This window comes from Triplophysa dalaica, chromosome 19, assembly GCF_015846415.1.
Source record: "Triplophysa dalaica isolate WHDGS20190420 chromosome 19, ASM1584641v1, whole genome shotgun sequence".
Classification (NCBI taxonomy): domain Eukaryota; kingdom Metazoa; phylum Chordata; class Actinopteri; order Cypriniformes; family Nemacheilidae; genus Triplophysa; species Triplophysa dalaica.
The window spans coordinates 16,489,342-16,611,237 of NC_079560.1; the positions used below are offsets into that span (position 1 = coordinate 16,489,342).

At 37.6% G+C, this 121,896-nt stretch overlaps 5 protein-coding genes across 7 annotated transcripts; 1 reads left to right on the top strand and 4 right to left on the bottom strand.

Moving 5' to 3' along the window:
- Positions 1 to 6,948: 6,948 nt before the first annotated feature.
- Positions 6,949 to 22,709, bottom strand: ndfip1l (Nedd4 family interacting protein 1, like). Of its 3 annotated transcripts, none has more exons than XM_056730221.1 (9): positions 22,277 to 22,709; positions 20,640 to 20,727; positions 19,726 to 19,856; positions 19,548 to 19,598; positions 18,858 to 18,945; positions 18,263 to 18,387; positions 17,370 to 17,436; positions 15,377 to 15,482; positions 6,949 to 8,155 (listed from the first exon to the last, which is right to left on the bottom strand). In XM_056730221.1, the coding sequence occupies exons 1-8, from the start codon at positions 22,307 to 22,309 to the stop codon at positions 15,379 to 15,381; spliced, it is 687 nt and encodes a 228-aa protein (XP_056586199.1). In that variant the 5' UTR covers positions 22,310 to 22,709; the 3' UTR covers positions 6,949 to 8,155; positions 15,377 to 15,378. The 3 variants fall into 3 exon arrangements, with proteins under 3 accessions (XP_056586199.1, XP_056586198.1, XP_056586200.1); XM_056730220.1 differs by lacking the exon at positions 6,949 to 8,155 and adding an exon at positions 13,271 to 14,386 and having other exon boundaries at positions 22,277 to 22,702; XM_056730222.1 differs by lacking the exons at positions 6,949 to 8,155; positions 19,548 to 19,598 and adding an exon at positions 13,271 to 14,386 and having other exon boundaries at positions 22,277 to 22,677.
- Positions 22,710 to 23,223: 514 nt separating this feature from the next.
- Positions 23,224 to 39,548, bottom strand: mpp1 (MAGUK p55 scaffold protein 1). Its single transcript, XM_056730216.1, has 12 exons — positions 39,143 to 39,548; positions 28,861 to 28,989; positions 28,458 to 28,536; positions 28,277 to 28,362; positions 27,366 to 27,434; positions 25,573 to 25,769; positions 25,380 to 25,486; positions 25,197 to 25,277; positions 24,710 to 24,790; positions 24,171 to 24,373; positions 23,932 to 24,006; positions 23,224 to 23,851 (listed from the first exon to the last, which is right to left on the bottom strand). The coding sequence occupies exons 1-12, from the start codon at positions 39,263 to 39,265 to the stop codon at positions 23,675 to 23,677; spliced, it is 1,407 nt and encodes a 468-aa protein (XP_056586194.1). The 5' UTR covers positions 39,266 to 39,548; the 3' UTR covers positions 23,224 to 23,674.
- A 4,244-nt stretch (positions 39,549 to 43,792) lies between these two features.
- Positions 43,793 to 46,592, top strand: gpr34l (G protein-coupled receptor 34 like). The gene is made up of 2 exons (XM_056730218.1): positions 43,793 to 44,275; positions 44,380 to 46,592. Exon 2 carries the CDS (start codon positions 44,443 to 44,445, stop codon positions 45,424 to 45,426), a length of 984 nt encoding a protein of 327 aa, XP_056586196.1. The 5' UTR covers positions 43,793 to 44,275; positions 44,380 to 44,442; the 3' UTR covers positions 45,427 to 46,592.
- A 6,616-nt stretch (positions 46,593 to 53,208) lies between these two features.
- Positions 53,209 to 60,674, bottom strand: LOC130407422 (V-set and immunoglobulin domain-containing protein 1-like). The gene is made up of 7 exons (XM_056730219.1): positions 60,576 to 60,674; positions 59,934 to 60,094; positions 58,631 to 58,838; positions 54,813 to 54,968; positions 54,588 to 54,704; positions 54,348 to 54,471; positions 53,209 to 54,217 (listed from the first exon to the last, which is right to left on the bottom strand). Exons 1-7 carry the CDS (start codon positions 60,610 to 60,612, stop codon positions 54,133 to 54,135), a joined length of 888 nt encoding a protein of 295 aa, XP_056586197.1. The 5' UTR covers positions 60,613 to 60,674; the 3' UTR covers positions 53,209 to 54,132.
- Positions 60,675 to 73,794: 13,120 nt separating this feature from the next.
- Positions 73,795 to 120,263, bottom strand: gabrb4 (gamma-aminobutyric acid type A receptor subunit beta4). Its single transcript, XM_056731655.1, has 10 exons — positions 119,909 to 120,263; positions 118,219 to 118,313; positions 98,010 to 98,077; positions 93,287 to 93,507; positions 88,150 to 88,232; positions 85,779 to 85,916; positions 84,008 to 84,160; positions 82,135 to 82,391; positions 81,464 to 81,553; positions 73,795 to 81,249 (listed from the first exon to the last, which is right to left on the bottom strand). Exons 1-10 carry the CDS (start codon positions 119,986 to 119,988, stop codon positions 80,896 to 80,898), a joined length of 1,539 nt encoding a protein of 512 aa, XP_056587633.1. The 5' UTR covers positions 119,989 to 120,263; the 3' UTR covers positions 73,795 to 80,895.
- Positions 120,264 to 121,896: the final 1,633 nt, after the last annotated feature.

Consider the following 121,896-nt stretch of genomic DNA (forward strand, 5'->3'; position numbering starts at 1 on the left):
CTTCCAGGAAAAGGGGGATGGAGGTCAGGGTTTGAGTTCTCACCCACAGCCACCAGCACCTCCATCATCAAGGTTCTCCCCTTCTCTTCATTCCATCCAGCCTCAGTGAAGTGTGACAGTCAAAGCGTGAAGACGAAGTTCAAAACAACGGCATGTCACAAAATGCCTTCAAATGCAAAAAACGAGAGAGAGGGCTTTTGTGTCCGACAGCCCTGGTGAAGCAAAGCGCCGCTTCTTCTGGGAGTTCTCAAAGACATGTTTACCTTTGCAGAGCAGATCCCATGCATTTGAGAATAATGAGAAGTCCTGATGCCAATCCCGGCGCATTTAGCTGAATTCATTCTTACACTTAAAAGCGTTTATTGTGGTAACATCAAAATCACAAAATTAATTCCTTTTCAAGGTTAAAAAAACATCTATAAGGATTTACTTATTGTTTTGTTACACATATTTTTAAAGTAAATTTTACTTACATTAAGTGTGCAAAACTTGCGCATAAGAACATAAAAAAATCTACTAGTTGTTTTTTTACATTTTTATTTGTTTTGCAAGTGACTTGTTCGTAATGTTATAATCTACTTTTTTCTTCTTTATTGTGCAAGTTACGATTTATCGAGTTTGTCCATGTACGGTCACAAGTAAATTCATTCCTATTTACGTTCGAACAGCAGTGAGTTTGCAACTGAGCCTTGAGGTCCAGAGGGAAGTGCAGCTGAGCAGAATGGAAGGGTGGCGGATCAGTGTGGGAAATTGGGAATGTGCGGTATGCCAGATTAGAGAAAATCTGCTGGTCATTCAGATGAGGGCTGTCACACCACTCGCAAACAAATGTGCAAATGCTCGAAAAGGAGGCATAAACACATAAATCCCCCACACCATAGCAGCATGTCATTAACCGCCATCAAAAATAAGATTGCAGCTCTTTGTGTGGTTTGAATACCCTCAACAAACTTCTGGAAAAGCCCCTCTCTTTTCTTTTGCGTTGCTGTCGAAATCTCCCTCAGACAGTTAATCATCGCTATTCTACCTTCGTGCCGTACACACACTCGACTCCAGCATGGCACGTTGCACATGTAAGGGCGCTCCACGCAAACCACACAAAGTCAGCAGGAAGTGGCAACAATACAAGGCTGAAGGGGTTAAATGCCTCATTCATTTCTGCTCAAGGGAAAAGGAGAGAGAAGAAAAGGAGGGGTGGAGGGGAGGAAAAAAGAAAAGACAAAGAAGCGGCCCAGCCACCTGCCACATTCCCCGACAAGAATCGAGCCAACGGAAGGAGCCGTTTCTGCAGGAAGCCACGGCGGCTCAGGAGAGCCTCTTAAACCCATTACGGTGGCGAGAGCCAGCACGCCTGACTAGAGGGTTTCAAAGCGGGATGAAGCCTCGGCCATGCCCACTCAGCCCGAAGAAAGAGAACAAGGCTGAACTGATTAAATAACAAGTATTATAAACAGCAGAAGCAAACTTCCTTACACCTGACTCTACAGAGAGATAGCAGACTCCAGCAGAAGATGTTCCCAGAGACACGTAGAACTCAAATGGAAGGGAAAAGAACAGGCAGAATGCAAGAATGAGCACAGCAACTGGAAATGCCGCTGGATGCGCTCCAACTCATGCATTTTTCAGTTACTGGTCTACAGCTGTTGGACTCTGTACACACTGTCAGATTGAGGAGGCAGCGTGTGCATCTGGTGGATTCGGGCACTTGTGCTAAAAACGGAATTGTCCACTATGTTTGTCCACTAGGGCCAACGCACTCCGACAAGTCAAGGATGCCTACGTCGGAACTTCGGCAGCTCATTTGTTCCGTAACATAACTCTGCCATTTATTTGAAACACCTGCAGTCCATTTGATATACTTGAGAGCATTACCTCTCCCATTTACAAAGCCTCTTCCTTCACCAAGCATAGGAAGGTGTTAAACGGTGCAATCTTCCTTCATTTACACTGAGGTCACTTTGAAATTGGCTTATCTATAAGCCCCAGGGGCAAACTCCTTGACTCCGAGACCCTTAAAGAGGGTCAGAAGAACAAAGTACCATCCGCGTTCCACAGTCGTTCAATCCTAAAACTCCAAGAGCTAATGCCGTTTAGCAAGAAAGCTAACTAAAATTACAAGCAACTCTTTTTGTGACTTCCCTTAGCTTCTCCTCCTCCATTCCCCTGTTCCCCTACTCCGCCTCTAGCACCTGCGTCCCTCCGGAGGGGGAGGTTTTGGAGAGGAAGCCCTGCAGGCGTTTTACAGATGGTTCCCAAATTACACCTTCATTACCCCCCCACCCCCCAACCCCACCTTCACAGTTCTCTCCACCCCCCTTTCCGTTCCTCACTACACCACCCCCTCCGCCACACCTCGCAGTGAGGAAAAGAACTGTGTCTGCCTGGCTTTAGCTGTTTGTCAGCAAAGAGGAGATTGCCTGCGGGCCACCAGGTCAAGCGGGAAGTATTAGCAACACCTTTCAATCACTTTTGGTTCTATGAATGCATGTCAAATTTGCCAGACAAAAAACTGTTTCAGAATTGTCACTTCCATAACGGTACATATTCCTCATAAATGGGCACATGAAAATTAAAATACAATAATGTTCTATGAAGAGCGATCCCTTCTCCTTTGTTGGTTATTTTTTCTTCTGGTTTGTGGGTTTTTAATTCTTTTTAAGTATCTCGTCTCTCAGAAACTGTATCTTTTTTGTCCCATCTATAACAATTGTTTATTTTATTTAATTTATACTTTTTAATGAAGAAAACCTGTGCATAGTCAATCTTCCTGTTGCTTGCCGGACACGGATGGTATTCGGGTGAAATGACTTGGTCACAAAATTCATTTTTTTGAGGTACAATACATCATGCTGCTCGAAAGAGTTGGTCATGGAAATGTACGTTTTTACGTTTCGTTTACATCCCACTACAGTATTTATGGCCAGTGATACAATACTGAGGCATCACTGGGACAAGCCATAACATCTTTATCTGCCATCACCTTAGTCAAATGTGCTGCTGTCATAACAGCAAGCATGAATAACTACTTCCCACGATGCATTTGGACAGTTTAAGCTAACAGTCACCACATCCATCCAGGCGCTCATCGGGATCCTTGTGAAATGGTTCATATAACAGGGTTATGTCCCCTACTGAGAATATCGTGCCCTTTGCAGCACGCTGTCTTGTCAGATTAAGGTAACTACCGAGTCCTACAACTTCTTTATAAAAGATGTACAAACGTTGCCAATGTTTAAGGGGAGTGCCATACTCCAACAGATTCTCAAGGTCGGTCACTAGGGCCGTCGAGAGGATGATACAGTCTCTGGTCAGGATGTCATTACAAAGGAATGCATGCAACAAGACCCAAAACAAGATCTATAGGTTCCATATGCGATCGCAGCTGGAGGCCAGTTGCCGGAGAGGAGAGAGAATGCTAATGCTAAGTAAACAACCCTCTGATTCTCCATGCTCATTGGTCATTTCTGTGCTGGAGCCTGATATACTGCTGATAGATCATAGGATCTGAATTTCTTAAAAGCATCCTGTTTGTGTGTGTATTTTTCCTAAAGATGATGAAATTCTGATTTGAGACTACAGACGTACACAATACAATTCGTGTTGAATTTAATCTCTTATTTCCGACTCCTTTTATTCCGAGTATTTACATTATTAGTTATAGATTATATTCAATTCTGCTGTATCTAGTTATTATATTCTACATTACTTTTCTAAATGCAATGTTCTATATTCTCTTGGATAGGTATGTATGGTCTTCACAAGTAGATATGAGTTTGCAGTGGTCTCAAGGTTCTTAAAGGGGTCATATGGCACGAATACGTGTTTTCTGTGCATTTGGTGTGTTAGAAGTTGCCCATGCATGTATTAGACACGTTAAATTGCAAAAATGAAAAGTGTCGGAACGAAAGATGCATTCTATCTAAAGGTGAATGCTCACCCAGACCTGCCTGAAACGCCTTGTGTAACCACACCCCCACAAATCTATGTCAGTTCCTGGTATGATTTGACTAAGACCGTCCAAATGTGCAGTTCCGCTCAAAAGTTTACATACCCCTTGCAGAATCTGGAACAAGCTGAAACATTTGGAAGAATAAGAGGATTTTTGAAAATTAAAGTTTATTTTTAATTTAGTCCTGCCCTGAGCAAGATATTTCACAAAAAAAATAAAAGTTCACACTAAAGAATATTAACATCATCTCTCAAAATATCCAAGGGCATAAGTTTATATACCCCTGCTTCTTAATACTGTATGATGCTACCTAAACAATCAATAAGACAATCAAACAGCCATAGTTGTTCAAGGGTTTCTTGTTTGTCATGAGTCATTAGACTGTCCATTGATCTTCTAAACAATCATCCAGGTCTTCCACAATCTTTGCTTTTACAGCATTTCTGGATATTTTACTCTTGTCCAGCAGTAACTGTATGATGTTGAGATTCATCTGTTTACATTGAGGACATTCAAGAGACTCATACACAACTATTACAATAGATAGAAACATTCAGTGCTGCCCACAAAGTCAACACCATTCATTTAAAGTCAGGTGGGTGTAAACCTCTGAAAATGGTTTTGGTATAAAAAAATATATAATTTCCTGAAAAACATTTATGTATTTTTAAATCTTCTGAAGGACATTAGTCAATGAAAAAATAAGATGTATAAATGAAACAATAACCATTTACACCAAAACCAGACTTTAAATGAATCATGTTGACTTTGTAGGCAGCACTGAATGTTTCTATCTATTGTAATAGTTGTGTATAAGTCTCTTGAATGTCCTCAATGTAAAAAGAGCAATCTCAACATCATAAAGTTACTGCTGGACATGACTCAAAAGATTGTGAAGGACCTGGGTGACAAACAAGAAACCCTGTAACAACTATGACTAAATATAAAAAGTGTCATTGATTGTTTAGGTAACATCATACAGTATTAAGAATCAGGGGTATGTAAACGTTTGCCCTGGGCTATTTTTAGAAGTTCTGTTATTATTCTTTAGTGTGAATCCATGTTAACATTTCTTTAGTGAAATAACTTGCTCAGGGCAGGACTAAACTAAAAATAAACCTTCATTTTAAAAAATCCTCTTCCTCAAACTTTTGAGCACAACTGTATACGCAAGTAAGGTGGGCGTACCTGTCAGTACAATTGCTTTGGAACCTGATGTTCCAAATATGGTAAGAGGCGTTACATTTCCATCACACGCTAGCAGTATTCGAGCAATCACTACGCACTGGTTAACTGGCCAATCATAGCACACCTCGCTTTTCAGAGCGATGAGCTTAGAAAAAAATCTGCGTGTTTCAGAGTGGGGGGGGGGGGGGGGGGGCGCGCGCAAAGAGGAGATACAAACATGCACGGTATGTGGAAAATACAGCGCTTTTGAACATTAAATCGTGTATACACATTGCATTACAATTAAAACAAGCCATAATATCCGTTTTAGATGTGTCAAATGACACCTTTAAAAATGTCATGGGACAATGTGCCGCAGTAATTTTCCACGTTCAATGTTGGTATAAAAAACACCGGTTAAGTGTGTTTTTTAGGGAGACGAAGTCGGACAAAGTTAAACGGAGATAGAGCAAACTCTACACATAGTTCTAGGCAAAACTTTGTTCATTTTATTATAACATCATTTCGTCTCCTGCATGCTGTTCTTCCCCTCTGACATCCAAGTCTGCAGGATAGTTAGATTCCTCAACAAATCCTACAACCAATACCCTCAACATATCTCAACAATACAACAAACGTGAGCGTTCACTAAATTAGCGCCCTCTCGGCTGCACGCAAAACTATAGCCTACCTTCATTATAAAATGTACAATTTGGGTATACTTTTGCAATAATAGCATGTGTTGTTGTTTGATTTTCATTTTAAAATGTCGTGACAACTGTATTTATATTGCACATACACACATATTCGGGCATTTTGAGCAAGTAACGTGACACATTAATTTATTAATAACAAAAATACATAATACAAAAACAAAACAGTTCAAACGTTTACAAAAGTGCACATTTTGCAAGCGTACATACGCGAAAGCGACCACCATGTGCTGTCTTCCGGTCTCTGCTACGTTTTCCGATATTCAAATCTGCCGCCAAGTTTCAATTTTCAAGGTACTTTATTGGCATGATTGTGCGTTCTTTTAAAATGCCAAAGCATTGAACATATAACAAAAGACTTACAATAATTACAAATACTAGAGTAAAATTAAAAGAAGGTGCTGAGTAAGGGATAAATATAAAAAGAAAGAAAAAAATCTATCAACGTCAGCGTTAATAGTGAAATATCATTGGCGTTCGTCTGTCTCGTGTAAAACAGCGTCTTCGCATCAGCGTTGGGTGTGAAATGCTATTGGTCCTCGTTGAATGCTGAAAAACATTTATTAAACCATTAATTCTTTCACAAATGCAAAAATAAATGCATCTTTATCTGATTGCAGAAAACGACATGGGGTCGTTTTCATAACAACCGCTAGGGGCGCTTAAATATAAAAGGTGAACTGTTGTCATAATAAGCTACGTGCACCTATTGTTGTGTTGTTTTTACTTGGCGGACAGGCTGATTAGTTTTGGCGTGTGAACAAGATGGAACAACACGGAGGTATCATTTTGGACAATAACAGGATAGTATCAATGCATAGGTATGAATGATCCAATCAGAAAAGTAGTTCTCTATGTATAATGTTTAGTCATAGCCTATAGGGCCGGCATGAGATTTTGGGGTATAATAAGCCGAACAAAAATAGCTCGGTTTCACGGGGTCGCTATTAAAACACTACGTGTTTCTTCCAAATATCTGCGAACAACTGTTCAACTGGACAGAATACATTTACTTTTTAACCAACATATAGAACATGTGTGTCAGGTAAAATAAAGCCTAACAATTACAATATTCTTCCCCCCAAAATTGTTTGTCATATTAGAAATAAACATAAAACATTGAATTACATGATTTATTTATTTCTTTTTCCCTAAACACAGCTCATACCTTACAAACGGTATCACAGAAAATTGTAGTGGATTTGAAACATTAACTCTTTTAATCCTCGGTATACCCTGAAACCGGTATTCCCGTGCCATTATATATTATACAGTATTTATATTACATATCGCTGTGCCTCTGAAACCTTGTATCTCCACATTTTGTGATTTTGTTTATTCGTCCCCATTTGTCCCTGGGTTTCGCAAATATTTAATCAATAATAAGTATTCAAAAGTGCCTGTTAACTTTGACAACACAGTATGCAATCATTTAAAAAGTAGTTTTTTTTCATTTTCTGAAAAACAGTGAATTTGGAAATATCTGGTTTCAGAAGGACAACGACGATGAAAAATGCTGTCGTGTTTTAATGTGTTGTGTAACATTTATCACGTCTAATTTATTTATCTTTGAGTCGTTTTGCTCCACCAATTTTTGCCATAACAGCTCAACTTCGTTATGAATCATTAGATATTTTTGTTTAAAACATATCATAAGACTGCTACATTTTTGCGTATGCACAGATGATGTCACTGAATCGTTGTGATATGCTTTCCTGTAGCTCATTGGCTAGAGCATGGAGCTAGCAACGCCAAGGCCATGGGTTCGGACACAGGGATTGCTCATACTTAAAGACAAATGTATAGTGTGATTAATCACAATTATCAAAAACGTGAAATGAAAAGTCTTAGTTAAATTGATTTGGTCTATTCTAGTTGAATGTGTAAAGATTCTAGGGTAGATTTTCTGAACAGTGTTAATACTTATGACTGTGCTGTGCTTTAAAACATTGCAAGAAATCTAAAGGAATTAATTCAAAATATACTTTACGGCCATCCTCAACAACAATTACCTAATCCAGTTACCGTTCAGAATTATTCCATTGAACTACATACACCATGCATCTTTCTCATAAGACATTTTTCCTTGCTTGGTCCAGGCATAATATATTCTGGATGATGCACTGATGTCTCCTGCCTGGCCAGTGTGGAGGCAGGAAGAGCCTGACCAGAGATGGGTTAGTCAGGCAAGAATAAGTGATTCCATGGAGATCCCACTCCTGGCAGAGAGGACCAGCAACGGGGGAGTGTATGACTCACCGTCCATCCCAGAGAAGAGATTCCACAGGACAACAAACAGTGATGACGGCTGGAAGAGTTAAGAGATCTGAAAAGCACACGCACACATAAACAGGATGCCAGTGCACGAGAGCCAAAACCGCCAAATATTTTAATGCTAAACAACTGCACACTAACAATTTATATTGCAATTTAATTGAGAACCACATTAACAGTGGTAAATGTATCATTTATAAAGATTACAAACAAATTCAGCTGCCAATTTGTTACTAATTCAATGATAGGCTATGGCAACTGAAGTATTGCTAGTCAGAAATAGTGTTGACAACAAATAGCTTGGTCGCTTTATTTAGTATTCTATATACGTAGCAATGTATACGTTTGGCAATATTTAGTGCCTAGGGACAAATCTAGAACGTTTTTGGATAACCTTATCTCTTCTCAGTACGTAGATGCGCTAGCATGCCGTTGACCTGCAACATAAAACCATTTCTTCAAGCTCCGAGTAAGGTACAAGCAGCTCATTTAATAACCTCTTTGTTTTAATTGTGCCATTTTCCTTATACAATTAATTCCGTTAAAGTGACAGCCCTACAAATAAGACGTGATAGCCCACCAAGTATTATGAAACGTCCGTGCCAGAAGAATGCGCGGAAGTTCGGATTTGATCACGGTCACCGGAGGTTCCCCGCGACTGCTTTGTTTGGTGGCCTGCTCTGCTGTTTTTGTGTTTGTGAACATCTAATGGCTTTGGAAGGCAGCGAGGGGCCTCTTCTCCCCCCATGAACTCATCCTAATGACAAAAACACATTTTGTTATGGAGTGCGTCGGAAGGACGGGTTAGAAAACACAAGCCAGCGTTTTCTAGACACAAAAGGCAGAAATGACATTCCGCGAGACGTTCTCTCACAGCTTACTCATTAAAGATAGCAGCTCAGCATCCATTCATCCTCCAATCTCTTTATTTCAACCATTTTTCTCTCTCTTGTTCTGAGTGGAACTGTATTTCATTTGGTTAGATCATTCAGAGGCCATAAGTTGTGCAGGCGGCTAATTATAGGACACGCTGTAGACCTGAGGGCCGGATGTGACAGCATGCAGCGTGTTTGTGTGAGTGAGAGTGAGAGAGAGAGAGAGAGAGAGAGAGAGAGAGAGGCAGAAATCATGCATGCGAGTATGTTTAACTGAGATTGCAGCAGGGGATTCAACCTTAGCCCCTCCCACAGAGTACTGCAGCAGTGACTCATTCAGGATCAAGGCAGAGACGACCAGGGTCTGCACACGCAAACACATTCCTCCAGCCCAACACACACTCACACGGCTTCAGCGCTATACATTCTCCGATTCACACTCCATGTAGTCATTCACAAAAATAAGATGACGTTCAGTACAGATGTATGTTTACATTCATGCATTCTGGTAAACGATTTTATGCTAAATGACTTGAAATGTATTTCAAGTATACGTTTTATTGCTGTTTGTTGCATGGGTTTGTAAAACTGGATATCTTGAATTTTTTAACAAATGCAAATATAAAAAGTGAATAAAACAGAAAACAATATACTGTCATTTGTACAATGTACAAAATGCAAAAGAGAAACAGACTTGACAAGAGAAGACGAAAAAGTAAATTATAAGTAGAAATTAATAAAATATAAGGTAAAAGAGCAGAATAGCTTTTTATTGCATCTCAATTGTGCCCGAGTCTGATTTACTTGAGACACAATCCATTCATGGTTCCATAAAAATTAACCCCAAAATAAATAATCAGTCATCATTTATTGATGATTGCCCATACAGTGGAATTATTGCCCATACAGTGGAAGTCAATGTTGTTTGGTTACTAACATTCTTCAAACTATCTTTTGTGTTCTGCAGAAGACAGCCATCCAGGTTTGAAATGACACGAGAGCGAGTCAATAACGAATAATTTAATACTTGGGGGAATGCATGTGTCTTCCAATACAATAAGGTTGTAAAACAAATGATTCATTTATATCCACCGAATCGAGTAAGCAAACTCTCTCTCTCGCCTACATGTGTGACGAACAGTGAGCTCAGCCATCAATCTCATCCGAGCTCAGATCCGCGGAAGAGGAATCAGCCAAGCTTTTTTTCTCAATGGAGTGACGTGCATCTGCCTCACTCCACACAAACCCCCTCCCAACCAGAAACACAGCGGCCCATTCATACCAGCGCTCGGCCAATCGGCAGCCGGCGGGAAGCGGGGGCGGTCTGTGATGAATAGGTCACCTGTATTACATCACTGGGCTCCAGGAGCAGCGAGTGAGAAAGAGGAGAGAATGGGAACGAGGTGCCAGCCCCCCCAGCTCTGTATTTCTCTCGATTTCTCCGGCATGAGTCAGAGGCAGTCTGATTCCCTTGATGCACTGCGGAAGCGTAGCATGACGTCTCCTCCATCTCGCCGTGTGTGTGCGATTCTTCGGAGGGCGGATGCTTGAATCAGTCTCTCTGCAGCCAATCCCAGATTCCCAGGGTTCGAGTGTGCCTCTCATTCATAAAAATATGGAAAGTGGATGAGTCTATAGATGCTATATGGCGACACTTCTGCATCTATAAGGCATCGAAGGGCACTCGAGGTCCTGCGACTGCACTGGAAAAGTTTCGTTACACAAACCATTAAAGAAAAGCTCAGGTCTCTTTCAAACAAAAAATGTTTAAGTATAAAGGAGAATAACCGAAATATACCTTGGTTAATATAAACCAAGATCCGAAATAATGTGTGTCTTTATCTCAACTTGTAAAGCACTGCATTAGCAACACAAAGGTGATGGGTTTGATTCCCAGGAACAACAATACATAATGTATAAAATGTATACCTTGAATGCACGCTTTGGATAAAAGCATCTGCCAAATTTGTAAACTGAAAGGTAATAGTACATTTAGATCAAATAAAAAGGTGCACTTTATATGATGATGCAGTTTATATATTGTATATCATATATCAAAACGAGCAAAGAAACAGCCATTGTGAACGATCGTCGTTCAGAAACCAAAGGGTGAGATAAACAGCAAGATATGAGCGAGGTGCGGAGAGCGAGTGTGAACAGAATACATTGGACTCATCGCCCTTAGCAGCAGCAACAGACCGTCGATGAGTCACCAAACGCTCGGCCGTCACTCCCGGTAACCAGCCCACCCTCGCCACGGTAACCAGTCTGCGAGAGCCCTCGCGCCGTTCAATTGACTTTAACAGCACAGAGTCAGATACACACAGAGACAAAACAGCTACGCCAAATGTGTGTTGTTGGGGAGGGGGGCAGAGCTGGATGAGTCATAAGTGACTAACATCCCCCCCACACATACCCACCCTCACTAAGTGCTGCATGGTACGACGATGGAATAGAACGATAATGCCATGGTATTATCTATGGTTTTATCCGTATCACGATACTGGCCAGTATTCGGATATCGTGGTATCCTGTGTAATAGTGCAAAACTGTGTTCTGTAGCATGGTCAAAAACATGGTTGTACTATAGTACATTTATATGTGACACGTTACCAAACATAGCTTTTCTATTGTATTAAATTCAAAATCACACTAGAACAATAGTTCATGTTGAAAAAATGATTTTACCAACCTGTGTCTTATCTGAAAACCGTGATATCACAATATACGGACAATAATTGTGATATTCACCTTAGACTGATCGTACTATTATTATCTTTTCAATTCAACAGTTATCGCAATATCACCGTTATTGTACATTCTTTCAGACACCATAATAATGAAGAGACTATATGATCTTTTGACAGCCCTATTATCACTATGGAATATTACGTCCATTTATAATTTATATAGAATTTATATTAAACGTCCATAAGACCTGGTACTGCAATGTGCAACCCAAAACCGTCACAGCCACCCCCCTAAAATTCTAACGGGACCCCCGAGTCACCTTCTCAGAAACCTATGGTGGATATTTTTAGAGGGCCGGAGTGCGAGCGTGTCTGTGTTAGCTGAAATGATTGTCAGTGGTAGGAGAGTGTTAGGTTATTAAATGCTGTGTGCTTCCCCCAGGAAGTCACACCAGAAGAGGAATGAGAGCTGCTGGCTTCACACCTCAAATGGACGGCACAAACAGGCAATAACAGGAGGCAGCCTGTGCCCGCTCGCAACCCCAACACATCGACAAGCCATTAACCAGACATCACAGAATAAAAAATATCTTAGTATTCAAAACCAGCCATTTATTTCTCTTAATGGCACATTCATGACTTTCATTTCACTGACATGATATATTGTGTCAGGATCTCCGGCCACAACCACAACAGACATTTACCCTTGTTGACATGAATATTTATCCTCTACATCCGACCGTAGAGAAAATCAGGTCAGACGAGTTGTATCGGTTCAGCAACTTCAAGAGAATGACAGTTGAAAACAAGCCGTCGGTAACAAAAATTTGCGCATAGTTTGTAGAGGCCCCAAAACTGGGTACTCACCTTCGAGTTGTTCCAAATCTGTATATATTTCTTTGTTCTGATGAACACAATGAAATATATTTTGACGAATGCTTGGAACCAAACAGTTCTTGGAACTCATAGACTACGATAGTAGAAAAATATCACATTAAATTTGTTTTGTTCTCTGGAACACAAAAGAAGATATTTTGAATAATGTAGGACAGCAAACAGTCCTGGGGCACTTTTGACTTCCATTGTCTTTTTGTACTAGACAATGGGGTCCAAGAACTATTTGGTTACAAGCATTCGTCCAAATATCTTTCTCTGTGTTCAACCAAATAAAGACATTTAAATAGGTTTGGAACAAGTAGAGAGTAATTCATAACATTTTTGTGTGAAATATCACTTTATGGTACTTGTTAAAGATAAATTGTAATTCCAAACACAGAAAACTGTCACATCGCTGGATATAAATTACATAATGTGTCCCTTTACTTTGTCCAAAACCAGTACATAGATTAATTCATCCAATTTTATTTGAATTTTAAGGCAAAGTCCATTAAAATAACACATATTTGAGATTTCATTCATGTTTGTAGCACAAAATTTAATACTTGAGAAAATCTGGAGAAATACATAACATCACAAATGAGTAATAATAAAGCAACACTCATTAAATACATTGATACAAGCATTTTTATCATGGCTTTGTAACAATTCTTCTACTTTATTTCTTAAACACCACGACAAAGACCACAACATCTGCACCCAATGTTCAACATCAGAGACATTTAATAGCAGTATCTTATTTACAAGCAAATACATGTGCACATGGATTGGAATTTGATGGGTGACCGCAAAAGCTGCATGGAAAACAGAGCACAAAAGAGTAACTTCCTGCGACGTGGACGAGACCCAAGGTGACAAGAGCAGACACGCCGCGGCAAAAATCGTGCATGATTAGACAAAAAGATCAAACGGCCCCTATCCTGGCCATTGCGCGAGGTGGGGGAGAGGCATTCACGCTAAATGTGTATTCAAAAGACGGCTGAAATGTACAGTGCCACCAGCAGTGCGGTATAAAAGGAGAGAGATTACAAGAAAACATTATTCCTTCATTCGTTGTAAAATGTTTGTGTGCTCCATTTTGTACCGTACCCACACGCGCGATTCGAATATTTAACCTTAACATGATTATCTCACACAAAAAGAAAACATTTAGTGATGAGAAATGTCATGCCTTCTGGATACATATACAAAGCATTCTATGACCTTAATTTGAATGGCGCTCTTAAATAAGCAGTTTGAATTAAAACAGTAACTTTATTTTCATGTCATGTAGAGGAAAAGAGAAAACAGTTGAAGAAAGAAGCATTGACTGCTTTAGATTCAATTCATCTCGCACCACCATTCACAAAGAGAAAAGCTCTTCATGAATGGAGACCAGCAGTGACTGGTTGCCTTCTTGTCAAACGTCATCACAGAAAAAAGATGGGGGCGGGGGGAGGGGGTTAAAGAGGGAAAGAAATGAAAAGCAAGACTTCCCCCTACTGGTTAACAGGGAGTGTAGCCATTGCATGCCAGTACTACACAGGATGTCATATGTAAGGCTTTTGTATACATTGCAAATAGCACTCAACATTAAATCACTACAGATTTCTGATCAGGTATAGAGCTGTTAGCATCCACTATTTGTTTTACATCTAGAAAAATAAAAAGAACCATCCGACACGCAGAAGAAAACTCTCCCTCCGTCTTTCTGGAATTGTGTAGTCTTCCTGTCAGATGAGTAGATTACAGATGGAAGTTTTTTTTTCTTAAATACATTTTCCCCGCTGGGTCCACGGCGCGGTGCAGGCCCGTAATTGTGTTTTCATTTCCAGCGAGTGACTGGAGTAGACGAAAATGATCATTATTCATGCGCTCGCTGCCCAGTCATTATTTTCTGCTTTGCCTGAGCTGTTCGCAATGCCAGATCTATTCTTAGTCCTGCTCCTAAACATAATTATACTGCCATCGCTGCATTATTTGACCTTAAAACACTGCGGTAAGCAATTTAAAGCCAACATGAGATGGAGAACTTTAAAGGGATTCCAAGTGAAACTGAAGAACATGTGTCATTTGTGACAAAACCTAGCTTTATAATCGGTAAAAAAAAAAAAAAAAAAGTCTTGTGGCAAAAAGCCAGATCATGTCAATCTATTGAGAAGAATAACTAATTTGTGCCAAGAATCCAGTCATGATTATTGCTGTAATACTTATTACATTAACTGGCTTTCATTTTAAATTATTGTTTGTTAATTATTGTAAATAAACAGCTTCATTGCCTATTGAGTCTTGGTCAACATTAACTGATACTAAAAATTTCATATTTGAAGCTTAAAGATTCTGTGACATCATTGACTATCATAGTATCATATTGTATCAATTTTCTGTTATGTTTAACACCAAATTTTATATTTTGTAGAATCTAGGAGAACAAGTAGTTCTGGGGAACTTATCGTTTTAATTTTTCCAACTTTGGTTGTAAATGATGTCCCAGAATTGTCAGTTGCTAACATTTTTCCAAATATCCTTCTTTTTGTTCAGCAGAACAAAGAAATGTATGCAGGTTTGCAACAACTTGAGAGTGAGTAAAAGATTACAGATTTTTCATTTTTGGGTGGATTATTCCTTTAAGAATTGCATGCGCTTCTGAATTGTGCACAAGTAACATGAATTATGTGAATGGGAATCATTTTCATTTCATGTGGACTTTAAAATGTGTTGGAACTTTAAAAAAAATACTCAATATGTTTAATAGGAAACTTTCCCTAGGGTTCACTTATAGGCAATACAAATAAAGCAGCATTCAAAATGAAGATGCTATTGAATATGAACCTTTAATAGATGAAGAGGACTCTGGTCCGTGGAAGAGTTGAAAAGGAGTCTGCCATTTTGCGTATCTTGGCATAGTTGATGAAGCCTCGGAGGAAAAGCAGAAAGCCTGAAAGACATTAAAACTCAAATTAGTGATGACATTGTTTACAATGGCCTTTCAATTAGGGTAATAAAGTAAATTTTCATTTAATACTGCAATCATATAACTTTTGCATCTAATCAGAATAATATGCATATTTGTCCTATGGTGTGACGGCAAAAATTTAGATTTTTTTTTAAATGTATTCATTTGCCAGATGCTTTTACCCTAAACAAGTAGGAGCGCATATGAACATTTTCTCAACCGGCTAAACCGAACCGTTAGTTTAAAAGGCCATGCTACTAGAAGGATTAACGCTAGGGTAAGCAAAGGAGAGAATCTACAACACTATTTTTTTTAGAAAAAATTGGTTAGTCAAATAAATGCGGAACAGGTATGTTTTGAGCAGTTTTCTGAAAGTTGTCAAGGATGCTGCAGTTTGTGTGTCTTTACAATGAAGATAAATCTCTCCTATGCAATTTTATATGATAAATTTTAATAATATAAAACAATGTAACAGTTTGTTTTCTACATTTTACTGTCACACCATAGGACAAATGTACGATTTATTCATCAACTATCCTATAACAGATATTGATCAGTAGATGACCAACGCCAATATCTAGAAAGCAGTGTGGCTGTGTGAATCTGCAATATAGATAAAAATGTAACAAAAGTTGAACTAAACATTTGCTATATGGGTGTTTATTAGTGGTGGGCCGTTAACGGCGTTAACGGCGTTAACGCAGTGAGACTTTTATCGCGCGATAAAAAAAAATGTTGCCGTTAATCTATTCTCAAAGTTGGGTTGGGAGCTGGGTCTATACTACGCAAGCTATGATGACTTTCACCTTGATATTTTAGCGCGGATGTATACCAGCTTAACTGCACTGTACGGGGCGAGAACGAGATTTTTCAACTCGCGTGATTTGCGTCATTTGCGGAAGCAGAAGCCGCCTCATCATCTCATAACCAGGGCTTCATTCGCGCGATTCGCGCAGCAAGTAGGTCTATTGGCTCTTTGCATTAACATATAAATCACTAGCGCTTGACACGCCATTCGCGTTTGGTCTGAACATAACATAACGTTACTGTGAAATTACCGCATCAAACGTGACGTGCTAACATGGATGCAGCTATGAAGCCGCCGGGTTTGCTTCAGGGAATATTAATTTTTAAGAAGCTTCCCAATAGAAACATCGACAAGACTAAGGTTGTTTGCACCTTGTGCAATGTGGAATTGGAACTTTCTCTCAACAGGTTCTGGTCTAACTTTAGTTGAAACCAGTAACTTTGTATTGAGATCTAATGTATTATTGCTCATGTATGACATATCGCTTGTTGCTCCCTCACTCTTTGTAAGTTGCTTTGGATAAAAGCGTCTGCTAAATGACTAAATGTAAATGTACAGTAGGAGCTCTTCCAGTCTCAAGTACCACCTAAACACAAATCATCCCTTAGCTAATGCGGAAGTAAACACAAGTTCATCTTATTGAACATAATTTAATTTTCATCACCAATTATCATAGTAGAACAGCTTTCTCAAGCAATTTGAGATGCATTTTGGAAACAGGAGATGAGCCCCTGGTCTAATGCGCCACCTGGCTTGAGAAACCCGTTCTCAAAGACTTACTTTTAGTCATTATTTGGGTAGCACACATATTCTGAATGCCTTCGGCAGAATTCAAATGAGCCATTTTAATCTAGATTAAAAAAATGTATCTATGCCCACCACTAGTGTTTATATTTATATGTATGTATATATATATCAGCTTTAAAACAAATTAAGGTAGGAGTTACAATTTCTTTTTCATTTTGGGTGAACTATTTATCTTGAAATATATTTGAATTGAAGAAGAGCAAAATACAAGTAACAAGAGAACCAGATTGCTTGCTTTGTGTTTTTATACTTACCAAGCACCAGAAACACCCACCACAGCCAATACTGTCCATCAAAGTAGCCCGGGAAATATGTAGAAAACTGAAGATTCAAAGAAAAGGACATAAAACAGAAGCCCAGACAAGATACCAGTCATGTCAGGACTTGCTTTGTCTGGAAGAGATTCACAACAATACAGAACACACACAAAGTCTTTTGAATCATCTAATCATATTGCAGGTGTTGTGGTGATTACTAATGCAGTGTGATGGTCTCACGCACCTATCCACACAAGAAGGGTTAGTAAATAGTCAAATTACATTTACACAACTGCGTGTAAAAACACTAGCTAAGGCTGGTCCACCCTTGACTTCTTTTTTGAAGCTGCTAGCGTCTGTTTTAAATTATAAATCATATGATTATTTCAAAAAAGTGCTTTTTAAAACGGCAGTGTCTTTTTCTGCATCTCAGAGCATATTTTCAGGTTGAAAACAGTTCACCTTTTCTGAAAAAAAAAACACGTCAAGCTCCATTTTCACAGCTAACCAATGACAGAGACCCTTTCGTTTCCATAGCAACATGCAAAGGAACGTGATTGGTCGAGAAGGCTCAAGCCCAAATAAATGAAAGTTTAATTTTCACTTTCAATAACTTTGAATTGCATTCCTAGCGAGAAATTTTTGTAGGTATTAAATATGTGATTGGATATTGCAAAGAGGCTCTCCGTTTATAATTCAAATAGACTTCCGCTACGCTGCTTATGCAGCCTGTTTGCCTTCGTGCAAAAATGCTGTCTTTGAACTTTTCCGGCTGCTATTTGTAACCACAACGCTTGCAAGTGTTTTTATAACTACAAAAGAGCAATTGTCAACCTTTTCTTTTCAAAAAAGAAATCAAATGTGAATACGGCCTAAGGATGTTCGCATACCCGTACGATGAGGATCCATTTGATTAGCGACAGACCGAAGCCAGATATAGCACCATACCGGCCGGCTGCGGAGGTGGTCAGACAGAATGACAGAAAGAAGCCGATCCAGTTAAAGAGGAATGCCACTGAGGAAAAAAAACATGTTTTGAAACAGACCATTTTATATTTAACCAAAGTTTATATAAATACAACAAGTTACAATGTAGTTAATGACAAAAGTTTGAAAGTGACAAATAGCGGTATCGGTAGTGGTTGTTCATACCGTATCTGCCCCCCCCAAAAATCAGTGTGTCCCAAGTTCATAGTCATCATCTCTCTTATACTGATTTCCCAAAGGCTTGATTTGAGCTTTTTCTACTTGCTAAACGTGACTGTACAAAACAAGTTTTCTTTTTTTTAAGCGGATATTCATGATCAAGATAAAGGACGTTTCATCTCGAAAGCTTTCCTGTACCAGCATGATGCCACCCGAACGACAATAACTTCAACATGACCCTCATAACCAGCATTTCCATCTGTTCACTTATGTTTGAAGCATCCATTATGATGGGGAGGAGATAAAAAAACAAAGTCGCCAACATCGGCAGACACTTACTGAAGAACGTCAACATGAAAATGCCATCGTTGCCTATCCGCAACTGGTCAGCGTCCTCAAAGTCGTCCCTCGCCACAAAGTCCTCATCCTGCAGCGAAAAACATAGAGATGGGTGTTAACTCTGAATACATTGTACACAAAAAAAGGTGTGCACTGTTTAGCTCTCTGCACAAAGGATTGAAACAAGGCTTAAACACAACACTCTGAAAAAAAAACTGGATCTTTAAAAAGACCCAAGAAAGAGTACAACGCATAATGCCAGACAGGAACATCAATTGATGTGTCGGAACCTACACAGTTCACAGAAAATGAAATCACACGAATTTTGCAGACACACAGAAGACGAAAGGACATCTAATTATGGAACTAGGAGGTATCATTTCTGGTTTGTTTCAAAATATTTCTGAACACAAAAATGTTAATCTACAAATTTTACTGCTCAAGGTTTGAAGAACATTCCCACATTTTACTCTTATCGTTAGATCTTCAGGTGTTCAGGAATAGTATCACTTCCCATTTTTTCTCATCTCACCGTGACTGGGCGGCCTGAGCTGAATAGATATTTTTAAAAGCATCATCTGTCTTTCGTTTCATGGCATCAAACAGATCATAGATTCTGTCCTACTCTTCCTAGTTCAGGTCAGAGAAGCAGAACTCTGGGGCCATCACATTCACACACTGTTACTGTACCTCCAGCGCACACCGAGTTACATCATCAAACGTGTCCAGACGCTCCCTGTGCTGTGCGCACGCAGCGTGTGGCAGAGAAACACAGCAGTGAACAGGGGAAACTCACGTTAACACATCAGTGATTTAAGGACTGAACAGGACAGCCATGGCTATGTTTAGCTGGGTTTGTGGTACTTACTCGGCCTGATACCAGCGGGACGGTAGCTTCTGCTTTGGTTCTCTCCGCTTCGTCGTATGATGGAAGCGTGGTGGCTACATTGTAGGATGGGGGTTTGGGAAATGCAGCGTCGTCTTTGTAATCAAAATAAGCTGCGGGGAGGACAAATACATATTTTTGTACAGAGATTGATTCATACGAAAATATAACAGGAAACTTTTCAATAAAATGTTGCTTTAGTCTATATATTATATCTAGATAAACATAAACAAATATACTTGTACTATATAACATTTATTTTACATAAAAGTTTTTTGTTTACATAAACAATTATTATACACAGTATATATATGAAGTAAAGTCCCAGTGAAATTACAAATGACAACTCATTTTCGTTATAAAATTTCACGTTCCCTCATAATCTCCAGTTGAAATCTGAAAATGCACTTCCGCCATGAAATGACTATTCATCTTAAATGATGTAAATTAGAGGCTCCAGAGCATCTGTTAGCTCCTCCCCTTCAAGTGTCAGTGCCAGTCTGCTGCCAGCTTTATTTCAAAATCAATGCAACAGCTGTTTTTACACATCCAATCAATTCGCAGTGAAAAACGCAAGCCACTCCCACTAATTTTCTCCGTTGTATATCCGCTTCACTAGGAAATGTGTCAATTGCAACTTGCAGGGAATTGAAGAAATATTTACATGAGTATATCCATTTTTATATTTATATATAAATTATAGATGTAAATATTGAATTTACAAACACTTTATTAAAATTATATATGCAAATTTATTATGTAAACAAAAAAATATCATATGCAGCCTTATAATACCTCTATATAGTACCCATCACATCTTAGTCACTTTTTGAACTGTCTAAAAGCTGATGAACTCATAAAGTTAAGAAAACATCATATAAAAGGATGAAACGTACATTCACTGTCTGCTCCAATACTGCTGTAAGGGGGCGGGGCATCGATGCACACCTGAGGCCCCTCCTCTGGGTCTTCCTCACTGGGCAGCTGAGGACATAAAAACAATTTATTGGCGAACCGGTTTGACTGTCAACACTAGAAAACACTTATGATCCTTCTTGGTACAGTGCAGATGAAGTCAAGCAGGATTTTGACGTATTCATTTAAAAAACCTAGAAGTCAGTTCCAGCACAGTGTAAATAAATAGTCCCTGAAACCTAGCGTGACACTGTGTTAAAGACCATGACTAAAGTAACCCTACCTTTAAAATCACATGATTTTCCATACTCTCATTACATGCCCTTTCACATGTTCCAGGAAATTTTTCACCATTTTATAAATCATGCAAAACTTGTGAAAACCAAACCATCCTTAACTGAAGCAACCTGGGCTACTTTTCCCAATAGCATCACAAGCCTACGCAGCCCAGGTCGAAACAAAACCTTTTAGACAACTAAAAAAAAATGTTTTTACAAAAGTGATTTTATGTCCATAGAAAGCATTTTAAGTGCAAGTAAAATGTCTACTTTATAGTTTCAACTAAGTTTGGAGAATAAATTGTCACAATTTGGTTGAAATAATGTTACATTGTCATTCGGTGTAACACAATATTTCTGTTCAAATTCAAACAACATGCTTAATCTTACTTGTACATATTAAAATATATAAAAGAATATGGGAGTATATTACATTTTTTGTGCTTTAAATGAGTAAACAAATTCTTATTGACAAATGGGCAAAAGCTATGATAATGGCTCATTAAAAAAAAGACAACTAACTAATAGTTGGGGTGAAAGTAATTAGTCTTTTAATATTTCATAAATTGATTTTTGTTAACAAATATGACTAAATTACATTCTAGTGGGCGTCTTCTGCAAATCAGGGGAAGATGTATGACATTTATTTTTTGCTCAAAAATGCAATTAAATTAAAAAGAAAACATTTTCATTTTAGTTGAACAACAACAATGTAGAGCAGTATTACACTTTTAGTTTTTACGCGTAATCCCTTTTCGTCTTTGACCCATATAGTATAAGTAATTAAAAATAACGGAAAGTTTAACACACCAAAGCATTAGTGTTGAAGTACCAATGGAAATACACTGGCATACAATCATTCAGTATCACTGCATATATCGAAGTTAAATATCTCACGTTACTGTATTACGTTACCACACCACATGACTTATTTGTACAGATGATCAAACACAACTGTTAACATGTTTTAAAAAGCAATGTGATATCTGAGCAACCTGTCAAGACTTCAAACAGGCGTAACGTATTCCTGACAAGTAACGTTAAACGTCAGGCGCTTTTAAGTAATTTATCCATGTATTAAACTTTAATAGCCTTGTTTGCTAACGTAAGCAAAGAACATTAACGACTACATACCCTAAGCTTTCAAGTCCAACGTTTATTTATGTTACTGTATGCCACGGTGACCAGTAGTTTAAATTGCTTCGCTATTCACTTCAAAACAGTGCGGCCTGCATTTCGCCAAAGCCTCGGCGTTTCCTGAAAGAACTTCGGTCGAGGGCGCGCCTGCCTCCGCATCCGCCCGTAACATAGGTTTGTCGAGGTACTCTGGAGCTCCTTACCTGCTGATATCTGCCACTTGACTCAGCCATCATCGAAGCTTTAGAAGGATCAAAAATGTCCACGAATACAAATGATTTACGATTCAAACACTCTGAATGAAATTATATAACACGTTAATGGCAAAGCCACAGCCCTCGTCAGATCATACGTGTCTGAGCTTCCTGTGATCTGTCAGCTGTGATCTCTAGTGCCTCCGCAGCACACAACAAGGATTACAGTTGCTACAAACAACAATTCAAGGTATTGCTAAAGCAATCTTTATCGTTCTCTGTGTGATTGGGCCTTTATAAAGAAAGAAAAACAACAATAGTTTGGAAAAGACGTGAGTGAATAATTAGTCGAGTAAATAACCATTGCATTGTGATTGAAGTCACAACTATTTTTACGATTACTATCGATGTCAAGCAAACACTGTAAAACGTTCATCGAGTAATCTTAAAATGGGCGTCGAAAACATCTTAATAAAGGATAAAGTAGAAATATTAATATCACCGAAGCAATCATACAGTGCGCGTGCTCGCAGGCGTTCAATTATTTTCCTATACTGCCATCTAGTGGTCTATAGCTGTCTGTGATACACAAAACCAGCTGGACGTCGCGCAACACCTTTGCCAGCTAACATCGTTTCCTTTATCAATTCATGTTAGTTCATCATCATAAGGATTGTTATCGTTTGGTATGCAAACTAGGTTCAAGTCTACCTAAAAAGTGTGATTTCCTCAAAGAGGATTGTGATTCACGTGATAGTGTTGTGTAAGAGATTTTGTCACAAGATTCAGATTAGTGTAAAGAAACGTTAGAAGCTCAAAATTAAGACACTTGGGAAGCTCAAATCGTTGTATGTCATACGATTTCATTTTAATGAAGAAAAGATAAAATTATGATTTTGAGTCTAAATAATTTCATGTTTCATGAACATAACATTATTTAACACACAGAGTCACAGTTGGAGTTTAGAGAGTTTATTCAGTCCATTTAAAAGTGCCTTAACATTATGACTTGAGGTACATCCATATATCATTATGGAGAAACATTTCAAGATAAATCTTTCTTCCAAATACTAGTTCATGTGATTTCCCTGTGTTTTAGTATATAATGCAATTTTATTTATGAATAACACCATGATACGGATAAAACAAAATAAAACTTTCAGAGAAGACCGTTCAAAACCAACAAACTGAGTGGTATTTTAAAATCACAGTAGAGGTCCTGTTTGCATCACTTACAACGTCATCGCTTGATGCTTTACTGACATAGTTATAGCGCTCTGTCATTTCATTCGCATATTAAACAAAAAGAACAAACTTATTGCTATTTCAAACTTTCTGTGAAACACATGTGCAAACTGTCTTGTGTTGTCCACGGCGCTGCCGTGTGGGGGTCAGGGATTGGCTGTTTCAATACACCCAGGAGACTGGGACCCACTGTGGGGTCGAGGAGGCTCTCTCGATGGCTTCCTCCACACCCTTAACGCTCTCATCCACATCGTTGTTCACAAGCGTTTCATCAAAGAAGTGGCTGTATGAACACAGAATACTGTCCGACTCCTTCTGGATAGCCTGTACCGCATCGGACTGTCATGAAAACATGTCACAGAGTCAAATGAAATCATTATGAAATAAAGATGTTTGTAGAATCGTAAACCAGTTCTAACCTGATTGGCGGTGTTGGTAGGAGCAATGAACATCACTAGAGGAGCAAACTCTGCCGTCCTGAGCACTTTGAGAGTCTGGAGAAAAGTCACAAATGTTTTAGAAAACAACATATTTAAGCGTATGGCCTGCAAGAAACACAAACAAAAAAAACTCCTTGGCTTGGCTTGACTTGAAGTCAATACCAACTTTAGTGTCACTCAGACCCTATAGGGAATAACATAAGACAGTGAGACATAACCTGAGGTTCCACATCCAGCACTGCAATCTTCCCTTGTTCGTGGATCTTGTGAACAGTTTCAATTTTGGTTCCAAACATGTGGCCCTGGTGGCTGCCATATTCAAGCAGCTCATTTCCGACGATACATCTGGTCATCTCATCATTAGAAATGAAATAATATTCCTTGCCGTTCTCCTCGTCTTTCTTTGGAGGTCTGGTGGTGTCTGAACAGAGAATTTTAGATTAAGAGTTTTTAAGATCGGAAGTGTTTATCTTTGAATCTTTTTAATGATATTATTTTTGTAGTTTCTTTTTAATAGTATTAAAGGAACTGGAAGAGGAACTGAACTTCTGCTTCAACTTATTTTTGAACTCCTTTTTGATGATCTATCATTCCATAACAGACGTGATATCACAAATAAATGTCAAGAAATATTCCACTGTTTGAAATCCAAAAATCAAATCATTTTGTGGATAAGAAACATGTGGATCTGAGTAACAATTCAGTTTCGTTCTGTTATCAATGTGACATATCAAAGAGAGCAGTGAGCTTTACATACGGGGAGCTGGATAGACAAACTTCTCCGGATATTTGCTCAGCAGGGAATTTTTAATATGGCTCCTTCCAACTCCAGGTGCACCTAAAAACAAAACAACATATTTTAGGCCGTATCCTTAAGCACGATTTCTAAATCATGAGCTTGTGTTTGTTAGTGATGTACACTAGATGTTCTGCCTTATCTTCCCCAATGATCATGGATCCATAATTTATACAGTAAATGAAGCTCAAGAAATATTGTCCAGGTCCTTCGCTACACTTTAAAATAAAATGTACTTTGTTCTGATAAGAACATTCAGGCTTTTAATTTTTTTACATAATTCATCATTCAGATCATTCTCAATGATGATTCCTCTATACTTTTACCAATACTTTGTATTGTATTATTGAAGCAGATGCCTTATGGTCAACTAATTTAATAATGGAAAAATACTAATGGTCCCAAATATTAATGGTGCTAAAAATATGATAGGTATAACGGTGCTTACCAATGAGAACGAGAGTTTTTCTATTGAAAGCAGGAAGTCTCACTACCTCCTCATAGGATATTACATCAAGCTGGTCAAAGACTAGAAAGGGCACAAAGAGCTCATTAGTTGATGTGTTTTGACCTATAGATCACCACCAACCAAGTATTTCAATGTGTTTAAAACGCTGAGTGTTTTACTAACTTGAGCTGTGTTTGGCAAGGTACTTGTCTTTGCATTTCTTCTTCTTTCCAAAAGGACTGCATGACTGACCAGCTTCCCGTGTTGCTTTGCTCTTGCTTGCTACTCGCCTGAAAATAATATAATTGTATTGGCCTGCAAATGACACACCTAAACCTTCATACTTGTATGAAACGTATGAAGAGGGCAAATGTACCATTCCTGAAGTTCTGGAGAAGGTATGAGTCCAGCAAAGTCAGTGGAGGAGCTATCCACCTTTCCCTGCCACCAGTTTGGATCTTTCTTATTGATTATTTGAATGATGTCACCCGTCTGGAATTTCAGGCCAGCTTCCTTGCACGGGATGAGGTCATCTTTGGCCGGGTCATAGTCAAACTGTGCTCTCATGTACATCTGGAAAGAATACAGGAAACGTAACGAAGATTTAAAAGTAATTTATAAAGAAATATGATTTATGAACCAGTCACTGCATTCAAAGGGGTTGGGTTAAGGAGGGGATTGGACAGAACAAAAAAAAGGTTGAACCAGAAAGAAGTTCCATCTTGTAAAAAACACGTTAGACATAAAGGTGTGTGTTTAATAAAGCAAATGTGAAAAGTGAACATTTTATTTTAAATGAAAGCATTTAAAGTATAAATTACAGACCACTAAATGTATCTATGGCTAAAAGCTCTAAATGAATCTTCTAGATGAAGCAGTGTGTTAAACCTGTGAAGTTATTATCACAAACATCCAGGGCCCTATCATACACTCGGCGCAAGTGTTTCTGCTAGTTTCAGCCCGACGCAGTTCTCATTTTCCCATCATTCGCCGCGTTGTTTAAATAGTAAATGCACCCGTGGGTGTGCAGGTCTAAAAAATATTTGTTTTCAGGCGCATTGTTATTTGGAAGTACTGAAAATAGACTGCGCGATATACCAACTCAAACCTGGTCTACAGTCAATGACGCAATATGTTTTTGGTTATTTGAGTGTGTTAGTAATCTGCGCCTATAGGCGGTTGCGCAACGCTCGTACATAAAGATAAAAAATCTGGCTTGTCCTGTAGATGGTCTGCTCGTGCGCTTTAACCTCACGCACAAGCAAATGCGTTTCCTTTTTGGAGAAGCGTCCAGTCTTTGCTCTTGCAAATTCCCCTGTGTAAACAAGGAATCCGCCATGGCCCGAACGCAACTGGCTCTTAATGGGAACCATTTAGACGACCTTTTTCAAGTCGGTTAACTAACAAAAGTGGATTCGGACACACCCTGAGTGCACCTGCGCCGTGCGCTTTAGACCATGCGCTATGATCGTTAAAATAGGGCCCTCAAATGTCTTGTTGGGTTGAATTAATTTTAGTGCAGTTTGACATTGTACGACCACCAGATGGTAGCAGAGAAAAATAACTTTTCAAGTTGTTATAGGGATAGTTCACCTAAATTGAAAATTCATCATTATTATATACCCTAAGGTTGTTTCAAACCTGTATAAATTTCTTTGTTTTGCTAAACACAAAGGATGATATTTGGAAGAATGTCATTAACCAAACCGATCTCATGCCCCAATTACTCCCATGTGAGGGTAAATAAATACAATGGGAGTCAATGGGGGATGAGATCGGTTTGGTTCCTGACATTCTCCCAAATATCTAACTTGGTGTTTATCAGAACTAAGAAATGTGTACAGGTTTAAAATGATCTGAGGGTGGGTAAATTATGACAGAATTTTCATTTTTGGGTGAATTTTTAATCCAGAGAAACTCTACAGTTAGTTGTTATCGATGGTTAATATTATATTCACCTGTTTTCTTTCACTGAAGATTCCCATGATAAACCACAAACCTTTTTTTTAATCAAGAATACAGAATAGAGCGGACAAACACAATGAAGAAGTAATCAAATCACACTTTAAGCTCATGTTTAAAGATCAAAGCACAAAGTGAGTTGAGTAGATCAAACCCAAAGAAAGAAAGTGGTATGATGTGACAGATTTCCATTGTTCTTCAACTCACCTCACACGGCATAGAGCGACCTTGCTGATTAGGGATAACTTTCAGTGTGACAACACCATTTGTGTCTTTCTGTAATAATAGACAACATCCAACAAGATTAAACCAGGTGTAACATTACAAACGACATAACCATTGCAATATATAGTATAGAAAATGTGTAATTTAATAATATAAATAATACAAAATTATTATATTAATGATAGAAGTGTGTTTTAATACAACCTGATGTGAAAATTGGCATATGTAGTAGCTAGATACAGATTTTTCATCTAATTATATTTTTGGGTCACTCTCACAACGAAATGATTAGGTCATTTGCAAACACAAAAATATAAAATCAATCTTTTGCAAAGTGAAAATAAAGCGTTATTTACAACCATAACATTTATGTGTTTGTGACAGTTAAGCACATTCTCATTCCCATAAATGGTGTAAAACAAAATCATGGACGATATCTGAGCTATACAGTTAGCAGTGTACATTAAGGGTGTAACTATATACCGAAGTATCGCAAAACGCAATACAAAGACATTAAGATATGTATCGTAGAGCTATTACGTTGTATATCATAAAGCTATGGCAATATATTTTAAAATAAATGTTGTTTGTATATTTTTATGTTAAACTTCAGTTTTATTTTTCTGTGATAGATCGATTATGTTTTTATTAGTTAACATAAAGATGGTTGAAATAAACCTTGAATGTTGTCAATTCTTTTACAAAATAACAAATGTTACAAAACATTGGAACAATCTATCATTTAAGTGTCAGATTCTCATTTTGATACACGTCATGATGCATTGGTAAACCCAGTTTCATGTATCGTATCGAATCCTGAACTGACATCTAGTTAGTGACATTGCTATTTGTACTTCAAAATAACTAATAGGTTTGCGTCCAGAATGACTCACCAGAATCTTCTGCAGCTGATCTACACTTTGACTAGAGACGCTTTTGCCATTGATTTCGGCGATTTCATCTCCTTCATGCAAAGAACCTGTTGAAAATCATTTCAAGAGCAGTTATTAACTTCGCTGTATGTCAACGAAACAGAATATTCACAAAAAAGCTCTACAAAGAAATCCACTGTACCTTGTCTGTGTATCATGCCGCCGTGTAAAATTCTGGCCACCATACACCTCTGTTTTTCATTAAGTTTAAGAGTAACACCCTGCAGAGAAACACAAAACGCATGTAGTGTTTAAATGACATTATATTTTAGATGTTCAGAGACTAGTAAATCGTTAAGACTGTTAACATTGTGACATGCATATCATTTTAAAGCGAGATTATATTTTATATTCTGTAGTCACACTTTAGCTATAGGAACATGACTGTCATATAATGAATTACAGACAACTATGAATATAATAAATGTCCATATTAAATATTTCAAAACTATTCACTGACTAATGTGCACAATTCGCATTTGCATCAAAACAGATTCTGCCTTTAAAACATGTTTACTGTATTATGTAGGATTAAATGACAATACCAGTGGTTCAGAAGGGTTCTTCTCAAAAGCCACCTCTCGCATCTTGGTTGACTCTTTGCCGTTGACATGCCCTGCGCCTCCATTGGTGTAGATGTCCTGCCTTTTACTGTCATATGTCTGCATGGCGGCCTGGGAATGCAAACATTAAACACATTTAATTCAGTAATACAGCCTTTCAGATCCCAATAATTAGCATTGTCTTAATAAGGGCTAAATTCTAAGCAACCATATATTCAAGTAATACAGTTTAAAAACGTAAGTTTTAACAAATGATCTCTTTGTCTAGGCTTAAAAATAAAGAAATGATTTAGGGTGGTGGAGGAGGAGAATCAGACATCTGTTCTGGGTTAACCATTAAACGTTCACATTTGAACACTTCATTAAATTCGGCAATGCTGGCATATGGAGCCAGATACAACTTACAAGGTTGGCATGGTTATGTTGTCTGATGTGCCTTCTTGTTTTAACTTGTGCAACATGATTAAATAAACCTTTTTATTGTAAAGTAGGCTGTATAGAACTGTCTAATGCATACATTTGTAAAAGGGAAGAGTGTATCTTAAAGAGTGGTCACGCGATCGAGTGTAGTCTTATAGTCTTATCCTTGAATCAAAATGTAGACATTATGTACTCACTTTTATGTCATTCGATCCCCTTTCTTTGGGATTCGTCTAACATACGGGTGAGTAAATAAGGAGAAACCCACCATTTCAAGTTGAAGGCTAACAAACCTGTTTGTGGACACCAGCCCTAATACATCAAACATGACATGTTATCTTAGGAATCTCAACAAAATGCCTTTTTTTTCACTGATTTCTGACACAGAGCTGTGGCTGTAAGGACATCATCAATCAGAGAAATGCCAGATCTCACTTTTACAACCTCATAAGCAGGGATTTGTAAAGAGTTGTATGCATCTTCAGAGCTCAGGACAAAGATTACAGCACTCTTATGACACTGGGACTTTGCAGCGTTCAGCTTGAAAACGTGATTTATGACAAGTTGACGTCAGGTTTTGATGACTGGCACAATCTAGTGTCAGCCAGATATTGTGATGAGGCGTGCTGTTTTATGCTGTTGTGAAATCCACTGAGTCTATGAAAATGCAACAATGTTATAACCCCATAGAGACGTCAACTGGACCGGCATGTACTGTATCTATATAACACAAGATTAGTTCATTTAAAGGGATAGTTTATCTCCCCCCCAAAAAATGTCATAATTGACTCAAACTTGAGTTGTTCCAAATCTGTATGCATTTCTTTGTTCTGATGAACACAAAGAAATTAGAGAGAATGCAAGCAAGCAAAAAACAGTTCTTAGCCACCTTTGACTATCATAGTAGGAAAAATGACAATGGTAGTCAAAAGTGCACCTGAACTTTTGCTTTCCTACATTCTTCAACATATCTTCTTTCAACAGAACAAAGAAAACCATTTGGTAACGAGCATTCTTATATCTTTCTCTGATTTGTAACAACTTGAGGGTGAGTTAAGGCGGCATGAAGACAGAATATTCATTTTTGGGTGAACTGTTCCTTTAAACATTACACATTAGTGGACATATAGGTATGGAGGCATGAGCAGACAGACAGACAGACAGACATTCAGGAATTTTTTGAGAGCAATAAAAGAGATCAATTTTGTGCGCATATTGACTTTAGCCAGACTCACCTAAATTTCTGAATATTTTTTTTTTCTCAATACAATCCAACACAATATAATTAAAAAAAAGTTAGTTGTAACTTTAACAAAACTCAAAACGTTGTCCTTATCCGAAACAACAAAGACCAAAACAGTAAGCTGAAAAAACAACTTATTATACTGTAAATCCTCAAAAGTTCTATCAGATTATCACGTTTACAAATTCATACACGTTTGTAGTGCAAAAATGTGGCCTGCCTAGTCACGGTGGGGTACAAGCATACTCATCCTGAAGAGAAACAATGCTCAACTTTTCATTATATAGTTCTTACATTGGGCTATATTGTTATTTTAGAAATTAATTTACCAAAAATTCTCATTCTCAGTCTCTCTTTAGGAAATAGTCCTGTCACATTTATTAGTTAGGAAGATCCACAACATCCACTTAAAATAAGCATTTTAGATATTTTTTTACATTTCTATTTTATACATCTGCATTTATAGTTACGATTTTCGTTTAATGTATAATCAAATCAACAATAAAAGTCCTAATTTGCTTTTGAAAAAAGTGAGTCACTTTTTTGATAAGTTGTTGCCGCACTTTTTGATCACATCATTTTTAATTGAACCAATGGCATGGTGTAAGTGTCATGCTCTCCCAGTTCAGCTACAGGAACACATTACATATTTAGTATTCTGCTGTGATGGAATAAAATGTTAAAAGCAACAGATTTATCTCTTAAATTAGTGGGTGTGGCTAACACGTGTGCAGGCAGCACTCCTAAACGTGAGATCGAGGTCCAGGTCATTATTAAGCAGCAAAATTTAATTAATTGCCTACCCTACACCAAAATCCCAAAATACCTCTGTGTGGACAGGAAGAAATACAAAGACAAGTGCTTTGGATTTCAGGGTGAATAGTGTGTGCTAGTGAAAAGTGATGTGAGAGTGAAAGGGAGGGCAAAAGGGTCCATTAGTGTACGAAATGAGATAACAAGCTAAACTAAGAGTTCCTGCTCTGGGAAAAATCGCATTAAGTCAATCCAATCACACAAAGTGCTTTAATGTTTCCTCATTTTATGGATTCTCTGCAGAAAGCCACTTATACACCAATACGACTGATAATCCTATAAAACGCATGATCGCTCATGTGTGTTTGTGCTATCTGATCCATTGTAAATACAGCATCTGTCTGGTAGATCAGAATGAGACGTACATGAAGGAACAATACAATACAACCTTAACTTCCTAAATGCAGTCAAGAGTCACATACAGACGGAGGAATATAGAGTTACTGTCGGTATCAGTGTCTGCAGTGGGTGCATTTAGATTTATTAATATGAAGTGATTTTTCAAGAAGTTTTTATGAATAGAAAATGTATTCTATTTGTATACCTTTTACAGGCAGGAGAGGGGTGGGTTTGGTGAAGACGAATTCAGAATTTATGTTCTTTTATGTAGCATAAATGCTAAATTTATGGGACCTGTAAGAAAGCTGAGACTGAGCTTTCATAAGATATAAATCAAGATTTGTGCTCCAAAAATATATAGGTTTGATGATGTGGGACCTGTGGGTCCATGGGGGTGTTTAGGACAGCGAATCACAAACTTTTACATTGCAGGACCCACATAGATTGGCATTATCTATCTTGAGACCCAACAAAATATTTTTAAATGGAAATATGGAGAGGAAAAACACATTCATTCTCTATAAGTAGAAGAGTTTTAATTTTCCCTAAATAGAATAAATGAAATTTAAGATGCAAAACCAAACTGTCTAATGGTAAAATATCAAAGCTATTGTTATTGCTTACTCATTAACTCGACTTAAGTGTTGTTTGTGTGTCGTTCAAAAGCCAAATGACTTTCCACGACCCACAGACAAATTGGATACTTCCTCTCTTTGATACAGAAAAGTGAACTGTTCCATTGAGACATAAACCACACATTCATTTCAGTAGGAGAACCACTTGAAATCTTGTCTAATAAGCCAAATGATATCAAAGCCTGAAGACCATCAGCAAAATCTCACGTGAACTCACTTTCACACTGCTGACAAAGCCGCCTTCATTAGAGGGAAGTCACATGTCCATAGGAAACAGCCATGCATCCTGAGCAAAGGTTGCGTGCCACGGTTGGGCTGATAAAACCCAAGTGCACGGGTCAGTGAGGTCCATGAGTATCAGAAGAAACTCTTGTGAAATCAATGTCTATTTTTTCTTTATATGTATAAATCCTAAAATGTTTACCTGTAATGGATACGTATATACTGGAGCTAAATAAGACAGTTATATGTTTTTATTTAGGTTTAACCGACCTAGTATATAAAGAACAAAACAGAACATAACTAGCAGTAGCTCCATCTCCTATGAGTTCCTTCATACTGTATGGTCTAAAAGCAGCGATTTAATAACCAGAAACTAAATATGCTGTTTGTCAAAGGCAACACGTCACTGGATGACACAGTTACTTTGGTCAAAAATAGAAAACACCAACTGGGTTCAACTTGTGGCATCCATTGTACTTGTTTACAGCATTGAGATGGCAAAATATTGAAACCATCAACAGGAATAGGCATTTTGTCCATTCATCCTTTCCACCAGGGGGGCTCTCTCTCCCCTTATAGACTCACTCACTATTCACAAACTTCCTGTCTGAGCTGTTTTCAAGCCATGTATACTTTGTGAAGTATTGTCTGTTTTACTGAATACAGAGCGCTTCATTGTTTCTTGCATTGTTCATGTTCATGTCTATGTTTCTTGTTATGACCATTGTGCCTGTCTATTGGATTACATTACATTTACATTTATACATTTGGCAGATGCTTTTATTCAAAGCAATTTACAGTGCATTATACTTTCATTTGTAACTGAGGATCCCATGATCTTGGCGTTGCTAGCGCCATGCTCTAACCACTGAGCCACAGGAAACAAGAGGGATTACTCTCTTGTTTTTTCGTTTGGTTAGACTGTCTCATGGTTTTTGGATTTATCTGTCTGCCCTTGACTACGATTTGCCTGCTGTTTTTGGATTGTTTGCCTATTGTCTTTTAATAAACAATCGGCACTGAGAATCTCTACTCTCTGCAGTGTCTTGCATGTTACACAAGTGAGGACAAACAAGTGTGCGTGATATGACCACCGCACCTTCCCTTACTCTGTAGGCTTCCTACTTTGGAGTTTCACTGAGTCAGAACGTTCATGTGACAAAGCAAAACCACCACAGTGTAAGGACACATTGAGCGGTTTTACTTGATCTTCAGCAGAACTCAAAGGAGTAGTCATTTGAAATCATTAAACTAGTGTTACCTTCTAAAATTATCACGAAATCCATCCATTTCAACTTTGCAGTTTTGTTTCCTCCCAAAGTTTGTTCCTTATTAATATCTTTGTATGTTGCCTATTGCTTGCTTACTGGAGGATTAGTTCTGCAATAAGCTGCCTTGGAACAATGCGTTTGTTTAGAAAACACTATACAAGTACACATTTATCCTCCCTCGGGCGGTTGAGGAGATACGCACTGCAGTGGACCAAAACAAGTGAGGTAGAATAATAAAGGCTACATGGCTCCGGCTTATACTTACACTGTGACGAGTTTCCAGTCTCATGCCCTGGGAACCAAGCCTTCTTTTGATTTATATGAAGAACGCACAGAGCGAAGACACTGGAAAACAACTGCACTAAGTTTTGGGTGTCATGTCTAAATAATGTGTATGACAAGATGTCTGCCGGACCCATGCAGACAAGCCATAAGACAGTGTATTGGGTTAGAAGCGTTTTTTTAGTTATTTGCTATTATAATCTTTTAAATGGGTAGTTTCATCCCCCCAAAATCCTGTCATCATTTATTGACCTGCATGTGACTCTTTCTTTGGTGTAACAAAAAGGAAGACATTCTGAGAAATGACTCAGCGGTTTTGTGTCCATAAAATTGAAGTTAATGGGGTTCAATGCTCTTTGGGTATCAACATATCTTCTTTTGTGGTCTGCTGAAGAAAGAAAGTCATACAGGTTTGGAATGACATGAGGGTCTTGGGGTGGGCTCATTGCGCAAGTAAACAACCACCTAGCAACAGCCAAGCCACCATGCAGAACACCAGGGAGGCAGCTGGGGTCTGACAGGTGGGCGCACCCAAATAAAGTGTTGGGTAATAGTTTTAATTTCAGTTACAGAATAGTCTAACAGTTTAATATGCAATGTTTATGAAAATAAAAGTGATAAGAATACAAAACTGGTTTAATACATTTCATAGAGAGTTTGAAAGCACAGTAAATGTCTTCATCTGCCATGCTGTAAACACTGGATCATAAAGCCATACACCTACCCAAACCTTGCCCTAAACCAGGGGTATTTCAATTAAAGTTTATGTATTTTCTTTGCAGCAGAGGTCCAACAATTCTTGATTTTGAACAAATACATATTTCATCAATTGAGTCAAATATGTTGTATATGAAAAGATGTTTTATCATTTTCTTTACATTCTGATTCTCATAGGTCTAAGGCCTGATAATAACTGAGAAAATGTGCTGTAGGCTCTGGTGCTTAAAGAGATTGTTCACCCAAAAATAAACATTCTGTCATCATTTACACACCCTCGGGTTGTTTCGAACCTATATACATTTCTTTGTTCTGTTAAACACAAAGAAAGATATTTGGAAGAATGCTAGTCATTTTCAGTTCTGAGACATCATCCACTACCATAGTAGGAATTTTCTCTTCGTATATGTGGTTGTATGTGGACCATGAAATTAGATATTTTGAAGAGTTTAGGAACACAAACAGTTCTGGGGCACCTTTGACTTCCATTAATTTTTTCATCCTATGGCAGTCAATAATGTCACAGAATTGAAAATTGCTAGCATTCTTCCAAATATCTTTCTCTGTGTTCATCAGAACAAAGAAATGTATACAGACATGAAGGGTGAGCAAATGATGACAGAATTTTCATTTTTGACAAAGTAATCACTTTAAGCACCCACATCTAATGGTAAGAGACTCGGAATTGTAACACAAACATTGCCGGTTCAAGCCTCAGTAACAGCAGGGATTGTAGGTGGAGGGAGCGAACAATCAGCACTCTCCTCCACCTTCAATACCACGGCTGAGTTGAGATCCTTGAGCAAGGCACCGATCCCCCCCAACTGCTCAACGCCTCACATGACTTTCACTTTTCACTACAAAGTAGACCAAAGGACTGTACAGCCAACACAAAAATGAGAAAATATATAAGTGGTCTATTTTAATATTTACATAATGTATAAAATTACTGAAATCAATTTTATCATGAGCAAAAGTACTAACAAAGTTAATATCTAGGGATGAACGATAAATTATTGGCCATATTGGTAATACAATTTAGGCCGAAATATTATAGCCGAAAAATCATAAATCATTTTCTCTGGTTGAACTTCTTCTGCTGCACTCTGCTCCCAGTTGAATACACATAGAACTGTCTTTCTGTCATGATCATTCACTTACTTTTATTAGCAAAACATTGTTGATGTAGAAACAGTATTGTATGTAGATACAGTATTTGTGAATGTGTAAATTATAGCCTGAATGCTTTCTGCCTTGAGACTTGTTAGACATGTTGCTATTAAGAAAACAATTCTGGGTTGTTCTGGAAGAACATCTATAGACTAAATTGATTATTAAATAAGAAATATAGCAGAAAAGTTTGAAGGTTAGATAATCTTTTGTAACTAAGGCTTGGTTCATGATTTTCAGAGGAAAAAGAGAACAAATGGTTATCTTGTTTTCTGCAGTCAATGTTTTCAAATAATTGTTATTAACTAAATTAAAGTTATCAACTTTTTGCCTTTTGTTTTATTCTTAGGGAATTTTGTATTAATATTTATTTACTGTATATCAGGCAATATATCGGTTTTCGGCTTCCGAAGCTAAATAATTGTCGGATATAGGCCCAAATTCTAATGTGGAACTAAAGCACGTAAGCGCCCATTGCCAACAAAACTCACTCAACGGTTGACGCATGGGCGGGCTATTTCTTTTGCCTTGCCAAGCATTGCCCAATAAGTGACTAAGAAAAGTTGTTACGAAACGGGTTTTCATGTTCGAAAAAAACTTTCTGAAACCTATATGAACACTGGGGGAGTGTATCGAGCACAAAAATACTACATCATACGTCCGACTCGTTTTTTGTCAATTTGACCATGTCAAGCATTTTACATTCAAATTAAGGCATTTGGAATGCGCTTTTATCCAAAGCGACTTACATTGCTTTATCCTATACATTTTACATAGGTATTTGCAATTCCCTGGGATCGAACCCACAACTTTGTGTGTTAACATAATGCTCTTACCACTGAGCTACAGGAAAGCATGAAAAGCAGGTATATATTGTAACATTGTAAATAAGTCAGAAAGCATAAAACACTGTTGCATGCCCACTTTAATATCATTAAAGCTAAATGTAGAAACAAGACGTTATATATCAAATAGTGAACTGACCGATAAAAATACTTTATTACTGCTGCATTTTTGTGTACTGCAGTGTACAGTAAAAGGGTCCATTTATTTACCTTCTCTCGGCATCGGCAGGTCTTTAAGGGACGCGTCTTTGGTGGGAGAATCATTTCGTTACACATTCACAAATAGAGTGCCTGTAGATTATTTCTGATAACAATCAAAAGAAACCAAGTTACTTAGTTACTTGGCTAAACTTGTCTCTCCGATATTTAGATTCGGATACCAAGCTCAACCGCTAGATGGCAGTGTACCACACGGTTTGTTTAAATGCGACCACACTGCAGGACCCCTTCAACAAACCGCATGTTAAGTACTAAGTTTTCAGGTATAATCAGCATTATGTGAAAAGGGGAGCTTTAAGTCTCAAGCTTTTGTCTAAAGCAACCAGAATGCAGCTCCGAACTGTTCTCCAGACTTCCCTCTTTAATCTGCAGAGAAAATGATTGCTACTAAATATAGATCGCTTGTGCTCTTCTGCTTGACTAGTGAAGCGTCATAGAAACATGACTAAGAAGCCAGCATAATGCACTGGGCCTATAAACGCTCCCATCAGCAGTATTGAGAACACCCAGGGCTGGTATTCTGATGAAGGACTGTGATGCTTTATGAATGATGTGCATAAAAGGGAATGTCTGATATCCTGGAAGTGATTCTCATTCTTGTCTTCCTCAGAAAAGATCATCTCTCATTGACAAACCACATGAAATTATAAATCATTAATGTTCCTGGCGCAAACCATTTGGGAAGAATTGAATACTTTCAGTTTTGTTCAGTTATTGCCCACTACACACACTCACACAATAAGAAATCAGCTATCATCATCGGCTGGTCTTAAAAGCGAAGAATTTCTCAACGTTGTTAACTAAATTGATATAAGGGGTAATGAACTTTTCCAGCATGGGAGGCCCTGAGAGAGACATGAAAGTGAAAAATGTCAATTTGTGACTGAAGATAAAAACATAGTCCTTTTGTTTTGTACATGTTTTTCTGAATACCATAGGTTCATAGTTCACAAATAGTTTTATTGTATATCAAATCATAGTCTACATAGACCAAGAACATGACAAAAAAATATAACCTCTGTTAAAAAGTCTGTTGTGCTGGCACTAATCCTATCTTCCCTACAGAGCACTATAGTCAGTACTTTATAAAGTTTATCTTAGGGAACATAATAAAGTGGGCTGGTCTTGGCCATTAACCTTGGAACTGGCTATAGACCTTAATGTCCCAGCATCACAGATAAAACTGGAACTGGTAATTCACTTACATTCTGATCCCATCATTCAAGAGAGGTGCGAATGAGGACAATCCTATTAAATTATTATAAATATTTGTTGTCAAACTGATAATGATTATGTCTTTAATTGTAAAAAGCTTTCATCGCATTTTTACATTTGCAGAAATAGAGCAATCTTAAATGTTTCCAGAGAATAAAGGAACGTCTCCTGCGTCTAAAACGTTCCTCTTGAGAAAGTTCTAGGGGTACAAATGGGACGAATCCTATATGATACTGAAACCTTACAAATGAAACCCGACTTTTGTCAGATGAGATCATAACTTACAGTATGTTTACAAATATGTTTTACAAACATATGTTACAGGTCGATGCGCAGCTGTCGTCGTGACGTCACGATGCGTCACATCAAAATAATTATTAAACATTAATCATATATAATGATCACTTACACAGTAATTTGTTTAAACTATTTCGTTTAAATCTTCAAAACATAAAGCCGTAGTGCTGAGCATTAGCATTCACAGCTGTCATCATGACGTAGGGACGCGTCACATCAAAAACATCAAAATAACATTATTTTTATACTTTTATCATTACCCGTAGTAATAAATGCGTTCTGTTTCAACTATTTCATTTCTATGTTGAGAAGTTAAACATAAAATAGTGTAAAAGTAGAGCTGTATTGAGCAGCAGTGTGATGCTGATGTCAAACCGGGCTGCACCAGAACAGACCAGAACATCTCCATCCCTCACCATGTACACCAACGACTACTGCGATTAAATATCTCCTAACGCTAATAAAACCAGACATATACAGTAAATATGCGGCTATAAATGCGTAAATGTGAATAACAGTCACCCGCCATCCTCTGAAAGGGAAAAACGAGTCGATTTCTTCGCGAAATCCTCTTACCTTCTCTGACTTGGGTTTGGGCTGCAGCAGTTGTTCCAAATAGAGATCCGAGAGAGCCGTGCGCGCGCTGTTCACACGCTCCAGAGTGACCGCGGGTTCGTGTTTATTGCAATTTAACGTCATGTTTCACAGTCAAAGAGGGAGGGGGTCAAAATAAGAAAAAGTGTGGACCGCGTCGAATCCGATCAAGGTCCAAAATGGGTTGATCAAGAGAGCGAAACGAAGTGATAAGGAAGATAAAGCTCTCGCCTCTGCTCGAAGTCCGGAGTTTGCGCAAGAGAGGAGACACAGCTGACAGGGGCACATAAACATGAGCGCGAGGAGGGGGGGTGACACACTGCAGCTTCCCTTGACATTGGATACTTGCGTCGATACTACCGCTGAGTAAACGTAAGGTGAACCTGTAAACCATTCTACTACTATGGCGAGGATTTATCTCATGAATACTAATTACGTAAACTACGTTCGCCCAGCTGTCCTAGCTAACAAGCGAATCACGGGGTGCTACTGTAGGAGGGGGCGTGGCTTATGAATATAAACATGCGGTTTGATTGGAAGAAGCAAGAAATATTAATAAGGAAATTCCTTTGTGATTGTTTGCTTTGACAATATAAAGCCGAAATGCATCTGTTGCTTTCAACGCTTGCTGATTTGTGTCGTTTCCTATCGGAACTGAAAAAAGCGAGGTAAATAGACACCGAATAGCAGTGAATGTGCTGCTTGTGTTTTAAAGCTTAAATATTCCTGCTGGAAAAGGAAATTCTGATGGATTTAAATCCTGCGTGAATCAACTTTTCACAGAGGAAATTTGAAATGGTTTAATGGTAAACAGCTGATGGTTCATAGTGGTATCTGTGCCAATTTGTATGGTTTCTTTCAGCAAGGATGCTTAAGAAAAAGAAAGAAAGAAATATTATATAAATATAACTGAACACATATAAGATAAAATATGCACGTCTCCCTTTTAAGAGTAACCCAAATAACACTTCCTTCACATGTCTAGTCAACACACGTTTTTATTCTTAAGTTTACAAATCAGTTTCGAAGAACTTGTGCGCCCCCTTGCGCCGCAGGGGAGAACGTGCAGTATCTCTATATTTTACAGTATGTCTATACAGTATTTTGCAATGTCACCCCCTCGTGGTCAAAAGTTCCATTCTTTTGTAGTTTGTTTGCTGGGTATTAACTTTGACAGATGGATTGCATTACATGTAAACGATCATCAAGTTCTCAACACATACACATTTTATTTTTTACTTTTTAAGGCTCCACAAATGTGTCATCTTTATGTTTAAGAAATAGTTTATTGGTCATTCAATCTGACATTATTTATTCACTCTCATTTCATTGGAACCCTACATGATTGGAACACAAAAGAAGATGTTTTGAGAAATGACTTATTTGTTTTGAGCCCTTACAGTGAATAGTGGGGGCCAATGATGTTTGTTTACCAACATTTGTCTCTATTTGTCATATGCTTCAAAATATGTTGCAAACAAAAGATGAGAAGATGTAAATTGGACATCTTGAATAACACCACCTATAATCTAATGGTGCACAGAGTTCTAAAGAAGTTGTGGTGTAACCAACCGCGGTCTGAAGAGGTTTGGTAATTACTATGGTAGTGCTAAAGAGGACCAAAAGGGAAACCGATCCTCTTTTGAATCCATTTATGAACACAAAAATGACCGAGATGACTTACAGCTAGTTTCCTTTCTGGTTTAACCAAACAGAGTTTGGTTCATTTAATGTGCACTCCGTCTTCCGGTTTAGTCCCCTTGGTGTGAACAGATGTGAAATGTCTCTCTCGGGGTCACGACAATGAGTTCAAGTGTTCTCAAAACATTTTACAAAACATGTTACAAAAAAAGCAATAAACATCGCAAATGAAATACAGGCTTACTCCAACTTTCACGTTCAAATTGTCTGGTTTGTCTATGAAAGATTGAAATGCTCTTTATTTACTTGCATGACCTTCTAATATAGTTTATGTGTAGTTTCTATTTCATATTAGACACTTTTAAAAATTGTTTATTAAATAATCTCTAAATGAAGCCATTACACGAGTTAAAAAGTAAAGTGGGCATATTTATTTAAAACATTTATTTCATAATTCCTTGAATGTTTGATCATGTCTTAAAATCTCCAGCATTTCGTGGGAAAAATATGATATTTAGATTAGTTTGTGTTAGAAGTTTAACTGGGGGAGTTTTGTCGCGTGGGCTCAAGCCTGTTTGTCATTTTCATGCACTGAGCTGTAGCACCGATTAGAAACTTCATGTGACTGCAGTATGTGGTTTGGCTCATATGCAAAATGAAGTTTTGATACTGGGCTCTTTCGTCATATCCTGTGGAGGCAGTGATAGCAGACAAAATCTTCTGCATCTTCTTGAATGCGTATGAAATGAATTAGGTGAATATCCTTTCCTTTGATGGCATGCTTAGTTTATAAGCTTAAATTAAATGTATATAAATATATATGCTCGGACAAAATATCATAAATATGCTAAAAAATATCAAGACACATACAACTGTGTCTAAATGTGCTTTTTATTTTTCTCTTAATCATTTGAAAAAAAAACATTCACCAAGTGTGTAGTCATTTAAAGCAGCACTTATTGATTTCGCAAAACAATTTAGAAAAATATAAAACATTATTACACAAGCATATTACATTTTTTCTTGCTTCTATTTATTTATTCATTGATTTATGAAGACATAGGGTATTACAGTACACTAAAAATACACTACAGTTTTTTTTTATATTACTTTGAAAAACAAAAACAAAATGATCTTTCAAATGTTTTTGCTTATGCAGGCAACAGGCCTTTTAATATTACAAACCAGACCGAGCCAGACCACAACACAGTTTATATCAGCTTGGGATCTATCTATTAAGTGTTATGTGGTATTGTTACTGTTGCTGTCATTTGACCTTAAATGCCATACTAATAATAATCACATGAGCCAAAACCTCAGTACGGTAAATTTATTTTGTTTGGCTTTATGACATCTCTTGTACATTGTACACTTGAGTTGTTTGAAAACTGTAAGGATAGAAAATGAGAAACTAAAGAATGTCGCAGATGACACATCTTGGAATCCTCATGAATGATAGGTTTCTTTTTGTTCTGCAAAAAATAAAAACTAGCTCCAATGTCAAAAATAAAACAACTACATACACACAAATGGTCATATAGTGACTTATATTTCACTGGCACTAGATTTTGTAACTTCCAAGGGTTCAAATGTAAGTGAGATTTTGTTTATGTTATGACAATATTGCATATATTCTTTTGAACAGAGTTCTTAAAGACAAAATGAATGAACTGACCTGTAATCGGTCAGTGTCACAAAGTGATACTTTATGCAACTCACTGTATTACTCTCCACTACACAAGTCATTAGAAAGGCTTGTTAATGTATGGCCTAAATGTTCTGATATAAATTAATCAATGTGTGTCAATGTACAATAAGAAGGCTTTTTTAGAAATATAACATACAGTCTTTGATGGATAACAAAGTGATACAAAGGTTTACTGTATATGGAGTGGTTGGCTGTGATGTCAACTGTTCAAGATCCTTATCAGGAATTTAAAAGAAAAGAGTTTGGTTGAAACCCCCTTTGCCTCAGACCTTTAGGTGCGGTTTCCCAGACAGGGTTTAATTTCATTGTTAAATGTGTCTTGATCAAACTACTTGCACAGACTTTCCTTAAAATATGTCTGTCATGAAGCTGAACCCAGACGCAGACAGCACATTAACAAAACTAATTTATTAAAAAAAGAGTGAAAACAAGACAGTACAGAAAAATCCCCTGAGGGTGAAAACAAGAGCAGAACGTAACAGGACAGGACAGGATAAAACTAAACTAAACTAAACTTTTAACTAAAGAACTTACTGGACTAACAAGACGTGGCAGGGCAATAACAAAACGGTCCAGCACAAGACAGAAAACATACAGGCTTTAAATAGGGATGAAACTAAGGGGAGTTAACTAGGGCAACAGGTGAAAGATGTAAACTAATGATGGGATAATGAATAAGAAACGAGAGTGCAGGGCTTAGGCGGAGGACGGGAGAGCACATGGAAATGGGGCTGTCATGATCCCGTCGGCCAGAACAAGAGAAATAACTGTCAGTGTGATTGATTTGTCCTAAGATGTACAGCAGTGATGTTTTTTGTAAAGTATGTTTTCGAAAACAATTTATATATCCTATCCAACTTAGATAAGGCCTAGTCCTGTTTTAAGATTATCCTTGTCCGAGAAACCACCCCAATATGTTTTATTAGTATGTTAACTTTTATCTAAGTTAAACACAGACAAAAACAGGTGGAAGAACAGATTGTCTGAATCAGTCAGCAATCAATGTGATGATGATTATGACTTGCATCCAGAATAAAAGTTTGTGTCTGTGTACTGTGTATGTTAATGTTTTATTTATAAACACATACACATACATGTATATATATTTTAAAATATTGACATTCATATATATTTAACAATCATTTAAATTGTAAATGTTTTTTTTTTAAATATATGTGTATGTTTTTCTTAATACAAAATTAATGTGCATGGCACACAGACATAAATTATGTAATATCATTTATGTAATAAATTATGTATTTTTTTGGAGTCAAAAAAGGTTGAGAACCAGACACAAAGCCTTTGAGGAACCTTAATTTGAATCAGAATTTGAAATAGCTGTTGTTTATGGGTCTTGAAGCTTCTAATTCAAATACAACAGAAGACACATAACAATAAAGATGTAAAAATGTTAAAAAATACTTGTGACTAGCCATCAGGTGCCATCTAGGAATCCGCTGTCAAAATATGATAAGGCGAAAGTCAACTTGAATTCCGAATCTTTAGGAAACTTTAATAACAAAACTCAATTCCTGGACTCTGAGAATGGTGAGAAAGTGAGGTAAGCATTTTCAATGGAATGCCTGGCTTGTCTTTGAAGCGCTGTGGTTTCGGTGCTTTTTCTGCTGGGGCATCATTTTCAACCACAGCCAACCAAGATGCAACGTCAAACATGAAAAGAATTTCCTGCACGGGTGCTATGGAGTTTCTGAGTAGAGCATACAATTGCTCACATCTTCATTTCTACTCAAGAGAAAGTCACACGGGTAAGAACGACATTGATTTGTGAAGCTATTTTTTTATCAGTTTTTGATTAAAATCTTTGCCAAACAGCAGAACATGCTTTGATGCTTTCCCTTCTGGTTGTTAGGCTCTTCTGTGTGTTGACGTTCAAAGTGGCTCGTAAAGTGTACAGTAGGTTTTGGCTGTCACGATGTCCCACGACAGCAATGTTACGACCAACGAAACCTGTGAGATCCATGATGGCAACCTGTCTCCCTTTCTGCCCATTGGCTACATCATCATCTTTTGTGTGGGACTTCTCTGCAACATCGTCACCTTCTACATATTTTACCTTCGCCGGCATGCAGATTCTTCCATGGCCGTGTACATGCGTCACCTAGCGATGGCGGACACCCTCCTGGTCCTGTGTTTGCCGTTGCGCTTCTACTACCACAATAAAGAAGGACCTTTTTATATATGCAAGGTGGTGGGCATCTTCTTTTATATGAACATGTATTCCGGCATCCTGTTCCTCAGTCTTATCAGCCTGGATCGCTACCTGAAAATCATTAAACCCCTTTGGGTCTTCCGTATCCAAAAGACGAGGTGGAGCCAAATGGTGAGTTATACCATCTGGGTGGTCCTCATCTTAGGAATGTGCCCCTTCTTGGCCAGCAACAACCAGAAACATCCGTGCAACAAGATCTGCTTCCACTTCCACAAAAAGGGGGTTGTCGGCGGAGTTATTAACTTGACCACCGTGGTGGTGTTTTTGTTTTTTTACCTGGCTTTTCTTTGTTTTTATGGAAAGATCACCAATAAACTCAGGACTATGTCCCTTGGAAACGGTGACCCTAAGGGACAAAATAGAAAAAAGAAGGTCATCATAAAGACTTTCTTGGTGCCGGCCATTTTCACGGTGTGCTTCGTGCCTTATCATATGATACGCATACCGTACGTTCTGGCTCAAATGAACGTGATTGGAGATCTTCAGAGCCAACAGTTGTTGCACATCTTAAATGAGAGCACCTTGCTTCTATCCTCTCTTAATAGCTGCCTAGACCCAATTATCTATTATTTCCTGTCCAGTTCATATAGGAAAACCATTTTATGTGCCATACGGGGACAGTTTAAAAATATGTATGCTTTAAACAGAAGAAGAATCAGCATAAACCGCTCGATCACTGAAATTTAGGTTAACAGCCCCTTTGAAGTCATTTGAGACTTTGACAACTAAGGATAAATGATTAAGTTATTCAAGAAAATAAATTTGCTTAATTGATTATAAAACTTTGAAAAAAGAAAATCATGTCTTGCTTATTTGGTCACTACCCCATTTGGGTAGTTATCAAATTACTTGTTGTTCTTTGTTGGTTCAAGTTTTCTGGTTGCCCTAAAATTGTATTAAGTTAAACCAATTAATTCCTCTTTGAGTTAAATAAACTTGTTGAGTATAATAATATTTTCAAGTTGAGTTAACTAAAAATTTTAAGCCAACTAGGTAATTTATTTTTTTAAGTTGAACCAACAATGTTTTTACAATGCATAGTTTTTAGGTTTGGATTACTCCATTATTATTCTAAAATGTGGAAAACATGATTAATGATCATAATTTTACTGGTGCTGTATGTTTTTAAGCATCTTCTGTGTTTCTGTAAATGCAGAACACATGTGTATATTGACTGTAGCATTTATTGAATATTTGTGTATATGTTTATTGAAGCTGTAGAAGATTATGTTTATGTACATATAAAAATTTGTTTATGCTGTTGCTTTTGTTGAAACAGTATAACTAATTCATAGAGATCATAACCTTTATTTATGCTAGTTAAGAATGAGACATATAAAATGACCTTTGTAAATGTCGTGGCTCTCTCATAAATGTCCTCGTTCTCCTGTGGTGTGAGCCTTGTTATATGCATAACCCATTTTTTGCGGTGATGAGTTAGTTAGCCTTTATGTGTCTTAGCCACATTAAGCATGTTCTTAAAACTAAGAGCAATTTGGGGAAAACCAGGTTTATTGATGGTTCAAAATGTTTTTTTTAATTTGAAAAACATAAGCATTATAACGAATGACAAATAAAAATAAAAGGTGGAATGAAACAAAGAGGGAAAATAATGCAAAATACACATATGTCTGTGGAAACACTGGTCCACTGATATCATTTTAAGCCAAGTTACTCTGAAAAAAGAGACTTTTCAACAAAGCTTATATAAAATCTCTTGAATTTTTCTTTGTTTTTATTGAGTTGATTTTATTATTTTTATTTATTGTTTATTGGTTTATGAGTTATTAAAACAGCTGTCATTAAATGTTGTATTGTATTGTATAAGAGATAATATATAAAATGATACATATGGTTTTCTGCTGTAAAATACATCCTACTGTATCTTTGTGTGTGTAAATGCCTGTAATCTATTATTGTAACAGTTTATGGAAACAAATAAATATATTATTATTAAATGATTGTTTCATTCACTTATTTTATTAACTATTGTTTTCATATTTATTGTTCTTTATTTACATATTTCTCTTAATTCTTTCAAATTTCATGCAAGGGCTGCATATCATGCACCTCAAATCAACTCCCAAAAGCCTCTCAGCTGGTATGACGGATTCATGCGTTTAAGTAAACTATGAGTGAGGCTCAGATCTGCAGTGTGGGTTTGATGTCATTCTTTTCTGATATGATTCAGATCAAAAGAGCAAAGGGGTATTGAAAAGGGGAGAACGTTGATAAAAAGTTTTTCCCTGAATGTGTTGTCCAGTTATAAAATGAGTTATCTCAGATTATGTACCATTTTGATGATACACAATGTAATTTTGGAAGAAAAAAAGGATAAATAGGTGAGGAACTAGGTGGTATTGTACATACAAGGTTAGATGCTGCTTTTAAATCAGGGGACCTGCAAGCCTACAAAGAGGCCCGAAGCAACCTAAAGAAGGGCATCCGAGAGCCAAGAGGCAGGTACAACCTGCGCATAGATGAATACTTTAACCGCAACAACTCCAGCTGTATGTGGCAGGGGATAAAAACTCTTACTGCATATCGAGCAAACAGATCATCAGAGGATGCCATCATCACAGCTCTCCACGCAGCGCTCACTCACCTGGAAAGGAGAAACACCTATGTGAGAATTCTATTCGTGGATTTAAGTTTAGCCTTTAATACAGTTGCTACCCATAAACTGGCTAAAAAGTTAGACAGCGTATGCTTAGGCAGCTGTCTGTGCAAATGGATACTGTACTTTCTGAGTAACACACCCCAGGAAGTCAGGATGGGAAACCAAACATCATCCACTTTCATCCTGAACACTGTAATACCACAGGGGTGTGTTCTCAGTCCCCTCCTCTACTCACTCTTCACCAGTGACTGCTCCCCCATTCATCCCACAAGCACCATTGTCAAGTTTGCTGATGATTCCACCATAGTAGGGCTAATATCAGACAACAGTGACATGGGAGGGAGGAGATTCAGAATTTCACAGAATAATCTGCACCTAAACAACAGCAAATCCAAGGGAATTATTTTGGACATCAGGAAATCAAAACATTTAGAGCACTCCGCCCTCTGCATACATGGAGAATGTAGAGAGGCTAGAGAGCTTTACATTTCTTAGCCTACACATCATGGTCGACCTCACCTTGTCCACTAACATCTCCCAGCAGGTGGGGAAAGCCCAACAAAGGCTTTACTTCTTAAGGAATTGAAACACGCTCTCCTACCTCAAAACCTGCTGACCAACTTTTATCGTTCTGCCATAGAGAACCTGCTAACTAACTCCTGCACGGTATGGTACTAAAGCTATAGAGAACAGAACAGGAAGGACCTGCTGAAGTTAGTGAGGGCATACTGAGCTTGTAATTGGTATGTCAGTGCCCATACTCAATGACATCTACACTGGCTGACTTCAGAAGAAGGCCAACTGCATTTCCAAATAGTTAGAATACATAATCACTTACACACTCCCAACCAAACTAAAATGTGCAATAAAAACTCCTTTAAAGGAGCAATAACACTCCCCTAATATCGTACTCTGCTGCACTATTGCTTCACTTGCACTTTAACTGCACTACCTCAGAGGATTTATATTTTATATTATTGTATGCAGTGTTGGGTGTAACTAGTTACTAAGTAATTAGTTACTGTAATTTAATTACTTTTCCCTTGAAAAAGTAAAGTAAGGGATTACTCATATGTTTTCTGTAATTTAATTACAGTTACTTTTGATGTAATTAAACTAAATACTTTGTTAAATATATGCGTGTGCAATAGTGTAATTGACATTAACATTCTAAGTCTTACTTTAAAATCTGTGCTTTAATGTATAATTCTCACATTTGTAATACTTTGGTCAGTTAATAATATTATTTATTTGAATGAATTAAATAAGCCGTTTCATGTCTATCCTTAAATCACTTAACCAATCAGGTTGATGTAGGATATAGAAAGTAATTAGTAATGAGTAACTAAATACTTTTTGGACAGAGTAATTTGGACAGTAATCTAATTACACTGTTGAATATGTAATGAGTAACTAGTAATTAATTACTTTTTCAGAGTAACTTACCCAACACTGATTGTATGTATATTGAGTATATCTTTGTTTTGTATGCAGGTCTTCGCTGTTCTGACAGTCAACTGTATATATTTCATTTCTATAACTTTACAATCATGAAGAGCTGCTAAACTGTATTTCATTGTTCCCTAAACAATGACAAAGTTCTATTCTATTCTAGATCTGTTTATTGTGTGGATTTTTAATGTATGGCCCTTAACTGTTACCCCACCTCTCATGTTTACATAAGGAAACAGCTTTTGAAAAATGAAATGGTCTTTATTTTGTAGATCACTCAAAAAATCATGAGCAAAGAAATGTAATTCTCCCTGTATAATATCTGAATAAGTTATTTTTGCAGTTGTTGTAAGTAAACAAATAAATAAGTTCAAATATGTTTGTCCAAAATGTTTTCCACCATTAGTGATATATACTGTATAATTTCTGTGAAACACAAAAGGCATTTTGAGAAATGTGCTTATGTGTCCATGCCTTGGAAGTCAATGTGATCTAGTGTTGTTTGGTTGTCAACATTCTTCAAAATATCTTATTTTGTGTTCTGGAGAAGAAGGAAAGTCATACAGGTTAAGAATGACATGAGAGGGAGTAAATGATGAAATCATTTTCGTTTTGTCATGGAATAAACATTTTCCAAAAGTGAACATTTTCATAACCACAGTCCTTATTTAAGTCATTTTCATTTTCTTGAATGGGCCAAAAACCCATTAAAAAAAGCCATTGACTTTGGGGTGATGGAAGCAGAAGTGGTAAAATGCTAGCTTGCTTATTTGCATGCAAAAACACACCATCACTGAGGCGTTTTATGGACAGTGATGACAACTTTTGTAGTTTGGACATTTAAATGGGGCACAACAGAGGTCAAGTGAAGTTTTTTCTTACCCATTCTCCTCATTTGGTTTCGAAGCGTAGGCGTCAATACATTTTGCGGGGGCATCGAAATTGAACTGGAAAAGCAGACGATTTCTCTGGAAATTCAGGAATATGTTACAAGAAGGTTTTATTTGTTAACATAAGTTAAATTTATTTGCTAAATATGAATCTATTTCTATTTCCATCCATCCATTCATCTTCGTCTGCTTCATCCTGGGTCGGGTCATGGGGGCAGCAGTCTAAGCAGGGATGCCCAGACTTCCCTCTCCCTAGACACTTCCTCCAGCTCTCTCCGGGGGGACACCGAGGCGTTCACAGGCCAGTCAGGAGACATAGTCTCTCCAGCGTGTCCAAGGTCTTCCCCGGGGTCTCCTCCCGGTGGGACATGCCCGGAACACCTTCCCGGGAAGCGTCCAGGGGGCATTCGGAAAAGATGCCCGAGCCACCTCAGCTGGCCCCTCTCGATGTGGAGGAGCAGCGGCTCTACTCTGAGCTCCTCCCGAGTGACCGAGCTTCTCACCCTATCTCTAAGGGATTGCCCAGCCACCCTGCGGCGAAAGCTCATTTCGGCCGCCTGTATCCGGAATCTTGTCCTTTCGGTCATGACCCACAGCTCATGACCATAGGTGAGAGTAGGAACGTAGATAGACCGGTAAATCTAGAGTTTCGGCTTGCGGCTTAGCTCCTTCTTCACCACGACAGACCCATACAGCGACCGCATTACTGCAGAAGCTGCACCGATCCGTCTGTCAATCTCCCGTTCCATCGTTCCCTAACTCGTGAACAAGGCTCTCAGATACTTGAACTCCTCCACTTGAGGCAGAAACTCTCCACCAACCTGAACTGGGTAAGCCACCCTTTTCCGACTGAGAACCATGGCCTCCGATTTAGAGGTGCTGATTCTCATCCCAGCCGCTTCACACTCGGCTGCAAACCTTCCCAGTGCATGCTGAAGGTCCTGGTCTGATGGGGCCAGCACGACAACATCATCCGCAAAGAGCAGAGATGAAATCTTGTGGTCCCCAAACCCGACACCCTCCGGCCCCTGGTTGCGCCTAGAAATTCTGTCCATAAAAATTATGAACAGAACCGGTGACAAAGGGCAGCCCTGCCGGAGTCCAACATGCACCGGGAACAAGTCTGACTTACTGCCGGCAATGCGAACCAAGCTCCTGCTCCGGTCGTACAGGGACCGGATAGCCCTTAGCAAAGGGTCCCGAATCCCATACTCCCAGAGCACCCTCGACAAGATGCCGCGAGGGACACAAGGCCTTCTCCAAATCCACAAAACACATGTGGATTGGTTGGGCAAACTCCCATGAACCCTCCAGCACCCTGTAGAGGGTATAGAGCTGGTCCAGTGTTCTACGACCGGGAAGAAAACCACACTGTTCCTCCTGAATCTGAGGTTCTACCATCGGCCGGATTCTCCTCTCCAGTACCCTGGCATAGACTTTCCCCGGGAGCCTGAGAAGTGTGATCCCCCGATAGTTTGAACACACCCTCCGGTCCCCCTTCTTAAAAAGAGGGACCACTGCCTCTGCCAGTCCAAAGGCACTGTCCCCGACCGCCACGCGGTGCTGCAGAGGCGTGTCAGCCAAGACAGCCCCACAACATTTCTATTTCTATTTAGTCAAATGAATTGTTACTGTAGCTAATGCGCCTTCTTTAGTTAACAAATACGACCTTATTGTAAAGTTTTTCCAAACAATTCATGTACATTTCCTCCAGTTCATTGAGAAAGACAATTTATGGCTTCAGAAGACTAGAAATAAAGAGCATTCAGGGTGTGATTGTCTGATTTGGCTGTCTTGTCATTCTTTTTTGAAAAACTCCTGGAATATTGTGAACATTCTCTAAACAACATCACGTTACTGAGTTCACATTCTACATACTACATTGTAGGCAAATTCCAAATGAAAAAACAGTACCGCCATATTGGACAGGGCAAGACAGCCTATAAATACATGGCAGAGCTGCATGTTTTTCTTCACGCTATTTTTACCATTTATATCTCAAGGGAATTTGTGACATTGTCAAGAAATGGATCTATTGATTTGTGTTATAACAAACATTTCCTCTCTTTTCATTTTCACTCAGCACAACTTTTTTGTGTCACCCAGTACGATTTTCAATCTTACATATTTTAAAATGTGTTGTCTTTCAGATGTATGAATATACATAAACCCAATCTGATGGGAATTCGTACGAGTTGGCTCATTCGGGTAAATTCCTACAATCTCGTTCGGTCTTTGCCCTGTCACGTTAGGTTTCAGGACGAGATTATTGGATGGGCATTTTATCATTGCTTTGCCAGCTCTTAAATTTCGCATTTTAACAGAATTGGCCTTTACTGCTGCATTTTTAGGGTTTGGGTGAGGAATGGAGTTAGCCACCTCCTTAAACATGAATGACTTCCTTCAATATCAGTTATGCATATATAAATGTATATACACACGCAATGTGCACAAAAAGTCTGTGCTGACTCGAAAAATTCTAGATTAGATCCAAAATTTGGTGCCTATGCCACAAACTGCCTTGAAACTAGATTGATATCCAGCATGTTCTTACTCTTGACTCCATTGTTCAACCCTATAAAGGTATCTTGAAGTCCCTAATCCCTCCCAATACCTAACCACTTTTCAATTCCCACTTTCTGCCTATACTCCAATATATTTTATTTATTAACTGACTTAAATAGTAAGAGAATTATTTAAAGGGTTTATTATGTATAAGAATAAGCTCTTTGTGCAATACTTGATCTTTTCAGAAATGATCAAAATATATGCCCACGGTGTGTAGTAAACATATGTACAGCCCCCTCTGCTGGTAGCCATACAGAAAATCAAACATTCTTTTACAAAGACTTATAGGAATAATATGAAATATAAATCAATTAAAAAAATATATATATATTTAATAGAGGAATTACGTGCACAAAAAAACAAATGCGAGTCCACATACAGTCTACGTGGCAGAGATTTTAATTCACACAAGCTCCTTGAGTAGGTTGGGAGGCGATTGTAATCTCACCCACCATTGAAAAAAAAAACTAGCTACTGGCTCTCATTTCAGAGGCTGATTGTGTTACTAAGCAACTGTGTTAACTGTCACATCCTTTCACCATCTGTTGCCAATCCATTTCAGTGCCCACTGATTCAAATGGCAGCCACTTAATGAACACGGTGGGTATGATATCATTCAGAAAATGGCTAAGCCGACTAAACCATGGCATATAGATACATCCATCTGCAAAATAATTGGAGCTTTCTCCGTCCACTTGCGTCATTTCATTACTCTTTTTTCCAATTTTTTTTGCTCTGAAAAAGAAATGGATTGCTTAGATCAAGAGGAGCACAGAATGAGACTGAGATTTGTTCGTATTTTTTCTCATGTATTATTATCTGAGGGAGCAGAGACATTTTCAGCAGCCGTATTTTACGGTTTTGACATTCTGTCAATAAGTTTCATTTGATGGCGTCATATAAAAAAACTACTCACTAACCCTCTACAGTGATCATATCTGAATCTAATCAAAATAAATGTTAAGAGAAAAATGAACACAGCAAAAAAAAGTACAGCACATAAAAAAATATCCTTAACACCCTACTAACACATTCAGCGATTCTTTATCCCCAATTTCCTTATTTCATACTAAAACCATCAAAAAAATTGCTATTCATTCACTTTACATCTGTCTTGACTTAAAAAAAAAGAAATGGACACAAAATTAATTTCAAGCAGTTAAGTTTAAGCTTTAAGAAATATTTATTTAGGTTTAAGGAAACTTTAAGGTATTTTAGTCAAGTGTGTCCATTTACACATTTTATTTAAGCTATTTAAATCACACAAATTGTTGCTGTCCTTCAAAAAAAATCCACATTTTGTGTTTTTTTTCCCCCTAAATTCTTATTATTGGTCACCCTTTATGTTTGCCACTAGCCTTTGCAAAAAACTAATCAATAAAACGTTTTTAAAAAGTCCTTCTCAAATTGGAAAACACATTATTTAATCATTTCAAAAGTACAGTTTTTTTCATTTCCTGAACAGTTCATTTTGACATCCAAGCTTTCGACATGCGACATGCAATACTTCGAAAGAAAACTTCAAAGGAAGTAGTAAAACATTATTAATATCATTACTATTGTCCCTTGAAGGTAAAACGTGTACTTTTTTAATGTTGAAATATTTTGCTCTATCTCATCCTTATATTTACTGATATGCAGAAATATAAAAATGTTTTCTCACAAAAACATTGTGTTAATAAAACAATGTGAATTTACTTGTATTCACTGTATATCAGATGTATTTTTTCTGGTGGTGAGGGGGAGTGTTCAGAAAACCTTGGGGAACATCTTATTTTTATTATTAATTAATAACATCAAAGACATCTTTGCTAAAAACAGGATCACCAACATCAGGCATTTTTAACCATAAATGAATGGATGTTAGGCTTCCTCTTCTCCATGGTCCTCAATTGGCTTAGCTGGAACAACCACATATTCCACTGACTTTACACTCTGTTGTTTATTCCTGACAAAAGATATATATATATTTTGTTACACGACAAATAAAATATTGACGATCATGACAAGTAAAGAAATACTTATTATGACAGCAGGCAGAAATGAAGGGATCATGTGTCTGGTGGTGTAATACTGACTCTTTGGATACTTTGTGCTTCTTTTTCTTCAGCTGGTGTGTGATGAACCAAACCAGCAGGAAGATTAAAACGGCTCCCAGAATTGCCCCAATAACCACCCCAGCGATTGCTCCTCCATTCAGCTCTGAGCAAACACACATTTTAATGATCAGTATAAAGTATAGCTAACGTACATTTAAATCTGAATCACTGCTGTTAGTATAGACTACAATGCTAGTAGTGTAGGCCATAAGTAAATACCTGTGTGCAGCACAATACTGCAAGTTGCGAAACCCACAACGTTGGATGCGTTACACTGATATTCGCCAAACTCAAATTCAGAGATGTTTCTGATGTACATGAACCCTGTTGTCACATCTAGAACAGAGAACAAAACACACACATACACACATTAAAACAGTAAATTCCGCATTTCTCAGCATAGGGTTTAAATGTAATTGGTTTTGTACTGCAGTAAAGATACACCTGTTTGGCCAAGCACTCTGCTGCTCCTGCCCTGCTGGAGTTTAGTCCAGGTGTAGTTAGGGCTTGGACTTCCTTTCTCAGAGTGACATGTGAGGGTGACCAAATGACCCATCTCCACAGTGCCGTGGACAGCACAATAAGGAACAGATGGTTTTTCTTTAAAAGAAGACAAAGTCATCATACCGTGATACTAAAAATATGAAAATGACCCAAAAAGTAACCGGATTGATAGGGTATAGGTACCAAACATATACGGTGCACAAACAACTGGTCTTACACAAAGAACATAGAAGACTACTCTAATTCATTTATAAAGGCATAGTTCACACAAAAAATGATCATTTACTCACCCTATGGTCATTTCAAATCTGTGTAAGTTTCTTTCTTCTGAAGAACACCAAAGAAGATATTTTGAAGATTGTTGGTAACCACACAATGCCGGTACCCATTCATTTGCATTGTTTTTTCTGCAATGGAAGTTAACGGCACAGCCATTGTTTGGCTGCTAACATTCTACAAACATGTTTGTGTTCTGCAGAAGAATGAAACTCATTCAGGTTGGAAATAAAAAGAGGGTAAGTAATGATAACAGAATTTAAATTGTTGGGTGAAATAGCCCTTCAATTCAAATTGTCTGTAATTGATTTTTGTGTTGGCAGAAAAATTAGTAATAGAAAACATAGATGTACAGTACATCACCTTGAATCATACTTTCCAAACCTTTTCTTATGTTTTCTTATTTAAAAAACAGTATAGTAGTGCAATTGTTATTTTATTAAATATAATATAATGAGTACGACTTTGTTGTTGAATATGCAGCATTGCAAGAGATGCACACACACACGCACACACACACACTTATCACGATCCTGCTCCCTTGTTCAGGTTTTCTAGTCTTGTGTCAGGATTGTGGCAGTACCCACGTGTCAAGTGTGGAGAGAGTCATGGCATTAGGGTCGTTCGACTTCATGGGGCGCCACAAGAATCTGCAGCCGCATGACAACCGCAGTGCATTCTGGTTAGACAATATGTCTGAATTTGATCATCGCTGCACATCACATGTGCCATTAAAGTACCGCGAGACCAAAACGAGACCAGCCGCCAAGGTAAGGTGCTGCAGTTGCTCAAAATTGGCTGCGAAAGCCTTGATGTCGACACACTTTATTTTCATTGGCAGAATGTTCACGTGTATATGTGACATGTTTTGCGTGTCTATTCTTACACACTCGGTTACGATTATACTCACAAATTGGATTTTTGTATCACATTTTATATTTATTGTACTGATCTTAATGCAATATAGGTATTCCTATCATATTCACTTAATCATTGATAAAGAAATGAATATCCCATGTTCTGCTGTAGGTTCAGCTCCCTACAGGAAGCACGAAGTGTCTGACTTATCAGCCGTCTTGTTACTCCTCCCCCCCTGCAATCGGCTGATCTCGCCAGTCAGTGGCAGGCTAGTATGGGTCAACTCAAACAAGCCTATTGTTTGTTTTGGCGTGCCATGTGCTCTCTCCGGTCTTGTCTTTCTCCCGGCTCTCTCGTTTTCTCATTATTGATTATGTAATGATTTTATGTCCTGCACCTGTTCCCGTCCTATTTAATCTCCTCATGTTTTCTGTCTTGTGGCTGTTCTTTTTGCGCGCATTGTGCAAAGTTCGTGTGGAATTATTCCCCAGACTCGAGTTACCCTGTTCATGTCTTGCCTTCTATTGAATTGGACTGTTTATTTGTGTTGTTTGGTTTTCATTGGTTTTTCCCCCTCGTGGGAAGTGTTTGTTTCCAGTGTTTAGTTTTTTGCTGTTTGCACCCATCGTGGGTTTTCGTTTTATTAAAGTCTTGGTCTCAACTTGCTGTCAGCACCTGGGTTCTCCCTGTCTGATTCATGACACACAATGTTGCCCTAAAATCTGACTACACCTCATCTTAAAATATCTTAGAAGGCAGCATCTTCTTTTACACACTGAGGAAGCTAGTGAAGTTTTGAAACAGAGCATTTATACGTTATATAGAAATGAAAACTCCTTTCTGTAGAATTGCATGTAACCCGTCTTTCCCTTCTGCTCTAATTATTGACATGGAGAATGAAGAGACTAGTCGGCAGTAGTTCCCATGGTAACCAGTGTGGTTACTAGCAGAGCCATTGAAAAATAGAGTTACGACACTCACATAAGCTGTGATTCGTTTCGTAAGGCTGCGTCCTTGTGTCCTACAGAGGTATCATCCTTAAAGGATGCGGTATACGGAGGATTCTCAACTTAGAATTAAACGAGACGTCCTTCGTAAGACATACTGGCAGAAAAGGAAACAGGAAGAACCACATTGCTATGACAACAGGTTTTTACTCCACACCTGTCAAATTAATTAAAATTATTTCTACATTATTTTAAGAGGTAAAAGTTGATTACTTTCTACCCTAAACAATGCCAAAAGAGTTAAAAAAATATAAAACAATTTTCCTTACTGTTTTAAAAGGAAAAAAATATATTTAAACTATTTTCTACTTGTGCCTGCTAAGATAAAAAAACGTATTTAATTGAATGTGCAGCTGATGCAGTTTTTTTCAATTAATAGACATTTTTCCTACGCAAAGAATTGTGGGTTATCTACATTTTTACATTTAAATTTGTATTCATTTGGCAGACGCTTTTATCCAAAGCGACCTACATGTAGGGTGCAGCTATCACTGCAGAGCAAAAACTTAATAGTTTTAATAATTAATAGTAAAAAATTCATACTTTTTTTACCGTTATTATGTGTGGTAAAAAAAGTTTCAATCAAGATTTTTTTTTATTTACAACATTTCTACACAAATTTAAATGCTGCTATTGGACTAGTATAGGTAAACGTCGCTTACGAACTACAGGCTACGTTCTGCCTGGAGACCAAATGGTACAAACAAATAACACAGATTTAGTTACAAACTAGCTAGTAGTTACTAAGCATCTAGTGTGGACTTTACATTCACATTTAAGAAAGAATTTACGAATAACCTTCACCAGTTACTAGGGCGAGTGTGGTTGTCCTGGTAACTGGGTAAATGAGCAAGAGCTACAGACAGTATTCAAGAAACAAATCTGTTTCTTATGAAGGTACATTTAAAAAAAAGAGTCTTACAGGTTCCACAACAAACAGATTAAATTAGGTTAAAGCACATCTACGAGAGTGTGAATGTTAACCTTAACCTGAGCTGACCATCTGCAGTACTGTAAGCTGTATTCACCCCATCATCATTAGTCTTAAAAAAAAGTGATGTACATTTTTAGTCCTCTGATATTGCTGAATATACCATTAAAAATACAAGATGTCAAGCTATTGAAAAACATGTTAAAAATGAAATTATAAATTATTATTTTTGTTGTTGTGATGAACAAATTAAAATGCCTTAACATGAAGTTTATACAATTAGAATATATTTTTTACGCTACAAAATACATTCTCCGGTTTTATGTTGCATACAGTTAAAATGTCTAGGTGGTCTGTTTAGTAAAGCATTTTGGCATGTTTTATTATTATTTTCAAATAAATGTAGAAAAGTGATTTTGTTTTTATATTTTTTTACATTTCAAATATAAAAAATAGGTTTCAAAATATTTCACCGTGTTATTATTACAGACATACATCTTTTTCATTGCCCACAATCTTGAAATTTTTCCAAATATCTTCCTTTGTGTTTAGCAGAACAAAGACATTTATACAGGTTTGGAACAATCTGAGGATATTTTCAGTTTTGGGTGAACTGTCCCTTTAGGTTTAATATGATTGACAATTATTGTTCAGGATCATGTGTGTAGAGAATGTTGATGTGTTACCAAGCACTTTGACCAGGACAGAAGCAGAAGTGATGCCTTCGATGTCAGGGATGTTGTGAGCTTCACAGGTGTATGATCCAGAATCAGCGGCCTGCATGTTGCTGATGGAGATTGAGGCGTTCATAGTTGTGTTGACTTGATTAAGCATAGTCAGTCTGCCCTTAAACTGAGGACTGATGTATGCAGTTCCAGCCTGATAGAAATATACCTACATTGCAATGTGATAAAAACTATGAGTAAATGAATATATTTAATCACAACAAATCACATAATGGTTTGTATTTATCACATTTAATTCCAACAAAACGTAATAAATATATATATTGAATAATATAAAAGGAGTTGCCGTTTTCATATAGTGAAAAATACTGCATGAGCACGTCCATATAAGCAGTTCTAATAAATGGAAATTATTTATGTAATATGTATTATATTTTCACTATATTCCCATATATTTTATAGTAAGGGTAAGTTATTTGTAAAAGAAGCATTTTTATCAAAAAACATATTTTTTTTCTTACCTCTACAAGAATCCATTTCAGATGATATATACAAATATACTTGTATTTTCTATGATGGCGATTTAATGTTTATGTTGCACAATGAAATTTTTAAAAACTTTAGGTTTTTAATGTGAGAATTGGTGACCGACGATAATATACTAAACATATCAAAATTGTATATATATTATGCATGCAAATACATGAAGCCATGGGTAGTAGTGCTCTTACGGACATTGTGTTGACCATCTAGGGCGTATATAAGATTGCAGAGGCAAATAATGCTTGATACACCGAAATGTACATGCACTATTAAATACTGTATAGGCCTATATAAGTCAACATGAGACCTATTGAAAAATAGCAAAGTTAAAGACAATGATTCACATATAATAAGCCTCTGGGCATATCCTGGCCGCTCGAAACATTTGCATTGGATTCCATGAATCACAATGAATCTAAGTGACATCTGAAAGCGGTTCACTGAATCTCAATTAGGCATTAATTACAGTTTTATATTCATAATGGGGTGCAATATCACAATTAATAATGGCTCTGAATCAGAAATCGATTTTATTTTAATGCACTGCAGGAGTTCCTGAATATGAAACAGAGAAGTATTGTGAGGAACTCTAAAGATCACCAAAGGCTTATTTCTGTACATTAATTCTTGCAAGGAAGAGTTTTTATAAATGTATTAAAAGAACATTGATGTACCAACGGTGGGGTTGGCATTTATGGAATCTGGGTGAATACAAAAAAATCATCACAGAAATGCTCACAGGTCATAACAAAAAACAAACCTGTTGAGGACTGATGGAGGATCTGCTGTAGAAGGTCCACTGCACGAGGAGGTTGGTGGTGGGCTGATTGGTAGCGAAGGTGCACTGTAGATAGATGGTTTCACCCACGGTCACATTGATGAAATTCTTAGGGACCTTTACAGTGATGGAGTGTGTGGAGTCTACAATAGAATTGAAACTTAAGCATTTCTATTCATTAAGTAAGCCATTTGAATCATTGAAAATATTATTATGCTGAAATAAAAATTCAGAGCCCAGTTTTCTAGTCCTCTAAAATTCTCATTTGGCTCAGCAGAGGTTTAATAAATTCATCACTTGCGGCAACAGTCCTCTCAATAGGCACTTAACAAAACTTGAACTAAGCCAGTTAAAAAATCAAGATGCAACAAGTTAATTAAACATTTTGAGGTGGAGAGGTCTAAACATTTTCTACAGTGTATGAAAATACAATGGCGCGGAGCTAAACTGACCACAAAATAATGCAATAAGCCCCAAGAAGCCATAAATCAAGGACCAGATATTTTATAATTTATTTTTTAACACAGTCAGGAAATATCACGTCTATAAATATCACAGTGGCAAGCAGAATTCATTCAAGCGTTACAATAGTTTTAGTCACAAGGTCAAATTGTAGTTACTTACCTATAAAAGTAAGCAAAAGAACAAAAAGCGAAAACATTTTTGAAAATCTGACTTGAACCCGCAAAAAATTTGAGTGAGATATGTGCAAACGGTTCTCAAACTAACAAAGAGGGTTTTTTCATAAGCGTAACTTATCTCTTCAATCCCAAAAAGTAAACACCCTCTAACTGACGAATCAACACGTGTTTAATTTGTAATATCTCAACGCCCATATCTTAGAATTCTTGAAACCCATAATCATATTGACCTGAAGCCAAGTGCAACAAACCCTCTCTGAGAAAAAGTACCCTTAGAAATAGAACTAAGCGCTTTCCTAACTTAACGGCTTTGTTGAAACTTGACTTTTTAGGAATAATGCACTTTAAAAATTATTTGTTGTTTTAACTTAAAAAATTGAGTTACCCGGCCGCCTTAAGTTTTTTAAACAATTAAATTTACATATATTAAAATATTAGTTAACATAACAATTTATCATCAAATTCACGTAATAATTAATATTTTACATTCAATTTACTATAAATTTTAGGCAGTTTTTACATTTTTACAGAATTACTAATCTTCAATGACCAAAATTAAAATCAATACACTCTGTAACAAACATATCAACAATTGTGAGATACTGTGACAAAAGTGTAAAAGTGTATCAAAGTGATGTGTCACAAATTAGCTGGAAAGCCAACAGGACCACTGACATTAGTCAGTTTCATAAACTAAACATGAACTAGAGTTTCATGTAGTTGTAAATTGGTGTAAACAGTCACATTGATTATGTTTATCTCAACCGGAACAATGATTTAAATTATTCACTCAACTAGGACTGACATAGAATATTAATTATTAACCAAAGCAGACCCACTGTAAATGATTCAATGACCACAATGAGTCAGAATCAACCGAAACAGATCTAGTCGATTCAGTAGTGAATGACCAAAATGAGAATGAACCAAAACTGACTTAAATGATTCAGTTTCAAGTGTGACAGGCCTACATGATTTAATATAAAGTGTGACAGACTAAAATGAACCAAAACAAGTTGCGGACCAAACTGTGGACCCAACTGAGTAAAATAAAGTGACTGAAATGATTTAGTATAAAGTGTGAAAGACCCAAATTAATCACAACCAACCCAAAAAAAGACAAATAGTGCAGCATCAAGTGTGATAGACGGAAAATAAATCAAATTCAACTAAAAGGAATCAAACGTGTCGTACCGAAACAAATCAACCAACAAAACAGACATAAATGATTCAGTATCACGTGACAGATCCACATAATATTAACAATGACAGATCAAAATGAAACAGAACCAACCAAACAGACCGAAACTGATTCAGTATCAAGTGTGGAGGAATGAACCAAATGAAATGAATCAGAAAAATGAACAAGGACCAATCAAAACACGCCTAAGTGATTCAGTACAAACCCTGACAGACCAAAATGAATTAGGTGCAACCAAAACAGACCTAATTTAATCAGTATCAAAAGTATAAGAGCAAAATGAATAGGAACCAATATGGACCAAAAAGGAGTTAAGATGATTTAAGACCAACCAAAACAGGCCTTGATGATTCAATATCAATTGTGACAGAACCGAATTGAGTATCAACCGAAAGAAAGCCAAATGATTCAATATCAACTGTGTATGAACTAAAAAACGGAACAATAAACTCTTATCGAAATAAACGTCAAACAGCTCACACCCAAACAGGCAGCACATGTATTTGCATTGTGAGTAGCGATTAAAGAAAAGTCACAAGATTAATCATCAAACATGGTAACAGCAACCGAGACCTGTTTGAACTAGTGCACGTTCACACACAAACGGCACAAACATGACATATTTTGTTGATATAGTGAATAGCAGGTCTTATCACCAAACAACTCTTTGAAAGAAAAAGGCATGGGAGTTGTAATCGACCAACTATTAGACTAGCGTTACACTACAGTTAGCATTTGAAGGACGTGTCTGAAAAACGTGTTGTTGACTGACACCAAAAACAATTTCTTGACCCAACAAGAAAAAGAATGAGTATATTTAGCATCTTTCTTCTGGCAATAACCTCCCTTCTTCCCCTCATACCTACCTCAATGTACGCACTACCTGTTGCAGGGAACAGAACACATGAGGCAAACTGAATAACCGGCAGCAGCGTTTATTTCAGAAAGAGCATTTTTCATTCTGGTTGCTATGGAAATGCGCTCAAGACCACCCGGCCAAGGTTATCCTTAGTTCAATGAAACATACGAGACATTCTCCTTGAGCCACATACCGATGCTTTTCAAGTGTCAGATGGCACAAAATCTTTATACAAAAGCAACATATTCGTGAATAAACAGAAGACATTTAGAACCATTTTTACGGATAAACATATGAGCATAATTTGTGTTGAAGATTTTCTCTCGTAATGGTATTAGCAGCCATAAGCCTTAGGTGTGATCAAAGTGAATATGTCAGATCATTGAATGTAGTTTTTCTTGACAGATCGGCATTGGCAAAAAAGAAGAACATGTGAATTGTGTTGAACGCAGCAAGCAGACACATGTCTCAGTGTGGTATGTGTTCGGAAAACCGCCACCACGAGGTCACTTTAGATATTCTTTTGGCACTGTTTGAAAGGTTTGTCATGAGGCCAAAAACTAACCACAGAATGGATCAATGTCAAATGAATGATCTTGTTAGATCCCACACATTTCTCAAGTGGCCCTACCTAAAGGAGGTTCTTCCACCAAGTTGAAGGAAAAGCACGGCTGGTTACCAGAATGCAGTATATACTGTATATATATTTATATATATATATACATATTTTGACATTGGAAACTGAGATATGAGAACACCAGCATTCAAAACAGTGTTTAATAACTAGTCCATCTTGTTTGTATGATACAGATGTCTTAGGAATAACCTTCAAAGACACTCTAAACTCCATGGGCGTGTCAGGACCCACTCACCTTCATAATCATACTTTAGATTTAATACTGTTTTACGGTATAAATGTGGACGACGTTAAAATCCTTCAGCAGAGTGAAGACATTTCGAGAATAAATTATAACAATGCAACCAGAAGTCCACAGGGGTCAGTCTTACGGCCTCTGCTTTTCGCATTATACATGCTACCTCTAGGAGATATAATAAAGCTACAAGGAATTAGCTTTCACTGTTATGCTGATGATACTCAACTTTATATTTCCTCAAAATTTAATTCTTGTCCAAAACACGGCAGCTTGAGTTCTTACACGTACAAAAACGTATGAGCATATTAGCCTGGTTCTGTCAACCTTGAACTCGTTACCTATAAAGGATTGCATTATTTTAAGATCTTGCTTATTATTCATAAAGCCCTACATGATTTAGCTCCTCAGTATTTGAACAAACTTCTATTGCATTTCAGTCCTCCATGTGCATTACGCTCTCAGGCATCCTGTCAGTTGGTAATACCTAGAATTTCAAAATCCAGTACAGGTGGCAGATCCTTTTCCTATCTAGCGCCAAAACTTTGGAATAGTCTTCCCTGCACTGTCCAGGAGGCAGTCTGACTCTGTCAGTTTAAATCTAGACTTAAGATGCATCTTTTAAATCTTGCATACACTACACTTCCATAATATAAATCCTCTGAGGGTTTAGGCTGCATTAGTTAGATCAACCAGAACCAGGAACACTTCTAACAACAACTAATGAACCAGTTGCAACAATGAGTGCAGAGCAGTACTCTACTCTCAGCTAGTCTTGTCTCATCGTTCCAACGTTCCCGCAGGATGCAGTTCATGCACAGACTTGATGGCAGTGCTGAGAATGGGAAGCGGTGACCTGAGAAGAACTGAGATGATAGAGCTGGATTAAGGACGTAGCTACTTGACACGACTTCCCAACAAAATTTCAAATGCTATTAGATTACTAATGAGAATCTATAATTTACTTTATTAGTAAGTGTATTTATTTTTTATTTAGCCTTGTCCTGCAAGCACTGTTGAGCTTGTGCAGAGGCAGCAGCTTTTGCCAGATGGGAACTGAAATCCCCTGGTTGGGCCAGGGTTCTTCTGAGGTTTTTTTCTCTATTGGAGTTTTGGGTTCCTCGCTACTGTTTGCATACTGTTTTGCACTATTTGTGTGGCTGGGGGGCTGCTTTAGAATTCTGAACTTTTACATAATTAATATTGCATATAGAAATGTATAGTCCACTTAATATTTAACCTGTGTTTCCTTTATCTTAAATGTGTGCTTTCACTGTGCGTGTGTCTTTGTGTGTGTGTGTCCGCGTGCTTGTCTGTGTGTGTTTGTCTATGTCTATGTGTGTAAGTATGTCTGCATATTGTGTGTGGGGAGCGTTTGTATGTGGGAATGTCTGTCTTCTGTGTTTTCCACTTTTTCTTGTTTTTACAGGTATATGCCTTTAGTTGTTTTGCTTATAGTCAATATATCGGTAACACTTTATAATAACTGCACGCTATGAATCATAAGTTAAGCATCAGTACATAGTTAATTCATCGTTTATGAAGCATTAGCCCCATATTAATAGACATTAGTAAGCAGTTTATAAATACAGCTATAAATGCTTTGTTCTTGATTTATAAGCCTGTATATAATATGCTTAATAATCAAATTTTCATACTGTATTAAGGATGAATTCATCATTTCTAAATTAAGGATTACATTACTTACAAACAAGTTAGTTAGGAGTTGTCACTGGTTCATGAGATCATTTAAAAAAGTGTAAGTAAATGATTAATAAACTCTCTGAATGCACATTTATACATCTTATTATTCTGACATATAGTAACAGTTACTTAATGTGTTAATAAATGCTTTTTAACACACATTCCTGCTGTAATTCATGATTAAGATAGTTATAAAACATTTACTAGTTGTCAGTTAACTATTTTTGTGAGCTCATCTAAAGTGAGTACTATGTATGCCTTGTAAAGCATTTACAAATGAGAGTTAAAGGCTCAGTTATCTTCTAAACAGAAATAGGAAAAACACAACACAGAGGGATACAGAACATAGAAATATTTATTTCAAGATGCCAAAGAAATTAAACTGTACAGCTGTACATATTAATGAATATAAGATGATTTAATATAAAATAAAAAATAAACCTCTGCAAAATTAAAATTGTACAACCGAACGTATAAATTAACATTAAATGAATTGATATAAAATGAAAAATAAACTGTGAAGTGATATGCAACTCTCATTTGTAAATGCTTTACAAGGCATACATAGTCCTCACTTTAGATGAGCTCACAAAAATAGTTCTCTAACAACTAGTAAATGTTTTATAACTACCTTAATCAATCATGAATTACATCTGGAATGTGTGTTAAAAAAGATTTATTAACAAATTAAGTAACTGTTACTATATGTCAGAATAATAAGATGTATAAATGTGCATTCAAAGAGTTTATTTATCATTTACTTACACTTTCTAAATGATCTCATGAACCACTGACAACTCCAAACTAACTGGTTTGTAAGTAATGTAATTTTTAATTTAGAAATGATGAATTCATCCATAATAAAGTATGAAACTTTGATTATTAAGCATATTTTATACATGCTTATAAATCAAGAACAAAGCATTTATAGCTGTATTTATAAACTGCTTACGAATGTCTATTAATGTGGGGCCAATGCTTCATAAATGATTAATTAACTATGTACTGATGCTTAACTAATGATTCATAGCGTGCAGTTATTATAAAGTGTTACCAATATATCTCATATACAGCTGCTTTGTAACAATGGAAATTGTAAAAAGCGCTATATAAATAAAGTTGAGTCATGTCCCTGCAAAACTGCAGAACTAAATTTTTGGATATTTGTATGAAGCTAGTCTGTAACATTTCCCAAACTTCAGCACACAGTGAAAGACAAAAGTCAGTGCGTGCATTCATGCTCTCCCTTGACATGACCTGTACCTGTTGTGTCCGAGCGTCCCGTATGTAAATGTACATGATTCAGATTTGTAATGGAAATACAGTTTAAAATGGAAATTCAGAATTCCTCATGTAATCATATACACGTCTGGAAAAGATGATTGGCCACACTCATTTCACATTTTTCAAAATTGTGAATTACGACACTTTCAAGTAAATCACAATATAATTTTGTTTCGTTAAGGGAAGCAGGTGTTCATAAAATGCATTGTAAGTCACTTTTGAATACACAATTGAATATAAGCATCTGCAAAAAGCATAATGTACAGTAGATGGAAACTGAAACAAAGGCCGGTTTGGGGATCATTAGAGAGAGATGCTTGGCTTCCTCCATGTATGGATTTTTCTCATTCCTTTTCTCTTTGAAGAGACCATCACTATTCTTTTCACCCATACTTTGCACCAAACCCATGAAGCTAATAAATATTTTGTGTCTCTCGCCCGCCATTTGTTATGATATTTTAAATCATGGTAGCTTCTTGATGAAATGTGTCTTGTTTATTTTATGTGTGCAGTCTGATTGTCTAGTGAACGATAAAAAGAGACAAATCCTTTAGACTTACACTGAAAGATGGAGCTGAGCCTTATTTAGAGTCCAATATCAAAGGTGGCTTGTTGTTACTTGAGCCAAAATACAGAAGAACACCCCAGCAACCAATATGTAGCAAGAGCACCATAGCAACTGCATAAAAACTCCCTAGCAACCACCCACAACACCCCATGTCATAGTTTACAAAACAATTCAGACTTGTTATTAGAGCACAAAAGCTGGCCATACAACAACATAAATGGCCATACAATGATCAAACAAATCATTTTATTTTAATTCATTTTTAATTTAATTGTATTATTTAATTTAATTTTTTAATTTTGTTTTATTTAATTTTGTTTTATTTTACCAAATGACCCAAAAACCTACAGTCACAGCATGTCAGTGCTGGGAGTGAAGAAGTATCTTATACTGCTTAGCGTATCCGTACACATTAAAATGCACACATTTTCTGCTCACAATGATGGGCAATTATTATATAGTCCACTGAAGAATATGACAAAAACTAGAATATTGTTTTCATGATGTTTTGTTTGTTTTAAGAAAATCAACAACCAGTTGCAGTATAAGCCATCACACCAATAGAGGGTGGTGTTGGTTAAGAAAACACGGTCAAGTATCTGTTGCCAGAGCTGTAGGGAGTTGGAGCCAAGTGATGACAAAGACGTGTGTGCCTCAGTCAACAAAATGGCTCACATCTCCTCTACCGTCCTCTAGAGAAAGCAGGCGAGATGTTAGCTGTGATTACATTCCAGCTAGTTTCTCTCTCTACACTGTGCCATAGCGCGTCTCAGACATGGGTTACATGCCAGAGCGATATAAAAAACACTAAATCACAGTCTATCCACAGGATATTTGTGCCAGAACCAGTGTTGAAGCATCTGATGAAACATTGTGCTGCTCATCTGTGTTATAAAGACAATGACGTGTGTCTGGCTATGTGCAGACCACAAGGGAATGTGTGTTTGTTTGAAACAGACAAAGAAATTGCATTGGAATTACTAGTGATAATTTGAGCCAATCATTAATCTCATTCAAGGCAATCATGTTTCACGTGAAGCGATTGGCAGACGTTTTGGAAGGTTGCTGGTGGATGGCGAATAAAATGAGCAAATACGTGTATAAGAGGAAGGGACCTAGAGAGAGAGAAATAGATTCACCAGTGCAGCAATGGTCATATGGTAAGGATAAAAGAGTGCTAAGTCTTAATATTTTATTAGACACATTTCTCATCTTCTCTGTTCATCCCTGACTGAACGGTACTTTACAGTGTGTACATATGTGTCTGTGTGTGCATGCATATATCTGAGGATCTTAAATGCACATAATTTCCAATAAAAAACTCAGAATTACTTTGTCACAGTATTTGCTGTCTTGGCATTAGCTGCTCTGATCATTTAATGAAATGGGAATCTCTAATGTATGGTTGATATCTCACAGATCTTGAATGCTAGCAAGTTTTTGTTCAGTGTACATCAGCAGTCAAAATACATAAACATAACACAATTGATTAAAACCAAAATCACCTTTTCACTGAAGGTATCATATTTATTAATTGTACAGTACACTGTTAAAAAAAAATCTCTTTATTTTACGGACATTTCCATTACTGCTAAAATGTAATTTAATGCAGTGCAAGACGTAAAAATCTGGTTAAACAACTGTAAAAAACGAATACGGAAAATTCCTTAATATTAATACAGTGTATTGTGCATATCTTACAGAATTTTTTAGCGTGTATATAACAAACGATCATTAGACACAACAAGATTGACACGCTAATTGAGATTTTGTCTAATTGTGATGTCACAAAAACGCACCAGTGCATCACACGTTTGATGTGTGTCTTACATAAGTCTTGTTATTAACAGCGACTGATCATTTCATTTGCATAACACCCTTCACTTCGGCCATAAAAGCGTTAACTCTGTAATATTTTTGGTCTTTCCGTGAATAAGATGATCCTGTCCTCAGACATCTTATTCCCCCACAGCAGATTTCCCAGTCTATTTATAGCTTTAGAGGACACCATGGAACTGTAGCCTATTTAAGATTTTTGTGTTGCGTAGCCATTTGTCAAAAGCTGATGGTATGCGCTTAAAAATAGAGGTACTAAGGTTCTTGTACAACAGAAAGATTCTATGGATTAGTACTTATACATGTAGAATCATACACCTCCAGAAAGAACGTCTTAGGAACCTTAGGAACATGGTATCATTCTACAGGCACATACAAGCTGTAATAAGGTTTACACATACAGTATTATTTGCAAGGGAATCTTAAATGTATATATATATACAAATATTTTAAATATTCTCTGATATTCTGGTATTACAGTTTAATGGGCAGAGCTGACTATTTAAAGTAATAGTTCTGGGCCCAAAATAATCTGTCATCATAGACACAAAGGATGATATTTGGAAGATCTCGCCTTTATTTTTTTGCATGGAAAATAAAAACTATTGGAGTCAATGGAGGGGGTGAGATCTGCTCGGTTACTGACATTCTTCCAAATATCTTCCTTTGTGTTCAGCAGAACAAAGAAATGTATGCAGGTTTGGAACAAACTGTGGGTGAGTAAATGATGACAGAATTTCCATTTTTGGTAAACTAGCCCTGTAAGCCATTTGTGGGGGTGAAAAAAGTCTTGTTGCTCTTTGGCTCTTTCCAAAACATTGCTCAATTTTTATTTAAATATTGTCTTAAAGTGATAGTTCACCCCAAAATAAAAATTCTGTCATCATTTACTCACCCTCTTGTCATTTTAAACATGTATGACTTTCTTGCGTAGAACACAAAATAAGATATTTGTTGAAGGATGTTTTTAACCGGCACCACTTTGCGTTACATTGGTTTTGAGTCCATACATGAGAAGTGAATGGGGCCCAGTGCTGTTAGGTTACCAACTTTCTTCGAAATATCTTCTTCTGTGTTCATGCGGATGAAAGAATGCTCTGTAACTGTGTGGACATTTCCACGTTTCATGATCAATAAATAACCCAGTGTGTATTGTTTGGTTAAAGATCAAATGGTACCACACTCTTTCACGTCATGTATAGTGTATAGTGTACTTGTAAAAGTCATAAAAAATTATAGAAATAACGGTTGCATGAAAAAATAATGGTTGAACTAAACATATTTTCAAATGCCCTCTAAAATAAAGTAAAGTTCTTACACTTACAACCAATTAGCAAGAAGCAAATCACATTTATGTTTTTTTGATGCAAATGTTACGATCGGAAAAATGGCAACAAAAAAATCATGTAACGTAATAAACCATTTCATTGGGCCTTAATGTTCACTAATACGTCTTTCACATACAAAAGACACTTGAACTGTTCAAGATGGAGAAAATCATCCCAGAGGAAACCAAAGCTCACTCAAGGCGCCGGCGGAGTGGAAAACGCATCTTCCATTCCTTTGACTGTTTTTGCTTTCTTTCCCCTCACCGGAGCAGCCAAGAGTTTCTGGCCCATGTTAATGCAAGCTCTCAATATTTGATGTTTTTATATGGAGTGCTGACAAAAGAACAAGGAAATGGACGGCACATTTTGCTGATCTAGTTCAGTGCTCTGCTTCCATCCTCCCAGCAGATCTTTGCACTCCCAGCCCCATAAGTGCCTCACCTCCACTGGGAACATTTTCAAAGTTTTCTAAGGCGAGATGGAGAAAAAACAACAACTCAGTATTTCCCCCAAGATTCTATATAGATCTTTCCTTTCTCTGCCTCACCCTACCTTTAATCCGCCTCAGGTTAACTACACGGACTTGAAAGGAAGATAGCTAGGTTGAAAGAACAAAGTCTAAAGAAAGGTAGTTTAGACTGAATATATGTGTGTGGATGTTTATATTTTGCGATTCCATCTCTGATGTCTGATCTAGTCTGTTCCATTGGGGCAAGCATCGTGTTTTGTGCATTGCGCACATTGGTTATGTCCACAAAAGCTGCCGTCAGAATAAGCAAGAATGGGAGAAAATGGGTTCTGCTCAAGGGCAGAGTGGCAAATTTCCCCTTCGGGAATCAAGGTGGAGGAAACCTCTGCCTGAAGTCAAAGTCTTTGAGGTGAAGAAGTAGTGAAACATGTGCATGGCCTCAGAGATTCACCTGGAAATGTCAGCTGGCATTTTACCCAAATTGGGTACAAAATAAGGCCTGAAACTCTTGAATGAAGTGGACTTCTTAACAAGCGACCAATGAAAAGGGGTGCCTTAACAAGCATAGGGCCAATGGAAAAGGCTTATGTTATCGTATCTGGATTATTCAATCAAAGATCACAAGCTATACATAATTTGAAAGATAAGACCCTCAACATTTATGTTCTGAACTTGTTTTTGCGATCAATAAAATGCTCAAAAATAGGGGCGCATAAATTATTATTTAAAGATGCTGATCGTCAACCTCAGGAGGTGAAAGTAAATATATAAAATTATATTTTTTTGCATAAAATATTAAATAAACATCAAGAGATAGAAAAAAATGGAGAAAAAAAAGTGTGTGGTGGGTTTAAGTAATATTCCATTATTCTGGGATGGCTAGTAAGGATACACATTGTGGTTATAGACTTTAGAAGATGTGAACAACATTTCAAAGCTGGTCTTTTTTAACACTGCACAACCATTGCACAAAATACAACCAACAGAATACTTTAAACTCAATTAAAATGTTAACCAAATATCTTTTAGATTTAAGAGTTAAAATATTCTAATAAAAAATACCAAAAAGCTTGAGGACCAGTGTTTGCATCATGCAACATGGTCTGTTGATAAACTTGACTTGATTTCTATACATATAAAAATACTAATAGATTTTTCCTCTATTTTTCCTTATGTAAGGAACATTTTACAAAAATGAGATTCAAATCTTATCTTCCTGTCACACTTACTGCAATTAAGTTACTTTTTTAGAATTTAATTTTGTTTTCTGTAATATGCATAAGTTGCATATGTTATGTGGGACACTATTTAACATCACAGTTTTTGTGTAAATTAAAATATATTTTAAAAATAAAAATAAATGTACTACTGTTAATGTAAATATTTAATTGAAATACTTTCGGGTAAATAGTAAATGCTAGTTTTAAATACTCTAATGCCAACTTAATCTCACAGAAAATGTAACTATCGTCCATGGTGGCAATTTCACATGAATTCATACAATAAAAATCATACAAAAAAGCAAGATTGAAGCTCCTCCTCTAAACCTTACTGTTTCTTAGGTAAAACTAGATTGTAAAGGCATATGAATGAAACCATACACAATCATGAAGTAAATTATCTTATAATATAATTACTTATGAATTGGCAATGAATTGTTTTCCTAAAGGATCAATTTTTAATCTTATTCACAAAAAGTGTCAAACAGGAAGTCAAAAAATATGTTAAAGGTGTGATTAATTAACACATCAATTTGAACCTGTGCTTTTGTAATGTAAGAGGGATCATATTCAAGCGAACATCCAGTAAATGTTGTTACTGTTATTGCCCTTGTTACTGAAATTACAACTGTTGTTGAAACCAGGTCCAGCGAACGGCAGGTCCTGGAATGAACCTATCTGTAGGTTGAACTCGCCCTTAAAAGAAGAATATCAATGACTACGTCTCTAGCCCCGCACACTGGTTTGCGCATGACAGTACTGAACTAACACAAGTTGCGCGGAACCAGATAGAGCGAGCAAGCAAAAAACATGCTGTTAAAGATCGCAACATATTGTTCAGTCATTGCCAGGTTGTGGAAGAATACAATCAAGGCACAGGTTGACGCTGGATTTGCGGAGAGACTAAAATTATAAAGCAGTGCTGTGCCATCAATATTAGATCTGATAGGAATGGTGTAGTAATCTTATGTGAGTAAAACATTTTTGATATGCCCTGATTGCTCTATTCACATGGGATTAGTATTATATTGGGACCTCTCGTCATTTGTAATAATTGCAGAGGTTGTCTGTGATCTTTATCCCGTGCAAATCGGCCATGTCTGTAATTTGTAAAGTAAAAATTCCCCCACAAACTACCTACCATGTTTTGATGAACACACAGGTCCTGTGATAATATAAGTCACACGCGAATCAGCATGTCTGTGATTTGGAAGCTCATATGTAATTTTTCAAGGTTTAATCCACAGTTTGCAATTAATGGAGGCTGTTTTGAAGTGTTTTGGTATTATGTCGGGTGCTGGGTGATATCCATAAATTACCAGGAGTCTCCCGTTTGTTTATTTATCATGGATCCTCTCGTGACATTTGAGACCCGTGATCGCCAACCGGACAGAAGAGCACCGCGATCGCGGGTCTCAAATGCTGACAGATACAGTCATGTATCATTAAATACCATACAACTATTGGCTATACAAACTATACGCAAACGTCATAAGTAAACCTCACACAACAGTATAAAACAATTAACAAGCACAGTTCATCACACCTTTAAATGTAACAAATCTCACAGTAAATGTCAAATAGGGGAAACATTCAAGATTCTGTTTCTTTCAGATTGAGTTTCATCTCCCAGTTTATTTGAACGAAATGATGCAACTCTTTCAGTTTCTCGTAACAGCGAGTTAGATTACTTTTTAAGACATATGGGAGCCCCGATATACATTTGCAAACATTTTGAGATGTTGGCAAATATGAGCATCCAGACTAATGTTGTTATGGGGCAAAGATTACACTCTTCCAGCAGGGATTCGGATTGTTCTTTATTCAGGACCAAGGGTTGGGCGGGATATCCTTAGTATTGTGTCATGATTATAATCCAATTCAAACTGTTTATACAAGACATTGCTATGGTCTTTCGTCTGTTTGCAATCTCAGTTTGCACTTTTTTTTGTCTCCGCAGCCTTTTAAAAAAAAAAAAAGAAAGAAAAAGAAACTTACAAGGTCAAGACCTGCAGCAGTTTGGATATATTTCGAAGGTCTCTCTGTACCGCTGGTTATGAAAACAAAAAGATATGATTTACCATTTGAGGACTAATTAGTTTAAACTTTTGAGGCAAAAGAAAGAAACACGACCATTAGTCCACAAATGGCAAACGAAAAGACGTGCGTCGTCATTCTTTACTGTATAAGCCTTTATTTGTAAAAAGTCAGTTGGTTATTTAGAACCCTTTTTTGTACCACATACTTTAACATCTTGTATTAGTAAAAAACACATTTTGCTCAAACACCTAGAAAAGCTGACCGACACCATTACATTAATTGGCACTGACAAAAAGAAACAAAAGCATAAAAACAAACGAAAACCAAAACATAAAAAAGTTAAAGTAACGGAAATGAAGAAAACACAACCTTATACTTTACAAATGTTGATTTCATGAAGACAAATCATATCCCCAAATGGAGCATCAAAATTCATCACACCTCAACAGTTCAACAGAATCAAACCGAGATCTTTATGTGAACGAAACCAGTACAACACAAAAAACAAAATGCATTTTACTTTCAGGGCAGGATGAAAAGTAGAAATATATTTCCTTTCTATGAGAAAACATCAACGCTAAGAGTAACAATTCCTTTTAAAGAATACAACAAACACAGGCGACTAGAAATGAAACAAAACAGTACTGAATAGCGGTTGAATTCTCATCCATCAGGTTTGAACGTGGATGCCCTAGACATTTGCCAATGTTTGGAGGATTTTCACTTTAAGTTACTTAGAAGTTCTGCTCGTGTTTGCTGTGTATCGGGGACATCATCCCGTTGCAAAGAAAATAAAAAATCCAGCACAGCAAATTCACAGGTTCGTACTTTTTTCCAAACTCTGATTTGCTCAGTAAAGGTTTCATAACCAGAGATGTAGTCCGCCAGTCGAACCCCGGCTCTTCTGTTCGACGAGATGTAAGCAGGTATAGTCTATTCAAATCTAGGTGTGTTTATCTACTCTTAACCGTATGTGATACATAAAACGCAAGAGAGGATGAAAATGTGCATATTCTTGACATTTCTTCTCCATTGCTCTCCCGCTGTGGTAGCTTTAAAGAATTATCATTATTATAATCGTCATCATTTCTTTTCAAGTTCTTAATTTAATTAAAGGTTTACAGTGTTTGGTTCAATGCCTTTCCATGAAAAAAAAACACTTTTCTTTGTGTGCGAGGGTGACGTGAATGGCCAGTTCCAGAATAGAAAATTATGAAAATAAACCTTTCCGAAAACTTAAGACATGCAAAACAAAACCGGTATCTTTTGTGATTTTTTTCCTCTTCTTTTTCTTTTTTCAGAGATAGGTTTCGTTATGCCTGTGCTGCAAAAAGCTGTCCATGCCGATAGCATCGAGGCTAGCTGTTATTAGCAACTGCCCTGTTTTGTTCATGCATTAAGAAATATAAGTGAAAGATATCATATTTACAATACAATTCACATGTAATTACACATATACACAGGAGGCAAGAAAAATTCACATTAAAATCAGTTCAACAGTTTTTGTACTTCCTTTTTCTCCTGCTTGGCGGGTGGATGTAGCAAAAGACAAAAACAATGTACTCGAGTAAAAGCTATTCGATGATTTGTCGAGTTATGTTAATGGTATGAAAATGTGGACGTGAGCATATGGGGTGATTTGTGTTTAGTGCGAAGATTATTATGTCCTCCATTGTCATCAGAAAACATTAGCATCATTGAGTTGTGCCAGACCGCACTCCCCCCGCCCCCCGGAACGAGTTGTACAAAACAAAAATCATTAAAAAAACAATATATTAGTCTGAAACCAAAACACAGTGCAAGGCAAAAGAAGAGCATCCTTATTCCCCTAACCGGACACCAATAAAGACACCAAAGAAATCATACTTTACTATTACGATGAGTCACATTCTCCAAAAAGGCTGACAATCACATCAGTGTTGAAGAGTTTGCTACCTTGACATAATGTTATTCTAATATCTCATTGTATTATTGTCGTTTCCCTCTATAGATTCTGTGTTATGACAGAGTACCTAAACCGCCATGCCACAATTTGCCAAATACTATTTGCGTCAGATGTGGGCCATTCAAACCCAATTTCTGAAGCTAGAAATCTTAAAATTTTCACTACCATACGGTAGTCTTGCACAATATCACCCAAACGAGAGCTATAAGAGGTAATTAGCAGCAATATCTTTTACAATTGAAACCCATCTGACACATTCTTCAATGGACGATAACAAGTCCGACAACCTTCTGATGAATTCATTTCATAAAAATCAAAGACACACAGGACGATGCATTGGCACAGAATAGCTAATCGGCCATGATGTAGCCTTTAGTATTTTTGAACAAACACAAAATTGTCAATAACAACGAGAAGACCAGTGGTTTAATACGGACTGCCTTAAGTCAACTACCATCCCGCTCTCAGCCCACTGCTGCTACATTTGTCTGAGTATTTTGGCCGTATGACCCTTGTAAACTGGTAAATTGGTCTTAATGACAATTTATCTACCCAAGCACTGTGATTAAACCATAAACCTTCCAAAATAGCTAAATGTGTGTATGATTTGCACCAGATATCCCGCAAATATAAGCTGTATTGAGAGTGTGTGCTTACCCTGATGGCTAAGATTGTATTTTAGAACCAGCAACCTGTGCCATATAAATGTCAGATATGCTGTACAGCTAATACATCGATCGTTGTATTTGTATAGTAGTAGATTGCAGACTTGGTGAATTGATCAAGCCAGCTAATACAAAGAAATTAGCAGTTAGGCAAATTCTCAAGCCTCCTTTTTCTAGGAAAATGTGCACATTTAATGTACGGTATAACGCTGAACAAAAATGATGATTCCCAAATAGGTTATTCTTATAAAAATTATTGATGTGAACTAATTTGCATTAGCCACGTTTCACTTTTGAAACCAAGTGAAGTTAACTGAATATAGTTTTAGAAACTTATTTCTTCAGGAGTGCAGATACTAAAGGGATTGGTTTTAGAGGAACATGTTCGAAAACAATTCCAACATCTGTTTTCTTACATGACGGAATATTTTGTCCTTGTTCAATAGTCTGACAACTTGAAAAACCTTTACACCACATTCTTACCAGACATAGTGCGAAACACAATGTATATTTTCCATGTTAATCTACTGTGTACCACTGTCACGACTGGGTAGGGCGTGGAAAAGATAAATGCCATTGCATGTCACAGCATCACGTCGTGTCTGGTTAGTACACAGCGGTATTCTAAATCCACAGATGATAATTGGTTCTTTCCATTATGGTTCTAATGTTCAACAGTGGAAGCGAAACTGCAAGAACAAATTAGTTCTCAAGGATGTACTACCACAGATGACCTAATTGTCATCGGACTAAATGACAAATGTCCAATGGTCAAATTACAATGCTCTAAAATCAATTTTTTAAGGCTTGAATTGACTTGAAAGAGTATACCTCCTTCCTGAACGTTGTGGTATTTGCATTGTATTGCTCTGAAATGTTTCACAAAATGCTTAGTGATCTTGTTAAGGCAAATCTTGCTGGGACAAATGTCCAAAAAACAAGAATTCTACCTAATATCGGCTCTAGGTGTAAGCTCACTGTGACATAACAGAGTGCTGGTGCTACATGAACACGATGATTGAAGCAATATCCGCTTTAGCAAACATCCAGCATGTCTCAGTGGCACAGTATGGCTGCATTAGCATGTAGCTAATCCTTACTCAACTGGAAAACATAGCACTGGCCGTTTCTGACACGGAACACTAGTGTTTCAGCGTACCCTGTGAACATTAAGCTGAATACTTCCAAGTGAAACTATATAGTGCCAGGAAGGGTTAATGGGTTTGTGTAATCTAAAATAAGCTATGGAGTAAATGTGTGTTATCTTACGTGCATATACTGTATTCATGAAACACCTTGTACTATCTACTTCTAAGGATTTCTAATTATCCACTAGTCCCATGGATAATATACCAAATCACAGGTTATGAGTACTATATACCTTATAGGTTTTTTGCTCTATCAGTTGCGCAAGAGAAAATAGAGCACTTACATATGTCACACTGATTGACAACTTCATAGAGCACAAATATCTGATAGAAAAATATATAGATATCCTTTAAATTGTCATATTGTGCAGTCTTATCAGTTAATAGTAGCTGGCGCTTAATTAAACAAATGCCACCTAGAAGTCATGCCTACTCCAAGGTTCCCTTCTGTCAAAGGCGATGCAAACTCTTTCTTTTCACTGCATGTATCCAAGGTTTGCAGCTAACCAACTGATGGATGATGGGCATTGTCGTGTTATTTCACTAAACTATCCTAAAATACTGCACTAGTGGAGGTGGACTAAAATTGGAGCTTAACAGGTCTTCATTATAATTTCATATATAAACCCCATGGGTTATTTTACGCCAAAGGTACCTAATTCTTCTAACTTGGCTAAACCTAATGTTTGCGCTTGAACTTTCCTTGGCAAAGCATTGCAGCATCTTCAATGCCTTCTGGGAGTTGTAACCGGCCAAGGCACCCCCGTAACACTCATAATACCTCAAATAAATGCTCAAGAGAAGCACTCTGACTTCCAGCCTCATTTAGTGCAGATTTGCGCTTAACTTAATTGCTACACTTAATATCTGTGCATTTCCCTATTTGCACTTGAGAGTACAGACTCCCTTGCACAGGTGTTATGGTCATGCTCACAATAAAAAATAAAACACAATAAGTGAAAATCCCTCAAATATGCTTCTGTGGTCATCTGCTGAAAAGTAATGTAGGACCTGGCTAATACCGTGAGGTACAGCATTTGATATCGATTCCATTCTTCCTTCATGGTATGAGTGACTGATCTGTGGTTTGGTGACTGGTCTTTCTGTTGCCCTCCCTTTTCCCACCCATGAGAGGTCTTGTGTGGTACCATGCGAGAGCCCATGGACTATCTTGAGCTCAGAGGTCTGAGACCTGCTCAGAATGTCCTCCCAGTAATAGCCAACTCAACATAGTCCAAGGCAGTCATGTTCCCAGGCCATCACTGGACCTGCTTTCTAAATGTCTCCTTGCTCAGTTTTCAAGCAATCCTGAAAAACTTTTCCCACAACGCCGCGAAAAGCATCCCTCAACCGTTCCCTTCTACTCAGCTGACCTATTTTGACCATTGAGACGTCTAGAGACTTTGTGATCAAGGTTTGGATGAAATGGACGGAAGATGAATGAATGAATGAATGAATGAATGTGGATGTTGACATGGACAGATTGAGATCTGATGACCTCAGTGACAGTGGTGAAGGACTCCCCCAGAAAATATTGAGGTAAATCATAATGAGGCGAACCCCGGAAAAGTGGTGTTGGGTTGATCTGAGGTAAATGGTAAAACGAGAAATGGATTATAGGCCTTTTTGGTTGTCACTTCAGTTCATGGCTTTTATAGTACATGTCATTTTGCCTCGAAAAAACTCAGAAGCTTTTTTCCTGATTATACCGATGTAATTCATCTCCCAGATTCAATCCCAAGATGCAAAACATCAGAGCTGTGGGTGGGTCTGCAGTGCTTAAAGTGAAAGGTCATAGATCAAGGGTCGTTTGACCCTCTTTCACTGATTGATGAACTGAGGACACATCCTTCAGGTTTCAGACAGGCACATTTTAGAGAAACTTAAAACGTCGGTGTGTACCGTTCTCAGGATGAATCACTACAATGACTGAATATATACAATATCAGGTCACACTATGGTCGGATCGATCGACTTAAACATGAAACAGATAAAAACCGTGGTCACATCCCTTGTTTAATACACAATAATCTTTTCTTTTCTTTCCTTATTTTGTACATTTTCACATAGTTGATGGACTTACTTCAATCCACGTTCTGAAAAAACGTTACAGCTCACTAAGGGTATCCCTTCCACTCCCTACAACACAAAGCTCTACAAGATGAACTGTATCAAGAGAACAGATGAAATGCACTAGGAACAAGAATAAAGAAAGAACAAGAACACTACCTGACCATGTCAATAAGGCTACTGAATGATTGAATGAAAGAATGAATGAATGCACTCTCTTTTTTTTCTTTGTTTTCTTAAATTCAAGATGAATGAAGCATACCAGTGGCTTATTTATCTACTGATGAACTACCTCTAGAACATGTAAAGGTGACGCCCTCCAAAAACACGGTTATACCTTTAGACCAAACTGGAAACAAAAGAGAATTGCCAAAAGAGGAAAGAGAGAAAATCAAAATGTACTGACTCTAGGTAGAACTGCATTGGTTAAACTCAAGATAGCCGTCCAGTGTAAACCATAGACCAGAGCTGAGGTCCAGTAAAGAGAGAACGCTTGTCACTTGCAAAATCAAGGAATGACACATAATCCCAAAAGAGGTTGCTGTACAGTGTCGAAACGGACATTTCCGTGAGTCTATTCCAGGGGAGGGCAAAGCAGTGGGTCGGGCCTCGGGTTCTGCTTGGTTGATGCCCCAAAAAGCCACTTCTGATTTCATGAGCTGCGGTTGGGAAAGGCTGATTACAGTATCGATAAAAAGCCGATGAGTCGTTCGGTTGTGTCCTTTTTATCTCACAATCTTTTCTTTTAGCAAAAATATCATGCAGTCTTTTGTTCCGTACCCTCGAATGGGGAGTTGACGTTTGTTTGTTTGTTTATTTGTGGTTTGTTTCAGAAGGAAAAGAAATTCAAATACTTGAAATGTTTCTCTCGTATTATTCTTAAACATTCAAGTCATTCTATATAATACTTTTTTTACAGCAGAAAAGTCCTTTAGATTTAACACACGCATGTGTATATAGAAATATAATATATAGAAATATGCATATACATATGTATCAACTTTTCATATATGTGTACACATATTTTCCAATTGTATCAAAGCCAATTCAATGTGCTCTCAAAATATGGCCCATGTTTCCTGGGGGAACGCATATCAATTCACATAATACAACCAGTAGATAAGGTTGAAGAATCCAAAAGTGATAGGAAAAATGATCCGGGACCACTTGTCAATGGTGCTAACATCCGTCAAGTTGGGGATTTTGAGCTTCAGCTTGGACGACCGCCTCCTTAGCCGGCAGTTGGCGCGACTGCGCATGGCGCTGCGGTCCAACGAGTGGTGGCTGAACCCATCTCGCGAAGCCATGGGCTTGCGGAACTGCACCCCGGAGCTGTCGAAGGACATGACGGAATTCCGCGAGTCGCTGACGCTGCTTCCGACGTCAGACGGCATCACCTCGTTGTTCATCTCCAAAGTGGTGAGAAGAATGTTGCCGTAAGCATCCACCTGGAGAACAGAAAATAAAAAGAGGCGTGGTCAGGGGTGGGCACAGGGAGTGGGCGGTCCTAAACTGTAATAACTTCCTTTCAATCCCACGTGCAGATGGAATGATGACGTGAAGTCACGGTTGCAACAAATATTACTTTAGAGAATTAAAAATTCTTGGAAATGTGTGGCATTCTTCAATCTTTCAGCTCATATGATTTGTTAATGCATGTACCCCGACTTTTCTTTGTTCCTCGAGATACAGATTTCTTCGCTGTGTATATGACCTGAGGGTGTTGCTTTGAAACGGCGCTGACAGCGAATCCTTGTGTCATAAAAGAAGAAATAAAGAAAACATTAAAACAACATAAATATGAGGGTCAATAAAAAAGACACATGGCCCTCTTCACATGACTGTGTTTTTTTTATATTGAGCTTTGTCCACACAAATGTCAAATGTAAAAACATGTAAAGACACTCTTTTGGAGGGATAAACAAATCGGTTCTTTTAAAAAAAGCAATATCTTGGGACACTACTGTACTTATGTTTGAAGACCCTGAGGGAAAAAAGACATGAATCTGACGGTATAATGACAATGTAATTTGTAACGTTCTGAGCAAGATGAGCCTCTCATAATAATGAAATGTAGCTTCAATCAAATGAAATACGTCACCGATTAGGATGGTTAATGGACTATCGAATGTTAGTTTTTAGCGATGATGTGAACTGTTTCATTCAGGCAAGAGTTACTTTGATGATTGAAGTTGTTCTGCTTAGGTAGCAGGTGTATCTGTTATAATTCAGACATGCATGAATGTTGAAATCGTTTATTAAATTCTATTAAATTAGCCTTGATTGACACCACAGCTAAATGTGCAAATGGTTTGCGAATCATAGACGCAAACCTGTTCTCTCAGACGCTTCTCCTCATAGCGGGGGCGTTCGTTGTTGGCTTTGTTCAGCCTCTCGTTCATCCTTTTCTGCTGCTGGGGTCCCCGTCCAAAGAACACGTAGTTTACGAAGGCATATTCGAGCAGGGCCAGGAACACAAAGACAAAGCAGCCCATGAGGTAGACATCGATGGCTTTCACATAGGGAATCTTTGGGAGGGTCTCCCTCAGGTGGGTGTTGATGGTTGTCATAGTGAGCACCGTAGTTACACCTGCAAGGAAGCCAAGCTGTGTATTAGTCATGTCCATAGAATGACATCCAAGCTGGTGAGACATACTGGGCCGGAAACAAATCAGCTTGTAACACCAGCTTAAGGTATTCATGTTGTTTTTTGGAACATGGTGGTTGGTTTAACAGCCAATGAACAGATTGGAGCAGCTCAAAAACGGCTAATATGATCCAAACACAATGAAGCTGGATTTCCCAGCATGAAAGGGGTTAATGCACCTTTCAACGTTGTATGCCGATAATGTCTGCCGTAAATGGTTGACCTGCACCTCGGATTGTAGCTTCAAGGTTTGCTAGTTCAGTGTATTGAAATATGCTTGGACAAACAGAAGTGTGCTAATCTTGCCATGTCGCTGTAAAGCAATGTTGTGTAGCACAACAGAGCTACAGCGTTGATACATTTTCAACCTATCAACACATGGGGCAATTCTACGCAAATGTCAAAATTTAAGCTGACATAGAAAAAATTATTTTACCATCCATAAAACAAAACAGTTTTAATTATGGTTGCGATGTACAAGGAAGTTTCGAGGAAGACATTCAAGACTATTTATATGATCTTTATAGGGGGAAAAAATCCAAGATGATCTTCCGGGCTTGACATTAAGCATTGTCATATGGTTGTCCTTCGGACAAGTCAATTTGTCATTCACTTGTCCGAGTACAAAAATGACTTGTCCAAAGATAAAAAAATATATATCTCATTTAAGTTAACTTGTTGCACATAGCACTGGTGCTAGAAGGATTAAAGTTTGGTAGCACAGACCAAACAATTGTAGCACAAGTATAAAACGGCTGTTGTCATCTTAAAGAAAATGATGCAAGTGCAGTTCATCATGAATAGGCATGTAACTGACAAAAGACAATAATGTTACATACATATGGATAAATTAGGGCCATATCATTTTTAGACTACCTAAATTTGTTTAAATGTTTCTAAGTTCTGTGTTTTTCCATTTTTACTATACAATAGTGGTAAATTTGTGCACATAAATTACTGTAGCATACTATGGTATTTACTATTATAAACTGCAGTAACATTCTTAGATACTATAGTGTTTTTGAACTTTACTATAGTATACATTGTTTATCAATTTACCACAGGAGCACTACAATTTTCAATAGCAAGTACTATATACAGTTTTTTTTTGCATGAGTGTTCAATTAAACAGGACTTTTATTTTGACGGGTCTTCAGGAAGACTCAAGTTTTAGTGTGTTTGCAGATAGCTTTACGATGCAGATAAATCTCGACCATCACCCGGGTCAAATGCTAAACTGTGCACATAATTCAGTCAGACACGCAGAACAGCCAGATGACATATTTAAATAACAGGATTCTGTGTCCGCGTCTAGTTACATGGACTAAGGGCGGTGCGCCACTGATTATTGTCACACACAAACAAGCACAACCACGACCAACACACATCACACGTATTGCACGTATTCTTAATATCCTACATATGCACTGTTGTTGTTTTTTTTTCAAGTTTCTTGTCCGATCGGGCAAGTAAAATTCTCTCTCACTTGCCCATACAAAACATTCTCTTGTCCCAGACAAGCGTTCATGTTGTGCCCTGCTCTTGAACAAAACCCTCACCCAGGGCCACACGAGCAGCAGAGGCGTCGTAGTTGATCCAGAAGGAGACCCAGGACAAGATTGTGATCAGGATGGAGGGCATGTAGGTCTGCAAGATGAAGTAGCCGATGTTTCTCTTAATGCGGAAACTCAGCGACAGCCGAGGGTACGAACCTGGAGAGAGGGGGGCACACAGCACAAGCAGAACAAAAAAGATGTCAACATGTAAGTGGAAACGCAAAAGAGCAAGCGCAGGAAAAATAGATCTACAATTTGCAATTGTCAAAGTCTGCACTTTGACAATGGATAGTCATTTCCCCATTTGTTCAGATGGAGCATTTAATTTCCCCAAAGCAATGGATTCCTTCCCAGGGACTAGTTCCATTCCAATTAAACATGGCAGAAAGTCGCAAACATGGCAGATTTTTCTGAAACCCCTCTCTCAGCAGACAGCATCCATGGCCCTCTGAGAGTTGTCACAAAAGCTTGCAGTGTCTCGTTTCCGTTTAGCTTTTTAATACGGGGCATTTAAGAAATATTTAACTAAAGAGCATGCCGTGTTAATATGTGAAGTCTGGTTTACTATACAAGAAAACAGCAGCGTGTTTCGAATTGCCGGTTTAAGATTAGTCTGCACGTGTCTGTTCAAAGTCTACGCAGCTCAATGTCAGGTGTGGCAAGATTAATTGACTCTTTCAATGTACTGATTATTCAAATTGCTGCAACGGATATTTATTAACGCAAAAGAAATAGTCTTGTCTATTCCCTGCGGTTCCCATCTCTCTGCACTTGGGCTTAAGTGAACTGTTTTCAGCTAAGGATGCAGAACAAATTCCACCGGGAGCCTTTCGGCTTCAATTTTATCAAAGAGAGAGGGAGGTAACTTTGGAAAGCGATCAGACTGTAATTTAAATAGCAATTGACTGCGAGCGGCACGGGACGTGAGATGACCCAGTCACAGCTCGTTTCCTGTAAAGTTGATGAATCAATATTTCCCCGCATATTTTTTATACAAGCTTGTTGGGTTGCGTTCCAATGAATCTGAATAAACAAGAGCACACAAGGACAAGAGCACTTAAAATGAAAGCTGCATTTTCTAAATTAATTTAAGTTGAACAGCGCATGGTGATAACCTTAAATCTTCTGTAGAGATCTCTTGCAATGCACTGCACTGCTGCCAGTGAAGCTTATCTTGGGCCATTAATTTAGTGTTGGTCATGGGGAGTAACTAAACTAAAAGTCTTAAATACTTTTTTCAGTTTTCAGAAACAAGCCACTGTACTTTCGAACATTTCTAATTTGTTATAATGGTACATCACTTTGTTTTTTAAATTGTATTCCTCCCAAACTTCAAAGGTATTAATGTCGTTGTGTAGCTCCTTTTATTTTTCCAAATGATGACATTGGAATGAAATTGGGGAAGCTTAAAGAACATAGAGCTAGCAATGCTAATGCTAATGCTATGTCAAAAAGTTATTTTAGATCAATGTGCCTCTCCTGGGGACACCGGCCTGTACAGGATTTCGGCTGCATCCTCCTGAGGTTGCGTTTCTGGGGATGCAGGAATCCAAAATATGTGTTACCAATATGCAAACAAATGTACATTGTGCATCATCCAAATATGTGGCTGGTGTTGACACGTCGAAGGGGTTTATGATAAATGAGATGCTCAGGCTCAAAAGATCACCTTAGTTTGGATAAAAGTGATAATCAAATGCAAAAAAAGTATGTTTTTATTTATTTCCGCTGCATATTCCATAATTGGACCATTTGTAGTTTGATTCGTTCATACCTGTTGTGAACCTCACTTCTCTGGACACAAGGCGTAGCTCCACAATGGAGAACTGAGGCAATTCTAGTTTGTCCACACCAGTCACAGCACTGTCCCCTCCTTGCCAGAAGAACACAATATCGTCTGTGGTGTATCCATCTGCATGGAGAAAGCATAAAGGATAATTCATTCTGATAGTACATTCTGAGTCAAACATGGCAGTGAACGAAAACATTTTACATTTAGCAAACCGCTAAATCAATTTATGGTTGGCGTTGTAGTGTTGTCTAGACTGCTCTGAACTATATATTTTAGCGATCTGAGCCGCACGATCAGCGACCAAGCGGTGGGTCGTGCATATAAACAAATCTGCATCTTCTAAAGTGTTTGTTACCCATACAGCTCAAAATGATAAAAAGACAGCAATACTGCAGGGTAGTTTGGCATGCGAATGCGATGAACGTTAACACTGCTAATAAATATACTTACTATTGAATATTAGTGTTTCATTCAAGAGTTTTGACATCACCAGTAACAAAATTCCACTGCACTTTCATTTTTAACATTGTGATTTTATAAACAACGTACACAAAGTTTTGGTCTACTCATATTTCATGAGGCCTATTGTACAGTTAATGACACCAAAGGCATTTTTTTATCAGAATATCAAACAATATTGTTTCAAATATAAGGAAATGTTGATGCAAGCAATCTATGCACTTTCCATGCATCAGCAGGCAGTAGCGCCTGAAACATTTGTCTGCACAGAACAATAAACGGTAAGCATAAAACAATACGCATACAGTGCAATCATTTGAAACACAATTCAAGCTATTTGTCTGAACTGCACTAATGTGACCGTGATGGTCAGGGCACAGCATCCAGGTACCACTGTGTGATCGATAGTGCAAGGGCGGCTCATTGATAAACTGGCAAACACCTTCAATCTTACCTGCATCTGTCAATGGTATTGTGCCACGAGGCCTCAGAGTCAGATCCCTTAAAGAGCATTTATCACTAATGACACCCAATGACCGAGTGGGCAGGTCTGCAGATGTGGGTGATCGCTCTAAATATGCTTAATGATAACGTTTGCTTACATTAGGTCTCTGTGGAGTGTGACCGAGATAAGAAGCGAAAAGTGAAATAGATGAGTGGGGCGAGTTCAAACTCCTGTTCTTCTCAGTTGGACTTTTAGTTCGAGTTTTATGGTCAGCAAGTACGATTTGTCAGAAATACTGTGGTGGCCAATGGCAACTGCTTTGAAATGACACAGGATTTACGTTTTACACAAAAATGTTTATTTATGTGGAAAAACCTTTCTATACCTACATTCATACAGTATACAAATGAGATCAACAACGAGATGAATAGAAGATTACATGCTATAGATCAAGCGACACCAAAATCCGTAATCAATTGTCACAACGATTATTGGCCATCAATTGCACCTAGAATAACATTTGTTTACATAACATGTCTTTGTAGTGTGCATATTAATTTTGTATTTATAAAAACATGCACATAAACATACTGTAAATGTATGCTAAATTTTACATATGTTTATTTATATTTACCAATTGTTTAAATGATACATATACATGTTTTTCTATTGGTATATTTCTCTCAAATATATGTATGCATGTGGATGTTTTTATAAATACAAAATTAATATGCACAGTAAACAGGCCCATATTATTTTAACATAAACTTGTATTAATTCTTTTTTATTAATTCATCGCGCTTAATTGTTTGACAGCCCTAATTTGACCTTTTAATAAATGTATAATTTATTTAATAAATAATATTACTTTATTTAACTTTTGAATATACTTAAATGATATCAATAATTCTTGTTGGTTCTGTCATATTTAATTTCATGTAAGAAATTAAAGGAGAAACATCTTTGAAAAGCATAAAAACAAATGTTTTTGTAAAAAGGGAATTATATTGTAAAAGCAACAAAGAAATTTTGCTCTAATGCTAAAATTCAATTCAAGTTCAATTCTTACTTCATCTTACTTACATCCTACATCAACACTTATTTTTGGTCTTGACTACCAAAAGATAATTTTACAAAATTGAGTTATTACAAAAAATATGTTGTATTTGTGAGAACTGGATGCAACTTGCTGAATTTGACTTGTTTTAGAAGTAGACCACAAAAACACCGATCCATGACGACCACAGGGTGTACGTTACATCCCCTAATTAATATTCTTGTTTATTAGGTTAATAACGCATCTCCTTTGCTTTCCAGACAATTCCTAAACCGCTGCACAGCAAACAGTATATATCGTACAATATGCAGTCAAATGTGCGCTAGTGTTCCATTACGGAAAAAAAGCTTATTTGTGTGCATTGGCATTTCTGCTCACTCAGTGATACTCACAGCTCTCAATCTCCAGGGTGCAGTTCTGCTCATCGAGGGGGTATCGTCTCAGATCCATCATGCAAGCTGCTGTAGTGGTTATTCTGGAAAAAGGAAAGCAAGGAGGCGGGTAGAGAAAGGGAGAAGAGAAAATTAGAGCCACCGTTACCTTGGTAACCTTTAGGAAATCATAGCATAGCCTTGACTGCGCCATGTGGATATCTCAATCATGAGCAAATGTTTGGTATCTATTCTCATATTCTTCAAAAAAGAACATAGGGGAGAAAATTCAATCTATGGTAGTCAAAGGGTGTTTGGAGAGTCTTCAGTCTTGCAAATTTCAAATTCTAGTGAAGTAAATCTGTGATGATAGAGATAACTATCAATAATATATACAGTAAATACATTTGATCTGTCTGATTGTGTCTTTGTTGCCAAGTGCATTTATAAATCTGTTTTGATTGCAACATTATAAAAATTCCAAAAAAATATTCCATATGTAATTCATTTCATAGCAAAAAACGGTCATATATAAAGAGTTTAAACAACCCTTATTTCGACCATTAATTGATTAGTTTAACCACCAACGCAGTGGAAATGTATCCTAGTGCAAGCCTAAAGACGTCAGGAAAGCTAATAACAGTGAAGTCACATTTGTTCACCGTGATGTCTACATGTCTCAGGTCAATGGCAAATGCAAATGAAAGTTCTATCACTGAAGCCTCCTTGTGAACATGCAATTTGTGTGTGTTTGCCTGAATTCGGGGCGTGTGCTGATAAAGTATGTCCTTTGTCAGACGTGTACTGTGAGCGCGAGTGTACACAACGTTCAGTTTTCCAACATCCAGGGTAAAAATGCCTTGCTAGTTGAGTGTGCTGCTCTTCTTCGGTACAGGAGAACATTTTTGTAATGACATTTGCCGTGTTAAATCACACCGATTCCCTTTTACTTTCACTGGTTGTAAGTTAATGGGAAGTGTGGAGGGGAGCAATTCATTGAATTTCAATTCATTAACTATAAACATGCAGATGCATACGCATGGATGCAATGAAATATGGGAACACTGTCTGTTTGTAAGATACCATGTAGGCTAGATTTGAACTAGTGGTTGTTGCTTAAAAATGACTAAAGTGTTGGTGGCTTTAGGTCTCGGGCTTTGTTTTCGAGTGACCTATGAGCTATTTCAGTTCAGTTTCCTGGCCCGATGCCCAATTCTAGAGATAAACTGGGAAGAACCAGTGACAAGCAGTGGGAGAAGTGAATTTCTTGTGTGTTATATCTATGTTGACAATGTTTATTTCAACAGTTCTTTCATAACGGTTCTTCTACTGATTTCTTGGTGCAAACATTATTGCAGCATATGGCCTGTGTGAACCAGCCACAGTGTAAACTAAGAACAACTTGTGACACACGCTTCTGCAAATCTGTGTTTCATTCAATGTATGGACAAATGCATGAAATGCATTTCCAGTAAAAGAGTTTGAAAAGAGTTTAAAAGCATAAAAGCTGACACGCATGATCACTTTAATTATTCACAGACATCTCAGTTGCGAACGTTCTTCGTGTTTAACAGAACAAAGACATTTTTACAGCTTTAGAACAACTTGAGGTTGAGTAATTCATGACAGAATTGTCATTTTTAGGTGGACTATCCTTTTAAAGGTGTGAAGGTGTCCATGGTGCACATCTACAGTATGTGTCTTGTAGCAGCAACTAGTTTTCTTTAGAAAATGTACTTACAAATTCAAATGAATAACCAGAACTAGAAGCACTAAAATAATAAAAAAGGCTTAAAATGTCAAATGTGATGTTCTTTTTAAAACCTGTATTCTATTGTGTCTCTTGTAAGGAAATGCCATTTCAGAAACATTCTTTTAAGAGCAATACCATATATTACTGCGTGACATATATCTTCTATTATCTTATCTTGCTTAGTCTTTGTTTACACAAAGCTTAAATGACTGAGAGTACAAAGTTCAGAGCACACATTCACACTACGCAATTACAGAGCACATTTTAACAGCTAAGCAGAACATTTTGACAGCGTTTCCAAACCAGGAGCTCATTTCTCAAGCCTTTTCACAGCTGCTTCTGGGTACCTCGAGACTAGCAGAATGCAAAACGCAAGTTTGTTAGAAGTTCCTGATCAGAAGTTTATCACTTTACACTTCATCCACGTTTATTTCCATATACCATACAAATCTACTCAATATGACAGTCTGTGGCTTCTCTACTTTCTGTTAATTTAAAAGGACAGTTATAAAAATAATAATTCTGTCATCATTTATACACCCTCATGTCATTCAAAACCTGTATATGACTCTTTCTTCTGTAGAATGCGAAGGAAGATATTTTGAGAAATGTGTCAGGTTTTTATTTTCCATACAATTGCAGTCAATTGGGACCAGTTGTTAATTGTTTGCTACTAACATTCTTCAAAATATCTTCTTTTGTGTTCAGCAGAAGACACGAGGTGACTAAACAATGAAGGAATTACAATGTTTGGATGAACTTTCCCTTTATAGGAAAGTCAGTTCAATTGACTGCCATCTTGGAAATGCACTGGGAAGCTATTTTCTTTACACTGTATGTAATACACAAGCTCCTTTCTAATTATACAGATGAAGAATTGTTTACAAATCTGCATTTTTTTTTAAATCTGGTCCAATTTATGCCAAAAAAGTCCTCTATGAACTGAAAGGGGCTTCTGTTTCGATATTCACTGCAGTATATTGCACATAGATTTTTCATTGAGTGTCTTATCTCTTGCTCCTTATTATAATTCTCCTGTCCACATCCCTCTAGTTTCACTACATCCTGGGATTATTGAATTATTGGTACAAATATTCAAAGCTGAATCTATTTCTCCGGTGACCTGCCGGTCACAGCTGCGTTGATGCCAGTGGTGTTAAGCTTACTGAACAGCGTTGATGTATGAAATATTGTGTTGGACAATAACAGACCCTACATAGAAAGCGCTCTGGTGGTGTATATATATACATAATCTCTACAATAACAATGAACATGACAACAGCGAACGCCATACACATGATTGTGGAGTTAAATTAGGTAATGGAGCATAGTAATGTAGCTATTACACTGCCTTCTGAGCATTTAACTGTGGACATCCTATAATTAGCATTTAGAGGCGCGTTTGTTTTTAGCTCTGAAACGCTTTGAATTGAAACTGCTTCATGCAGCTAGGAAGAAAACAATATCCCTAAAAGCACATTATTTCTATGTAACATGTGCTTGTTCTCATTTGAAATCTATTTCATAGCCCTTTCTTTAGAAACCTCCCCTAATGTTTCGTAAATGTGGTGTAAATCGTCAGCTGCTGTAGATGCTCAGTGTAAACATCCTATAGAATCTGATCCCCTTTTACACAGTGGTTAAAACGCTACAATATGAGCATAAGCCTTTTTTTCTTCCAAATCCCAGCACAACCCTCTGCATATTTCTAAATCTGTGCGTTTGTGGGTCATATGGAGGATGCTTTGCATACGTAACGTGGCTACGCTAAAGCTGACTAAGGCACATTAGCGAATTCGAAATCCCTTTTTCAGACCCAGCAGGCCATGATATGATAATTAAACATTAACAACAGCCCTGACTCATGAATAATTGAAAACCGACAATGGCCTATTTTGTGACATTATAAAGAGTGGATGTATCGACATTGTAAACATCCACGCTGTGATGCCCCTCGAATTTATATTCTCCACGGCATTCAGGTTTGAGGGACCCGTGGCTTCACTGCTATTTCTTGATTCCACCTGTGCCCGAGCCTCTTGGAAAGAGGAAGCAGTTTGTCATCTTTCATTATTGATAGTCTGATTGAGTCGGGCACCCAGAGCCTCCAGGTTAATGCATCGCGGAGCAGGCAGGGGAAGTGGTTTGTTTTTACGCCTGCGTCGCTGTTTGTCCAAAGGAGGACAACATTTGGTACGACAGTGTTTGGACGTCACAGCATCCGTGTAATTGTTTGTCTGGTACAAGGGAGACACGATGTAAAAAATGTTAAGGAGTTATTTCATGGTTCAACGTAAGCGAAAGCAACGTTTACCAAGTCCTTCTGAAAGAACATTGGGCCTAGTTAAGAGCTGTCAACATCTCCACCAACATGTGCAGACGAACAAAAACTAAATTTAGCTTGCTCTTTAATGTAGCGTTTTAAAATACTACAGAAAATACTCCCAAAGTTTAGCGAGAGAAGAGCTGTCACAGAGTTTGAGCTAGTAATGCATAAAACGGCAAAGCATCATCCTCATATGATCACATTTTCCACCCAATATCATTAGCGCCTTCATTTTCAACACGGTCTGTCAGTGCTGTGAACCATTAACAGATATCATTCACACACCCCAAATAGAAACCTCCCCATAGATAACCTGCCCGCCAACCACAACGTCGAGAAAGTGTTGGGCACTTTTCTTACAGTTTTCAGGATGTTCCTAAATGTTAAAGATTGCAGCTTGAAATACTTGACGCGCTGTGCTAACGTGTTGTTCTATTAATAGTGCACATCAACACTTCTAAACAAAGCAACTTATACACAGATATACATTTTATCAGTACGTGTGTTCCCTGGGAATCAAACCCATGACAACTTTACTGTACTGTCAACTCTTGCAAGCAGAGAAACAGTTTATTTACTGTATGAAGCATACTAGCGTAAGGGTTGGGATCATCAATTGTATGTCTAAATTGGCAAAATCTATGAATTCTCTTCCATTTATGCAACTAGCAAGTCTTGCTAATTAACATATTAGCATTATTTAATATGACAATTGCTTAAACTACGCCCTTAAAGTCACCATACAATCAAACAGGAAAATTCTAAGTGTTTTACACAGTGTTGTAATGATTATTATAAATGATCTTTCAGTGCACACCATTAGTTTTTTTATTTTACTTTAATCAAAAAAATGAAGCTCCTCTCCCCTCTGAACAACAACTCTTCACCACATGACGTCAGGTACTTTGAGAATACTAATTTGGGATTTCCCAGATTTGGGAAATACTAATTCTATTTTCGAATACACTATTTAGGACGGATAGTATTGGAATTGGGATGCAGCTTATGTTCTGTGATATCGAGAAAGCAGCCCTCCTGTGTACAACACAACTGGGATCAGTAACTGTGATGTGATTTACCTCAGTCCGTACAGAACAGTGCCATCCGGGTGGAGGCGAATCATCCTGTTCTTCACCGTCACGCCGTGCAGGAAAGACTTCTTGTCATTCAGGAAGTAGGTGTCTGGCAGCCATAACTGATCAGCCACACGGTTGTCCAAAGTGAGGTTCAAAGCCATCTCAGAGTAGGCCAACCGCTTGTCCCTCCAGCTCTGCTGGAAATACATGGTGATGGTGTAGTCCTGCAAAACGAACCAGAGAAACAACAGAAATTAGGAGTGTGTCAAGTTTGTTGGCAAAATTTTGAGGTGCAGCATTTTTTTAACTTCAATCTTTTTTGTTTCAAATAAATAAATAAAAATCTGTTTTCAAAACTGTTTTATCACAATTCGCAACTGTAGACTTAAAATAATAATTTAGAAGTTGAGCTGGCAGGTGCCAACATGAAGAATGTAAAGTAGCTTGCAATGTTACGTTTTGAACAGAGATGGCGACAGAGATTCAAATGTTACAGATAGCAGCCTTAAACACTTGACTTGGCAAATGTGTTATTCTTTTACAACGCCAATTATGAATCCAGTTTATAGATTTTACGTTATTATGCACATATTCAATATTTAGTTTGGTGATTCTTGAAAAAAAATCCAAGTCTCTGTAACAGTCTTGACAGCACGTTCATTATAAACGCTTTCTATTGAAGGGAGGTTATGCAAACATTATAAACTGGATTAGGATGTGTACCAACGTTGATATTGATAATATAAACAGCAAGAAAATGCATCTTTGATTGGATTAGATCAATCCGAGCAGTGACTTTTGGATTCAGAGCAAACAGGACTGAATGGATCCACTGATATGACTCATCTCTGAGAACTCCTTCAGCATTTTTAATGAAACAAGCGAAGCTTCCGCACAGAGACCAGACTGATGTAATAGGCCTGGGTTTACGTATGTTAAACGATTTTAAGCGAACGGTCGGTTAAGACATGAAGCAATTGGGCCACACGGACATACTGAGAAGAACAAAGGCCTTGCTAGTGTTCAGGTGCAATGGCAACCAGCTTGTGAATTTATGTGATTCCTTACTGATCCACTTAACAGGACTTTAACTGCACTATGGCCGGAATACACTACACGACTTTAAACTAGACATAATACATTTTTTGAAGCAGACTTTCTGCAACAAGTCCAGTCTGAAAATCTGGGCAAAATCTGATCAAAAGTCTTGTAGTGTATTTCACCCTTAACAGTGTTAACTTGATGAAAAAAACTATATGCAACTACATTTTTAGTGACTGTAATATTGATGGTAGATCATTTCAATTTTAGACATAAGCTAATGTATTGTATACTCATTACAAATGTAGTCTTTGTAGTCATCTTAAAATGAGAGAAAATACGAGGCAAAAAGTAGACAATTTATATATTAAAGAAATCCTTAAATGAACCCAAATGACACAGTAACATGATGCAGAAACAGATGGGATTGAATATGGCACCATGTTTGATTTGAGTGGTGATATGTGTTTGGTTTTGTTATCTTCGTAATGATTTTTGTTTTACTTCAGCTATCGTGACAGTGAGCAATTGAGAATTCTTGTTCTTGGTAAAACATTTTCAGGCTCACATCTTTTTTTAACAAAAACTTTTCGATGAGTTTCCATTAATGAACAGTGACAAAAATGAACTGATTATAAAATAAGCTTCATATTATTACATTTCAAGTTTCACCTTTTCTTATGTGATTTTAATGTTTAGAATGTTATATATCTTGTTCTGTTCAAATAACAGCTGGATCTTTTCCCTAACAGCTATGAAGAGTTCTCTCTCTGTGAAACTTGTTTGGCAATCCCTCGCCTCTCCGATTTCTCTGCATTCTTCAATGTCCAGAGAAGATACAGTACCACAAACATCACATGCGGGATCGTCGAAACAGCCCAGTACAAAGAAATATCAGCAATCACTTCATGAATCAAAAAGTCTAACTTGTTTTTGTAGAAGAAGGAGAAGAGAAAAGAGTGCAGAAAACAACTTCATATGTGAGAAACTTCTTCTGCCTGGAGTAGGATAGAAAACCTCTGGTGGTCCCAAATGGGATATTGCAGCGAGAGCAAAGAATCTGATCTCTATGACTTTCCGCATCATCTATCCTGCCTCTCACTTCCTCTCTCTTCTCTATCGCCTTTTCTCTCAGCCTTATTTAATAAAATCTTTCTGCGTATGAACTATCAGTTTTAACCTCACAGGTCCATCGCACTGGGCAGATGTTTAATAGAATGTAGTAAACATCATGGGGCAGTTTCCAGGACAGGCCTTAAGGCTAGTCCCAGGCTAATTTAAATGTTAGAGGTGTCTTAATCGAAAACAACTCGCCCTGACATATCTTAAAATATATCACCGGGATTGTTTTGTGTAGATGTGCCCACCAGTGTGTTTTTTGTAACGTATGATTTTAATAATGACTTAAATTTAACCAATGCCTAGTCCTGGTTTAAGATGATCCCTGGAAATCGCACCCATGAGTGTGGAGCGGGTCATGAATGGTACTATGTATTCTGGTACAGTCTATATCGAATAAAACTAAAAGGAATTATAGTTTTACTGCAGGTAGATTATCATTTACAACTGCACGTGTCGTAAACTGCCAGTACTCTGTATTACTGTTAGATTTGCTGTTTATAGCAGTTAGGTCACGTTAAGGAACACATACTTATAATTTCTTGCCCTTATAGACTTTAAAAAGAATTTGCGTGATTTATTCCTGTAACCTGGAACTTTACAGACGCAACATATTTTTATCCATCATCCTCGCTCCAGCATGTCTGGATGAAAATGTCTAGTTTTTGTGCTATTTGTTTACAACCAAATAGTTAAGACCTTAGATATGTCAGATGTTCTGTTGTTTTGAAATTAAGCGTTTTTGAAGTCAGCGTGCTGTCTCTTTAATACCTGGGAGCGATTTCATGCAAAGTTTAATCTAGAAAAAAGCCCAGCTCCCTGTCATTGGATTTTAATTGAATTTCACTTGGCGCTTGATAATGCTGCGACAAGAGCTAATGAACACACCTGCAGCTTAATGCATGTGACACGTTAGAGAGACGACCTGCCGTGTGAACACTGTCTGAAACTCAACCAATAATGCTAACTGTACTCAACTAACTGTTCAATTCATATAAACATGTACAATACTGCTCCGTATACTGAAACACCTGGGTTTTAAAAGAAAATCTGTCATGATGGTAAATGGAACATCATTATTTATTAAAGATGCACTGCTTTATCGCCCAATAATCGGTATGGGTAGATAAAAGCTTTTTTTTCAAATTATAATAAATAAAAAAGCACAATAAATGTGTGTGCATAGAAAACAGCAGCAGTTTGATGTTCAATATGAATTATATGAAAAAATAACATTCAGAAAGTTAAAAAATATTATATTTCATCTGCAGAATCAGCATCGATAGATGTCTCTGAATAATTGGTAATCGGTGGAGAAATTTATCTGTGCATATTTAATACTAATGCAAATTATTGGTCATTGACTTTTATTACTTTAACAAACCTTCAAAGCCCACACATAACTTTTGGAGGTGCAAGGTACTACAAAGGTTTGTTGTAAATAAAGGCTGCTTGTAAAATAAAATGTTAAACTTTAACTCCTTTGCGAATTAATAAAGATAAAAATACAAAACTTCTCAGCGAGTTCTAAGCAGAAGTCAAACGCAGCACATATTCGTCCAAAGTAACCAATTTTCAGCTTCTTTTTCATGACCTCATCAACCTTATTCTCTGAGGCAACACTGGACGGTGAAAAATGTCAGCGCTCTAAAATAAACTATCCCAAAACGTCTTTTTCAGAAGAGGCGTAGAGTTGTGTCAGGACTTTTCTGTGAAAAGTAAAAGAGTTTCTCAAAACTGAGGAGCTAATGTATTCTAAGAACTGCGTCTTTTCTTCATACGTCGGCTAGGCCTGGTTTATTTTAGTCAGGTGAAGACTGCTTCCCGTGATGACTCTAGAAGGGTCCTCTATAATGATGAGGTCATGCCGTACCTCTGGGACCACCGAGAACCGCGATCCCCCGAAAGCGCAGCAACTTCAGGCATCTAATTTCCTCGGAGGGTCTTAAGGTGGGATCGCACTGTGACTTATTCTCCTGGTGCGTCACTCTCATAAATTTCCCAATAAAAGAACTGATCTGGGATCATATTTCCTGCTGTCAAACCATTATTACCCAACAATGCGAACAACCGATCCAGATGCAGCGCTTCCACTCGAAGGTGCTTTATGGATTCAGGCCGCAGTCGTTGAAGCAGAGGCGCTAATAAAACCAAAGTCCCTGACGCTGCAGGTAGAAATGATGAATGCAGGAGTCTGTGTGGGGTCTCCATGGTAAGTATGTATGGGGAGTAGTCAGCAAAAATGCAGACGACTGCTCTTTAAGTAAACTGCGTTTTAAGGGCCCCAGGGCGATGTTTAACTGAGGTGATGGTCCAAAGCCAAAAAGGTCGACCAGCACTATATAATTGGTCATGACCACAGTTATACATAATCATGCATGCTGATCGTTTTTGAATCGAGGACCATCAAAGGTTCAATGGAACCGGCCCAAAACCAGATGATATGATCCCAAATCTAGTGTTAAGGTCAACTTATGATTCTAAGCCTTTCAAATATTGTGAATAACAAAAAATAGGCGTCAATAAATGAAGTAATAGCAATATTTCTCAAATCAATGTTACTTGCCATGTTGACTTCTGAAATGGAGTCAATGCTGGCTATGTTGATGCTCATTCCCACTATGACTGGAGGACCTGCAGCAAAGGGAAAAAAGAAACAAAAAAACAACATCTGTTAAATTACAATGATACACAAACTCATGTTTATCCAAAATGTATAAGAAATACATACAGTTTATGTATAGAAATCTATGTGAAACTGCATTTGTTATTGATGCAATTTCTGCCTTGGGTTTGGTCATTGAATATTCAGTGACTCCAATGTGTCTCTGAATAAAAACAAATATCAAAGCAAGTGGCATCTGCAATTAAGTTTTGTCAGAACCTTTTCATGTTTAAGCAACAAGGTATTTTAGTAAATATTTGAAGTTCTGCTCATCAAGACAAGTCAAATGTATTTTTATAGGGCTTTTTTCCATTTGCATTGCATCAAAGCAAGTGAACAAGTCAAACCAAAAGCAAAATTAGGACACATGTTCACAGATGTGTTCCAGCAGAGTTACCAAGGTTATAACTCACTAAATGGACTTGGATCATTTTCAGAAAGTGATCGAATCATTTAATTTACAATATCATTTTATCTGTTATATGCAAACATGCAATAAAATATGCTATCTTTCTTTGACATACAGATATTTGCATGCATTTCTCTGTGGTGCCACCAGTATTGCATACATTATTACACTCTGAAATTTTACAATTGAATGTATATTTGATAATCTGTATTGAACATATGCTAGATTCATATAGAATAGAGAATATAATAAAATAATTACAGAGAATATCATTTTTACTCTAAAATTCAAGGGATAGTTCAAATTCTGAACTATCAAAAAAAAAACTGTAATTTACTCAACCTCAAGTTTGTCCCAAATCTTGTGTTGAACACACAAAAAAAGATATTTAGAATAATGTAGGTAACCAAACCTTTGTGGGGCACCATTGACTTCCATAGTAGTTTCGTTTTCTACTATTGAAGTCAATGGCGCCCCAGAACTGTTCGGTTACAAACATTTCTTCTTTTGTGTTCAGTGGAACAACTTGATGCAGGGTAAAGGAGGAAAGCATTGTTATATTTGTGTGACCTGTTGCTTTAATGTAACAACATGATGGTTAAAAAGAATATTACAGCATGACCAAAAGCATGCATTGACAAAAAACACCACTGTCATTGAGTGAAGTCAGTAACAGCATGTCTGGAAATAATGAGGATTTTATCTCGAGCTGTTTCTGTGTAAATCTGGAGATGAGAAATAGCAGGTACTGTTAAACTTCCTAGGCAATGCAAAGTTTCGTGTTCTATTTTAGACACAGGGTGATAAATCTCACTAGATGGGTTTGGTATGACATCTCGATCTTGCTCAGGCTTGTCTCCGGTGGCCACCAAATGAAGACCAGGTCGATGTGATAAAACTATGCTTTAGAGAGGTGAATCTCAAAATTGATAATACTTTACAATAATGTCCACAGCTTGGTTAATGTTGATTCATAAAAGATTCTCGTAGTTTAAAAGTGGTGATGGTGTAAGAGTGTACTTGATTCATACGCCTTATTGCAGAACCGTGAAAATTGTAAACATGATGAAATATAAAATATGAAGAAATTGTCCTCATTTTTTAGAATTTTATATTAGATATTTGCGCTGGAAAACAAGACAACAATACGGATTAGGAAAATGATTCTTTTTGCAGTGTATGTTCTGACATTTTCTCTTGTTTATCATCCATCTTCCCCGCCATCTTAAAATATCTCCATCCAGAAACGCAGAAAAAAACGCCAAAATTACACGGTGCGTCTTGAAATATTTACTAACTGAGCACTTGACTGAGAGTGCAGGCCTCCGTCTCTCTGTATATCTGCTCCATCTTCTTTGTGCAGTGCTACTTTTCACCCCGTTCCTTTCACAGCTGACATGTTTGCACGGCATCCCGCCTCACTCTTAAATGCCTGCAGTTCATTTTTTTTCTCTGACCCCATCTCTCTCTCTTGCTCTCATAAAAACAGAAGAGAGAGAAAGAGAGGGAGAGACTTGCATGCTTGTAGAGGCAAGGAAAAAGTGGAGCCATTTCCTGTGCACTTTTTGAAGGCAACCGGCAAGTATTTTCCCAGGAGATGTCAAAGTACATTCATTTTTCCGGTTGTATACAGCACGGCCTGAAATCTCCCGCACGCTCCTATATTCTACATATTTTTGACCCGGGCTTCCATGAAACAGAGGCACGGTGGAGAAAGACACCCACGTATGGTGACTTGGTTTTTATCAGCTTTCGTGCCACAGCTCAAAATAAAATCATGTCCTGCGTTCGAGACTCTGAGAGAGTTTGACTATTTTGAAGAGTCTGTAGTGTTGTGATGTTCTTGTGAACGTTAGTAACAGTTACTCCAAGGTCCATTTACATCAAGTACAAAAAATAAGAACAAATCAGGGTACGATAAGTCTTATACATAGGAACGATACGGTTGGGCTCACTTAGAGCAATTTTTCCAGCAGATGAACAAATAACAATGACAGCCAGTCAAAAATCACTTGAATGAAAGGGGCTCATGCACTTTAAATGAAAAACGGCAGCGTGAAAGCATAGAAAAAAACATGACATTATCATCTGTTGGTGTAGATCCTAATAAAATAACTCCGAAATTACATATTTCTGTATGGAAACCACAGAAGCGAGTATGATTTTGGTATTTTCACGTTTTAATCAATGACCTAAAACACACCCCTTACAACCCGCTTTGTAAACTTTATTGTGTCTTTAAATCGGCGGTTGCTAACAAGTTTCTGAAAGCAACTACATCCTTTGGCAGGGATGTTAGACGTCACCGTGCATGTAAATATCCTAAATAATGCAACATGGACAAAAATCTCTAAAAACATAGTTTGTGGATTCATTCACTGAGTAATTACTTATCAGGGAAAATGTTTTTGATAAAGTTTGAAAAAGTTGTCAGAGGTTTGGTGGTGGTGAGTCCCGTTTTAGCCTTTTACTTCTGACGATTGTGTTGTATATTGACTTCAAAAATAGCAAATATTTGGTTAATCTGTGAAGATGATCTTGATAGATAAAACGTGTAAACTTCATTAGCACTTGTTAATAACAGATCTTATTTTCTGCAATCTTCTAAAAGTCTATGAGAAAATTGCTTACGCTTTCGGTCGAGTTGACCATTGCGGCGTTAAATTCAGGGTTGGCCTTCAAAAATACATCATCTCTGAGGCACTGTATAGTTTTTTTCTCACTACGGTTATCTTTACAGTCAGGTATCTTACTGTGAACAGACATTCAGTTTGTATTGTGAAGACATGTTCAATACTGCTCCAAGTCAAACTATTTTGAAAAGCAATTGACATTTTTTGTGTGTTTTACATCTTGAGGGATATCTTAAATGATTTTATCCCAGATGCTATTGACGCTTAGCTTGTACTAAACCCAGAACGTTTCTTTCAGACGGGACTATGATGGGGGTCATGTGCCATCCATGATTATGACATCAAAAGGTCCAAGTGCTTCGTGGGACTTTCATGTTGTAAAAAACCAGCAAGTGACCTGATGCCGTTTTTAGACATCACTCCCCTGACCTCAGGCACTTAGTGTAGAGTGTTCTTCCAGCATAAGCAAATAACTCACAGAGAATTGATGGAGTATACTGTACTAAAGTGTGTGTGTGTGGCAGGCTCAGCTCCAGTAAAAGATCTCCTGGTCTTTGATTATCTGCCAGTCCCTTCTCAGATTTCAGCCCGGTTTTGATACGTGAGCAGGCAGGACATTGAGGGCTATTGATGTTTTGACAGTAGATGCTGCCAATTTGTTGAGGTTTTAATTTAAAACCAAACAAAGGGAGGAAACATCAGGCTTAATCTGGGTTACAACTGTCTATATCCATGTCTTTGATACAGGCCGGTTCAATATTACCACACAAAAGCTATACTGAGCTCTGGATCTGAGCCTAATAATTTCATTAGCTATTTATGCTATTGCCTGAAACAACACCAAACGTGACATTAGATATTCACAAATCAATGAAAGTCCATGTGCTCGTATTAGTTTATCTATAATAATTATTATGGCCTGCTCTCTTGTGCCTGCTCTGAATCTCTTTCCCATTTACAAAGAAGCGGAAAATTACGGAAAACATTAACATTTTAAAAAACTACCCAACAAGAAACAAACAGTGATTATGAGCCATTTTCAATTCTTTTTTTTTGTTGAAAATCTCAATGGTGAAATAATGAACTAGATTGAACCTAGATTGTAATACATGCATAGTTGAAGAGTAAATACAGAGTAAATGCCTGTTTATTTTTGCCTCCCAACCAATTCCAAAAATGACTCGGGAGCGGGACGGGACTGTTGGATTTACCAACCAATGACAGTTAAGTGGAGCGCTCAGGACATGGTTAAAAACAAGAAATTTGTGCAGTTCAATTCAATGAGACTAGTTTTTCATTAGTTCCTTTAGAAAATGGAATAGTAACACGACTAAAGTTTGCACAGGATGACACTGAAAAAATTACAAAAAGCAAGTATGCTGTTTCCTCCAAAGAGACCGTGACAGCACAAAATGGTAGATCATTTCAAGCAGAAGCTGTCAGATTTTCAACAGGACTTGGAGATTTGACGGCTTTCTTTGCGCTACTGCTCTTTTGCATACTCTGACATTTTGCATTTATTTGCTTAATGCTCCGGGGCGTCTGTACGCCCGCACACCCCCACAAACCACAGCACCACCTCAAGAATTCAGCGTGTTTCCACCCATTTTTTCATCTGCGACTCCGCTAGCAGATGGTACCATCATCTGTGTACATATTTAAATGACAAATGTAAGGCAGGTGGCATCTCAAGAGATGCTGACTCCATTCAGATGGTCGCTTCGCTCCCCCAACGCCTTTGTTTTCCTAAACTGTGGGCAAACCACGAGGAGCTCGGCCCCAACGCAGCGAAAAAGTGAACAGCAAGTAGAAAGAACAAAAATAGCAGTTCTGACGGAGCAGGAGTAGCACGGATACAGTGTCCTGGGCCGAATTCTCACGGGCCACTGTTTGTTCCCTAAGCAGGTTTCACTGACACAGCAATGTTTCTTTTCTGCAGGTAATGATGATGGTAATGCCGAGCATTTGTGTCAAATCTTTTTCCTTCAGAGACTGCTGAAAGTTCTTACTGGTGGGGGTGAAAAAACTGATAGCGGTCGCCCGGATGATGTATAAGCGCATGTTTTCTGCATAACGGTGGATTGCCGAGGATTTATCGCCCCAATTAGTTTAGTAGTTGATGAGCTTTCACCACGTAACGGAGCTTAATATAAACAGGTCTCAGTTTGAGCTAAACAAACACACACCTGTGGGTCCCCTATTGGGCGGCTTCCACATCATGTGTTAACAAAATGCTTTTCGCTTACATCCCGATCTGACGTAAAAGGTGGACAAAAGATCTCTTTTTGCAAAACATCACAGTATACTGTATTATTGAACATAAACACATTTTCCTCCAGCATATGTTTGTTTAATCCACGGTAGAATAGGCAGATTGCATCTGAATCGGGAAAACAACAGAGCCGCACGCATTTCATCAGCGCAGTCACGCACAGCAGTCAGCACCATACATGGAGAAACAGAGCGGCAAAGAAAATACCACTCTTGCACCCAATTCAAAATTCTAATCATCAACTCATTGCTTAGCAACAGAGGGGTTCCATAGCAACAAGGCAGCATTGTCACCCGTACATTGCAACGGGAGACACAGCGCTGCTTGCACATTGTATTCAATCCGCTTCTGATTTTGTCCTCCTATCGTGAATGGTCAAACGTTGGCATTGTATCCATTTCTGAGATTAAGGAAATATAGATAATACTTTCTGTCAAATCATTATAGTTGCATGTTAGAAGATGCTTTAGGAACATGTTTTAAACACGTATGTGTCAGGATAATGGCAGAATATTCATGTTTCTCTGGATTTGTGTCTGACATTTGTAGTTATTAACACATTGACATTTAAAAAACGTAAATGTGTCGCCGGACAGTGTGAGTCAGAGCTATTGTATTATTTTTTATGTTTAATATTCTTTGAAACACCCACACTAACTAGAAGGCTAACAATACAGCATGAGCAGCATAAGATACCATCAGCTTACATCTAAATAATCATTGAAATTGTGATCGTGATGATTATCATTATTATCATTTAAAAAAATAAATATGAGGCTTTAAATGTACTCTTACAAGACCCTTTCTGATATATTGATGTTTTTAAATTTCTAATTAATAAATAAAGTTTATTTATGTTTATTTTCTTAAATAAAGACATTCATCTTGTTGTACAAAACTTGTAAAATATAAAATGAAAACGATCATAACCCTCAGAAAGAATCAAGCACAATTGCCAAAACATTTGTTTTTATTTCTGTATGATTCATGTGATGCATTTCAGTCATTTTACTTATTATTTTATTTTATGTATGTGTATGTATTACTAAATATAAAGTAAATAGATTATTATCAATAACAATAATTACTTTGATAAATATTATAATTAATACTTAATAATAAATAACAATATAATTAAGTAGTTCATAATTTGTAATAATTTACTGTTACACAGTTACATATTTTACACATCACATCTTTAGACGTGTTTGGGTTGCGACTCAACTTACATGTTCAATAAGGGAAACTTACAAAAACGAGTATGATCTGTGCTTCTCCTATAGGCTGTTTTATAGATCATGCATTGTTTGCTTGTGCTATTATACAGACACTCACAGTCTTTGATGGATTACAGCATTTCCTCTTATTCTGAGGGCAAAACAAAGAGAAAAATGTGTACAGTGAGCTTCAGGACATGTAAAAAGAAACTCAGCAAGTAGCCATATGGTGCTGCCGCATTTTCAGAAATACACATCAGCTGAAAAAAGAGCTACTGTAGCAAAGCCTTAATCAATCAAAACCTCCAGTGAGGTAATGGAGAAATACAGTACAAGAAAACTGTCAAATTTTGCTTAGTCTGTCATATGGAAAACAATTTATGTAAAAAAAATAACAAAATAAGACCTATTACAATGTTGAATGGAGTGACAAAGATAATGTAACTTTGGAAAATGTTCTGTCGAACTGAATGGAGATTTATGAAGAACGCACTGTTTTCATTGGTAGGATGTACAATCAAAAGATCATCAATCATGATTTTTATGTTGTCATGACATTACTTTTAAGCTGTGGTCAGGGAAGGCAATTCTAATCTACAAGTACCGCATTACCAAAAGTAGGCTCTTCCAGCTAAGTTTTTCCATGCATATCTATATTTCTATGCGTGGCAATAGTGGTGTGAGGTTATATTTAGGATTTAGTAATCACTCATCAACAATTATTGCGTTTACTAGTATGTACACTATATGTTCAGATAGTGTCACCATTGAGGTGCTAGTTCTACTGCATGCGGAAGGTCAAAATCTCCCAAAGGCTCTTTTGAGCAATAATAATGAAATGGACTCTTAAACATGCTTCCTGGCTGCTGAGCCTGTCGCATCCATCTCAGGCCCTGCAATAAATGACATGTCTTTCTGCGTATTTATCTGTGACGATCGCATCCCGGCCGTAACCCGTCCTTGACGGATCCCCACCGGCTCCCAAGGACTAGTCTTTACCATCCATCACCGGAGGGTTCTAGAGCGTCCCGCGGGGATGTGGGTTATTGTGTTGCGCCGCCACCTGCGGCGCGTCTCTTCGAAGCTGCTGAAACGTGCGGTTTCTGCGTGAACAATGAAGCATGCTTTCTGCGGTTATGTGCCTGCTAATAGGCCTCCTTATTCTCCTCCCGAGCACGACCGTCTAACACATGCGCTCCGAGCACGTTCCTCTACTGTGAAAGATTGCGGCAAAGTGGAATCCAGGAAGGAAGGGCCTTCTTGAGCATTTCTCTTTGACAACTACACTATCTGTCTTCATAAATCAGCAAGCTTTTTCTGCTCGTCTGGATGGTCATCATTCCTGCGCCGTCTGCCCATTCATCAGCCTGCTTCTGTGCTGGACGCACGGTACTTTTGCTTTTGGTTATGATGCACGTTCGGCCCACGCGTGGTAAAAAAGAACCTTTCCTTTTAAGTGTTGGCACAGGGGAGACAAGCCGCGTGGCTGCTCGCAGGAGTCAAGTTAATTAATAGGGAGACTAGCTTGGGCATTGTAGGTGTATTCATTATTAATTAAGAGACGTTATGCCAGCTGGGGGAGATTTCAGCAATTAGGGGAGATTTTGCGGCATGGAGTCGTCCTTGGCTATGGAAGCATGTCCCCTATGATGCACAGCACGGTCGCACAACACTTTGAGCCATGTGTCACTTAACTGTTTGGGGGCATTTGATTACTTCTACTATATCTCTTGGCTTCTGTCTAGCTCAGGTGGTGGAGCATGGTGCTAGCAATGCCAGAGTCATTGGTTTGTGCATCACCTTCAAATTCATAAATTGTATAGTTTGAATAACCTGCAAGACACTACACTTTAAAAAATAAAGGTGCTTAAAGGGTTCTTCATAGTGATGCCCATTTGTGGAATCATTCAGTCAAAGGTTCTATAAAGAATCATCTTTTTCTTACTTTTTTATAATCTAAAGAACCTCGCCACAAAGAACCTTTTCGTGAAACAGAAAGTTCTTTTTGGAACCAAAAGATTGTTCTATGACATCGATGACCCTTTTGAAGCACCTTTTTTAAGAGTGTAGGGTGTTCACATTAGTAGTTTAGATATCTTGGTTATTTTGGTCCAGATGTTCACTTTGACAAATTTCACGAATGTCACCAATATTCTAGAACAGTGGTTCTCAAACTAGGGGCCCCCCAAGATGGATCCAGGGGGGCCACATATTTTGTGGCATTAAATGAAATACAGAAAATGATAGTAAATTTGTGAAGAACTCAAAGATTAGAAAAATAAGACCACCAACCAAACGTATTGATGTTCGAGCGTTGTACAATTTTTTTTTTTTTTAAGATTTTACGTTTTAATTTGTGGGGCCGCAAAGTGAGGCACTCTCCACAAAGGGGCCCTTACAACAAAAAAGTTTGAGAACCATTGCTCAAGAAGCTTATTTAGATACAAACATGCTTTTCCTGCATGAACACTGTCTCAACGTGCAGTAACTACAGCATACGTCTCCAATAACTCATGTATAATAACAATAGTTTATTGGTTCTACAGTATGTAATGTAATATAAAATAAATACCATATAGGACGAAGAAGCTTGTTCTGTAGCACAGTTGGTAAAGCTAAATTCCATCGAACACACATATAGATTGAATATATCCCCTGCTTTTTAAGACTTTGAATTAAAGTCGGCAAATGCATGTACTGTATGTAAATGTAAAAGCTCTATCAGTCACCATCTACTGCCACTCGTATGATTAACACTCAGCCTTCCTGATCTCCCTTTATCTTCCGTCCTCTCCAGCAAACCTCACAACTGACCTCACAATGGCCAGCGTCCCAGTATCCAACATCTGTAAGATGGCGCGTGTTACAGCTTGTGTGATGTATTTGGAGAATGTGGTGGTGTCCATGACAACCTAAACCTCAGGTGAAAGCAAACGACTGCAGCAACATGATGTAATGAAGAACACATCAGAGACTTTCAACCTCCCTTTCTTTCGCTTTCCTCTGGTAAGATAAAAACGCAGCACATAACATTGACGAATGCATGTTACAGCAAGAGTGTGTGTATGCATGTAAAGCATGAAGGTTCCCCCCTTAAAATAAGTGTCAGTTGGTCAAGCAGATTGTACAAATTCAAATGAATTAGCCACCAATTCACCAAAATGTAAAACAGTTACCTATGAGGTTGTATTCGTAGCATGCATATGCAACACTTGTCGCTAGCATTAACCCCGAAAAATAAATATAGGAAGAATAGATCTTGACTTTTTCTAGATAAAGTGAGTGGGCCTTATACATGAAAAACCTTGCCAAAGTTGGGACATCGGGGCGTTGTGGGTGAATGCCAGGACATTATTTTGTGGTGGTGGTTTGTGGTGATGTTTTGACTTTTCAGCATGTTTGCTAGTACAGTAGGTGGTAATTTACTGTAGTCACTAAAGCCTTATAAAGTCCTTTTAACATTCTGGACTGCCGGTATGACTCGGATTTCTTCATGTTTTAATCCAAAACCAGATGTAATCGGTTTATGAACAAACACAAATAAAACATCAGAAGATTCCTTCGATCAACAAGTAGGACATTTCATATCCATATAACTAATGAATTGTGGCACATACTATTTAGATTGAGGAGTTCATTCAAATGTATATTGCCATAAGCAATAATAATAATGAAAATAACCTTAGCAAACACTGCTCAAATTGTTGTTAGCTAAGAATGACAACACGTCTACAGATGATAGATCCAGTCTGGTTCAATATCAAAACACAAGGCATAACCAAAAGCCCAGTAGCCTCATTCTTGAGGGAGAAGAGATCGTGTTCACAGCCCTGCGGATGTGTCGCCACCATTTCAAGCTTTGTTAACGGAGGAGAGCTCAGACCATAAAACCCATTTCAGTGCAGATGACAGCTAGATCTCCAGGGTGAGGGGCCGGGGTTGGTGGGGTGGGAGAGGGTTGCTCAACATTCTCTCTCTTTCCCATAAAAATCACTTCGGTTACACCTTTTAAGGTTGGGGAGTTGCGCTACTAGTCGATGACTCACCCTACCCAAATCAAACACAGCGGATGCACGTTTGTCCCATTTCCTGGCACACAATAAAGGAGCCCAGTGAATATACTGTGGCATATTCCCAATGTTTATGGACTGACCTCTTTTTGACTGTCTTCCCATCCCATCCTCGATTTTGTCAGATGTGTTTGTTATGGGAATGCAGTTGCATAACACCAGCTAACCAAGATGTTTTGCTAACATTTCCATTAAGTTATGAAAGCGTCTTGTAAAAGTTTTGTATAACAAAATAAGTATACTTTATGTCAACGCTTAGCAGAAACATACAGGGGCGGTTTCCCGGACAGGGTTTAAGCCTAGTCCCAGACTTTCAAAGTGTCAGAAGTTTCTTGATCGAAAACAACTTGGAAAGATCTCAAAATATATGTGTGTGGTTGTTTTGTCTCAAGATTTACACCAGTAATGTTTTTTCGTGAATTTTGTTTTAAAAAATCATTTAAATATCCTGATTTAACAAAGTCCTATTCCTGGTTTAAAATAATCCATGTCCTGGAAACTGGAAATAAGTATGTGAGTCAAATTTCTGAGAACATTCAATGTTAGCTGGGATGCAAATGACCAGAGAAAATCATTTTGACTTTAAAGAATTATTAAAAATGACAAATTGCAATTAAGCTGCACTGTAAAAATTATTTATGGGAAAAGAAAACGTCTGTAGTCTTAATAGCTGGTTGATGTGATCTGACATTAGGAATGTTATGAGAAGACAAGAACCAGAAGTAGATGTTTTTGTTCTGACACTACCATGGTGCCCAAAACATTTTTTTAAACATCATCCACCTCCAAATTGCTTACAAACAAAAGGACAAGTCTAATTTATTCTCTACGGTACTCAACATTATGCCACGAATGCTGTCGATTGAGCTTAACTTGTATTGAGTCGGAACATTCCTCTAAGCTTGTGTAGCTATGGGCTGATATCAGTCAATTCTGGCAACAGATTCACAGAGAGAAACTGCAATGTTAAGTAATGAGAACGTCTTAAAATCGCAACTGACATCATGGACGATGAGCAGCAAATGTTGCGGGTACATCAGAGCACTTTTACATCGTTTTCTGACATAGGCCCCTTAGAGCTTTAGAAAGTGGTTCATCATAGTAACGTGCCGACCACCTTAAGACAGCGTACATACACGTACATCATTTCAAGTTAATGTCATCCAGAGCACCTTGCCTGTGACAGTGGCATGTAATGCACAGCAATGCATAAAGCTTGAAGAAGTGTCAGCTTGTACGTTCCATCAGAGCGGCTACACATCATCAAACACGTGCGCGCGCACACACACACACTGACACTGTTGTGGAGGACTGTGATAGTAAATCACAGTGTTAACGAGATGGTTCGCCCTCTGGCTACTCGCACTGCTATTTGTCTAGGACTTGGCATCCATTTAGATTATATATCGGCCCTGCATTGTGAATTTACACATGAGACGTGGTACCATCCAGTACACAACAGTATATGTGTAATTTTAAGCTCACGAAGTTGACAAAAGATGGTTAGTCTCATCCAGTGTTTCTCAAACAGTGGTTCATGCATGTTGATCCGTAACATTTTTGGTTATAAATAAACAAAAATCTGTTATTGAACAAGTACATAAATAATCTGCGTTGAAAACGGTCCCATTATCACAATAGTAAGATTTCAAAAATAATTGGTAAATTATTATAAATATCAATTAATTAATTATTTGAATTATAAATTTATTATGAATTTTACAAATAAATAAAGTATTATTCAATTCAAATTGGGTGCAATTTGTGGGAAATGTCAGAGTGACTTAAACACATATAAATTGGATGTAAAGTGTAAAAACTGTTTTAAACAGAGATTACTGACTGCAGCTTTAATACAACTATTATACATATTAATTATACAATAATAATTATAGTAATTAATATAAAAATATATAATTGACCAAAACTTGTCAACATTGAATAAACCATTACGTTAATGAAATAGTAGTGTGAATTGTTAACACATGCAACAAACTCTGTCTGTTATACATTTGTGTGTGTAAGTGTGCAATTCACAGGCAATTCACAATACAAGTGTACAGTACACAAATGTGTTAGACTTCTTGGCTAAGAGTAACATTTCATTGAAATACTGTCCAATTGCCTTTTCATTATTTTATTTGTTCTACACTATGATAACATTTCTGTATAAAGTTGCACAAAAACGAAATCCGCTGCACAAATGTCTTATACATGTTTTCCCATCACTTATTACAAGTCTATTACACGCTTACAGTGTGGTCCAGCCGTTTCCATTACTTTTCCTCAAATTCAAACCTAATTTGCTCGGTGTCGATGTAACAAAGCTTTTAAAACATTGCCCACAGTACTAGAGTTGAAGGAGACGCCGATAACCCAGCACAGGCAAAACACTTACTGCTACAATTTACAGGCCACTGCTTTTTATTAGATATCCTGCAGTCCATGGGGGGCACTTACATCTTGGGTAAAATGGTGAGCTTCTCAAAGATAATGTAATTAGCTGCCTTCAGTTCACAGTTTCATTTCAATGGTCTTTCTACTAGACTGCAGGCCTAATCCTTCAGGGCCCTTCTGTGGACACCCCTAGCAGAACACCCCTCTTTTTGATTTGAGGCTTTATTGAGAGGATATATCGTAGTGTAAGTACCTTTAATCTGAAATGGGTGGAGGGTGTAAGTAAAGGTTGAACTGGGAAACATTTTAAAAGCCGTTTGTCATTATTATTGGGGAGTCGAAACTAAGTTGTTCTCAGATCAGCAGTAAGTTGGGTTTCAATTAGAGATGCAACGATAGTACATTTCTCTACCGATACGGTAGCCAAATTTTGCCAATTAAATTAATTTCTTTTAACTTTCTGAATGTTACTAATTTATATATGGACTTTTAATATTGAAAATCAAACTGGTGATGTTTCTTAACATTTTCTATACAAAGGGCACAATTTATTGCATTTTCTGTTCTCTGTTGATTGACAAGATATAACGGCCTGATCATTGGCTGTTTTCACGATAGTTTCAAAAATGATTTTACCGACCGATATAGTTTATTGGCCAATATATCGGTGCTATATCGGTGCATCTTTAGTTTAAAGGCCCTGTGAACCGGAAGTTGCGATAGTCTTTACTTCTTTTGACGCATTTCCGAGTGAAAGGGAATTTCTAATTAGAAAAATAGTGGGCGTGGCTTTCATCTTTCTCTGCGACTTGGTTGGAGGTACAGTATAGAAACAGCTGATGCATTTTGAAATGGAACTGGCAGCTGACTGACGGTTGAAGGGGAGGAGTTTTCGGATGCTCCGCCCAAGCCGTCAAACTTACATAGATAGTCATTACAGGAAGGAAGTGCATTTTCTGATTTTAACTAAAGATTATGAGGGCACAGAAATTCTATAAAGAGAATGACCCACATTGATAAACTATTTACAATAAACGCTGCAATATTTCATGAAAAAATAGGCACTGTCATTTTCAATTTCAATGTGACTTTAAGTGAAAGGGGTTAGTCTAGCAACAGATAAAATTGTGTGTAATTTTAAATGGACTAACTAAACCTTTACTCTTTGTTTATATTTGTAGAAGAGTTATTAGCATTCACAATGTCTCAGAGAGAAACACGGGTGACTTTGATACAGTAGCTGTGATAGCAACCATCCTCTGATGCCAACAGATAGGCGGGAGCTTGTTTTGTCAGAATGCCCTGTGTGTGGGTGTGTGTCTGTCTGCAGGAGTGCCAGGAATCATGTGCTGTGTGTGCTGACTTTGAAAAGTCAGGTACATTCTGTGTGTTGCCGTGTTTCTGTGAGAATGAATGTGACTGTGTTAAATTAGCACAATATATTTGTGTGTGTGTGTGTGTGTGTATGTCTGGGCATGATTTCATTTTGCTCAGGTTAGTGTGTATTTGAGTGTGTGTGCGTAGAAGCGTGTGTGTGCGTGTGATTACATTTGCCCAGTTTAGTGTGTATTTAAGTGTGCTTGTGTGCTGAACTCATGCTCTTGAATCTATCAACTCATTGTACTGCCAGACGGTTGTGATGTGTGTCCTCACATTGCAGAAAAAAAACAATTACTCACAACTTTACAAATTTACACCAAATCTGTCTCATCACTCAGAGATATAAAAAAAGGAAACCGAGAAACAGGATTTGTATTATTATTAATCAGCATTGAAGAGTAACAAATCAGAATTAGTAACACTACATATTTGAGCGAAGCGATGCTTAGAATAGAGCAATGTTTATGTTACAAGTTGACTTAGGTAACAGCCAATAAAAGAGACGTAGACTTTTTTTATTGGCTCTTATTGGAAAAAATAATCTAGATTGTTTCTGTTAATAAACATAAAAAAATAATTTACTGATTTAATCAATATACAGAAGTTTAGTTTTTTATACTTAGTTATGTAAATGCGGGTGTTTAATAAAATGTTTTTGATCAGTTACAAATATTACTGTGTTAAATATTACGTTTTTTTTTCGCAAATTTGTTAGATTTATATTTATTAAAGAGACAGTTCCCCCCAAATTTTTTATTATGTCATAATTTACTCAACTTCCAAATCTGCATAATTTTATTTGTTCTGATGAACACAGAGAAAAATATTTGGACGAATGCTTGTAAACAAACAGTTCTTGGACCCCATTGACTACCATAATAGTCAAAAGTGCCCCATGACTGTTTGCTTTCCTACGTTCTTCAAAATATCTTCTTTTGTGTTCGACGGAACAAAGAAATTTATAAAGCAATTTTTCCTAATATAATAATCAATGGTGATCAAGAACTGTTTGGTTACAAGCATTCTTCCCAATTTCTTTCTCTGTGTTCATCACAACAAAGATTCTTATACGGATTTGGAACCACGTGGGTGTGAGTAAATGAAGACTTTAAAGAACGGTTTAAGAGAAAAAATAGAGCTCTGATGAAATATATTCACATATTTAGAAATACATTGTGCCAAAGCATCTTTTCAAAGAGTAGCTTGATTGTATAGTTCACTTTTGTTTTATTACGATTTATAATTTTTAAACAAAAATTTTGAGCAGTTCACAGTTTCAAAGTAGCTTCCCCAACACTGTTCATTTTCAGATTATTAGTGCAGGACTCAAAAGTAAGATGTAATCAGTTTTTAGGCATGAGTAATTGTTTTTTTCCCACAATGTAAATTTTATCTATAAAAATGATAATAATAATTGCAGCTATTGTTTAAAAAAAAAGAGACATGGAAAATTGTGAAAGAGAATAAGGCCCTGAAGTTGATTTATGGCCTCGGGTGTGACATGTTGCGTATCTAGGCAACTGCATCCATGTTCCATTCTGTTGATTAAACTTTCAGCATGTTTTTTATGGGCAGCACATAAATGGGCCCCGGCGACACAGCCGGACCAGGGCCCATGGAGGTATCTTTTGTTAGATAGGATGACTCGAAATGAGAAACAGCAATCTCATAAATTCAAGGTCCTCAGAGACCTTCACAGGCTGCCCTGATTATTGAGGTTATAAATAAGGCCAGCACTGGCTGTAATTAATTCAGTGTCTTCCTCCTTAAGACAATGGGGAATTCTGCTTCATTTACATCATTTTCCATTGTCACTTTTCCGTAGGGAATCGGGGACAGTTTAGCAGGTTATACGAGTGGCTTAACTTTCAGGTTGGTGGAATTTAATATACCATTCTCCGTTACGGTCTCACATCCGCAACTTAAAAATGGGCGCAGACTGTTCTTACATGTACCCTTTTAGCTAGGACAATTCACCTGCATAATGGTTAAATGCTTTGGATGCGGATGAAATGAGCCCTTAAGTGCATTGCGGGCTACTATGTCAAGTGCTTAAGCAACTAAAATGGAGTTTAAATGCATGTTGATGCATACAGACAATGAAGCTCATATTAAATGAGGTTTACATGCATGTACAAGTCACCAAACCTTAACATACTAAAGTCATGATGAAACTTCCTTGATTTTCAAAGGGTGGAGGACGGAGGACGGAGGAAATCTAGAATGGAGGACAATTCGAGGGGGTTACCTTGATTAAAAATGTATTAACGTTTCCGTCAGAAATGTTTATTTCATTGTTCGATCTCCTTAGAAATGGACTGTGTTGCCCAATATTTTCATGCTCCTTAAAGCACTGCGTCATTACTTTAGTAAAATGCAAACGTCAGACTCCTTCAGCATCAATTTCAGAATGAGTCAAATTTACCACACGCTTCGAGCAGCGCTATTTGTGTCTGCCCAGAATTGCTGCCTATGTAGATGTTCCACATCATTCACTCAAAGCTTCTGTTTTGTTTAAGACGCTGCCTTACAAGCATCCAGAATTGAGCTCAAATCTTTCGATGTTCCGTTGACAGTCAAACTTTTTGTCACATGAAAAATTTAAAGTGAGTTTAAAACTCACAAGTGTGACAAAGTTCGCCAAATGTGAACCCTGTGTTTTAGACCGCTAGTATATTTCTCACTCAGAGATATGCGGATATATCGCTATTTTGCATGTCGTTTCCCCTCCGGTGGTTTTATGCAGGTTGCTTTCTCAGACAAAGCACCACATCTACGGGCTATTTGTTGAAAGCAGGAGCCAAAGCAAATAACCTATGACACAAAAAGTGACTCATCCATCTGCTGAGAAAACAATGAACAGTAATAGGTGCAACTAAGGCTTGAATCTGAGGAATTTGCTTAGCACACTGACGTTGCCGCACACTTTAAAGCCTGTCCACACCGGACGCAACCGATGATGCATTGCGTTGCGCCACTAGAGTCTGTCTACACTGGAAGAGTCAACGGAGCAACGTTCACAAACAAAGACTAGTCAGTTATAAGGTAATGCATGTTCAATGCACATAGCGACAGTGAAATAGCTTAGCTACGGTATGTACTGTATATATCATATCAACTTCAATGAAGGATACACATTTGTATTCAATATTCAGTAAAGACGTTTCCAGTGCAGAAGGCTATTTCCATTATAATGTTAGTGGTTATAGTATAGACACATGTTATTCTGTCTGGGAGTTGTTTTGTTTGTTTGTTTGTTTCTATAACTGCATCATTCTGTGTGGCTCCGCTCACAGTGAAATCTATGGACTGATACACATTTGCACACATACGTTCATAAACCATGTGTACCAAACAAAACCGAAAGAGACTTATGAAACAGCAAGATCACAAAAATCTTGTTTTAGAAGTGTTTCAAATTTTGGGGAAAAACATGGAATTTTCTATGGATGTGCTAAATATTTATAATCAATATTATATTATGTGTTAATATTATAAGACCGGCAATGCATAATTCATTTTGTTTTAGAAATGACTGTATAATTATCAGAACTTTGGATGGTATGATTACAGTCTACATGCATTTCCACAAATTTACCTTATTTCATGCTGGTCTATTATTGCGGTTTATTTACATAGAAAAAGAATCCTTTAAAATATGATAAACAAGATCTGTGACTTCTCAGAGAAAAATCTTTCATAGCTCGGGAGATTTTATGGAGCTGTCAGTTGTGTTTTATTTAAACATCGATTTAAATATCAGGCATCAACAAGTCTCAGATGTTTATCCCGAAGCTGATATGGAGAAATAAAAAGGATTCAAATAATTGTTAAAATACACTTAGAGTTGATTGTGGAGGTAAAATAATCTGTATTTGGATACATTTGATGTGAAATGTTTGACTTTATATCGAGATCTATCACTTGACTTTTGATTGCAGACTTGGCAAATCTGAGCTCAGTTTGTGACATTGTTACGATCTCCCCTCTGTTTGTCTAATGGAGACATTTGTGAGAATTTTGGCTTTTTTCTTCGAGAAAATTATCTGTTTTACTTTCCGAATGTCGACAAGGCTTACAAGTTTAATAATACAGAGTCTAAATATGACGTACAAATGCAAGCAACATAAAAAACGGTGTTTTCCTCTTGCGGTTTGCAGCTGAGGCCCGTTGCAGAGATCTGAAGAAGAAATGACGTTGGGATTGGCACCATCCGGGAGTCTGCGTGTGTTAAAGCATGTATGCTTCCATGCGTAAGCAGGCTTTGCCTTCATGTGCGTGGTGTGACGTTAGGAGTGCACGCACACACACATACACAAATAAAACGCGACCGAACCCCGCGGCCATCCCTCTAGCCGGCCAAAGAGATGGAACTCTTTAAGCACGGCCTGGTTTCCCGACCCCCTAACTGGCCTGTTTTCATTCTTTGCATCACTCTCTTTTTCCCTGCCTTCCTTCCCTCTCTTGCTGGCTGGCTTAGCTGTGGTCCTGGTCCAATTAAAATGCACGGCGCTCCTGAAGCTGGTCAGCAGTTGTGTCAGGAGAGTTAGACTCTGACTAATGATGGAATTATCAGGATGTGATAGACTACAGTTCCCCGGGCCGCACCAGAGCGGATGCTGTTTCCGCTATAAGTAGAACTGACCTCACGTCAGTTCTCTGTGGAGGGGCCGTCGCTATCATCACTACGCTAATGATCTTGCATGTGTCTCCTAAAATGCTGCAAAGTGGAGGCAAACTCAAACTGTGTACCAACAAAATTCTCAACAAAAAACTATGCAATGAATAGCTTGCTGTAGGGAAAATATCATAGATACATATATTGCGAAAATAGCACATATATGTATATATATATATTTACATGAATAATGCATTTGTGATATTTGAATAGTGGCACACTGTCAAATGGATATGAATAATGGGTGAGCGGTGGAAAAAATAGAATGAATAGATAGACGGAGGCTACAAATGAATCAAGTAAGCGAGTGAGCGAGGGTTTTGGGTTTAATTCCCAGGGAACATCCGTACTGAGAACACAAAAAGCTGGAAAAACTTTAAAGAAAGAGCTTTCGAGAGAGCAGTCCACTAAATGCATAAACTTAAATATAGACGGATACACTTGTTTAGGTCTTTATAGGGTTTGATTTTGCTGTGTCTAGCACAGTTCACAATAGACTCGCTTGTGTGGTGAAATACACAGTAATTTGCTGAAGGGGTGCTGAATGGCTAAATTGTAAAGTACATTCTGTTGCAAATTTATCGTCTTTTTGCAATATCAGGGGACAAACAGAAGGCTTGTGATGAATAGTCGGACACCCGGACAAAGCTACCTGTGGATTTTCGAACAACTTTGTGTCCTTCAACAATGTGAGCGTGTGCGAAAAATAAGGACCGCAAGCTGCAACCTAAAACCGTGTGCTCAGCCTTTGTGCAAACACAACTTTTTATAGAAAAGGACGCACAAAGCAAATCAGCAAATGCTGTTTCGTCACACAATAACTGTTTGTTTGATGCTCTCACAGTCACCATGAGTCTTCCAACAATTTCTAAATCACATCCCATCATGCGTAACAAGCACCAACATTTCAAAAGCTCCTCCAAGTTCAAAAACATTTCCACACAAATAGAGACGTTAGCCTGCACCAGCCAGTAAGCATCCAGTATGCACTAAATTAGAAATAACCATTTGTGGCTATAACATCAATACATTTTTAGCAAAGGTTCAAGTGTACCTCCAAAGTCAGGCCGCAGACGAATGTCATACCCCTTGAGCAATTTGTCCACTGTCGTCTTGGCCACAGATATTCCGGTACTTCCGGTGGAGGTGCTAAAGGAGAGAGAATTGAGAACACATCGTGTTTGAAAAGCACATCATTTAGATGCATTCCTGAGTCATATTTCTTTGCTTATTAAGTATAACATTGCGATCTACTTGTTTTTATTTCAAACTGGGACTTTTTTGTATACAGCTTCCCTTGTATGCTTGGCTCAAATGCCTTCGAGAGATTTATCTGTATAGCTAACTACACTGTAAAAATACAATTCAAACAAAGCTACAAGATGTGAATTTATTCTTGTGCAGTGTATTCCCAATTACACTCAAAGATAACCATTTAATACATATTCACAAATACAATTGGTATTTCATTGGAGCAGACAAAAACATCATAATATGAAAAACATTAAGGTTGCGACAACCTGTTGAACAAACAGGTGGTGGTCAGTTCAACATGGAACTTTTGATGGGTTTATTTTATTTTAACAACATAGAACCAGGGGGTCTGTAAAAGTCCTACTTTGGGTTTTAAACAGATAGCTTGTTGACACATCATGTTGTTAGTCCCAGCAAAATGAAGGATTTAGATAATATCAATGTGAGAAAACGCATAACCCGATATCATATTTTCTAGTTTAACCCAATCTCTATTCATACATTTTTGCTCTGCATAGCAAGTTGTTTTGACTACTGAATTTGCAAATCAAGTACAATGTGGATACGTCTAGATAACAAAAACGATCCACTTTGCATATCTCAGCCATGCGCACTGAACCGAAATTAATATAGTAAAACGTCAAAATGGAAGACGTTGTGTATTAGGCCATCGCTGACCGATTAAAGTGTTATAATACAATTTAAATGTAAAAATCCTTTAAATCGGACGTGCAATGCGTAAAATCTGTAAAGAAGAACATCTAATTATGCTTGTTGTTATTTGGCAGAGGATTACAGGTGTTTCACATCCCAAGTATTGAGATGGAGAAAAGATTACGTGCGTATTGTTGAATGTCGGCCTTCGTGGCTTTAAACCCGCTTCGCATCTCAACGATCACAACTGAACACATGTCATTAACTATTATTGACTGATAGGCGTCGTCGTTTTTATTTTTATTGGCTGAGAGATGATGGATCTCTTCTAATGCCAGCGACAAGGTGGCAACGGTGGGGGTGGATCAGAGGAAATGCACTGATCAATTGCATATCAGTATATTTCACTCAATAAACTATTGCAATAAAATAAAAACAAAACATTTGCATAAGGGCAGCTACAACATATTGCATGTGTGATATTCATAGCTGTCTCATGAACTGTTTTTGATTTAGTGAGATGTCACTGTCAAAGGCCATGCGGGTAACCAGTATTAAGAAAATGATGCTGTTGGTTTTGGTCTATTAATTAACGCGCTTCACAGCGAATTGAGAGCATGTTTCTCACACATATGCGGGAACGCGCGCTCTCTTTCTCTCTCCCTCTCTCTCTTACAGACACACAAACCTCAAATTGAGGTAAAAAGTGGCATAGGAACGAAAACATCACGTCTCCATTTCCCCATCAGTGAATCGTCTGACGTATCGTTTTGGATGTGGCCAAAATGTGAAGTCATTTATTTGATTGAATGGTCATAATTTTGAATTCATCTTACCTTTGTACAAAGCAGACAAAGGACAAAGCTGCCAGAGCAGAAACAATTCCACATAATTTGTCTTCTTGAGGACCCAACATTTCCACAAATCCGTTTATTCACTTTCTGTAATCCAACCGCCTTTGGTCCAAACAGATATGTACAAAAACAATAATGAAAAAAATCCAACAAAAGGGAGAAAAAAAGGCCAAATGAATGACTGAGATCAAACCACCGATGTACACATGTGTGATGGCCCAGCAAATAAAAAACAGATGATTCTGAAAGATCTTTAATGGGTCCAAGCTGTTTTTTCTTCAGCTATGGAAATCCGTGCAGGTCAGAGACCCCCTCGATCAACACCAGAAGATCAGACATCTCTCTCAGCTTCGACAGTACTTCTGCAAAAGTGCTGGAAAGTCTTCTTGAGCCAAACCATGGAGAAAAGCCCCAAAACAAAGAAAACGAAAAAAATGAAAAGAAAAAAATGAAAGGAAATCAGTCTTCTTCTACACCTGTCGTCGCAGCTTCCAGGTCCAAAGCTGTGGACCAGCCATGGCTCCAGTGATGCTCCTTCAAAGAGGGGGGATGCTCCACGGTGTATGATATTTTCACTTATTTCCCCCCTCAGCTGTAAAGGTTGGGGGTGCGAGGTGAAAAAAAGCCAAAGGAAATCTGCATCCCCCACTGCTTTTTCCTCTCAAAGTCACTGAGGGGAATAAATGCACATTTAAAGAAATGCAGCAGAGAATATCTGATGCAGACGTCAGAGCTTGTAGTCTATAGTACAACCTTATAAAAAAGATGAAGGGAAAAAACGCAGAGCCAAATGTGGGTAACTGTCCAAAACCCTGCGATATATATATACATGAACCACGATAAAATGGTCGAAAATGTCCGAGGTTTCTCTTCCTTATCTCTTCCCTGAATCCCCGAGCATGTTCCTGCTCTTGTTCACGAGAGAAACAAATGCACAAATGATGACACACTTCTATTGCAAAAAACACCTCCAGGAACCGAGAAAATAATCAAGACTGGAACGGAAATCTCCGATTTGCGCGCTTGGATTTCAAAAGAACAGAAAAGGACATGGTCCTTTCGTAATGTGCGGAATAAAACGCCGGTGTTTGTTTAAAAAATAAAAGCGAAAGCGAACTAAAGAGGAAAGGCAGTCTGTCCACGCGCTTGTCTCGCGGAGGAATGATGTCTGTACTTGTCGGCTCGCGCGTTGCAACCTATTAAGATGCTGCGAGAGTATCCCAGTGCATTTTCATGCATTTCTTGCGCTTTGTCACATATTTCAGCTCAGCTCACCTTGAAAATACGAATTGCTCATAAATAATGATGTATAAGGAACCATTTAGTGGAATCCTTTGCACATGGCAACATGTGGGTCACAATATCATGACACGTGTATGGATTTAGGTGATTTTCCATCAAACGAATTCATAAAAAGATTAGTGTACAACACACAAACGCAAAAGCAGTGTGAATTTTCCCCATTTATTTTTTACATGAGGGATGCAGGCATCTATGTGTCTTGTCTAGTTGCTAGGCAACGCTGCGAGCAGTGATGCAGAGCAGTGGCGTTTCGATGGCACATTTAAAGGAACTGAGGGCGTCTCTGTTGCATCTCCTGAACAGGAGGGCCCCGATAGTGATGTGGGCATCCTCAACCCCCAGTTGACTTCTTAAATGGGGCAACGTGCCCTCTCTCTTGCGCCTGATAGTCCCCACTGAAACGTGAGGGACGTGGACGTGAAGGACAGGGATAGTCAGACGTCAGCAGTATCTACGTTAGTTCAGCTGTGCTTTACAAGATTGGTTTAACAAGGCATTACATGCTGTATCAGTAACAGCCCCTTGACTTTACATCATATGTTTACTGGGTGTGATGTGTAGTGGATTTCGATGTGTGCTTGGCAATGGTCAAGGCAGCATGTTCAGTGTATAGAATTTCAATGAGCTGTCCTAGTAGAGAATATTAATACGTTGTGCTTCTCTGTTTG

What these genes read in the sequence shown, in the direction of transcription:
- mpp1 (XM_056730216.1), bottom strand. Translation starts at nt 39,265, where the DNA reads ATGACGTTAAATTGCAATAAACACGAACCCGCGGTCACTCTGGAGCGT. An exon ending in AGAACCCTTCTGAACCACTG is followed by an intron (nt 28,537 to 28,860) that starts GTATTGTCATTT and finishes GTTTCTCTGCAG; the next exon opens with GGTGTTACTCTTAAACTTAA. An exon ending in TGCTGGATGTGGAACCTCAG is followed by an intron (nt 24,007 to 24,170) that starts GTTATGTCTCAC and finishes ACTTTTCTCCAG; the next exon opens with ACTCTCAAAGTGCTCAGGAC.
- gabrb4 (XM_056731655.1), bottom strand. Translation starts at nt 119,988, where the DNA reads ATGTTGGGTCCTCAAGAAGACAAATTATGTGGAATTGTTTCTGCTCTG. An exon ending in AGAAGTGAGGTTCACAACAG is followed by an intron (nt 84,161 to 85,778) that starts GTATGAACGAAT and finishes CCCTCTCTCCAG; the next exon opens with GTTCGTACCCTCGGCTGTCG. An exon ending in TGCTGCTCGTGTGGCCCTGG is followed by an intron (nt 82,392 to 84,007) that starts GTGAGGGTTTTG and finishes GCTTCCTTGCAG; the next exon opens with GTGTAACTACGGTGCTCACT.
- ndfip1l (XM_056730221.1), bottom strand. Translation starts at nt 22,309, where the DNA reads ATGATGGCTGAGTCAAGTGGCAGATATCAGCAG. An exon ending in CAAGTGGCAGATATCAGCAG is followed by an intron (nt 20,728 to 22,276) that starts GTAAGGAGCTCC and finishes TTATGTCCTCAG; the next exon opens with CTGCCCAGTGAGGAAGACCC. An exon ending in TTTCATGTTGACGTTCTTCA is followed by an intron (nt 18,388 to 18,857) that starts GTAAGTGTCTGC and finishes TTTTTTCCTCAG; the next exon opens with TGGCATTCCTCTTTAACTGG.
- gpr34l (XM_056730218.1), top strand. Translation starts at nt 44,443, where the DNA reads ATGTCCCACGACAGCAATGTTACGACCAACGAAACCTGTGAGATCCAT.
- LOC130407422 (XM_056730219.1), bottom strand. Translation starts at nt 60,612, where the DNA reads ATGTTTTCGCTTTTTGTTCTTTTGCTTACTTTTATAG. An exon ending in TCTTTTGCTTACTTTTATAG is followed by an intron (nt 60,095 to 60,575) that starts GTAAGTAACTAC and finishes ATTCTATTGTAG; the next exon opens with ACTCCACACACTCCATCACT. An exon ending in CAGAGTGCTTGGCCAAACAG is followed by an intron (nt 54,705 to 54,812) that starts GTGTATCTTTAC and finishes TCTCTGTTCTAG; the next exon opens with ATGTGACAACAGGGTTCATG.